We start from the raw sequence: 116,929 nt of genomic DNA, 5'->3' as shown, positions 1-116,929 counted from the left end.
CTCAGGCAATCAGGATATTTTGAAAACTTCTCCATGATTGTAACTTGCAGCCAGCGTTGAGAACCACTGGAAACCCAGCGTAGCAGAAGGTCACTGGCCCAGATGGACTCTGCTCAGGACTGGAGGGGGCTTCTTTCTGGTCCTGGCACATCGTGGCTGCTGGGGTGATGCAGAGAGCCCTAGTGCTAGTCTCAGTCCCAGTTATGGCAAGGACTGTTCCCTCCCCTCTGTGCCAGACCTTGAGGGCAATAGCAGCAGCAGGGACATTCTGGTAAGTGTATGGGGTTTCCTTCCCAGTGAGCAGGCTTACCCTGATACAAGTACACAGGGGGAGTTAGGTAGCTGATGCATGTTTTGCCAGACCGGTTTGTAACTGTTTGTCATTGATTTAAAAGTCCATATGATGGTGGAATTATCTATTTGCATGTATAAACTTTGAAAACATTTTTAACTTTTAATAAAAATTTCTTATTTTTACATTTCATTTTGTCATTACTGGAAATTCAGGAGGAGTGATTTTTGAGTGGGGTGCTGGGTTTGCTTGCTTTGCATTTATTTCTCTTTGCCATGGTTATGTGGGGACAGGAGAAAAAGTGTATTGTAAATTTGGGATTCCCTTTTGAAGGGAGGGCCTCCAAGTGCTAACTTAAATAGTGACTGAAAAGGAGACAGTCACACTTAATTGAGGTTTATTAAGCCAAGACTTTAAGGGTGTGCCCAGGAAAAGCACAGCCCAAAGTATCTGTTGTGGGCTAGACTCCCCATGGAAGAGGTTGAGATTTCACAAATGAAGGAAAAAAGAGGGTGCACAAGGAAAAGAGAGGGGTGAAGGAGATGAGCAGTGAGGTGATTGACGGTATTCTTGTGACTTTGTATTTGGTGTCCAATCTACATAAGATAAGATGATCATTCAAAAGAGAGGGGTAGAGGAGGTAAGTAGTCCATGTTGTGAATCTCAGAGTGGGTAGAAGAGTGATCACATCTGTTCCTTGACTTGCATCTGTGGAGATAAACTGGTAACCGACATTTACGAGTTCATTCAGGCTACAGTCCTAAGGTTATGATTGACATGCACTCATTTTATAGGGGCTGTATATCTTTTATTTTTTTTCTTTTTTTTTCCACGCTAACAGATCATTAACTCAGTGATGGGGCTGTATATCTTGAAGGGGTTTCTTTGTCATACTTGGAGATGGCTCCAGGCAAACAGGGATATGCTGGAAAGCTGTTTAGGTGGGGAGGCTGGGGGAGAGATTTGCCTTTGTAGAGAATCTCTCTTAAATGCAGCCGGGCCCTGCCTGTTTAATCTGGGACAGGTCTGCAGAGAGTATGGACCTTAAAGGTCTGAATAAAAACATGAAAAAACAGTCCTTGAGGACTGTTCCTGTGAGGTTTATCTGCACTGCAAGAACACCTTGCCAGCCAGGCTTCCTTTCTCCTCCTACCCAGTCCAAAGAGAAAAATCCTGTTTAGCCTCTTTCTGAGCCCCTTTATTTCTTAAAAGAGGACCCATGTACCTCATTGGGGAGAGGATGGTAGTGCTTATGTAACTTACTTCTCAGGCTCTGTTCTCCCTTTTGGCATAATGAATTTTGAGGGGTCCTGAGACTTTTGTTTTTCCTATATGCAAACACACACAGCTGCTAGAAAATCCTACGGTTGCCAGGTTAGAACCCTGATCTGGGTGAAGCAGGCTTCCCCCTCCCAGGATTGAATAATATTAAATCTAGTTTGGTTCTAGGTATATACCCAAAAAAACTGAAAGCAGAGACTTGAACAGATATTTACATACCCATGTTGATCACAGCATTATTCACAATAGCCAAAAGGTGGAAACAGCCCAAATGTCTTTGAACAGATAAATGGATAAACAATGTGATATATCCGATGCACTATCATTCTGCCTTAAAAAGGAATAAAATTCTAACACATGCTACAGTATGGCTAAACCTTGAAAACATTATACTAAGTGAAATAAGCCACTCACCAAAGGACAAACACTATATGATCACTTATATAAGGGACTAGAATAGTCAAATTCATACAGACAGAAGAAGAATGGTGGTTGCCAGGGGCTGGGGGAGGAGGAATGGGGAGTTGATGTTTAATAGGTACAGTTTCAGTTTGGGATGATGAAAAGTTCTGGAGATGAATGGTGGCAATGTCTGCATTTCTGTTAGCGAGGGTGTGAGACATTAGATGTGAGATCCGCTTCTGTGCTCTTGTTCTCTAATTTACCTTTCTTTCATTGATACCTCAGTTTTCCCATCAGGAAAATATGGGAAACCAAAATAAGATTTTATTCCATTATATAAACAAAAGAAAGTAAAAACCGTCACTTTTACTGGAATATTATCTTTAGCCCTAAGAATAAGACAAGTACAGAAACCAGATGTTTTTATTCACTTAAAAAGTAATTACTGAGTGCCTCCCAGGAGCTAGGACCTGTCCCTGGGGCCATGGATACAGCAGAGACCAAAAGAGGTAGGTCCTGCTGCCCTGTCACATCCCAGGAGGGATAGGGAAGAAACGAGATTGGAAGAATATTTCAGATGTCCATGAGTGCTGAGGGCAATGAAGGGAAGATGGCAGTGGGTAGTCCTTGAGTGATCAGAGAAAGTCTCTCAGAGGTAAAAACTTGAATGACAAGAAAGCCCGTGTGCCTGGATCAGTGGGCAAAGCTTTCCGGCAGAGCAAACAGCAAGTGCAAAGGCCCTGAGGTGGGAGTCCAGTGTGGCTAGGCCTGTCGAGCTACGGCCGCCGCCATGAGGCCTTGCCGCCACGGGGAAGAGCATGGGTTTTACTCGGGCAGTGGGAAGCCATGGGAGTGTTTTAAGTGAGAAAGAACGTGATCCGACAAATTTTTAAAAACTCGGCCGACAGCTGAGTGGGGAAGGGGTTCTGGGCGTTCAAGAGTCACAGTGACACCAACCGGAAGTTGGTTGCAACAGTGAAGGTGATGGAGAAGGATGGGTTCGTTGCACGTGCAGCTGGGGAAGGCGGGTGGGGTTGGGGGAGAGTAGATCCCCACTGGGCCTGGGGAACTGCGTCCTGGCGAAGTCACCGAGCCAGCGGGAGGAAGGGCATCTGGGGAGGATCTGGCGGGAGGCCGAGGATGGGAAGTTCCCGGACGCACGTGCTCCGGGTGGCAGACCTGGCGCGTAACCAGGTGGCGGTCCGGTCTGGCAGGCGGTAGCGCAAATCTGAGGCTCTGTGGAGTTTTGCCCTGGAGACAAGGTGAGCGCCTTCCGCTTCTCGGCGGTGCTTAAAGCAAGAGAGAGCGGCCTCCTGGGGAGGAGGAGCGGGGGCGCCTGAGCTGCGGCCCCTCGGATGGCGGATGGCGCGGGAGAGGCGGCTGCAGGGCGCAAAGGGCCCACGGGTGCGCATGCGCCCTGGGCGTGGCGAAGGACGGAGGCAGGCGTCCCTGGGGCGGTCCCAGCGGATGGACGTGGGTGGAGGCGAGGACGGAAAGTGAGCGTGTGGGCTGTAAAAGGGAGCTGCCACGCAGGGCAGCAGCTGGACGGGGCGTGAAGCGGGGGGTGGGGGTTGGGGTGGTGGGGGGTTGCTGGGCGCGTCTGTGCCCGGGAGAGAAGAGGCTGCGCCCTGGGAGAGGCGTCGTCCGCGGGCGCCACGTGCTGGGACTGCGCAGGAACGCTTAGCCCAAGGGAGCTGGAGTGCCGCGGTGTATCTGGGGGGGGGGGAGGGGAGAAGTAATCGGCCTCCCCAACTTTATCTGGGTGCATACTGCCCAGGTGCAGACTGCGTTTTTCCAACTCCCCTGCCCCTAAGCGTTGCACGGGAGCAAAAGTGATAGGTGAGCTCTAAGGAAGGGCTATACCTTTTTCTTTGCTTTTCCGCTCCCCACTGGCAGGAATGCTCAGTGGTCCTCCAGGGCCTTGCTACTCAGCATGGTCAGCCCCACTGCACTGACTTCACCCTGGGCTTGTTAGAAATGCAGATTTACCGCACCAGAATTTTTGTTTCAGCAAGATCCAAAGGTCATTTGTGTGCACATCAAAGTTTAAGGAGCATTGCTGTAGGGCAGGGTTAGGCAGACTGGGGCCTGTGGCATGTTTTGTGAATAAAATTGTATTAGAACAGACACCTCCTCATTCATTTACCTGCAAGGATAGAATTGTGACAGACACAGCCTAAAATATTTACTGTCCAGTTCCTGACAGAAAAAGTTTGCAGACCTCTGCTCCAGGGGAGGGAAGAGCAACAAGATAGTGGGAGCCTGGGTCTCCCAAATCATAGTGGTTTCCCAAATCAGACTCCTGGGCTCAAGCCATCCTCCTGCCTCAGCCTCCTGAGTAGCTGGGACTACAGGCACGAGCCACCATGCCCGGCTGATTTTTATATTATATATATTAGTTGGCCAATTAATTTCTTTCTATTTTTTTTATGGTAGAGACGGGGTCTCGCTCTTGCTCAGGCTGGTTTTGAACTCCTGACCTTGAGCAATCCGCCCGCCTCGGCCTCCCAGAGTGCTAGGATTACAGGCGTGAGCCACCGCGCCCGGCCTAGATTTCTTTTTTAATTCATTCATTATTGTGACAAACTTTCTCCCAGAATGGATTTATAGCATTTTATAATTAAAATACAAATACAGCAAAAGCAGTATCTAGATATAACAATATTTTTAAAAATGTACTAGTAAGTATGAATATCAGAACTGCAATTCCTAAGCTGGGCTTTTCTTTTCCCTTGATTCTGGTTGAAGAGATACAATAGCCAATTACAGCTCTTCCTGCATTTGGAAACTTCCTTCCTATTTTTTAAACCTTAGCAATGGCGAGGTGAGTCCATGTAATGCAACGTAAAGAACAAAACCGGGCCACATTGGTGTGGCACTCCAGACAGGAAAAAAGTGGTTGTGCTGTCTCTGTAGTTGATGCATATGCTTGAGAGATTGGAGGGGGGGAAAAAAGGACTCAATTTTTCATGATGTTCAAGTTTTTTTTTTTTTTAATGTTCTTCATGATTGTGTGCATGAAGGCAACAACCACATTTACTTACTTTTTTCAAAAATTAAGAGGAAAATCTTAAGACTTCAGTCAGCAGTTTTCCTAACTAGCTGGTTATACTAATGGTTATACTAATGGTCAACCAGCTAGTATAACTAGCTGGTTATACTAATGGTTTCATGCAGTTAACTAAATTAACTGATGATTTTAGCAGGAATTATAGTTGCAACTTTTATCTTTCTGACTTCTGCCAGTTTTGTCTCTGCTTTCCCTCCCCTGTATCTATAGTCTGTGTCTGAGGTTGTTAAAGGTGTAGCCTGTTGCCCTCTAGTGATTCATTTGAACATTGGAAAAGTCACCCATAGTTTCTCAGCTATTCAGATCTATACACAGGCTTCTTACATCATCCTGCAGAATCTATATACTATTTTCCACTATATCATTGTTTAAGTCTTCGAATAGCTTCAGTTTTTACATTTTATTTTATTATTACACAAGTCCAAACTAAACTGTGCTCTCCATTCTTCATAAAAAAAATAAATCAGCAAAAACAACCAAGAAACATTGTAATAAAGTATTCTCAAACAAGAAAAAGAAATGTTTCTCTTTTTTCAGTTATTTCTAACTAACTGTAATTTTGTGGAGTGCTTTTAACCAGAGAAATCATTAACCTAAAGACATGGTCTATTAAGAATTAATCACTTTTCTTTAGTATTTTCTGAATACAGGAAATAACAAACAGAATTAACTACCTCATGAAAAGTTCCAAAATTATGCATTTTAATGGTGTTCATGAACTGCTTTTAGCGAAACTTTCTTAGTTCTCCTAAGTTCTCTTAGTCTCCTAAGGTCTTGTCAGGCCTTCACCTACAAATTTTTTTCTTACCCTCTTGGTTTTTTTGTTTGTTTTTTTTCACACAAAAGAATGTATAAATGTGTAAGTACTGATTCAAAGATTTCTTTTGTGTGAGGTTATTAAGTTTGATTTGTTTTTCCTTCTCTGTCTAGGCTGTGTGGCCTTTAGGCAGGTGTGTGCATGAGGTGCAGGCTATGTGTTTTTTAATTTTTTAAATATGTTTTTTGGTGCTATACATGGTGAGAGAGTTGTTTATAGTGGATCAATGAAACAGATCTCTCTTTGATTTCAAGAATAACCAAATTAAATAGCAAGAACAACAAAGTATTAGTTTTCTACTGCTGCCATAAAAAATTCTCATAAACTTAGTGGCTTAAAACAACATGAACTCATTATCTTGCAGTTTTGTAGGTCAGAAATCCAATGCAGGTCTCACTGAGCTAAAATCAAGGTGTTCGCAGGGCTGTGTTCCTTTCTGGAGGCTCTTGGAATACTCTTTCCTTCTTAACCTTTTCAGTTCCTAGAGGCCATCAGTTCCCAGTTCCCAGAAGGCCCTTGCCTTCCTGCACCTTCCTGCATTGTTTCTTAGAGCCAGAAGTGCAGCAGCTCCCTGACCCTGTCTCTACCTCGAATCTTTTCTCTGACCACAGCCAGGAAGGGGTCTCCTAGTTTAAGGACTCAAGATTAGACTGGGCCCACCCAGGATAATCCCCTCATCTCAAGGTCATTACTTTTTTTTGGAGACAAGGTCTCACTCTGTTGCCCAGGTAAAGTGCTGTGGCATCAGCCTGGCTCACAGCAACCTCAAACTCCTGGGCTCAAGCGATCCTCCTGACTCAGCCTCCCGAGTAGCTGTTACTACAGGCATGCACCACCATGCCCAGCTAATTTTTTATATTTTTTGTAGAGACGGGGGTCTCAATCTTGCGTAGGCTGGTCTCGAACTCCTTCCTGACCTCAAGTGATTCTCCCAATTCTCCTGCCTTGGTCTCCCAGAGTGCTAGGATTATAGGAATGAGCCACTACACCAGGCCAAAGTCCTTAATTTAATTGCAACTTTTGTTATGCAAAGTCACATATTCACAGAAACCAGGGATTAGGCTGTGGACCTCTTTGGGGCAGGGGTCATTATTCTGCCCTATTACAAATGAGGTAAGAGCATATTCATTACAGTGTTTAAAACAGTGAGGAGTTGGAAATAAATGTTCTACAATAGGAAAATGTTTAAATTATAGTACAAACAGATGTTGGAGTACTAGGAAGCCTCTAAAGCTCATTGTAAGAGAATGACGTAGGCAATGAAAGAAGTAGAATACAAAGTTTATAGACAGTATGATCTCATACTGCATGTGGTGGGCTGTTGCGGGCAGACCATCAGGATGGCTAGAATTGGGAGTGATTTTCATTTTCTTTTTTGTATCTTCCCTTTTTGAGGGGAAGTATTGTCTATTACAAGCATGTGTTATTACTATCACCCACCTCCCCCCCAAAACTTTTAATTAAATCTTAAGGGAAAGTGTATTTTATTTCACAATGGTGAAAAGTAAGTATCTTAAAAACAAATGCTAAAGTCCTAATAAAATTTACATCATGCTATAAAAGGACACAATTTAAAGGCAAAGGCAAAGTGAAACTTTCAGTAAGCATTCCCTAATAAAAGTCCTATAAAATGAGGTATGTAGTAATTACTTGGGCTAGGATTAAAGACACATAAGAATGTCTTTAAATGCAAGCATAGCCAACATACAAAATGCATGGCAGTCTAATTACAATTAATCAAAATGGTAGGCAAGTATTATAAAAGTCACTGTTAAAATACAGCTTTGGTAAAATATGTATACTATGATACTTATGCAAACTTGAATAACATTTCAAAATAATTATTTCTGTGTGACCCAGACATTTGAACAATTTAAAACTTCTGCTGGAGTACAGAGAAGAAGTCAGTAAGATAGAATGCATTTGGATTTCAACCAGTTTTTTTTTAAAGGAAACCTCTCACTCTAGAAACCACACACACAAAAAACTTTAACCAGTGGCATTTCATCTGGCTAGTTGGATGTTTATTCATTCACTGTAGATGTAGAACTTATTTAAAATCTTAAAGTGATTGAAGGAACAGACTCAGCACTGTGACTGCTCTAACAGTGGGATGAAATATGACCACTTAGTTTCTAATTTAACATTAAAACAAATTCCTGCAACGAAAGGAACCAGTAGCACTGAGTTAGGCCAGGTTTCTAAGTCCATCACATATTCTAGATCCACAGTGCTACCGAAGAGAAGTCAGCCACTTGTTTGCATGCCTTATTTCATTCGTTGGAAATTCTTCAATTCAAAATTCTTTAATTCGATTGTTCAATTGACAAATCCAGAATTGATTCTGTCTTAGTTTGGAGAAGTTAGGTGTCTTAGTCCATTTTGTGCTGCTATAACGATCAGACTGGGAAATTTATAAAGAATGAAATTAATTTTCTCACAGTTCTGGAGGCTGGGAAGGCCGAGATCAAGTTGCCGGCTGGCATCTGGTGTCCGGTGAGGGCTTTCTTGCTGTGTCACCACATGGCAGAAGGCAGAAGGGCCAGAGCATGCTTAAGGGGGCCCCTTGCCGTGAGCCCTTTTTATAACAGCATTAATCTATTCTTGAGGGAGGAGCCCTCCTGACCTAAATACTTCCAATTGGGCCCCATCTCCCAACACTGTTGCACTGCGGATTAAGCTTCCAACATGTGAATTTCTGGGAGACAAATTCAAACCGTGGCACTGGGTTGTGCTGTAGTAACATTAATCCCCAAACAGGCTGAGATGACGGACGCTCCAGGGCAACTGTCCCCAGTGTGACTCAGCAGTCCAGGCCGCTTGGCTCTTGTGACTGTGGCATCTCCACAAGGGGTCTCCCGCTATTCAAAAATAGTTTGTCAGAGTAACTGTTGTGCCTGAAAGCTGTGTAGCCATGAATGGCCTCATTGTTGAATTAATTCTGAAGCAGAACTTTGAAAAGCAGGTGGTGGTTATCCTGGAGGTAAAATGTTGGCTTCCTGATGGGAAGGGAAAGTGTCAGTCGGGATTCCGTTGGGAGACAAGATCAAGGCTTGAGACAGTCTTGAAGCTCATGATCTCATACACTGGCTGAGATGGGAGGATGTTCAAAACACCTGCGGGATGTGAGTCCAGCCTTTGAGAGGGAGAGAGCTGCAAGGGGTGGGGAAGCTTGCTGTTGGCAAGGAGACAGGAGACACGCAGGTGTGAGAGAAATAAAGGCTGGGCCAGGGTGCTGGTGGGAAACAGATTTGAAGGGCAGGTCTGAGAAATGCTTAGGAAAAAGAGAGCTGTCAGGACAAGGCAGAGTCAGCCTGGCAGCCTGGGAGGTGTCCATGCCATTAACAGTCAAAACCAAATGCTTTTTCTCCTACCCAGCCAGAGATGTTGCTTTAGAAATGACCCTGGGGTTTGGCTCACAGCAGCCACAATCCTCGCTCTTGTCCCTCGCACTGGGTGATCTCCTCTGTCCCAACACCGTCAGTGACCTCTTCTCTGATCCTGACTCTTAAATCAGCTGCAGGCTCTTTCTCTGCTTTTTAAGAATAAGTAGAAATACCTTTATTGTTTTTCTCTCAGTTGTAGAAAAGGTGGATAACTAAAAGGAAAAAGTTTAAAATTACTGTAATCCCACCACCCACCAAAAAGCACTTTGGTAGTGCGTGGCTGTAGTCCCAGCTACTTGGGAGGCTGAGGCAGGAGGGTCGCTTGAGCCCAGGAGTTTGAGGTCTTAGTGAGCTACGATGATGCCACTGCACTCTAGCCTGGGCGACAGAGCAAGACTCTGTCTCAAAAATAAAATGAAGAAACCCAGATACTCTGTCTTTTCCTTACCCTTCTCACATTTAATTGTTCTCCAAATCACTCATTTATTCAACAAATATTAATTTTATCTGTCCTTGCATGCCCTGTATGCAGCCTATATGCCCTCATGGTTTACTCATTCAGTAAAACTGAGTACCTATTATGTGCCAGATTTTGTTTTTTGCTCTGGGCATACCAAAGTGAACCAAACGGGGATGGTCCCTTCTACCATGGTGCTAGTAGTATTCTAGAGGAGGAATAACATGTCAGTGTTTTAGTTATTAATTACTGTATAACAAATTACGCCAAAATGTAATGACTTAAAACAACACCATTTATTATCTCACTATTTTTGTGGGTCAGGAGTCAGGGCATGGCTTAAGTGGGTGCTCTGCTTCAGGGTCTCTCCCAAAACTACAGTCATCTTGGGGCTCTACTTGGGGAGAATTGGCTTCCAAACTCATTCACACATTTGTTGGCAGGGTTCAGTTTCCTGCCGTGTGTTGGCTGTAAGCTACCCTCAGCTCCTGCCCACGTGCACATCTCCATTAGGGCAGCTCACATCAAGGCAGCTCAGTTCACCAGAGCAAGCAGATGAGAGAAGCCAGAGAGAGAGAGAGAGAGAGAGAGAGAGAGAGAGAGAGAGAGAGAGAGAGAGCTGGCAAGACAGAAGTCATGGTCTTCGATGACTCATCTCAAAGTGACATCCATCACTTGGCCATATTCTACTGTCAGAAGCAAGTCCCTTGGTGGCCCACACTCGAGGGGAGGAGATTTCACAGGGCATGCATGCCAGGAAGTGGGGACCATTTCAGAAGGCTGCCCGCCAGGGTCCAGGATTAAACGAAACAATCCAGGTCGTGATTTGCATTAGGAGGAAAATAAAATGAGAATCAGACAAAGGGCAGCTGGGAGTGTTGGGGGAGGTGCCCTTGAGTGAGCGGTCAGGGAGGACATCACTGAGGTGGGTGGCAGCAGCTAAGCAGAGACCTGAATGGCAAGAAATTGCCACCTAGGAAGGTACAAGCCTTCCAGACAGAGGGAACGGGAAGTGCAAAGTGACAGAGTGAGCTTTGCATGTTTGAGGAAGAGAGTGGAGGCCAGTGAGTTGGAGCAAATGAGCAAGAGGGAAGTGGGTGCCTGCTGAGGTGAGAGCCTTGTAACAAGCATGTGAGGTGAATAATATCTGTGTTTTGAAATATTGAGTAACTTCCCTATGTCACAGCTTGTAAGTCACATAGCACATACAAGGATTCCAACCAGAGTTCATTGGATGCTAAAATCTGTGCTCTTGCCACGTGAGTGCTTTGCAGAATCTACTAGACGGGGATGATGTTGGGTGGTAACCAGCCACCCCACATGTCCAAGATATGAGACTTTCACGGCTAAACCCAGGATAGTCCTGAGGGAAGCAGGAGGGTTGGTCACCCTGGAGGACGCAAGACCACCGAGCTCTTTGACGCCGGGGAGACCCAGGCGGAGCCGCAGCCATGAGTCGGCCTGACGGGGCTTAGCTGTGCTCTTTTTTTGCTACCAAGAACACAAACTGTGACATGACCCACCTTATTGCTAAAACACAGTGTTTAAATACTTGTGCGTCCTTTTGTTTTTCTCAAGCGATTCCTGTGAGAAAAGCTGGTGTAGTGAGGGGCTGGGAGAGAGCGAGGCTGGTCCCCGGCAGTCCTCAGTCCCTTCCCGGTCACCGTTCCCATCCCACGTGCTGCTGTTGGCGTAGTCACGGATACGGGCACCCCGTGGCCCTTCCAGAATCGCACCTACTCCCCCCCCCAACAAGTGCTTGGTGCGGCGCCTGACCCGTGGAAGGGACGTCCCGGAAGTTGAACGAGTGAACGGCTGGACAGTGGCCGTCACACAGCAGTGCACGGTGCGACTGGAAAGGCAGCATCAGCAAAAGATGGGACCGAGCTATAAATATGCCTTTGCTGGGTTCCCTTTGCCATTTCCTGGGCACTTGAAACAGGAAGCCGGTGACTCTGAGACATCCCCGTGGGGTCTGGTGTCTGGCATCAAGGCAGCTGGGCAGTCCTCATCCTTCACTTCCCCACGAGACCTGACCCTGCAGACCAGCCCTTCTTTTTTAAACCTCTTTGGCCACAAATTCTGTGACTGTGAGGGCCTCCCGTGGCCCTCACTGTCCGTCCTCTTCTGATCCTCTCCTGGGCTCCCTGCTCCCCAGAGAGAGAGTGACGCCACGACTGGGCTCTGCACCTTCTTCCCTCTCCCTTCCTAGAGAGCTCCCCACGGCGGCGCTCTGAGCTCTGACCTGGGAGGGTTGTGCCGCACTCCCTCTCTGTCCTCTGGCCGGGCTTGGCCCAGGGTCTTGCCCTGGGATGTGGGCAAAAGTGACCATGTGCCAGTTTCCAAGGGCAGCTTCAGTCCCTTTATCCCTGCCCTTTCCGCCTGCCACGGGGTGGCGTGGCCAGAGGCTGCCTTTTCATCCTGGGACCCAACATGACACAACCAAAGGCCCACTCGCCCTGCTTTCCTACAGAACGTCCAGAGCCGATGGCGTCATAAATAGAAAACACATCACTGGAAGGTGGCGTTTGCAAGCAGACTTGAAATTTTAAGAATGACTGGAGAAGCAGTTATTCAGGTGAGATGCAGAATTTATTCCTGAAAGTAAATACAACTCAAAGATCCAATAATGGAGACCAGGGAAGGCATCCCTGAAGAGTCGTGGTTTTCAGAGCACTCAGCCTGCCCTGAGGGTGGATCATAGAGTGTGGGGGCATTTGGTTTGAAAGACAAACTATTATACAACTATTATGTACCTATAATAATTAAAAACAAAAAAAATAAACTTGACCCAATAGTATAAAAAAAAAAGACAAACTACTGAGATATCTGATACTCAACAGAGTAACCAGGAATGATCCTTTTCAGTGTGTTGGACTATGTCACACTTTCACTTCAAGACCCACGTGTGACTTTCCATGACACCCAAGTGCCATAGCACACGAGACCGTGTGTGATCTCACTTCCCCTCCTCACCTCCTACCAGTGTCCTTCTTTCTCCCTTAACTCCGGCCATGCTGGGCCTCCTTGCCATCTCCCAGATCCCTGTCCCCCAAGACTTTGCATCCGCTGTGCTCTCTGCCTGGAACACTCACTCCCTAGTTATCTGCATGACACTTACTCCCTTCAGGTTCCTATCCAAATGTCACCTACCAGAGAGGACTTCCCTGAATGGGCCACAGGGAAATCGTACGTTCCTGCCCATGATTACTTTAAACAATGAATTTGAACAAAAGTCACCAGTGTCGCTTCTGGGTTGAAGCAGTTGAGAGTCAATGTATAATACTGATGTTTGTCCCCTATCACACCAACAGAGCAAGCCACGGGTCCTAGGGGGTTTGCTCACAGAATGGCACAGCCAACATTAGCCTGAATTACTGAGTCACTACCTAGAGGAGCAGTTCCCTGGAGGCCTGCCTGGCCCCAGGGGACTCTCTGTGTGTGTTGTAGCAGCATAACTCAAAGCCACCCTGATGGATTCACTTTTCCTCCTGCAGCCCATCCTTTTCCCCTTTCACTATTTTGTTTTTTCTGTTGTATTTATTACCATTTAATCTATTGTGTGTTTGTTTGTGGAAGTCATTAATGTCCCTTATCAAACATTTCCTTCTCTGCCTGTGGACATGCAGTGGGATTGTGTTACGTGGAGCAATGTTCTAGTATCTCCCTTGTGCACAACTACTGGCCCCTTTGGATCATTCTGGGTCCCTGATTCTGGCAGACAGAAGCTAGGTTGGTCCTCAGGTCCCTGCCTCCTAATGTTTTTGCCCTTGTACAATCCCCTCCCCTTGAATGTGTTTAGGACCAGTGACTTATGGCTGATGGAGTGTGGCGAAGGTGGTGGGATGTCATCGTCATGATTATCTTACCTTGTATAAGACCCCATCTTGTTAGCAAACTCTTTCTTTGTGGCCTTGGAGAAGCAAGCTGTAATAAAGTAAGTGATCATTTGGAGAAGCCCATGAGGTCAGAAACTGCACGTGGTCTCTAGGAGTTAATCTCAACCTCAAGCAAGAAACTGAAACCCTTCTGTAGCCTCAGGGCATGAATTCTGCCAAAAACCTGAGGCATCATGGAAATGAATCTTTTCCAAGTTTAGTCTCGGATGCGATCACAGCTCCAGCCAATATCTGGATTGCAGCCTGCTGAGACGCTGGGCAAGGACTCCGTTAAACCATGTTTGCTCTGTTGGTCTCCCCACTTCTTGCACTAGAATTAAGCTCCATGGGGGAAGATAGTTTGTTTTATTCACTTCTATATCCCTAGCATCTACACCATTGCTTTGCACATAGTAGGTACTTGATAAATATTTTTTGGATGAATAAATAAATGGAAAAAACTTTGCTTCAGAGAGAAATAATTTCTCATAATGAATTCATTAAGTATAATACATACAATATGTAAATAATATCATTATACATTAAACATTACATGTATGAATATATGAATATGTATACATATTAAATATTATACATGTATACATATTACATGTATACATATTAAATATGTATACATATTAAATATGCATATAATATGTATTGAAAAGTACCACAATTAAAAATCTATCTTAAGATTATTGCTGAGGTTCAAGTCTCATTATGTACAAAAAGGTGTGATTTGACCCGTAATAGAACTAAATTTATGCTAAAGCAAAAATAGGATAATATAAAAGGAGTGCTTCTCAATCTATAAAAATAAAAATTCTATAAATAAATCTATAAAATAAAAATTCCATTGGTCTTGCTGTATCATGAGAAATTGGCTGTTAGCATTTTCACCAAACTTGGAGAGTAGTCTGGAATAGTCTGACTTAAAATCTAGACTACATCAGGTATGGGGCAGCTTTTCAAATTGGAAGGCTGCATTAATTTAGCTATAATCAAATAAGGCCACTTTCAAGAAACTTAATTAGATATACTTAAAAATATATATTATCTTGTGAAAATCTAACCACTGTGTACTTAATGATTTCAAAAAATGAAAACTGTTAATTTTAAAGTTAACCTTTGAATGATGAAAACATTTGAGTATTTTTGGTTGCAGCGTGGAGGTCTGCAGTTCCCATTGATCTTCCGGATGGGTATCAGTCATTTGTGACCTTCAGGGTGTCTTGATTTGGGTTAGGTAGGGGAATGTAGATTCACAACAATAAGTGGTTGAAAAGCAAGAAAGCATTTTTGGGGCATGTTGCCAAAGGCCTGGGTATTCTATACTGCATTTTTCCATATTTCAATTGGATCTTTCTTAGCATTACACATTGACTTTAAGATGTCATCTACTGAGAACTCAATCAATTCCATTTGCAGTTCTTTAGGTGCCTTGGTCATACCAACTAGGTGAGGCTGAAATGCTGATTTGAGTGTGATGTCACGATTCTCAAAGTCAATGAATCTTTCCTTGTATTCTCCAATCAATAGGTCTATAACGGCTGGATAATCTTCAAATGATTCGCATGTATCATCCTGCTCATCAATGACCTTTGCTAACTGGGGAAAATGTTCATCTAAAATTTCCTTTTGAAGAAGTGTTTTGAAAAAAGATAGCTTTTTGGAAATGCTTGGATTTTTTTTTTTTTGCCACCTATTTTTTTTTTTTTTGCCACATATATATAATTTTTTTTGCCACATATCATATATAGACCTAGTTTTACCTTGCAAAATAATATTCAAGTCCTTTTTTTTTTTTTTTTTGAGACAGAGTCTCACTTTATTGCCCAGGCTAGAGTGAGTGCCGTGGCGTCAGCCTGGCTCACAGCAACCTCAAACTCCTGGGCTCAAGCGATCCTCCTGCCTCAGCCTCCCAAGTAGCTGGGACTACAGGCATGAGCCACCATGCCCGGCTAATTTTTTGTATATATATATTAGCTGGCCAATTAATTTCTTTCTATTTATTTAGAGACGGGGTCTCGCTCTTGCTCAGGCCGGTTTCGAACTCCTGACCTCGAGCAATCCGCCCGCCTCGGCCTCCCAGAGAGCTAGGATTACAGGCGTGAGCCACCGCGCCCGGCCTCAAGTCCTTTTGATTTGACATATCACACAGCAATGCTGCATTCCTATAGAACTCTTCTTTCAATAAATAATTCACATTGCTGATTCTGTTCTTGCCTCCATCTCAAATCAAATCCATTAGGTTGGATGAATAGAGATTATCTAGTCATGTGGCAATACCTCATGAAAACAGGGAAAAGTATTTCTCATTTTTAGTTGGTTTCATTGCCCAGGGTTTTGTTTCTAGGTAAAATGAATATTGGGAAGGAATCAACCAATAGTTTTAGTATAACCAGAAAGAGTGTGTTGACCATACTTTCCGGATATAGTGTTTTATTAAATATTTAGACTGTATCTCCAAAGAACAATAAGGCAGCTAAATATAGCTACAGCTATGCGCACAGTTGTAGTTTCACGTTTGCACATAGTAGTTTCTACTTTCACAGCCCAGAAAAGTCTGGAAAACTGGGACTAGTCCAAAACCAAGTAAGAACAGGATGACATTATACACACAAAAAGTACTAGGTGGAGTAATGTTTAGATATAAAACAGACTTAGTTATATAAAATATGTACATATACTTTGACTTGAATCCAAGGAGAACATAAAGAAAGGCACAATGTAACCGAATCTGGTCTTCTGTAAAGCTTCCGAAGCAGACAAGCGTTCAGCATTGTAATAGTTCTTATTTGCAAGTTCCCTGTTCAGTCGTTTTCTTAAATGCTTTTTTTTTGTGTTTTTTTTTTTTTTTAGCTTTATGAGGTATGCTTGACAAGTAATATTGTATATAGTTAAGGCATACAATGAGATGTTTTGATATTTCTATACAAATATACAATCGTAAAATGATCAACACAATCAGGCTAATAAACAAATCCATCACCTCACATAGTTCTTTTGTGTGTGTATGTTTGTGTGTGTGTGTGTGTGTTGAGAACATTTAAGATCTACCCTTTTAGCAAATTTCAGGTATACAATATGTTATTTTAGCTGTACTCACCATGCTGTACATTGGGTCTCCAGAACTCATTCACCTTGTAACTGAAAGTATATACCCTGTGACCAACATCCCCCCAATTCCTCCACCCCATAGCCCTGGTGACCACTATTCTACTCTGTTTCTATGAGTCCAACTTTTTTAGATTCCACATGTAAGAGAGATCACACAGTATTTGTCTTTTTGTGCCTGGTTTATTTTACTTAACAATGTCCCTTAGATTCATCCGTGTTATTGAAAATGGCCAGATATCCTTCTCCTCCTCCTCTTCTTCTTTTTCCTCCTCTTCTTTCCTTCATTCCATCCTTCCTTTGTTTCTTTCTCTCTCTTTTGTTTTTTGAGACAGAGTCTTGTTCTGTCACCCCAGCTAGAGTGCAGTGGCGTCAGCCTAGCTCACTGCAACCTCAAACTCCTGGGCTCAAGCAATCTTCCTGCTTCAGCCGCCTGAATAGCTGGGACTACAGGCACACGTCACTGCTCCTGGCTAATTTTTCTATTTTTGGTAGAGACGGGGTCTTGCTCTTGCTCAGGCTGGTCTTGAACTCCTGAGTTCAGGCGATCCTCCCAACTCAGCTTCCCAGGGAGCTAGGATTACAGGTTTGAGCCACTGTGCCCAGCCTGTCTATTGTCTGTTGTCTGGTTCTGTTTTCTGGGGTCTAAAGTTTGTAGTCTGTAGTCTGAATTCTGAAGTAGTCTGACTAAAACTAAAATAGTTTTTAAACTAAAAACCATTCGCATCCTTATTGGTACTATTATTATGCAGTTGAACACAGTTCACAAAGCGTTGGTAGAAATGAAGAAGCAGAAAGAATGCAGATTAAACATTTTAGATTCCCATCTTGCCTACAAAAATAGCTGGGTGTGGTGGCGCACACCTGTAGTCCCAGCTCTGCAGGCAAGAGGATCGCTTGAGCTGAGGAGTTTGAGGTTGCTGTGAGCTATGATGATGCCACGACACTTTACCTGGGCAACAGAGTGAGACTTTGTCTCAAATAACAAAACAAAGCAAAACAGAAGCAGACAACAGACAGCAGACTCCAGACTTTACATTCCAGAATGCAGACAACAGACTTCCGATTTCAAACAATGGACTCCAGACAACAGAAAGTAGACCTCAGACTCCAGACTCTAATTTCCAGAAAACAGACAACAGACTCCAGACTCTCTACATCAGACTGTAGACACCAGACTATGTGTTAGGGACATGGGGTGGCCTAAGGTATGGGGAAAGATGATTGACAGCAGGTAAAATGAGGTAACAGGTTTGTTCCGCACAAGCGTAGTTGGGGCTCACGGCCATTCATGGACATATATACAGAAAACAGCGGCGTTAGCATGATATGAAGGTGGAATTTTTTGCTCTCCAACTTCCAAAGGCCATTTCTTGGCACCTGCTCAGGCCCAGTTGAAGGGTCAGTGGTCTCAATTGGCTTGAACTAGACAGAAGCTGGCTCAAGTTCCTGAAAAACAACTGAAAGGACCATTACCATGGTGACTTATGAGTGTTATCTATAAAGTAGCCAGTGAGAGTTAGGTTTCAGTGTTTAGGAGTGCAGCCTTCAGCCACTGTGGCCTTCAGCTTTATGGAAAAAGGAAAAAAAAAAAAAAAAGAAAGAAAAGCTAGTGACCAAGACCAACTAGGCCAGGCAGACCTGATCAAGTTAGCCCCTGGGTTTCAGAACTCTGTGCAAAGAGTAAATTGTTACTGGAGGCCTCAGCCTGGCCACCTGCACATGGCAGACACTTAACTTAGTTGATGAAAGAACATGGGCTTTGGAATGAGTGAGATGTCTGATGTTCAAACCCTGACTACACTCTTCCAGTGCCTCTGCTCTCTCTCAACCTTGGGTGGCCCATCTGCTCTATGGGGATAACAGCTCTTTCATTGGGTGCCAAGAGACTTCAGCCTCGTGTGTCACACCGCTCATGTTGCCCCTGGAATGACTTGTTCTACATTGTGAGCTGCTTGTGGGCAGAGACCGGGACTTTCTTGCTATTGTCCCCAGCACCTAGCACCATGCCTGAAAAAAGGGCATGTGTAATAAACATTTGTAAATTGAAAACATGAGTCTGGCACCCAGTAGGCGCTTGCTGTTTATTGCTGTCTTCCCAGCCCCCCTCTGCTACCCCTGTCTGTGAACCAGCTTCCTGGAGGGGACTGCCCTGGCACCGGGCAGTTTCCAGAGTCCAGGAAGTTCAGGTCCTCTGCAAAAAGTCGCTTTCATTTCCTAAAATTGAAATTTCTGTGAAGCATATTATGCAAGAGCTGAGTTTTGATGTAGTCACTCACTGGACAGTCTGGTCTGGGCAAGGCAGAGTCACCCCGTACCAGTTCCTGGCACAGCTGGTGTTGGCCCAGTTACGCAAGTTTCTGAGGCTTAAAACGGAACAAAAATCTTCCGTTGCTTCTTTGAGTGCCAGAGAAAACTTTCTCAGCAGAATCATCCCTCATTCTTGGGGCAGAAAGGAATGTCCCTTTCTTTTCCAAGCCAAGTGCCATGTCTGCTCCTCCCAGAGAGAAGCGATAATTTATTGTTGGGCTGCAGATTGGGCCTGGAGGCCTCACTTACCGAAGAGGCAAAACACTTCCACAAATCAATGGAACTCCCTAATGGGTTCCTCCCCAGTCTCTTTCTCTATCCCTTCCACTTTCTTGGACCCTGTATCTCTACTTCTCAGGGGCCCTCCTTCTTCCCCAATACTTTCCCCTGTACTGTCCCACCTGAACCTCTGCCAGGCACTGCCCTCTAATCTCCTCATGCCATCCATGCTCTCACTTCCTGAGAGAAACTGAGCTCTTCTATTTGGTAAGAAGAAAACAGTGTGATTGACCTAATTCATACTAAAATGTGAATGACTGAAAAGCCCAATAATATCTACATTCCTTAATATAATTGCATTTTTACCAAAGGGGCTTATTAATCCAAGCAAACCCTTTCTGTGGTACAATTTCTATAAAGAATTTTTGTCCAGTTGGTCCTTTCCAAGTCCCTCAAGGAAAAACTAGTCTGTCTCTTCAAGAGTAAAATGATGGGGAGGAGGTTCAGTGATCTCATTTTTGGTCTATGTTGGGGATTATGCCTTCAGTGGGCTGGAGACAGGACAGGCTTGGGAACTAATTTGCAGAGAGGCAGTCATTACATGGTCATTTTCCTGGTAACTGGTTTATAATCTTAGAAACAAATGCCTTTTAGGAAAAGGTGGGGAAAATCTACCCCGATATCTGCAGCCATTCACATTGTTTAAGTTTCTCTCATAATCTTTATTCTTTGTCATCACAGCTTTGAAACTCTGCAGTTTCTTGTGTCTAAAGTTCCTCTGTTAACCGACCTACAATTTTCCTTTCTCATCTCATTCACCCCATAATGATGTATTTTGCCAACCTATTGTTATCATTACTCACCTCTCCAATGTTTTGGCTTAGACGCGGTCTGTCCACAGAGCATCCCGCCACTGTTAATATAATAAGAACGGTTTGCGCCACATGGGGGCAAGCTGGCGGCGGGGACCGAGAGGGGCCTGGGATGCGCATGCGTGGACAGTGACACCCTCACCGCCGTGGAGCGAGCGTGCGGACTGTGTGGCATTCTAGACGACAGAGCGAGTGGAGCAACGGGTCTGCGTCACATTTTGCGTTTCGCTTGAACGTTCCTCAGTGGAAACCATTCGGATGATTCAGAAGGCTTTCGGGGACGATGCAATGAGTGCAGAGCAGATAAAAGTGTGGCACAAACGCTTAAAAGATGATCGAGAATCTGTTGAAAGCTGTCCATGTTCTGGAAGGCCTGCAAGAAGCAGAACACCCAGAAAGTTGACCGTGTGTGGGTTAGGTTAAGAGGTTCCGGGAGAACTGTGTGAGGTCCCAAGGTGCCTATTTTGAAGCGGACTGAGGCGTCATTGCCCCATGTTTAATGCTTCTTGTATCTTCTTCAATCCGTGTCTCTATTTTTCATATCACATGGCTGGATACTTTCCAGACAGACCTCATCTATTGACAGGCAGCTCTGTTTCTGCACTTGATTTTTTTAAATAAAACAGATACACGTGTTCATTTGGCTCTACTTGCAAACCAGCCCATAGCTAGCACTTACAAACGACAGGCGCTGTCTGTGCTTTTCCTATGCCACCTCGCCTAATGTTCACAAAAACCCTATGAAGTCGGTTTTACTGAGATGACCACTTGGTTAGGATCAGACAGGTAGCAGCATGGCCCAGGGTCTCTGTTCCCAACCACTGCACACACTGCCTCTGTTTTACCTCCGTGTTATCAGAAATGTTCCAATGTCACGTCGGAAGAGTATTTCTCAACAACAAACAAGAGCTATGGCATCCCATCCTTGTAAAAGCCAATCTGAATGGTTTGACAAAATGAAAACTTAAGGTAGGACTAAGACCCCACTGTACTCATAGCATGTTCAAGGTTGGTGAGGTGATATTCCTGCTGTTCCCTAGTTACTTGGCCATGCCGTCGCTAATCTCAACAGATTCAGGGGGCTTGAGGGTAAGTGGCTACTTGAATCAAGAAATAGAAAGTTAGGCCAGGCATGGTGGCTCACACCTATAATCCTAGCACTTTGGGAGGCTGAGGGAGGAGGATTGCTCAAGGTCAGGAGTTCAAAACCAGCCTGAGCAAGAGTGAGACCCTGTCTCTACTAAAGATAGAAACAAATTAATAGGCCAACTAAAAAAAAAAAAATATATATATATATATATATATATATATAAAATTAGCCGGGCATGGTGGCACATGTCTGTAGTCCCAGCTACTCGGGAGGCTGAGGCAGGAGGATCGCTTGAGCCCAGGAGTTTGAGGTTGCTATGAGCTAGCCTGACACCATGATACTCTAGCCCGGGCAACAGAGTGAGACTCTGTCTCAAAAAAAAAAGGAAATAGAAAGTTGACTGTGAGCAGAGCAAGTGATTGGACGATTTTTCCTCGAGGACAAATGTTCCCATTATTTTCATCCTGATCCATCAAGAATTTAATTAGACTGGCTGGTCCTACTGCGAACTAGAGATGGAACTAAGTTCCCATAGTTTAATTCCTGAGGCCTTGTAAATAATAGCTAACACTAGGCATTTACCAGATCCTGGGCACTATATTCTGGATAAGAATTACCGTGCCCATTTAACAGATGTGAAAACTGAGTCTTATGATCTGCTCAGTTATAAAGCTAACATGGGAAAGAGTCGAGATTTCAACCCGAGTCTGTCTGACTGAAGAACACTTGTCCTGTCGAGCTATGCTGCGTTGCTCCCAGAATGCTGTGGAAGATGGCCTTGACTGGATTGTGCTGGGTCCCAGGAGCCAGTGGACACAGGTTTGGATCCGTGGCACGTGGGCCACAGTTGATGGCTGCCTTGAGTCAATCCAGAAGCTTATTTGTGTCAGTGATTCGTACTGAGTCTGTTAGAGCCAGTATAGCATATTTTAAAGATCCTCTATTTTGGTATATGTGCCAGAAGTAAGTGAAACGCTGCAGTGAAGATTTCTCACTATGTTGCAGGCCAGGAATGATGATGACGATGATAATAATAATTAAAAAAGCTAAAAAATTGAGTTCCTTCTCTGTGCCAAGCATTCTGTTAAGTATATTGTATGCATAACCTCACTTCAATAGGAAGGAAAATCAACTGGCATTTCAGTGGTGTCTCATACCTGAGCCATTATTCAATCATCATTTAACTTCCTTCTTGGAGTTAAAATAGTAAATGACATTGTTTCAGGGAGCGTTTGTTTTTGCTTAAATTTCTCATATGAGGCAATCACACCTGAATTGCGCAATGCATTTGGGTGACATTTGTATTCAAAAAACGTGTAACAAAGTAAGAACAAAAACATGCAAACATGCTATAAAAAAACCCCAGCCTTTTGTATTATTTGAGCGCAAGGTTATGTTCTCTTTGAATAACAAGATTATGAAACAGGAGAAGTTGGTCTATGGAGATCGAGTGAAATACATGGCGTGTGGGCTTTGGAATCAGACAGCTGAGGTTCCAGTCCTAAGTTACTTGGCAAGTTTCTGAACTCTTCTGAGGCCCCTTGACTAAAATGCAGATAATACCTGTCTCATAGACTTCGTATAGGATTAAACAGACTCACCTAAAACAACTAGCAGAGGTCTTAGCTCAAGACAGGATCTCAACAGAAGTAATTACCTCCCACTCCCCAGCCTCACTTTGGATCTTCCTGTCAAACTTCACAGTGTTCACTGACTTCGCCTCCTCCCTTCACACTCTCTTCCGTGCCCTGTTTTTATAGTTCTTGCTTTCCTACATTTTTTTTTTTTTTCTGAGACAGAGTCTTGCTTTGTACCCTGGCTAGAGTGCAATGGTATTGTCATCGCTCACTGCAACCTCAATCTCCTGGGCTCAAGTGATCCTCCTGCCTCAGCCTCCTAAGCAGCTGGGACTACATGCCTGGCTAATTTTTCTATTTTTTGTCGAGATGGGGGTCTCGCTTTTGCTCAGGCTGGTCTTGAACTCCTGACCTCAAGCACTTGTCCCACCTCGGCCTCCCAGAGTGCTAGGATTACAAGTGTGAGCCACCGTGCCTGGCCTCCTAATTCCTTTTGTTTATTCATTTACTGATTCAAAGGCATTTATTGAACAACTGCTGTGCACGAGGCACTAGGGCAAGCGCTGAGGAGGCAATGGTGAGCTAAACCAAACAGCGTTCCTGGTCATGGCCTAGGGAGAGAGACGGGCGCCAATTGCACAAACAGGAAGGTAGTTACACACTGAGCCAGATGCTGGGAAGGGAAGGAAACACGCATCTAGACTGAAGAGTCAGGGAAGTGAGGCTGAGTGGAGGCTGAGTGAAGAGAATGAGTGCTGTCTATGGCAGGTGGTGCTGGTGGCGGTGGTGGTGCAGGTGATGGCGTAGTTGATGGTGGTGATGGAGGAGGAGGGGGTGGTGGTAGAGGGTAGCATTGACCACAGAGGGAACAGCATGTGCAAAGGACCTGTGGCGGGTGGAAACTGTGTGTCTGAGATGCTGATAGACTCGTGTGGCTGGCACAGGATGGTAAGGGGAATAAGGGGCAGAGACCAAAGGGTAAGCGGAAGCCACACTTCACACCTCGCAGCACCTTGTAGGCTGTGTTAAATATTTGGATCCTAATCTTAAGAACAACTGGGCGCCACAGAAAAGCTTAACCATGGGGTGGGGTGAAACGATCACAATTCATTGTGAGACGATCATTGGAGATCTCTACAGTCCAGTATGGTAGCTACTGGCCACATTTAGCTACTGAACACCTGAAATATTGCCAGTCTTAGCAGGGATGTGATGCAAATGTAAAACAAACAGTGGATTTCAAAGATAGTATGAAAAAAAAGAATAAAATATTTCATCGATTTAAAAATATCAATTATATCTTCAATTGATAATATGTGGGGTTAAATAAAATATAATATCAATTCTACCTGTTTCTTGTTAAATGAAGCTACCAGAAAATTTAAAATGACATATGTGGCTTACATTTGTGGCTCCCTTTATATTTTAATTATCTGGGGCTGCTCTAGATGCCGTGTGGAGAAGAGGCTACAGAGGAGACACAGTAGATGAGCCCAGTGAGAAGGCGGTTTTTGTGCTCCAGGCAAGAGGCGGAGCTTGAACTGGGATGATGGGAATAAAAAGAGTTGGATGGATTCAAGGCAAATCAGCAGGACTAAGTGCTGCAGCAGATACATCTGGGTGGATGATGGTACCCCATGTTACAATAACACCAGAAGAGGACCAGCCTTAGCAAGAAATATCATGAGCTCAGATCGGGACATGTTGAGGGGACATGTCCCGACACCCAGGTGGACAAGTATCTCAAGTAGGCAGTTCTGCCCATTTATATCTGGAGTTCAGATGAGATGTCTGGGCAAAAGCCTTAAATTGGAAATGCACTGGCTTGTAGATGGGCATAGATGAGATTCCTTAAGAAGAAAGCAACCAGTGAGAAGTGGCCTCGGACCTAGACTTCAGAAGTGAGATAGGGAAGGATAAGCTTGAAAAGGAGAGCCGAAAAGGAAAACTAAGCATGTGTGGCCATGCAAGCGAAGGGAGCGAGGGGCCGGGAAGGAAGGAGTGGCGGCAGAGATACCTGCTCCGAGAGGTGGAGCAGCGTGGGCGCTGAGCGATGTCTGGGAGAGTCAGCAGCACGGTGGTCCTGGGTGACCTTGGCAAGTGCCGATGGGGTGGAGACTGGACTGGGCATGAGAGGAGACAGAGACAGTAAACACAGAGAACTCTTTAGAAGAGCTGGGCTATGAAGGTGAGAGAGAGAGAGAGAAGCTTGAGGGAGATGAAAGGTTTTTGTTGTTGTTATTGCTCGTTTTTAAAAGATAAATCTGGAAGAGACTTGAGCATGTGTACACACTGGCAGGGAGGATCCAGCTGAGACGGAGTGGTAGAACACAGGACAGAGTGACGGGATGGGCAGCAGTGCGTCTAGGTGACATCTACATTGGACAAGGGGACTGGCCCTACTGGGAGGTCTCCTCTGCTACCGTAGCAGGGGGATAGAGCATGGGTGTGGGTAGAAGTTCACGAGTGCGAGGTTGAAGGGATTTCTGGGCATGGCTTTAATTTTCTCTGTGAAGTAAGAGGTAAGACCAGCCCAGAAGAGGACGTGAGCAGGCAGCGGCTGCCAGGGGCTGGAGGAGGATGGAGCAGGCTGGGACAGCATTGCAAAGAGAAGTGTGATAAAGTGCTTGGTCTCCTCTAAGAAAGAGGCTGTAGGGTTCTTTCAGGTTTGAGGTTTTGTCACACAAGAGAAACGGGCACATAAGGAAAATAGATAGTGGTGGCTCCAAATTTTTATTTGGTTGGTCTTTAGAAGTGGCAGTTTGATTTGGGGACAGGAGGGCTTGAAACATTTTGCATGGCATTTCACATTAATTACATTGGGAAAACACCAGTTGTTCATGTTGAAGAACAGGGACGACCGATGGAGATTGGGATGGGGTGGAACCCTCTCCTTCAAGCTCGTGCTTGGCAGCTCCACTGGAAAGAGAGTTTCTGGTTTTGGCAAGGGTGTTAGAAAGATTCTTAAGTCTGGGAGCTCTTCCAAAAGCCAGTAAGAAGGGATGTGCGCCATCTGAACTTCTCTTGAGAGGTTCACCCCCAGCACCCCCGAATGGCTGGCATTCATATGCAGACTACCTGGTAGCCTCACCCAGGCTGTTTTCTCCCCTCTCTATAAAAATGGGCAGCACCCACGTGCTGGGGCCGCTAGAAATTTGGGAGCCAGGTACGAGTCTCCATACAATGCCGAGAGAACGGGAAACGCAGAGATCTGCTGGCCCTTCTGCTGTGAGCTCCAGCTTGTACCATGTGTTTTCCCGGGAAGAAAGGAGAGGACAAATGGATTGGGAAAAGAGGAGGGGTCAGTGGACTCTGACCAAGATGCAGGAGGTTTTGAAGTTTGGACACCTGTGAGTAATAGGTAGGAGAGAGGAAAAGATCCCTGCAGAGGGGGAGGTAAAGGAACTGAGAGGTCCAGGTGTCAGGTGGGTCATGTTTGGGAACAGTGAAGCCACCGGGGCTCCCGGAAGATCTTGGGAAGAAAAAGACTATGAGCAGGTGCCAGGGTCTTCAAAAAGTGAGAGGAAGTAACTAGGAGGTGAGCAGGTGGTGACAGAGGTGAGGAGGACATGAGGATGGTGTGGTCCAACGGCAAGAGCCCAGAGCCTTGGAGGAAGTGATTTTCTTACAAAATATTGGGAAATAATAGTCAGTGATTTTCGCATTTGATCAGAGAGAGGGTTTCTGGATCTGATGATGCTCTTGTGGAACATTGTGAAACACCATGAAAAAGTGGATTTAATCTCATGACACAAACTACGATTTAGTGCAGATTGTCTCTTAGTAGTTCAAGTGGGCTAGAACTGTTAAATGGCAGACGATGTATGCACAGTCACATCTGTATCAGTGGTTGACAGCTCACAGAGACCGTAATTGAAGGGAGGGACATTGGCAGGACACACAGGAACAGACTGGCAGATGTGGCCCTCACTGAGGCCAGAGGAAGGGGTGGGGATGGGAAGAAGAGGAAGAGCAGCAGTTAACAGGGGAGGAAGGAAGGACTTGGCAAATTTTTCTTTAGGGACTCAGATTTATCAGTGTTGGCTGTTTTTAAAATATCCTTGAAATATTTTGGCTGCAGAAGAGCTAATTCAGAAGTTTGCTTTGACTTTATGATTCCATATCTGAATTACTAAATTGACATATTTTAAAACCTGTCCTTCCTGAAGCTGTTAGGTTCGACTTGCTATTTATAAATCTACCAAAATTTAAAAATCACTTTAAAAGGGACTTTGGCTTACATTTTGTCCTATTTACAAATTTAGCTAATTAAACTTTGAAATATTTTCAACTGCATTTATAAATGTGATATATTTGATATCCTCTGTAAGTATCTCAGTTGTCTAACTTAAAACTATCCTGGGTTCTTAAATAATTCTTATATAACTAATAAACTTATAAGTATGGTAACATTAAGCTCTCTTAAATGTTTCAATATATTAAATAAATGTTTCAATACATGTTTCTACAAACAGGAAAAATTTCGAGTTAAAATCACAAGTACAAATGAAGTATACTTTTTTAAGCTTTACAGTTTTTTTGATATGTAATAGATATACATGTTTTCTAAGTATATGTGATAATTGATACATTCATATAATCAAATCAGGGTAACTGGGATATCTATCATCTTAAATAATTGTTTTTTCTTTATGCTAGGAACATTTGAATTATTCTCTTGTAGGTATTTTGAAATGTGCAATCGATTAATGTTAACTGTAATCTCCCTGCAGATCTATTGAACACCAGGTCTTATTCTGTCTGTGTATTTACACCCATTACTTCAACCTCTCTTCAACCTCCCACCACACCCCTCTCCTTCTCATTGTCTGGGAACCATCATTCTATTCTCTACCTCCACGAGATCCACTGTTTTAGCTCCCACATATGAATGAGAACATGTGATACTTGTCTTTCTGTGCTTGGCTTATTTCACTTAATGTAATGGCCTCCCATTCCATCTATGTTGCTGCAAATGACAGGATTTCATTCTGTTTTTATGGCTGATTATTATTCCATTGTGTATATACATCACATTTCCTTTATCCATTCATTTGCTGTGGGACACTAAGATTGACTCCCATTATTTTGGCTACTGCAAATAGTGCTGCAATATATAAGGGAGTGCAGATATCTCTTCCATATACTGATATGTTGATTTCCTTCCTTTTGGCTATATACTTAGTAATGAAATTGCTGGATCACATGGTAGATCTATTTTTTCATTGTTTTTTTGTTTGTTTTGTTTTCTTATGAGACAGGGTCCCGCTCTGTTGCCCAGGCTGGAGTGCAGTGGCCTGATCATAGCTCACTGCAGCCTTAAACTCCTGGGCTCAAGTAAGTGATCCTCCTGTCTCAGCTTCCCAAGGAGCTGGGACTACAGGCTCCTGCCCCCACACCTGCCTAATTTTTCTGTTTTTTGTAGAGATGGGGTCTCGTTCTGTTGTCATGCTGCCCACGCTGGTCTTGAACTCAGGCCTCAAGTGATCCCCCTGCCTTGGTGTCCCAAAGTGCTGGGATTACAGGCATGAGCCACTATTGCCAGCCTATTTTTAGTTTTCTAAAGAAACTCCACACTGTTTTCTATAGTGGATGTGCCAATTTATAGTCCCACCAGTGTCTGGGGGTTCCCCTTTCTCTACATCCTCGCTAGCATCCCTTATCCCTGTCTTTTCCATACAAGCCACTCTAACTGGGGTGAGATGGTATCTCACTAGGTGGGCACTTAGCTTTCTCTTCCGTTGCCACGTCCACCTCCCTGCTTTGGAAAATCCCGGGAGGGGCGCGGGGGGGGGGGGCGGAGAGAGGCCCTCCAGGGTCTCAGTCCTCTTTCCTCTGCCCTGCAACCTCCACCAAGCCCCCAAGCCCTCTGAACCGGCTCTGCGGGGCAGCCTTCGGGGCCAGGCCCGCCTGCAGACGGCCACAGCCTGAGTCACCTCCCGGAGCCCGCCTGAGGCGGTGGCAGCCCGGGCCGGCGGGAACTCCCCCGGCGCGGCGCGCGCCCTGGGGAAGGCTCGGCCTCCACACCCGGAGGCAGGGCGGGTGGCCCGCGGCGCGGACTTTCCCGTCACTCACACTTCCCGTTCCCTGGGGGCAGCAGGAGGCCGCGGCGAGGCGGCCGCTCGCCGGTTTCGCAGGTACGTGGGGCCCTTCCCGCCCTCGCTGCCCTTCCCGCGTCTCCGCGCCCCCTCCCCGCGCTCCCGGCCGGCCGCACCCGGGGCCCAGGTCGGGGCGGGTTGGCGGCGGACGCGGCTGCGTCTCTGCGCGGGAATGCGGACACCGGAGAGGGCCAGGCTGAGGTCGGCGGTCGGGAGAAGCAGGAGCCACCCAGAAAGGGAAGGGGGCGCCCCAGTCCCCGCGGAGCCCGAGGGCGGGACCTTGCGCGTCCGGGCGCAACGAGCCTCGGCTGAGCCGAGCGCCCTTCCAGCCTCGCAGGCCGCTGGGGTAGCCGCGGGGACCCGGCTCGGGGATCCAGGCTGCGGGCCGCTGCGGCCCCCGAGGCCGAGGTGGGCGGCCCGGCCCCCTTCCGCCTCGCGGCTTCCCCCAGGGCCGCCCTCGCGCCCCTCGCTTTCCACACTGGGCGAAGTTGAGCTCCAGCGTCCTGCAGGGGGTGTGTCCGCGCTCGCTGGTGCCTGGGGACCGAGCTTACGGGACTGGGTCCCGGTCACCCGGGCCCAGCACTGGGAAAGGTTCCATACTCTTGTGAAAGTAAAATTTTAAGGCTCACCCCACCACCAGCTGACTGAATGGACCCCCTCGTGGCCAAAGAAATATCCTAAAATTTAATTGTCGGCCAGGAGGAAGGAGGTCAGACATGCCTTATGCCCCCCTCCCTTCTTGGGGACATCCTTTGTAATCCATTAACAGGACTAAGGGTATGCAAGACAAACCTGCAGGTCCTCAATTTACACGACAAATCTATGTCCGGTGGGGTGGCTTATCTCTGAGAACAGCTCCTGATGTTAAAACATTCCAAGCCTTTAGACAAAGCTTCCTGTCTTTAACCAATTACAAGCCAAAGAATCTTTAAACCCTCCTTTAACCTGTAAGCCCCCCACCCCTTTGAGATATCCCATCTTTTTGGGCCAAACCAATGTATGGCTCCCACCTATTGATTGATGACTTTACCTGTAGCCTCCCCCCTCTCCCTGAAATGTATAAGAACGGAACTGTAACCCAGCCACAGCCAGTCCACTTGCCCAAGGCCTTTTGGCAGTGGCTCCGGGTCATGGTCCTCAAATTTGGCTCAGAATAAATCTCTTTAAAATTATTTTATAGAGTTTGGCTTTTTCTGTTGACACTCTGGATCTGTCGGGAACCCTGGCTCCTAACCCGGAGTCTGGCCTCCGCACCCGGGCGGGTTTCACTTCGTTCTTGGAATGTATGGGTTAGGTCTCTGATTTGGAAACAACTTAAGAACATGTAAGCAGAGTTCAGCTCATAATAAGAATGCTCTGAAGTCCCCTTTATAACTCCTTCAACTTCTATAAATGAGAACTTGTGTTTAGAACTTAGGTGCAAGCCAAGCCAAGAATTTTTATTTTGTTTGTGTGTGTGTGTGAGAGAGAGATATTGGTGAGAAGATTTTAATCTTGCAGAAGGTTTTGACTCCTGTTACTGAGTTTTTACTGAGGAAAATGACTTGTTCACCAAAATTTAAAGTTTCTTTCTGCAAAGAACAATTGCATCTTTAAGCTTTTTATAATGTACTCATTTTACAAAAATTGCTAGAGTTGACAGCATGTTTTGGAAGTTTTTAAGCTATCAAGTAATTACTCGTACTATTTTATTTATAAATAAACTAAGAGGAAAATTATAATGGTAAAAAATATCCCCACATTTAAAAGAAGGCAAGACAAGAGAAATAATAGACCATGAAATAGGTGGGACAAGAAGAAAATACTTACTTAGAACCTCTTGATTCTGAGTACTGTTTGATTCATGAATCATTCTTTGTTCAAATAAACTCCGTCACATTTAATTTAAAGACAGTTTTTCTTTTAACAGCTTTTGATGTCAGAACTGGGATCCAAAAGAGACCTTCAGTGACCCTCAGGAGCACCGAGTGACCAAGTGAAGGTCCTTGTGAGGCACTGCCTATCGCCTTCTTGCTGCAACTGGAGGTTGTGGGTGAGTTCCCTCTCACATTTGGCTCTGTGAATTCACATTTTGAGTTCTCTGACTTTATTTGAGCAATTTTTTGACTGGACTAGGCCCAGAATTTTATTTGATCTGATAAAGGAACCAAATCTGAACTGGTCCAATAGGAGGCCTCCTGTAAGGCTACTAGAAGACAGGGAGTCTACAACTCCTCAGTCTGTAACTCTCGCCAATTCTGTGTAAGGACTATGGACTGAGAACCTGTGCTTTTCTAGAAAAGTAAGTGAACCTTACCGAAGATAACTTAGAATGACAGTCATTGCAGAAGAAAAACTCCTACTTAAAGTAGACAGGCACATAGCTCTACAGCTACAACAGCTACAGAAGCAAGGGGACCTCCTCATTACAAACAACAATTTAATTTTCAGTCCTAGCCAAAACTCCTAAGAGGGCAGAGATAAAATTTTGCCTCTCCTGTAGTTTCCTATTACAGAGAGACTAAAGATAATTGGATCTGTTGGTAAACATGTTTTGTGTCATATTGAAAAATTGTACTATGAGACAGCACATGCTTCTAGACATTATGATTCATGGATTTGTCAATCTGCATAATGCCGGTGTAACAGATGGTTTGCAATTGCTTACTTTCTAGTTTTCACTGGAAATTAAAATTACTGAGAATTAAGAATTCCAATTAATGTATGTAACTAAAATTACTAGCAATAATAAGGGAAACAACTCTGCAAGTATACAAAGAAGTAAGTTGTGGTTTTGGTAAGAGGTTACAAAGTATGAGGGTGTGTTTTGTTAAGGGAAAAAGAGAGTGATAGTTGTCTTAAAGTAGAAGGACTGGTTGTTGCACAAGAAGAAAGAGGAAGAGTATAGGACAGAAACCGAATGGATATAAGAAAGTTGTAGAGGGTTTGTGGGAAAAGAATCTTAGGAAGAGAGTTCTGTGTATGATCAAGCTGGCTAAGATTTGAAGGTAATTATTTATGTGTTTTGTAACATTGAGCATTAATATAAAAAATATACTGATGTAGAACTAAAAATTGGTCTTCTATGTCAAAACAACAATGTTTTCTTAGAATATTGGTCTGCTTTTAAGGAAAAATTGTGAAATTTTTCTTTACCTGCTAAGTAATTTGCCTAGGAAACAAAGATTTTGTGTTGTATCAAGATAATTTCGTGTGCTTCCTGTTGTCTTTTTTTAAAAAAATTTATTTCAGAGTATTACAGGGGTACACACACTTTGGTTACATAAATTGTCTTTGTACCATCCCACAAGCATGCCCAAACCCCAGACAGCACACACCGCATCCATTAGGTATGGATTGACCCATCTCCTTCTCCTCCCTCCCACCTGCCTGACTCCCTATGTGCACCTTAGTGTTGATCAATTAGTGCCAATCATGTTGTCTTTATTAGGTCTTTGCCTGCTTAAGAAAACTGAGTTCTCTGTTAAACAAAGAGCCAAGGTTTTTTTCTGCAACTGCATGGCTTTATGTATTTTTCTTTGAAGTCTTTTAGTGATTACTCTAGTTAAATGAATAAATATTATTTCACAGTGACCTGTGATCCTATTTTAATTATTTTAAGCTTTTTCATATTTTTGACAACTTCCCCAAATCAAATTTTAAATTAAGAACTTTGACCTTGAACCAACTTTTGTAGCTTCTAGATGGGCTCCTGAAATATATTAAAGGAATTTTTTCTCTCTCTTTATAAAAAAAAGATATTAAACTAAATAAGTTTGTTTGATATGTTAAATTGCACAGGAAGCATTGTCAAGTAATAAGTGATGCTGAACCATCTTAAAGTCACATTAAATGGGAATGTTATTAATATATGCTTCAGAAATTGTATGAAGCTTCTAGAAACCTGATAGTCGTGGTTATAATTCTAGTTACTGTATTGTATGTTGCAGAAATAATAAAATTTCCTTGTCAATTGCATTATAACAAACTCTCATCAGATCTTTAACCCAAGGCCATTTTAAGCCTTGTTATTCACAAAGAGTTACTTGTTTTACTCTGGTACTTTCCTGAAAGCTGTTGAATCCAATTATAAATTTAAAGTTTGGGGACCTAAAAACAAACAAATAAATAAACAAACAAAAACCCTAAAGTGTTTCATCTTTGAAAAGATTCATAGAAAAGACTCTGACAAGTATAGGTTTCTGATAGTTTTAAGATCATACCATTGGAGTGGGTAAGAATTTCCAGGAATCTAATGAAGAAACTGATTGGTTCTTAAAACTGCTAACCCAACATCAAGCAGAATAAGAATGAATTGAATACCAAGGAGGTGCTACTTTGGCAGATTTTCAGGCTAAGTCAGCCAGTACTTAAATGGTTAAGATATGCAATTTGAAGGAATTCCATAAGATAGATCCAAGTTAAATCACACATGATAACCTATTTAATAATGTGGTATAATAATAATACATTTAATAATAAATTATAAAATTATAATTATGTAATTATATAACATTATAAAATAAATTAAATATACTATGTTATATTTAATTTATATTTATAAATATAAATTATTAAATAAATTATATAAATTTAGTAATAAATTATGATAATAAATTACATATGATAACCTATTTAATAATCAATATTATACACCTGAATTGGAGAAACAATGAAAGCAATTAAACTTTTAAAAGGATGTAAATTCCGTGTTAAGCATGGACTTGGAGGATCTAGACAGCCATCTGGTCCTCGCTAAGTCCATATAGCTTTCATCATTAAAAGCTCTGTATTCTGTAACTCATGGAATAGATAAAATGAAATTATGAAAAGATATTGCTGTGGTGACTGTTCTAAAATTGATAAAATGGTTTATAATCAGTGTTTGGTTTGCTAAACCCATAATTCTTGTAAGATAATATAGAAACCTGAGGTGGTGTATTTCTACTATCTACTGGAAAATTTGAACACTTACGGATGGGTTTCATTCAGTTGCCACTCGCAATGTGATACCAAAATGTTCTTGTAATAATCTGTATATTCTCTAGTTGGATAGAAAGCTTTCTCATGCAAGAAGAAGACTGATGCTGTAACAGTAGCTAAAAGGTTATTAGAAAATGTGTTTCCTTTATGGGGTATTCTTGGAGAAATCTCCAGTGATAGACAAGTTATAAAATAGTTAAATAAGATATGACAAACACAATGGCATTACTATTGTCCCTAGGTTCCTCAATCTTCTGGGAAGGTAGAAAGGACAAATGGTAATTTAAATGTGAAATTGGCAAAGTTAACTGAATTGATTGATCGCTTTGCCCAAAGGTATTACCATTGGTCTTCATGGCCATCAGATCCACCCCTACTGGAAAACACAAATTAACCCTTTATGAAATAGTCACTGGAAGATCTACGCCCCTAATAGAACCTCATGCATCTTCTGCTCTTATAAACACTGACATGACTAAATATTGCAAGGCTTTGATGCACTATGCCAAAGTATACTTTCACTAGGTAAAAGGTAATTTACAACAACTGAGGATGGCCAAACCTTTCATGATCTAGAACCTAGGGATTGGCTTTTCTGGAAATGACAGCAGAGAAAGACTGCCCTTGAACTCTGTTGGAAGGAACCATACCACCCACACTGTAGCAAAACTTAAGAGCCACGAACCTTGGGTCCATATCTCTCCACTCAAGAACACTCCTCAAGACTCTTGAGATTGTGTATCTGTTGGAGACCTCAAGGTACTGACCAAAGAGGTTTCTTCCCCAAAGCGGATGACATCCTAGAAGTAGATAGCCTTCTCAAGATCACATGGATCAAGATTTCTCTTCTCTCTGTCTCCGTCTCTTTCTCTTTTGTTTTAGACACAAGGTCTTGCCCAGACTGGAGAACAGTGGCCAGATCATAGCTCACTGTAACCTCAAATTCCTAGGCTTAAGCGATCCTTCTGTCTCAGCCTCTGAGTAGCTGTGGCTAAAAGCACACGCACCATGCTTGGCTGATTTTTTAAATTTTTTGTAGAGATGGGTTCTCTCCGTATTGTTCAGATTGGTCTTGAACTACTGGTCTCAAGTGATCCTGCTTTGGCCTACCAAAGTGCTTGGATTATAGGCATGAGCCACCTCACCCAGTCAAGATTTCCCTTCTCTGTTATTATGAAACCTTTGTTCCTTTTCCTCATTGTTTCTGTGCCATCTTTCTGTTTATGCATAGCAAGATATCACTATGGTTAGGATTTCACAGTTGGTAGCTTCTGCAGGAAACTTAACTAAATGTGGATATGTCATGTTAAACCTAAATCCCTATATGATCTTAAAGATCTTCTAGTGCATTGTGTGATAAATTTCACTGATATCCCAGGTGTGACTACCTGGTCCTTTCTATAGATCAAGCTGGGATTACAGGCTGGGATCACACCTGTAATCCAAACACTGTAGGAAGAATAGCCAATATATAAAATTTAATTAAATTTCTACATGTATGTATATGCCATATATAAGTGTGTATTATTATAATATCTTTAATTTTTCAAAAGTATTAAATGCTGAAGAATAAATCTCACTAACTATGCCCAAGAACCTTATGCAAAAACCATAAAATACTGTGATAATTAAAGATGACCTAAATAAATGGAGAGATATATTATGTTCATGGATTGGTAGATTCAGTATTGCAGTTATGTCAATAATTCACAAATTGATCTACAGATTCAATGCATTGCCAATTAAAATCTCAACAGGTTTTGTTTTTGAAACGGACAAGCTGATTCTGCCACTTATAAAAATATGCAAAGGGCCAGAAATAACCAAGACACATTTGAAGAATAACAAGGAAGAAGTACTTGTTCTCCTGGATATTGAGATATATTACATATTTAATAAGGTGTGTTACTAGTATAGGGATAGACAAATAGAGATTGGATCAGAATAGAGAGCACTGAAACAAGCCCCAGCCCTATATGGATATGTGACTATTGACAAAGATAATATTGTTGATTATTTCCCCAAGATGATCTTTTAAAAAATGGTGATGGGTTACTTAAATATCCATATTGGAATAAAAATGAGTCCTGTCTGCTACCTCAGATATTAATCCGAGGTATATTATAAACCTAAACATGAAAATCAAGGCAATAAAGATGTTAGAAAGTAACAAGGAGAATACCTTCATGATAATGTAGGAATATTTCTTAAACAGGCCACAAAAATCACTGTTAAAAATATATGAAATGTAAGAACATCTGTTCATCAAAAGTACTATAGTTTGAATGATGATGTCCCCTCCAAAATTCATGTTGAAACTTAATCCCCAATGCAACAGTATTAATAGGTGTGACCCTTAGGAAGTGATTAAGTCATGAGGGCCCTGCCTTGGCATCAGCACCCTTATGAAAGGGTTTGAGATTGAATGTGCTACTCTCTTACTCTCCTGCCTTTTGCCATATAAAGACACAGCAACAAGTTACCATTGTGGAAGCATAGAGTAGCCCTTACCAGATACTGGTACAGGTGCCTTGATCTTGGACTTCCCAGCCTCCAGAACTATAAGAAATACATTTTTGTTCTTTATAAATTATCCAGTCCCCAGTATTTTGTTATGGCAGCACTAATGGGTTGAGACAAAAAGATTCCATTGAGAAAGTATAAAGGCAGACCATAGAGTGGCAGAAACTTTTGGAAGTGATAGATATGTTTATTTCTCGTCTGTAGTGATGATACCATCAGTGTATACACATGTTCAAACTCACTAAATTGTATGCATTAATTATGTATAGCTTTTTTGTATACCAATTATACTTTAATAAATCTGGGAAGAATAAAAATACAGAATAAATATGCATGGTATGACCTATTTATCTAAAAAGAGTAGGGGATGCAAAGCAGTGGTTGTTGGCATGGACATAAAAATTCTGACTCCAACAGTAATTAAATTTCCAAATTAAGCGTGTTTATGTTTTAATTCTCTGTGGCTTTAAATTATACAGCCCAGGCCTTTATAATTTCTCAGATTCTGGGGGAGAATTAATTTTACCTATAAAAAGTTTTGTTGAATATATATATATTCATCCCCAATGTATATTGGGGATGTATATGTATACACACACATATATATGTGGAGGAGAAAGAGAGTGAGAGAGAGAAAGAGAGACAGGGTCTTGCACTTTCACTTGGCTAGAGTCAGTGGCGTCATCATAGCTTAACCTCAAACTCCTAGGCTGAAGTTATCCTCCTGCCTCAGCCTGCTAAGTAGCTGGGACCACTGGTGTGCACCACCACACCCAGCTAATTTTCTTTATTTTTTGCTATGTTGCCCAGGCTGATCTTGATCCTCCTGCCTCAGCCTCCTGAAGTGCTAGAATTACAGGTATGAGCCACCATACTTGGCCTGGGATAAATATTTTTTAAAAATTTTTTGTAGAGTTAATACACTGAGCAAATACAGAATAGGCATGCATACAGATGCAAGGAATGGGACAGCTGAATAGAGCCAGAGAAGGATCTAGGGCTCAGAAGGTGGGCAAAAGGAAAACTGTTGGGTTCACAGTTGAAATTAAACTAGCAGTTGTGGTGTAGAGAGCTTTGTTTCCCTCATTCCTCTGAACGGCCCATACAGACTTAAACATTGGCTGCCTTTATTTCTCAGCAGGAAGAGAAGGTTTTGATGGTCTCAGAGTGTCCCTCAACCCAGCAAACCACCTTGCCCTGCCCAGGGTTTCCAACATCTTTCCTGCGTGCTAGTGGTAAGTACAGGCAGGCTTGAGGCACATGAAACATTTTTCTTTGGGTTGAAAGTGTGCTACTCCTGGAGCTTCATTCAGGGAATATTTGTTCAATGAGAGCTGTGGTTTGGTTCTCTGAGATGTCTATATGAGTCAAGGGAGCATTGAAACAGGGAAAAGACATGCTTTTATATAAGAAGGTTTGAAGTGCAGGAAAAGGTGATTGTAAATCTATATGGTTAAGCCCAGCCAATGCCTTAAACTGCTTGCTTGTTCAGTCCTCCATTCATTCATTTACTCTTTCAGCCCACGTTTATTGAGTCCTGCTTTATATTCCCAGGTCATTGTGCTTTGAAGTCACTGCACAGCGGCCATATATCTGTGTTTGTGTTGATCATGTGCCAAGAAATTTGTTTTTTATCCCCATTCATATATGCCATTCACCTGTTATTTCCTCTGTGTGTCTGTTATGCCTATAAAACGTTTCTCAAGAATTGAAATAATGATATGCTTTCAAAAGCAATCACTCATTTGAGCCTTTTTTGTTTATAGGTTGCATCATTGGACAATGCCATATGCTTTGTGGACGGTATGGGTGTTGGGGGCTGTCATTAGCCTCTCCAAGGAAGGGCCCTTTGGTCAGGCTTCTCTGACTTGTGACTCCACTGGTGTCTGTGTTGGCCTCTCGAGCTCTTTCAACTCCATTCCCCCAGGGCTTACAGCGGCTGTGAAAAGTCTTGACCTGTCCAACAACAAGATCACCTATATTGGCAGCAGTGACCTGCAGAGGTGTGTGAACCTCCAGGCTCTGGTGCTAAAGTCCAATGAAATTAACACAATAGATGAAGATTCTTTTTATTCCCTGGGCAGTCTGAAACATTTGGACTTATCCTATAATGACTTATCTAATTTATCATCCTCCTGGTTCAGGCCCCTTTCTTCCTTGGAATCCTTAAACTTACTGGGAAATCCTTACAGAACACTCGGGGAAACGTCTCTCTTTTCTCATCTCACAAATTTGCGAACCCTGAGAGTGGGAAATACTAACAGCTTCACTAAGATTCAGAGAAAGGATTTTGCTGGGCTCACTTTTCTTCAGGAACTTGAGATTGATGCTTCAGCTCTACAGAGTTATGAGCCAAAAAGTTTGAGGTCAATTCAGAATATAAGTTATCTGATTCTTCATATGAGAGAGCCTATTTTACAACTGGAGATTTTTGTAGATCTTTTAAGTTCCGTGGAATACGTGGAACTGAGAAATGCTGATTTGTACAATTTCCATTTTTCAGAACTCTCCATCAGTGAAACAAATCCATTGATTAAAAAGTTTACATTGAGAAAAGTGAAAATCACCGATGAAAGTTTGGCTCAAGTTCTAAAATTCCTGAGTTATGCTTCTGAGTTGTTAGAGATAGAGTTTGATGACTGTACTCTTGATGGAGTAGGTGATTTTAGTACATTTGATGAAGACATAGTTAAAGATCCAGGTAAAGTAGAAACATTAACTATACGGAGGTTGCGTATTCTACATTTTTATTCATTTTATGATCTGAGGACAATATATTCACTTGCAGGAAGAGTTAAAAGAATCACAGTAGAAAACAGTAAGGTTTTTCTGGTTCCTTGTTTACTTTCACAACATTTAAAATCATTAGAATACTTGGATCTCAATGAAAATTTGATGTTAGAGGAACAGTTGAAAAATTCAGCCTGTGAGAATGCCTGGCCCTCTCTACATACCTTAATTTTAAGGCAAAATCATTTAACGTCATTAGGAAAAACTGCAGAGATTTTGCTTACTCTGAAAAACCTGACTCACCTTGATATCAGTAAGAATCACTTTCATACTATGCCTAAAACTTGTCAGTGGCCAGAAAAGATGAAATATTTGAACTTATCCAACACACGAATACACAATTTAACCTACTGCATTCCCCAGACACTGGAAATTTTAGATGTGAGCGATAACAACCTCAATTCATTTTCTGTGACTTTGCCACAACTCAAAGAACTTTATATTTCCAAAAATAAGTTGAAGACTCTACCAGATGCCTCCTTCTTACCTGCATTACTGGTGTTGAACATCAGAACGAACACAGTAAATTCTTTTTCTAAGGAGCAACTTGATTCTTTTCACAAACTGAAAACTTTGGAAGCTGGTGGCAACACCTTCATTTGCTCCTGTGAGTTCCTCTCTTTCACTCGGGAGCAGCAAGCACTGGCCACAGTCTTCATCAATTGGACCGAAAACTACCTGTGTGATTCTCCGTCCTACGTGCGGGGCCAGCGGGTTCAGGATGCCCGTCTCTCCGTGTCTGAGTGTCACAGGGCGGCACTGGCGTCCGGCATGTGCTGTGCCCTCTTCCTGTTGATCCTGGTCACCGGGGTGCTGTGCCACCGTTTCCATGGAGTGTGGTACATGAAAATGATGTGGGCCTGGCTCCAGGCCAAAAGGAAGCCCCGGAAGGCTCCCAGGAGGGACGTCTGTTACGATGCATTTGTTTCTTACAGTGAACACGATTCCTACTGGGTGGAGAACCTGATGGTCCAGGAGCTGGAGAATTTCAACCCCCCCTTCAAGTTGTGTCTTCATAAGCGAGACTTCATTCCTGGCAAATGGATCATTGACAATATCATTGACTCCATCGAAAAGAGCCACAAAACTGTCTTTGTGCTCTCTGAAAACTTTGTGAAGAGCGAGTGGTGCAAGTATGAACTGGATTTCTCCCATTTTCGGCTCTTCGATGAGAACGATGATGCTGCCATTCTCATCCTTCTGGAGCCCATCGAGAAGAAAGCCATTCCTCAGCGCTTCTGTAAGCTGCGGAAGATCATGAACACTAAGACCTACCTGGAGTGGCCCATTGACGAGGCTCTGCAGGAGGGATTCTGGTTAAATCTGAGAGCTGCAATAAAGTCCTAGGTTCCTATGTGGAAAGCCAGTCTCGGTCCAGTTGGGGTCTTTATATCACTGGTTGTAACTGAGTTCATTCCGACATAATTATATAAAAACCACATGAATGGGCTGTCATTTGAGGACTTGCTTATTACTAAAACTACTAAAAGGATTAAAATTGTATCTACAGTGCTGTTTTATAAAAACTTACCAGATTAGAAAAAAGTGGTTTTGGTTTTCTTTATGAGATAATCATGATCTAAGTCCATTATTGATTACCTGAATAAAAATCCTCGCTCAGTATCTGAGGTTCTAGGACCCTCCTGGGTATAAAAAATGTGTTCACAGATATTCAAGTCCCTTATATAAATGGCATAGTATTTGTATATAACCTACATATATCATCCTGCATACTTTAAATCATCTCTAGATTGCTTATAAAATCTAATACAATGTAAAAACTATGTAAATAGCTGTTGTACTGTGGTTTTAAAAATTTGTATTATGTTTTATTGTGGTATTGTTACTTTTTATTTTAAAATTTGTTTTAGAATATTTCTGATCCATGGTCGGTTGAGTACATGGCCGGGAACCTGTGGATAGGAAGGGCTGACTGTAATCTGTAGCAGTTGGCTCACTTCATTAGCAAATGGCACAAACGAACTGAAGATTTCCAATGACTATGTCATGTCAGTCAGCTCTGTGCTAAGATACCCCTGTGTGGCTACAGAGGGCATTCTCTGTCCCACCCAAACTGTCACCTCTTGTGCTCCTGTTCTCAAGAACACCACAATGCCAACTATTTGAGGCGGTCAGCCAAACCTGTTGCTATTCCTAGAGAAAAGTGCAGTGTGTTCCCATTAAACTTTACAGGATGCAAAATATATCTAGAGGGCATATTTCCATGTGAACTGGATCTGTCTTTGTGGCTACTTGATAGGTTTCTCCAGCCATGGTTACTTGAGAGAGGGCACAAAACACAAGGTACAGTAAATTATGTCTTTCTGTGAAAGCAAAACTCTCGAAGTAAACCATATACTCAGTTGAGAAGAATTTAAAAGAAGCCTCCCATGTCCTGACTCTGATCTTCCTCAGCCTTGAACTACCTGATAGGTTCTGATGAGTGTCGAGTCACTCTGCTTCTCAGTTCCTGTTTTCTAGTTTGTTTCCTCTACATCTTGTTGCTTTTTGCTTTTTTAAAAAGTCTTGTTTCTAATTCTAAAAAAGCCATCCTTTTTTTTTCTTTTGAAAATCTAAAGAAGTACATATGAGCCACATAGATTGTTAAACAAGTATGTGCCTAGAGTTTCCTCTCAATGACTCAAAATTAGTTTGATACACAATAATTTAAAGACAGATATTACATGTTAATTTTTATAATCTAGATTTCATAATACTATACATTAAATTTTGATGCAACATTCTCTGCTAAGAGGTGTTTACTGATTCTGTGTGACTTTCTTGGTACGCTGGGAAGGGAATCATCTGAAAGGAAGTGAGTCTCCTTTGGGTTCTGCTCAATTCTGAACCAGAACTGGGTTCATGTGGTTAAATGGGCTCTGGAGTCAGAGGACCTGGAGGTGTAATCTTGGGTAAGTCATTCAACCTGACCCAAAATGTTCTGTCTTTAAAATAGGGATGGCAATCTCTACGTCCTAGAGTATTGAGAGTATGAAATACAGAGATGTGAGTAACCACCAAGCCCAGGCGCCTTGGTTACCATTCCCGCTGGAGGGTTGGGCGGGACAAGAGTACCAAGACCATGAGCAGGGGTCCTCAAACTTTTTAAACGGGGCCAGTTCACTGTCCCTCAGATGACTGGAGGGCCATTGGAGAGTGTGGCGCACATTCCACACATGCGCACTGTGGGCCCGGGACCAGTCGGCTGCTAAGCAGGACAGGCAGCGGAGGCAAAAACACTCGGAGGGCAGGATAAATATCCTCGGCAGGCCACATGTGGCCTGCAAGCCGTAGTTTGAGGACTCCTGCCCGTGAGAATGGGACCTGTGGGGGTGAGGGGGGTGGTGAAAGAGATGCTTATAGTGGATGTCAGCTATTATTATTTTCCAAGAAGTGATTGATTCCTTTATATATTATGGCTTGTAAATGAATATTTTTCTGTTATAGGTACTAGCAGAGATATAGGGGACCCTGTTGTTTGTAGATAAATACTCCAAAGAAATAAGTTCATCAAGTGCATAACAGGCCTTACTCCTTGGGGAACTCAGAGAGGGCTGCATCTCTTTTATAAAACTCCCAGAGAGTGTTATAGAGGAGACAGTAGCCAGATTAAGAAAAAACACAGACAAGTTCAGAAGAAAAAAACTTGAGGAGATGCCATAGAAACCAAATAATGGACTTTCTGCTTTATTTCTCTATTAATGTTTTCTACATTAAGCACCATATTAATTATCATGAGAACCAGATAGATTTAACATTTACTTGATCTATATATTTAATTTCAAGAATTTAAACACCAATAGAAATAGCTTCATAGTTAAATCAATAGATTTAAAATAATCTTTTTAGTTCTTTTCTTTTCTTTCTTTTCTTTCTCTTCTCTTCTCTTCTCTTCTCTTCTCTTCTCTTCTCTTCTCTTCTCTTCTCTTCTCTTCTCTTCTCTTCTCTTCTCTTCTTTTCTTTTCTTTTCTTTCTTTTTTCAGACATGGTCCCACTCTGTTGCCCAGGCTGGAGTGCAGTGATGTGATCACAGCTTACCTTGAACTCCTGGGCTCAAGTGATTCTTCCACCCCAGCCTCCACAGTAGCTGGGACTATAGGCACTCACTTCCATGCTTGGCTAAACTTTCTGGTTCTTGTGGAGATGTGGTCTCACTATGTTGGCCAGGCAGGTCTTGAACTCCTGGCTTGAAGTGACCTTCCTGTCTGGACCTCTCAAAGTGCACAGCATGAGCCACTGTGCCTGGCCTAAAAATATTTAGTTTTCTCATTGGAAATATATTAAACATGTTCACCAGAGAAATTTTGGAAAAGAGATAAGAGCATATAAATGAGTAAGGATCAGCTCTTATTCCATCACCTTGGAATTACGACCGGTAACTTTGTAGTGTATACCTGGGGTCCCCAAGTCCCGGGCTGCGGACTGGTACCGGTCCCCCGGCCTGCTAGGAACTGGGCCACAGAGCTCCACCACCCCCTGCCTGCTTCTCGCCCCCCACAACTGCACGTGGAAAAATTGTCTTCCGTGAAACTTAGGAAATGGGGGGTGGGGGGAGAAAGGCGTGCGCAGCAAGAGGTGAGCAGCAGGCCAGGGAGCCTGTGAAACTTCTGTATTTAATGTATTACAGCCTCCCCCTTGCTAGCATCACCGCCAGAGCTGTGCCTCCCCATCCCCACCCCCTGGAAAAATTGTCTTCCAGGAAACCAGTCCCTGGTGCCAAAAACGTTGGGGACCACTGGTGTATACCTCTCCAGTCTTTTCTCAACATATATATATATATATATATATTACTTTACAAAATTGGGATTTTTAAATACCTAAACTGTATAAAGAAAACGGAATCTTCATTTTTTCCCTAGGTGGTTTAGTGATTATCTGATATTATTGAACCCCGAGGGTCATTTTGAATTCCATGCAGATAAATACTGGTTTACTTGCCCAGAGTTCTAAAGGGTTATACAAGCAGCACTCATGAAGCTGTCCATAAAAGGTAAGAGGCAAATGCATCAGTTGTTTTTTTTTTTCTTTTTTCTTTTTTTTTTTTGAGACAGAGTCTCACTTTGTTGCCCAGGCTAGAGTGAGTGCCGTGGCGTCCTAGCTCACTGCAACCTCAAACTCCTGGGCTCGAGTGATCCTCCTGCCTCAGCCTCCCGAGTAGCTGGGACTACAGGCATGCGCCACCATGCCCGGCTAATTTTTTATATATATATCAGTTGGCCAATTAATTTCTTTCTATTTATAGTAGAGACAGGGTCTCGCTCTTGCTCAGGCTGGTTTTGAACTCCTGACCTTGAGCAATCCGCCCGCCTCGGCCTCCCAAGAGCTAGGATTACAGGCGTGAGCCACAGCGCCCGGCCTAGAGATCTTGTTTTTTAACAGAATTAAAACCAGTTTTTGTTAATGCTTTATCTAAATATGTAGTCTTTTATTTGTCAATAGACTATAAGGTCAAGAATCTTGTTTTTCCCTCCTTAACCCTTGAACATGCCTATGTAATAAGTATTGAATTATTGGAATGTTCGTCAAGTAGAAAAATAAACCCAAATTAAATCTTTTAGTAATTTGGATAGTGAACCAATCATAATACTGAAGCATCTGGCAGTTTGAAGAAGGAAAATTCCCAACGGTTAGAAATCTTAGTGTGAGTTGTTTTGATAATGGAACTTTGAATAGTATTAAGTACAGTGCCAGTACTTGGACAAGGAAAATATTAATAATCAGGGTATTTCCTTTCCACTTTATCAAGTATAATGGCTTCAAGTATCACTGAGGAGATTCTGGTGCTATATATACAGTGTTGGCTGTTTAACAAATGACCAGTAATTTAAAACAAATTAATTTTAGGAGTTCAACATGTCATTTTGGGGTTAATTCCTACTGGTGCATCTTCCCTGTTTGGTTAATTTTGTTCCCTTCTCCCAGGTTAATTTATTCTTTCAGCACATATTCCTTGAGTACTTGTTATGTGCCAGCCAGTGCGCAAAGTGCTGGGAATGTAGTAGCGGTAAAAAAAACCCCACAAAAAACCACATAAAATTCCTTGCCTTCATGGAGTGGAAGATAAACAATAAACAAATAAATTCATGGTATGATTTCAGGTACTGATAAGTGGTATGAAGTAAATAAAAGCAGAGGACCACAATGGAATGATCGTGTGTGTCCTTGTGCATGTGTGTTTGCAGGTACACGTGTGTGTGTGTGTGTGTGTGTGTGTGTGTGTGTGTAAACAGTGGCACAAAAGAAGAGTGATTCTTTCCGCTTTCGTGCAGCCCTTGGTTGTGCTGAGTGTGCTGGGCAGTCCCAGGAAACCCAAAGTAGCTGTGGCCCATTGAGAAGACGTGGGGCCTGGTGCCGGAAGCTTTGGGATTAACTCTGTGCAGAAGGGCTTTGTGGTGCTGAAGCTGCCAGGTGGCGACAAGGACATAGAGCAGAAAAGACAGTATCTTTAAACCATAGATTACTTAACAACTCTACCTACTTCTTTGGAGATGTTGAACTGATGAGTGGGTATTAGTTAGGACTAAATGTCGTGTGTGAGAAGGACTTTACAAACCTCTGAAGCACCTTACAGATGAGATCATTATCAGTCAAACAGCAGGTTGAATGTCCAGAGTGGGGTGTAACAAATGCACCGTCTGCATGGGCTAGAAAATGGTTATGATGGGAAAGATGAGAGAGCACTCTTTACTTATTCCATTGTTCAGTTCCTCTTCAAATTCTTCTCACATAGACAAATTGCTTTAAGTATGACACCAAATTTTATTTAGTTTTCTAAACTCTTGGGATCATCTGTAAAATTAAAAAAATCAATATTAAATGTAGGACCAAGGATTTAATAATATGTCAACCATGCCATATATTGCTTCTGGGGTAAGTCTACTGTGTTATTCTAGTCCTAGTGAATAGTTAATGCCTTGAACTATTCCTATGACCACAGGTTGCCAGGCTACCAGATAACGAAGCCAATCCAGGATTTGTCCATAAACAAAATGCGTGCGCTCCCAGCTAAGTCTCAGTTAAGGAGGTTGTTCTATATATAGCCAAGTAGCAGACATATTCATAAATATCATTTGCAAATATATTAATAGTGAACAATGTAATGAATGGGTATTTCCTTTCTCGTTAATTATATGAGCTCAATTAAAAGCCCCTTACATGATTTTTATACCTTTATGGTTATCATTATTATTTAAACCACATTCAATTTCCAAAAATAAATTGAAACTGTTTTACAATAAAATCCCAAACTATAAAACAAGAATAAAAACCAAGGGTATATGCTAAAAGAGAGAGGGAGAGGGGAATGACTGTATTGGAAAACCAAGTCTAGTAGAAGCTGCAAAACTTAGCACTGGGCATTCTGTTAGTTGGCACCTCAGAGGGAACCCATATATTAAAAGGAATAACCTTGTATATTAAAAGGAATAACACTAATTCATCAGATAAGACAGACCTTTTTCTGATATCTTTGATAAATTGTGCAAAGGGAGCTTAATTAATGCATAGTATATCTGATAGCAAATGGCAGCTTTTTCACATGGAGCTTTTTCTTATACTGAGTCTCAATAAAAAGAGTACATGTGTTGTTCAACAGTTTATTTTCTCAGGATGATATAAAAAAACAAATTGCCTTTTGTTAATTTAACTATTTGAAGTGACATTGATGATCATAATATGACCAATTTCGTAACAAAGATTTATGTACTGCAGTTGTGTAAGTTTTTAACCCAAAGGTGTTCTGGACTTGGTCTCCTCCCATCAGGAGGGGAGTCCCAGCATAGCGGATGGGCAGGGAGGAGGGAGGCGTCACACACCTTCAGCCTGGAGCTGTGTGTGAGTGGCACTGACTCGCCACGCAAGGCCAGGCTGTGGGTGGAGCGGGTGGCTGCGGAGGGTATCTCTGTTGCCACGGCACGGCGCTGAGAGCCAACAACCCACTGGTGTTGCCTCCTTCTCTGCTGCCCTCCTTGGAGGTCCCTTCCTGATTTGCAGTGCTCAGGGGCGTTGCTGCCAGTAGCCAATGTTACATGAAGAGTAGGGGAGCAGCCAGTGAGAAAGGTGTTTCTTTTAGCATTGTAAAAAGGTGACTGGTACTCAGAAAGTCTACAAAGGCTGTCTGTTATGAGAAGAGAGAGTACTTGGTAGATAGATGCTAACCTCTTAGTGCTCTTCTCCTTAAGGGAGGAGGATACGTTTTAATCCCATTCCCATGCCTCTTCCTGGAAGGGATAATTATGGTCTTGGGACAGTGAGGTTAAGGACTAAGTCATTCTAGTCCTCTCTGGATGGGGGCCTTTACCTTCCTGTGACCTTAATGAAACTTGAGTTTATTCCGATGGGCATCCTTGATGTCTATAAAAATCCTAGTTGCTACCAGAAGCTGATCAACTGTGCAGGTCTTTGTTTCCTTTCAATATTCGATCACTAGGGTTTAGCCTAAGAAGAGATGAGGCATAGCAATTTAGAAAGCCAGAATCCAAGGGAGAAAAGCCTACTCATTTCTGGGAATAATAATATTTGGTACACCCTGAAAATACTTTCTTATACTCTCGTTTACATTTGGGGCTTTTACATTTTCAATTCCAATTTTTCTATTTATCCACTCACTCCCCCACCCATCCAATCCACCCATTTATCTGTCTATGTATGCATACATGCATCCTTCCAAGCATCAATGCATACTGATTATTCTTTCAGATATTTTACCCATCACATTTAATATCCATCACATTTCCACTAAAGCCCATAACATGGAAAATAGGGAGCATGAAGAATGAATGTTTCCTGGGATTTGACTTCCTAACAGAATAGTAAAAAGGCACAGAGGAGAAAAGAGGTCACAAGTCATTTTGAAATAGGTGGTTAGGGAAAACAAAGTTTTCTGTTATAACCATACACAGATAATGAAAGTGTAGATTGAACAATGCATTCCTAGAAACATTTAAGATAATATTTCGTAACTTTTTTTTAAAGGATATGGATTACTGATCATCCTCTTCAAATCAACTTTCTCTTTGCAGTAAGGACAAGTTTGCTTTTTACCAACAATACACCAACCTCGGATGCAGAACTCGTGAAAGCTGAAGCACCTTGTTAGGGAAGCTTCTAGATACGAAAGGGCAATGTTTGGTTCACGGTGGCATGGAAATGACCCAGTCTTTGGAGTCTAGTAGTGGAGGGTGAGAATGGCTGGCAGTCACGACTTGACTGTGCACATCACTATTTTAGGCCGGCTCTGTAGGACAGTGGAGCCCCAGTGACAGTGAGCGTGGCGTGAGCTGCATTAGCTCTGTGACCCTGAGGAATTTAGCTTCTTCACCTCCCTTGCTCTTGCTTTACTTGATTCTGGTAAGAACTAGATTAAAGAATGTGAAAGTTCTTTTTTTCGGTAATGTCTTACATATATGTATTATATTTCCCTGACTCATTCATTGTGCATTTCTCATGCATTTACCGTAACATTTCCCGATTTGGCTTTTTGGGCACTGTTTATTACCTTCTGTGTAATCAGACTTGTCCCAGGCACATAGACAAGTTTAAATTATTTTTGGTCATAAACTTACAAATATTTCTATTAACTTCATAAATTTTTTTCCTTGACTTTTTTATTACTGATAAGGAGCCAATTATTTTTAATAGAATATAAACCTAATAAACTTAACTTCTCAAACTCCAGGCAATTACAAATTCATTTGTATACATTTCCTTGTCCAGAAAGTTTGACCTTATGCCTCCAAAGTTGAGAGTGAACCCTGTGTTTTGTTATAGCACCAGGGACTTACTCTAATGTATCCTGACTTTCTGCCTCTCCTAGTCCATGTGTGATGTGTGGGACTATGTCTCATTCATGTCTGTATTTTCAGCATCTAATGTGTGTCTAAGAAATATTCATTAAACGAATCAGTTTAAACCGATCATTTTTGGAAATATATATTTCCAGGTTGCCCAATATTATAGATTTGGGCAAAATGATTGACTATTAATATAATGAGATCCATCCTATTGATTTATGCATTTCTACAGTTGCTGCTTCCAATGTCATTTTCTAGGCCAAGATCACACGTGCTTCTGACTGGCCCGCTACACACCCACACGAACAGAAATGATGTAGAAGTTCCCTCCCTGACAAATGGAGGACCAGGGAGATAGAGCCAAGGCAAGGCAATGTATATAATTCCCCAATATTAGATCTCTATGCAGCTGAGAGTTTCCACTATTTTATGTTCTTGGAATTTTGGTCATTTTTGCAATATGCTTAGATTAACATGCAGTGATGTATTATAACAAAGATTTTGAACCAAAACCTATACAGGCTGGGCAAGGTGGCTCACGCCTGTAATCCTAGCTCTCTGGGAGGCCAAGGCAGGTGGATTGCTCAAGGTCAGGAGTTCGAAACTAGCCTGAACAAGAGCGAGACCCCCGTCTCTACTATAAATAGAGAGAAATTAATTGGCCAACTAATATATATAGCAAAAAATTAGCCGGGCATGGTGGCGCATGCCTGTAGTCCCAGCTACTCGGGAGGCTGAGGCAGGAGGATTGCTTGAGCCCAGGAGTTTGAGGATGCTGTGAGCTAGGCTGATGCCACGGCACTCACTCTAGCCTAGGCAACAAAGCGAGACTCTGTCTCAAAAACAAACAAACAAACAAAAAAACCCTATACAGTCCTTCATTCTAAAGGGCTTGATTACAACCCCATCTTCAACATACGTATAGAATTCAGGGGTCATTGAGTCACCGCTGAAATGTCCATGTCCTCTTTAATGTTCTCTTTCATCTTCAAAATCTCAGTGCTGAAAAACTTCCACACTGGCAGAGCAGCTGCAGAGAAATACTCTGATAAGCCCTCCTTGTTAATGTGCGTCATGTTTGCCCACTCCTTGCTAATATGACTCATGCTAAAATGGGCCATTAATAATACTCACTGCAAAGCAAATTTAAAGGTGACTACATTTTAGATTACATATGCACACATGTACGACAATCCCTAAGGGCTTTTAAAGGTGGAGAGAGAAAATATTTCCTCTTGCAAATGGCAGACAGGGCTCTGTTCCAACATTTGAAAAGTAAATCATATTTAAAACTAGGGCTAGACTTGGAAAATTTCTATGAAGAATGATAGTTTTTTGGGAGAGGTATCACACTGAAAAACCACTCTAGAATTCCATATGGCATATCTTTGTGTTGTGTTTCTTCCCTTAAAATTTTAGGGCTTAAATGCTGGAGTAAAGGCTCCTATTACTTTTGCAATACATTTGGTCCAGGTTTTACTCTCAGGATTGAATAAATGGAAACTGTCCAGATTAAACAGAATTGAATCTCAGGCACTACACATCGAAGTATATGACCGACTGAATTAAGTGGGCTTCAGAGGCAAAAGACAGATGGTTTAACCATCTCATAACACTAGAGCTTTGAACTTACTGGGCACAAAGCGATAATATTATTAAATGGATACAGTACTATAAAACACAGATAAATGATTCCTTTTTTTTTTGTATTTAGGAAAGAATAAAATACTGATTATTGAATAAAATAATAAGAATAAAATACTGATTATTGGCCAAGCCAAACATAACTTTGGTTTCCATAGTTGTTACTTGCTCAGGCAGCACGGGCTGCTTTGTTCAGGGGTCTCGATGCCAGCATTCTTCAGCAAATGGAGGCTTTCCTTAATGGTTGCTGGAGAATGCTGGTTTCCAGGCCCATGCTTGTCTGGTTCCTGCTGCCTGAAGACCCCTTAGCCAATGGATAGCTATTTGGGATGGAACTCACTGGCAGAGGAGCCAAGTGGTCCAAGAACTAGATGCTCATATTTTGTTCCCTCCTTTTGATGGCCCTTTAAGATGTCCTGCTGCCTGTGACATTATCCTCTTCTCAAAACCACAGCTGAGAAGGTGGCTTGGTTTCCTCCCTTGGCTACCCACAAGACCACTGTTGCCACAAGTAGGTTCCTAGGGTTATTTCTAGGCAACACACACTCTGTATTTCTTGGTCCGCTGCGATTCAGACCCAGGGTTCCTCCCTGCACCTGGTACTTCACTCTTTTTCTCACCCCCAACCCCCTTCTCTCTCTTGTCCTTCCTGGCTATCTGCTCACTTCAGACTTCAACCAACTTCCCCAGCTGGCACCTTGCTCAGATGCTGCTGCTTTCTTCTCCATGTGGCACTTAAGAGGAAATGACTAACGGAGGAGGTTCACCTTCATTAGCAGGTCATTTTCCAGCAGGGATTATCAGAAAAATCTCAAAAAGAAAGCCAGGGCTGGAGGATAAAGGTGTGGGGTTTGTGGACAGGTGCTAGGCAAGGCAGAGGAGATGGAGACAGAAGGAGAGGGAGGGACGGAGGCTTTATGAAGGCCAGTTTCCCGTGAAGAGGATACATATGATTGCAGGAAAGCTGGTAGGTGTTCTCAATGAGCCCTTCCTCATCGAGCTCCACGATGATCTTCTGGCCACAGACGGCACAGATATCGTCTGACAGGCTCCTCGTGGGCATTCCAGTGATGCTGTAGAACTGTCGGAGAAAACGAAAAAAGCACTATTGCAGAGGGGAGCACCTGCCATTGTCAATGCAGGGAAGCCACTGCCGGGCACTGGGACAGGCAGCCTGCATAGGACTCTTTCCTGCTGCTTCTTAGTGGGTTTAGAACTCGAGACTCTTCTTTCTGCACGAACCATGCTATAGAGGGGTTAAGCTTTCCAAGCAAAAAAACCCTTTGTAGCCCAAATGGACCCAAAGCACATTGCCAATTATAACCTCCCATCTCACCTCCACATTCAGAAACCCTTTGAGAGGAAAAATTTTCATCTAGGGCTGTAGTTGGAATCACACTGGAAGCTTTTGAGTGTATCTGTAGACTGGCCCTTCCCTTTATTCTCTTGGAGATTCTGACTCAGAGATCTGGAGTAAACCCAGGCATCTCTCTACTTTTTAAATTCCTATGCTCTTTATTTTAAAATTTTTTAAATTTCAGAGTATTTCGGGGGTACAGATGCTTTGGTTACATAAATTGCCCTTGCACCACCCTACAAGCATGCCCATGCCCCAGACGGGACACACCGCACCCATCAGGCGTGAATTTACTTAGCCCCTCCTCCCCCATCCCACCTGCCCGACACCCTATGAATGTTACTTCCCATATGTGCACATTAGTGTAAGACCAATTAGTACCAATTTAATGGTGAGTACATGTGGTGTTTGTTTTTCCATTCTTGTGATACTTCACTTAGAAGAATGGGCTCCAGCTCCATCCAGGATAATACAATAGGTAGTTTATCATATTTTTATGGTTCAGTAGTACTCTATGGTCTATGTATACCATATTTTGTTAATCCACTCAGGTATTGATGGGCTCTTGGGTTGTTTCCACATCTTTGCAATTGTGAATTGTGCTGCTATAAACATTTGAGTGCTCATGTCTTTTTTTCCTTTGGGTAGAGTGTTTTACCAAACAACTGGGTATCATAGAGTAGGCAAATTAACACATGAAATTTAACTATCACAACCTCCTTAAGGGAGGAGAACCTACATGAATTATGTGGAATTTTTCTGCACAAATTTGTCTATTATCATCCACTTATTTATTTACTTGGTTATTTATTTTTATCAATGTGGACTCATGGATATTTATTTTATGCTTTGGGTGATAACCCAGTACTACCAGTACTATTACTATTTTGTTGTTCAGATTCCAGCTTTGGTCACTGGGAGCTTTTTTAGTTGCCTCCTGTGTCTCTTTGACATATTCCCATCATTGTGGGGTTCTTTTGTTTTGATTTCAGCATTTTCTTACTTTCTGGCACTACAAGATGCTCCAGGCTTATATTGGATATTCCTTGCCCAGACCTATAATCAGACATTTCTCCAAGGAGCCCCCATTCCTTTTATTGTAGAATGATATTAGAAACCAAGATCTGGGCACTAGGTATGCTCATTGATACTGGGGTGTTGTTGCTCTTAGCTGATGGATAAAGTTAATATATTTGTATATTCTAACCCATATATATATACACATACACATGCACACATCTATAAGTATTTCTATAATATCCATACACATCTATTAATGTATTAAGCTAAACATGAGTTTATACTAATGTCTCCAACTGTGATCTATTACTACATGGATCATTCTAGCCTGCTCCCTTTGTTCATCTGCAGTCTCCCACTCTAACAGTGAGCAACCTAGCTTCCACAATCGTCAGGCATTTACTTAGTTGTTCAATTCCAGAATACATGTGTAGTGGTATCAGAATTATTAACTCATAGTCCTAAGGGCAACGGCATTTTCAGCTAGAGTACAGTGCTTATGCACAGTTCCTTTTGATTATAGTCCTACAGTCCCCATTCATATAAAAGTGACTTAGGTTCAGTACCTTTTCTTTCCACCCTCTTCATACATCTGTATGGTGGTTAGAATCTTTTCTCATAGTCTGCATTCTACCTTTAGATTCTCTGACCTCTTAAATGATTTTTAAAATTTGCAGACATTAAGGTTTGCCCTTTCTGCTACAAAGTTCTATGGATTTTGATAAATGCATAATGATAAATAAACCATTGTACTATCACACAGAACAGTTTCACCACCCTAAAAAATTCCCTGTGCTTCACCCATTCACCATGCTCCTTCCTATACTGATTTGTTTAGCATCTCTATAGTTGTGCCTTTTCCAAAATTGTCATATAAATGGAATCTACAGTACATAACCTTTTCAGACTGGCTCCCTTCACTTAGCAATAAGCATTTAAGATTCATCCATGTTTTTGGATGGCTTAATAGTTCATTCCTTTTCCTAAGGAGCTTTTTTAAAACCAAGCAGATGCATTGGCTCCACTCCCAGAGCTTCTGACTTAATTGGTCTGGTGTGGGGCTAGGGTCTGGTGTGGGAATGGGGAATGTTCCTCCTCTCTGCTCTCTCCTTATCTTAGTTGGGCACAAGCACATGCACAAGTGTGTGTGCGCACATACCTGCGTGCACATACACACACACATGCATGTGTGCACACACACCATTAGTTCAAGTCACTGGTGGCTGTGCCAATGGCTTGGGGCAGTGTTTTATAGATAGGTAGCTGGAATAAAGATGACAGGGTGACAAGATGTTTAGGACTGGTGGCGTGGATCAGGGGAAAAGTCTCCAGAAAGTTGGTGCTTGAAGACTTGGTTGTCTTGCCAGGTGAAATCTCTCCTTCCTGGTCCACTGGAGAACCAGAACACATACAATGCTTCTTTTCCTCTTCTGTCCCTAAACCCAAGAGGCTTTGGGAATTTTCTAAGGGATATGACTTCTGGTTTTTGTTGGAGGAATTGGCAGTGAAAATGCTTCTTCTTGTGTTCCCCATAAACCCTAAGAAAAGCAGTTGTCCCACAGATGATACCTGACAGAGGAATTCCAAAGGTATTTTGTTCCAGCATTTCACCACAGAACTCGGTCTGTAGGCTCACCAAAAAGAGTGAGATAGAGCCTATGGTAGAGTTGAAGGAGCCATGGGTGGGGATGAAGTTGAGGTCTAGTCCACTTGGGTCCTGCCCCCATAAATGGAGAGAGAAGACAGTCCAGAATCTCACCCATCTCTTAATACTTACACTAGTTTTTCCACTTTATCGCTAGCTGTGCACCAAGACACAGGTAGAGGACAGAGATTCGGAATCCTAAAACTACTGGGTCATCCTGGAGCCCTTGGTTTGTGAGTTTTTAAGAGATATGCATGTGTCAGATACTGATAAATGCTCCTAATATCAGAGCTAGGAATCCACCTGACCAGAAAGTATGTCCATTCTGAATTTTAATTTTAAGAGAATTAAGAAAAAAAACAATTAGGGATTTAAAAAAATGACAGGCAGCAATGCACAGTCAGTGTATCTTCTACTTCTTCAGGTGTTATATAGTGATAACTGGTCTTCATAGTAAATATTACCCTGAAGTACTATTGATTCTGAAGTGTTCTGTGTAGCATCAGATAAGCTTTTTTTTTTTTTTTTTTTTTTTTTGAGACAGAGTCTCACTTTGTTGCCTAGGCTAGAGTGAGTGCCGTGGCGTCAGCCTAGCTCACAGCAACTTCAGACTCCTGGGCTCAAGCGATCCTTCTGTCTCAGCCTCCCAAGTAGCTGGGACTACAGGCATGCGCCACCATGCCCGGCTAATTTTTTCTATATATATTAGTTGGCCAATTAGTTTCTTTCTATTTATAGTAGAGACGGGGTCTCGCTCTTGCTCAGGCTGGTTTTGAACTCCCGACCTCGAGCAATCCGCCCGCCTCGGCCTCCCAGAGAGCTAGGATTACAGGCGTGAGCCACCTCGCAGGCCATCAGATAAGCTTTTTATTTGCATTAGGCAGAGTTTGAGGCAGAGATAAAAGGTGTTAGTTATTGCTAATCTTTTATTTATCCTTAAATGTTGGCAATTAGAGTATGTTAGATAGGATAACCCAAATAATTAGCATATTTTATTTTAGAATATGGCTTATTCTCCAACTATTTTTTATAAATAATAAATTTATTTTCTAATTAATTAACAAAAATTTTCATGCAAAGGAGCAATTGGGCTGGGCAAACCAAAATAGTACCATCAGAAATGCTAATCAGTATATGGGCAAAGACTTATCTATGTCTGAAAATAGATGCAAATATGTAAAATGAGAACATTTTTCCATGTGTCATAAACGGTTTTAAAGAATGAAAGCAACACTCACCCCTATAGTAGAGGCCATGTAATCTGAGCAGATCTCGGCAAAGTCTCTCCCCATTACTCCGTAGTAGAGGCCATAGAACAAGGACACGATGCCAAAATCCATGGAATCTCTAGCTTTGATTCTATTGAAAACAACAGCATAAGGAGATAAGAATGTAGCATTTGTGGGGCAGGGGAGGGTTGGAGCTTGGAAAATATTTCCTGTCATAGTATCTAAGGGAACTTCGTGGGTATGTACTTTTTCATTTATTTGTTTTTCTTTTCTTAAATGAAAGAAGGAAAAGTTCTCTCAATTTCCCTCAAATTGTACCACTCAGTGCCAAATGGACAAAGGAATTCTTAAGATAGTCTTCAGGTGCTTCTTAGGACTGCAGGATTTACACAAGCTGACTCTCACGCTTGGTGTCAAGCTAGACTGCATATAGCAGGGGTCCCCAGCCTATGGTGAGTTTATAATTATTTCCTTATCTATTGCAATGTAATAATAATAATAGAAATAAAGTGGACAATAAATGTAATGTGCTCCAATCATCCCGAAACCATCCCCTCATCCCCAGTCCGTGGAAAAATTGTCTTCCATGAAAACGGTCCCTGGTGCCAAAAAGGTTGGGGACTGCTGGGATACAGAAAGACCTCAGCAGCTTGTAAAAACCTCCATCTTTGGGCCACACCCCAGGCCAATTACGTGAAGCTCGCCAGACCCCAGGTGATTCCAATGGGCAGCTAACATTAAGAACCACTAGAGCAATGGTTCTCAGCCCTAAACATAGATTAGAATCACGTGGGGAGATTTAACAGCATTATCAATGCATGGGCCCACCACCAAGCACTCTAGTTTAATAGGGCTGGCATGGGGTCTAGCCAGCAGTATTTTTGAAAGAGCTTGTTAAGTGATTGATTCTATAATACAGCAAAGATTGAGAATTTCTGCTATAGAGCTTAGCTAGTATAGAATGCTTTCTAATTATCTTTCCTAACATGTTTGAGGTAGATATTATTATCCCCACTTTGCATGTAAAAACATGGAGAAAAATCACCTGCTTAACATGAAAATTGGAATGAACAAAGCCATAAACCAAGCTCACATTTTGGAATCCTTTGCTACTATGACTTAGTTGCCATGGAGTAAGTGAAGAAATTTTTTTGCAAGTTGAATCATATTTCAAATACACTAGGATTTCTCTGTGATAACCAACCCCATTTTCTGCTTAAGGGAAAGAAATCTCCTTATAAAGTGAATAATTCACCCCCAATTTAATTTATGAATCTTAATCATTGCACATTTGGTTTGCTATATCTCTATAATAATCTACCAGTGGTGAAGCTGGGTGGGTCTGATTGATTCAGGGAAGGGAGCAAAGTGTGGAGACAAATTGGGCAGTCTGTCTCTGGGACCTTCTTCTGGTAGTTTCTGTGCTCTGTTAGTTTGAGGAGGAAATGGTAAAGGTAGAAAGCTTTGTAGATTTAGAGAGTACAGATCTTTTGGTGATGTGAACTGGGAATCCCAACATAGATGGTAGCTTCATCCTTTCAGGATTCGACTGGGTATTTTTGAGGGTTAAGACAGTGGGGAAAGGAAGCTTATCTTCTCTCCATGTCCAGGGCAGTATTATTGATAAGAAATACAGTAATAAACTTGTGGCTCCCTAGAAAATAATCTTAATACAGTGATAACCTACAATGGATAGTGAAAAAATAGTTCCTTCTTAATCTAAAGGGTTAGTTCGCGGCATGCCTCATTATAGGAGAATTCATGGATAAGGACCTTAAAATCCTATGAGGTGATACTCTTGGGACAGCTATAGTCCCCAGTGATTTCATAAAAATCCTTATGAATATTTTTACATTCACTAAAATAAAGCAATATAGACAGTATGCTAAAAAAAAAAAAAAAAAAGACATGCTCAGCATCTTTCTACATTTTAACCTGGCAATAATAGTAATCTGTACAATTACTTTCTACCCCTTCCTAGCTAGAAAATGTTAGGAGCTCCCTCTTCGAAAGTCTCACGAAATGCTTATAAAACCTGACTGCTGTGTTGGCACGGGAAAGGCCCTTTCCCGCAGGGCTGGCTCTCCATGCAATTACCTTCCCTATTTTATGAGTAAAGGGTTGCTGAACTCTGCTTTTTAATTTCTGTTTCCCAGAGATTTAGAGTAACTTCGAAGTGAGAGAGATTCTGGGGAATTTTTATTTGAGCTGCGTTGCATGGCCCTGTGGTATGTCTGAAATCTCCTTTCCCGAGCACAGGCTGGTTACTCAGCCTCAGCTCGGCCAGGGGACATCGTGTGCACAGCACAGCGCAGCAAACACCTTCTTCACGGGAGCACAGTTCTGAGTCCCACACGTGATTTCCTTTATCTCTTCCAGGACGTTCTTGCTCGTTTATCCCTTCACTTGTCTTTCAGTTTCTCAGTACCCTGGCTCCTCCATTTCCAACTCTCCCTAGCACAATGGGTTTCATGGATATCTGAAACAAAATTCTACAGAGCAGTGCTGTTCAGTGGAAATATAGCCACAAATATAATTTAAAATATTCTGGCAGCCACATATGAAAAGTAAAAAGAAGCAAGTGAAATTAATTTTACCTATATATTTAAAATACTATAATTTCAATAGGTAATCACTATGAAAATCATTTTTTTTTCATATAAGCCTTTGAAATCCTGTGTGTATTTTACACATATAGCACATCTTATTTCATATTTTAAGTGCTTGATAGTCACCTGAGCTAGTGGCTACTGAAGTGGCCAGCACAGTTCTAGAAGTTTTAAGCAAGAAGATAAATAGAAGATCTGTACACTTCAGAATTTTGTATAAAGGAAATTTGTAGTTCAGTAAGAATTACTCTGCCACAATTGTAGGCCCACTTTCAATGGTGATCTTTTAAATCTGTAGATCAAATATAGATTCTCTTTAAAGTGCTGAATTAAAAAAACAAAGTGTTTTGGGTTGGGCATGAGGGCTCATGCCTGTAATCCTAGCACTTTGGGAGGTCAGGGCAGCAGGATTGCCTGAGGCCAGGAGTTTAAGACAGGCTGGGCAACATAGTAATAGCCTATCTCTATAAAAAATTAAAAAATTAGCTGAGTGTGGTGGCACGTGCCTGTAGTCCTAGCTACTTAGGAGGCTGAGGCAGGAGGATCCCCTGATCCCAGGAGTTCAAGGTTACAGTGAGCTATGACTGACTGTGCTCCAGCCTGGGCAACAGAGAGAGACTGTGTCTCAAAAAAAAAAAAATTATTTTGTAGGGTGCTCCTTTCTTCCTTTGGTTTCCCCCAGTGACAAGACTGTGTGGATATCTACTATAAAAATGCATGGATGGAAAAGTATAGTGCTGGATGCTTCCAGACAGAGAGAACATGAACAGCTGAACGGTCCAAGCAAGTACTTAGAGATATTAATGTCTTAACTGGAGATACTTACTTGAAAAATAAGTTGAATCCACACATTGTAAACATGATAGCCAAATAACCCACAACACCAAATGCATAGCTGAGTTTGTAGATTAGAAGAAACCATTTGTAGACCAATCTGTAGAGGGGAAAAATGGGGAAAAAACACAGAACATGATAATATTAAGTACTCTGTCTTTTTAAAACATTGTTATAAATCAGCTTTTAGTTTCTAAAGTCCTTTTTATTATGTAAGATACAGACCATAAGCATATATATTTATCAGTTAAACATAATAATCCATAGTTTTCCTATAATGGTGACAAGAAGTATATAAATAGTACTGTCATGCTCCTGTGTTTCTGTGTATATGCATATGCAAATTCATTTCATCTATGTCCTTCACATGAAAATGGCCCTCAGGAATGGTCACTGCCCCAGGACCCTGCCTAAAGGTTCACCCCCACCCCCTTTCCCTTTGGCCTCAGGGTTAGTCTAGAGTGGTTTTGGCAGGAGTGCCTTGGAGGTGAGCTATAAATGCCCTGAGAAGTCAAGCAGGAGACCAGACCTCCTCCCCAGTAGTTTTTCTCCCCCTTGCTATGCAACCCTCTGCCCCCAGCTCCAGTGCAGATATCATGGGGGGAAAAGCAGATATCATGGGGGGGGCCCAACCCTCATCCCGTCTCCTGGGGGGGCCCAACCCTCATCCCGTCTCCTCTCCACCCGGAGCCCTTCCCTCACCCTGGGGGAGCCTCAGCCTGCTGTGTGAGGGTCCTGTGTGCATCCCAGCACTCCCCGGGAGCGCTCCTGAGGCCCTTCCTTCTTCCCACAGGGTCTACATGGAGGAGAAGTAGGAGGATGAGGATAGGAAGCAGGGGGAGTGGAGCGGATTTAGAGGAAAAAGCCTCTACCCTACTGGTTTCCTTCTTAGCTGGCAGCAAAGGCACCTGGGAAAGCTCGAAAGGGCCACGGGACTGCTTCAGGCCTGGGAGGATGCAGGAGAGGCTGGGAGCCCAGTTCTGTTCTCCGTGGGCCACAGCGGAAGGGCTGTGCCCGCTGGTGCAAGAGGTGGTGGAGGGAAAAGCAGCTGGGGCTTATCTCTGGTGCCCAAATAAAATAAAAGGGTGGCTGGAATGTCACTCGCAAGGCTGTGCAGTGACAGGCGGCCCTGTTTGTCCCTCGGCCCTTTCCGTCCACATCCTCTTGAAGCCCTTTTCCTGCCTTTCACCCCAAACCTCAGAGTCTCGCCCCAGAGATGTGGCCCCACCCTGTCACCTTCCCCAGCTTGCTGGGGTCGTGGCCTTAGCACCAGATGTCACTGATGTAAGGTCTCAGTATTATTTTACAAGGGGCTCTATGTCACTGACTTCCAGTCTGAAGGGACGTCAGTGTGATGGTTTCAATGGGGTTGTGACCGAGCCTGAGAAATGAAGTGCCGTTTACACCACTGCTATGGTGAAGCGCTTGCTCCACGTCAAGCAACTGACATGCAAGGGCCGTCTGTGCCAGCCCCGCCTGCACCTGGGTTTCATCCTGCCCCGGGCAGCTGTGTGGAGCCAGAACCTCACGTGGGCTGCATAAGCTGGCTTAAGTCGCCATGCAGCTGTGTCACCCCTGAAGGGGACCACAGAAGGCTCTCAGGATCTTTCTGCCACAGTGACCCTGGAGCCATTGATTCTTTGGATTTGCCAGCGCTCAGCAGTTTGGATCGTTACCCAGAGTAGCCAGATCAAGGCGGAAGTTTATCCGCTGAGAGGGGCGACACTGGGGAACTAGGCAAGCTCTGAGGGAGCCTCCCCAGTTCTCCCCCGGGCCAGGCAGCACCAGAGTGTGGCTTCCTTGAACAAAACACATACTTGGCACATATCTCCCTGCCTTGAGGGGCCCCTCTCAAAGTTGTGCCAGCATTAGAGATATTCCAGGACTAACAACTTTTTAGACTGCATGGTTTCTCAGTGCAAAAATGATTTGTTGATTTAATTAAGCCACAACATGCTGTTGGGAGCAAGGGCTTTGCAGTCAAGTAGTCTTTGGTCAGTTTACTTCCCGTGGGACCTTGGTCCATCAACTTGGCATTTCTTCCTATGATTGCCTCATTTATAATGTGAGGATGATAACTCTAGTTCCTAAAGTTGCTCTGAAGATTATGTGAGTTAATGTATTAAAGTTTAAAAGACTTGGTCCATTAAATACTTAATATGTCATATTGTTGTTATGGATGTGTTAGATTTTCCAAATCTCAACACCCTCTACCCCAATCTTCCTGCTCATGGGGGGCACAAGTTTCCAAGGACAGCAGAGTCCAGAACTTCCTTGCTACTCAGACTTACACTGGAAGGCAGATAAACCAGATAAGAAACTACTTCTGAGCAGCCTCCACCAGGCAAGCTCGGCCTTAGGTTGGAATTGATGTGGTCAGGCCCAGCCCTTGTGACTAGCAGGTTGCTTATCTTTGAGCCTGAACTTCACTGCTTGACAGACTACCTGATTATAGCAGAGAGGAAGCTCATTTCCCCTTCTCTGGTACTGTGCCCCATAGCTAGGGCTTGGAGCTGTGCAGGCAGCAACATGCAGTGGGCGAGAAAGAGAGGGCGTGGCATCCTGGCATATATGAGCCACCAAGGGCAATAAGGCAGCATTTGGGTATTTCTTGTAATAAAATTCCTCTGCACTGAGAGTGAACTGGTATGCACAGAACATTGCCTTCAGCTAGGGCAATTCATTATACAGTGGGAAAGTGAACCATTCTCACTGCAATGCAATATAGATTATATCCAGGGAATGAAAACATTTGGATTCGCCCAAAATTCAGAGCACTTTCACTAATCTTAAATAACTTAGAATATTTTGTAAGAAGGAGAAAGGGTGCCATATGTCCATTTTACTGAAGGGGAAACTCATACTCTACCAGGCTGTCCAAGGCCTCAGACCGGCCAGTTTAGAAGGTCTCTTAACACCATTCCAAAGCTCTTCCCAGAGTGGAATTAAACTAAAATACTCATAAACCTGAATTCATTTATTTGAATTTCAATTTTTATAATCACATTTACTTATGTGATTTCTCTCCCCACATATTTTTCCTTTACCAGACCAGAAGGAAAAGTTGATATTTGTCTCTCCCCCTTTTTAGAGGATGTAAACAAATTAATAAATGGCTAAATAACCATAAAAATATTTTACAGGAGTTTATGATTTACTCTCCAAAGAAGTCAGAATTCAGTATTGTCTTATTACTATTTTACACTTTGTGCATACTTTCTCTTTATCTCATTTCGATTTTATCTTGATGAAGATTCAGATCTTGTCCACAGAACAAAGAGAGCAAAAGCAAGCTTGTAGGCACGTTATGTGATTATAAGACTTTGGAAAGATTTGTGAATGATACAATGGAATTATGTTAATCTATAGAGGTTGGCAATGGTAACTGAAGTAGCCATCAGAATAGTATAGCCTCATTTGTTATGAGAATAATAAGTTGTCTATTACTTATAATTTGTTAGATATTTTCAGGTTGAAACACAGCTTTCAACTCTTGCTCTATTCTAAATTGTATGTGACTAAACTTACAGTGGAATAAAGCTAAAAATAAGCATGCAAACAGTGCTCTAGAAATTTTAAGCAACACTTTCACTTCTCTTTCTCCTGGCCTTCACTAGCTAATATTTAAAGAAATAGTCCTTTTTTTTTCTGTCCCTGAGACAGGGTCTTGCTCTGTTGCACTGGCTAGAGTACAGTGGTATCATCATAGCCCACTGCAACCTCAAACTCCTGGACTCAAGTGATCCTCCTGCCTTGGCCTGCTCAAGTGCTGGGATCACAGGCGTGAGCCACCGTGCCCAGCCTTGAAGAAATACATTCTACAGGCATGTCTGAATCACTATTAAATAATGAAGGTGAACTAAGAGCAGCATAGCTAATCTCCAAATAGTTTTGCTACCAAAGGGAAAAGAGGTGTAAAAGAAGTATAAATCCCTTCCCCAACCCAGGAAAATGAACATCAAATATACTTTTTAATGTCTACAATAAATGAGATAGCGAAGAAGGAATGAGTGGAATACATACCGTGGTGTTCTCCCTGAGAGGGGTTTCCGGGTAGCTCTGAAGAGGATATAACTGGTGACAACTGAGAACATCCCCCACATAGACAGAAACCTCCACCAGTAAAGTTTTATTGTAAAATACAAAGGGACAACCCACATCTGCAGCAAGGTCACCAGCTGTCAGAGAAATGAACAGAAAGTCTCTTTCAGTGACTGAGGGCCTGAATTATTAAATGATCCAGAAGCTTCTCTGGGGGAAACCACCTTCACCATCCTGTCTATACCATGCAACTTGTCCACCATCAAACTGTGAGCTGTTCCTGGACATGCCAAGCCATGCAGAGAATCGGCACAATTATCTGGGAAAGAATCCATCTTCTGTCACTTGCTTTCATCTGACTTCTTCAGGTGAAAGCCATTCTGGGCCTCAACAACTACGTGATTTCGGACAAGCGAGCCTTGCGTTGGTAGTAAAACTGGGGACACCAATGGTGGCACTGCTTCCCAGTGCAGACGGAGGGGGGATCACTGGGATCATGGATGGAAAGCACTCTGAACACACTACTGCGCTCTGTGGGGACAAGGGCTGCTGTCACTATCGTGCGCCCATGTGAAAGTGACAGTGACGCCAAAGGAGGAAGTGGAGGTCAGTGTTTCAAAGCAGCTTCTGGGATCTTTTCTACCTGCTGTCCCAGTGCACTCTGCAGCAGTTCCTGTTCCTCTGTGCATAGCCCCTTTGTGGCCTGTATCATTGATCTGCCACTTGTTTTCTTTATCTTCTTAATCTTTGTGATAAAAAGGGGAGGCTTAGAAAAAAAGAGTTTTTGGATATATTGTTGGCTCCTTTAATAAGGCCTTGGTTATAACATCTAAGACCAATAACCAAAACTATTTGACAGGACTTCAAGATGTCAATGAAAAAGGGAAGGCCACAGCCATTCTTTCAATGTCAAATAAGAGGACATTTCCCAGGGTCATCAATCCTCTTTTATTCCTCTATCCCCATAAATGATCTGAAGTCCTCTTAGAATTGCTCTGAATCTTCTTTCAGAGAAACCCAGACTTCTTGTTATACATCTGCATTTGAGTAAAAATACACAGAGTAAATCTGAGGTTGATATCAACAGAGTTCAGGAAAAAAATCCTATAACCTACTTTTTTGCTTTTTAATTTCAGGGAATACATTCGGGAAAAAGTAAATATTCTTTACTCTTGCCTGAAGTAGTCAGATAATTGCTTTAATTTTCCATCCAATTTTGTAAGTATGGTTCAAATTAAGGAACAAGTTGGCACCTTTATTTATGAAATTGAGACAAATATACTTACTTCCTTAAATAAAGATAAATTCCTTTACTTAAGGAAGTAGAATAGTTTTCATGAGGACCCAAAATCATATATATGCTAAGTAACCAAGACTCAAGATGTGGTTCCTTTCAGCACTCAGCATTAGCAACTTTGACCTCCTGCTATTGATAATAAAAGTACACAGTCCCTTAAAAACATTTTATCAGTATTTTGGTAGCTGATTATGGAGATAGTTCTCTATCATAAATTATATATTTGCTGACTTTTTAAAGTGCATTACTTCTGACAGTAAAGAAGGAAATGGACATGAACTCAAGTCTTTCAAGATCTGATCATCTGTCATTTGCATTTTTCATCTCTCTGTTTTAAGAATTGGATTAGTTTTTACATTTCCCCATAAAAATACCAAAACTTTTTGAATAAAAAGTTAAGAGTTTTTTTGAATAGATTAGTTGAGTCAGTTCATTTTAAGTCAGTGGAACTACTATGCTATTGCTATATTTTATACTTTAGATCTAAGCTAAAATTTCTAAGACTAATACATTTCTTCAAATCTAAGGAGTCACGGTCTATGATAGTTTGGAGCTACAGTTGGACTACATTTTTATAAAACTAATTCTCTCCCTATCCTTAAGTCCTATCCTTAAATATCCTCCATTTCTAAAAGATCGCAAATTTTTCTTCCTTGATACCTGGATTTAATTAGTAGTGAATAACAATGTTCAATGTATAGACACGCTACTTTAAAAAATAGGCTTTGGAGATCAGAAATGAAAGGAGAGCAAAAAAAAAATGTTATAATGTATTATGTACACAAATATTTAATTTCTTAAATATATTTAAAGTGTATACTCAGGACTATATTTTCTCAACACACAAAGGTCAGAGATTTGCATTGTGAATTCAGTAATTGTACGGGAAGTCAATTCCCTATGAGGGCCACATTTCAATGGCAATGTAAAAGATTCTTTATCAATTTCCAGAGCAGTTAAAACTTCTCATTTTTAATAGTAACTGCCACATATGAAATGTAGGAATGTTGTGCCTCATAAATAAACACATGAAATATGCGAAATCGAGGCGCATACATGCAAGGAGGAAGCCTAGCATCTGAAACACATTATTAATGCCAGAGGGTCACCATCTGGGCATGTGCTTATAAAACACATCTGCATTACTGGTAACGGGCAGCCCGGGCATCTGAATCACATCACCCGTGTTCTCCCCACCCCACTCATCATAGCAGGAGGGATTTCCTGACGAATCAGATGCTGCCCAAAGGTATCATTTTTTTTCCTTGTTGCCATGCATGTAATAAAACTGGAAAGAATTGCAGATCAAGTCAAAGCAAAGATACCTTTCATTTATCTAATTGTACAGAATGATGAATGAGCCATGCTATATTAAAAAACTAGAGAAAGAAGTTATGTTATATTCATTTCCTTTGCTGCAAATCTCGAATTATTTGTAACCATTTGTGTAGGGTGGGGGTGGAGGGAGACCAGGGGGAAGCTCAAGAGGTAAGCAGGAAATTTTCATGGAAATAAGTGACTCTAGGAAACAGTGTTGCTATCTGTACAAAACCTATGAAGGAAAGTGTGGACATGAATCAAACAAGAAAAAAAGTATGGAATCTTGGCATTGGAAGGGCCCTTAGAAATTCAGTTGGTCCACTTTTCTATCTCCAGGTCAATACAGGTAGTTGATTTTGTTATTTAAACTATTAAAGGAGATTCTGCAATGCTATGTATGTATGTATATAAGTATATATGTGAATATTTGCGCCTTGCCTTATTTAAAAAAGATTTGAGGAGACACAATGTGTTATTGGCACAGTAATATTTTCTAGTGTTTTACAGCTATTAATAGGCAGGAAGTTTGATTTAAATAGAGAATGCTTCAATCTGGCAGATTATTTGCTGTGTATTGAGGCAAGTTAATAGTGTGCTTGAAACTCAAATTCTGTGAATGTAGTCATCACATATTGAATTGAAGAGTAGTAGAAACATTCTTTTTTGGCACCTTCCTCCCTACTTTGGGCAGATATGGAAAGTAAGTGCCCATAAAAGAAGGTGGAGAGGGTAATGTTAAACAAAATTTTATTTTTAATTAAATGCTGTTCAAAGCATTTGGAAATAATTTAACTCTTGAGGCTTTGCCTATGTCTACACCATGTCAAGATCACCAGCTGGAAAGAGAAAATTCAAATATCCAGATGCTTGGTCTATACTGTTCTAAAAATGTGACTATTTGGAAACAGCCAGGTATTTAGTAGTATCCCATACAAAATAAGACTTTTCTACCTTCCATCCACTTTCTGTCTGTACTTTTTGGCATCACATAGGAGCAGTTAATGTTATGTTTTTAAACAAACCATTTCCTTTGCTTTAGGTATTTATAATAAGATGCTCTGATGTTCACAGCTTCTACAGATCACAGAACGTTCTCTGTCTAGAGGAACAGTCACTTCAGAAGATGGATGTATTTGTTAGAAGTTGTGTCTGAAAATGTTCTGAGCTTTTTGAATTAGTCCCTCTCCTCTTAAGTACATGGTCTGAGTTTCTTATAGACAACATGACATGGGAGCAACTGCTTCAAATACAAGACAAGGGCAAAGTCTTTTTGGCATATAGCAACCTCAAAAATCATCCAGTAGAAATGGCAGAGGAGTGTGACAATATAGTGCAAGTCAGCTGGCTCGTGGGGCATTGTTTCCTTTCAAGGGCAGGAAGCTTCCTATGCAAAAGCCACACCTGTGTTACTATGGAAACAGAATAGTTTTTTCTCATCCACTTCAAAGGTAATTATTAATTATAAAGAAAGGATGGAATAAGACCATAAGCTGATTCTTTAAGAATCCAAGTTTCTTCTTAAGCAAAGACTTCAGAAATTCTATTGTAGGCATTTCCATTTTGCAGATAAGGAAACCATAATTAAGATATAGTTAAAGAGCTTTTCTTTGATATGAGTGAATAACCAGTAAGGGATGATTCTATTATCATTCACTTAAAAAATTATCCAAGTACAATATAAAGGGTATTTTAACTGACAGTGGTGACATGGCAAAAAAACCAATACATTTGCTTAAAAAAAAAAAAAAAACAAGATTCCCGTTTCTAAATAAAATATTCAAAATTGCCTAAACTTAAATATTGTACAGAACTCAAAAGAATTCCTTTAGACCTTGTACTATACAGGAAATAATAATGACAGATAATAGTCAAATGAAATGCTGGTCTAAGCCAACACTTCATATGTCGCAGGCAAGTCTTATACAATGACCAGTCCAAGATCCAGAACCAAGTAGAGAGTTAATTGAGGACCTTCTCCCTTTGCAGCATTTCTCCATTTAGGCCATGCTTGAGTATCAAAGGGAAGTTTTCAAAGAGTGGTCCCAGGTCCAGTAGCACCAGCACCACCAGAGAACTTGTTAGACGTGATACTTGGGCCCCTACTGAATTAGAAACTCTGAGGGTAGGACCTGGGAATTTGATTTAACATGTCCTCTAGGCAATTCTGATGCACCCTAGGATTTCAGAACTACCGCTGTAAACATTGCAGTGGCCATGTCTCAGGTCCAACAGGCTTAAGGTGTGACGCTAAGGCCCTGGATGGGAAAGGTCCAGTGGAAATGCTTGAGAGGGACTGCTCTGTGAAGATGGAATCTTGTCCTGTGTTGCTGAAGTCAGTGCAGTGTTTGCATGAATGCGTTTCCACAGATATGCAAACCATTAATGCCATAATAGTTTATTGCTAATGAAACAGCAGAAGACAGTGTCTTAGTTCATTTTGCACTGCTATAATAGAATACCAAGGATTCAGTAATTTGTAATGAAAAGAAATTTATTTGCCATGGTTCTGGAGGCTGGGAAGTCCAAGATCCAGGGGCTGGTATCTGGTGAGGGCCTTATTCCCATGGTGGAAGGCAAGAGGGTAAGAGAAAGTGAGAAAAGGGGGCCAAACTTGTCTTTTTATAAGGAGCCAATTCCTAACATAATGAACTCAGTCTTGCAATAAGGGCATTAATCCATTCAGGAGGACAGAGCCCTCATGGCCTAGTCACATCTTATTGGGCCCCACTTCCCAACACTGTTGCATTGAAGATTAAGTTTCCAACACACGCACTTTAGGAGATACAGTCAAACCATAACATTCTGCTCTGGCCCCCAAATTCATGTTCTTCTCATATACAAAAAACAAAACAAAAAAGAGAGAAACAAACAAATAACAACAACAACAACAAAAACAAAAACATGGAGTCTCATCTAAATCAGATATGGTTGAGACTCAAGGCATGGTTCAACCTGAGGCAAACTTCCTTCTAGCTGTAAGTCTGTGAAATTAAACAGGCTACCTAATTCCAAATACCTAATACAATTGTGGGATAGGCATAGGATAGACATTCCCATTCCAAAAGGGAGAAATAGGAAGGAAGAAAGTAGTAACAGGTCCCAAGCAAGTCCAAAATCCAATAGGGTGAATAATACTGAATCCAAAGGCTTGAGAATAAACTTCTTTGATTCCATGTTCCACTTTCTGAGCACACTGGGGCAGGGATTGGGCCCTTGAGGTCTCAGGTAGCCCTGCCCCAATGGCTTTACTGGGCTCAAACCATGCAACAACTCTGATGGGTTGGAGTCTTGTGACTACAGCTCTCCCAGGCTGGAATTGCATGCTGGTAGCTCTACAGTTCTGGAGTCTGGGGGCAGCCTTGACTCCATGGCTCCACTAGACCTAGTGGGGACCCTCTGTGGCAGCTCGGACCCCACAATTCCACTGGGCATTGTCCTAGTGGGGGCTTTCTGTGGCAGCTCTGCCCCTGTGACAAGTCTCTATTTGGGCTTTCGGGTTGTCTGCAACATCCTTTGAAATCAAGGTGGAGGCAGCCATGGCCTCATAGCCTATACACCGTGCATGCCTGCACAATAGTGCCGCCAAGGTTTACAGCTTATACTGTCCACAGCTGCAAACCGACCTGCACCTAGGTGTGCTGGTGTCACAGTCAGGGCAGCCAAGGAGCACTGTGCTGGAATGCCGAGAGCAGAGTCCTGAGGTGGTCCTGGGCAGCCAGCCCATGGAAGGAGCCCCAACCTCATCCCCTGAAGCCATTCTGCCTTCCTAGGCCTTTAGGCCTGTGATGGGAGGGGCAGCCTCCAAGCCCTCTGTAGGCCTTTGGGGCCATTCTCCATCACTTTGACCAGTAGCATCTGGCTTTTCTCTGTCCATGCTAATCCCCTTGTCCAAAGGGTCACTTGTCCACACCCTTGCATGATTTTTTGTTCTTTATATAGCTAAGCTGCAAATGTTCCAAACGTTTATATTCTGTTTCCCTTTTAATTTTAAATTCCATCTTTAAATCATTTCTCTCTTCTCTTATTTTATTATATTCAGTTAAAAGAAGTTATGCAGCTCCTTCGATATTTTGCTTAGAAATTTCTTCTACCAAATATCCTAGTTCATCACTCTTTAATCTGCCTTCCATAAGGCCCTTAGGCATGGACACAATTCAGCCAAGTTCTTTGTGACTTTATAACAAGAATGGCTTTTACTCGAGTCTCTAATACCTTGTTCCTCATTCCCTCTGAGACCTCATCAGAATGGCCTTTACTGCCTACCAACACTCTGATAATAATCACTTACGTAATCTCTAAGAAGTTTTAGACTTTCTCCATAGTTCTTTTCTTCTTCTGAGCCCTCACCAGAATTGCCCTTAATACTCCATTTATGGCAACACAGGCTTTTCCTAGCTTGCTCCTCCAAACTCTTCCAGCCTCTGCCTGTTACCCAGTTCTAAGCCCTCCCACATTTTCAGGAATTTATTATAACAACAGCTCCACTTCTCAGTACCAATTTTCTGTCTTAGTCCATTTTGTGCTGCTATAACAGAATACCATAGACTGGAAATTTTATTTCTCACAATTCTGGAGGCTGGTAAGTCCAAGATAGAGGGGCTGGCATCTGGTGAGGGCCTTCTTGCTGCATCAAGTCATGGCAGAAGGTGACAGGGAAAGAGAGAAGGGGAGGGCTGAACTCTTCCTTGTATAATAAACCCACTCACACAGTAATGGCATTCATTCATTCAGGAGGGCAGAGCCCTCATGGCCTAACCCCTCTCATTAGGCCCCACCTCCCAGCACTGATGCATTGGGGGATCAAGTCTCCAACACATGAACTTTGGGGGACACATGCAAGTCATAGCAGACAGCCTCAACCTTTTGATTCTTAATCCTCTTTTTCCTGGGTGTTGGCAGAAATTGTTCATGCACAAAAGGAAAATTGGTTTACTTAAACCACAGTTTCTCAACCTTGGCACTATTGACATTTTGAGTCAGGTAATTTTTGTGGTGGGGAGCTGTCTTGCATTGTAGGATGTTGACCAGCAACCCTGGCCTCTGCCCACAAGATGCCAGTACAACTCTCCCACCCCTCCAAGTCCTGACAATCAAAAATACTTCCAAATAAGGCCAATATCTCTTAGAGGAGAAATTGCACCTGGTGAAAACCACTGACTTAAACCCAAGCAGTTCCTTCAAAGTAGTAACAAAGGAAGAATGTGGCCTGGAAAGGACAGTCAAGCTGACAGGCTAGAGCAGGCTTCCAGCAGCCCCAGGGGTGACTCACGTTGTAGGACCGGCCGTGCCTCTGTCTCCACTGCACCAGCACTATCTGGGTGATGACCAGAGCGCAGAGGAAGATCAAGATCATCTCCACATGCATGGACTCGTGGCCACGGTGCATCTTGTACATCCTCTCCTGCTGCAGGCTAAAACAAGCAAACGAGGTCATCTGAAAAAGCTCTCAACCCTTGCAGATTTAGAAAAAAAAAAACAAAAAACAAAACAGCAGGCTTGGCTCACAGGAAACAATTGGGGATTTCAAATATAGCAGTTGATAAGCTTCGATTATAAAGTTTTTCTTTGTTCTTTCCCTTCTCACAGGTTTGGGGAAGGGACAGCTGAGAGGAGGAGCCGGATTCTATCAGCAAACCCAATTCCTCTCAGCCCTTTGCTCTCCCATATGTGGTTGTGGTGTGAGTCTTTTCAAGTTAAGTGATGAGGCTAAGAAATACTGATGGGCCTGGGGAAGACCTGCGTTCCAGGCCCTGATCTGCTACTTCATCGCCTGGCTTTCCTGGGGAGGTCATGTATTCTCTGTGAGCCTCAATTGCCTCCTTTGAAAATTTAAGATAACAATCCCTCTGTAATTCCAGGGCTGGCTGTAAGATTTTAAAATACATACATTATCTTATTTGTACCTATTGCAGAATAATAATTACTATTAGGCTGAATCATATGAAACTGCCAGTTTTAAAAGTCAAAAACAGTAGAATGTCGGTGATCTCAAGTAATTTATGTCATTTTCAAGTCAAAGGATATCCTGTAGATGGTGCCTATGCAAAGGATAGTATATTATCCATGGGGCAATGAAAAGCTCCTGAATGAGCTGTATAAATTGTTGTAGAACTATTATGGGATACTGTATAAATTGGAGTTGTATATGTAGAATTATAATAGTTGTAGAACTATTATAGGATAAGAAGAAAGAATAGGCCTAAGTATTATCTTAGATATGCACATTAGGATGATAGCTGGCTATTTCAGTTTTTAGTTGGATGCTTAGTTTTCAGCAGGGATAGAGAAAAACCACTAGAATGTAGTAAGTTATTTGGTTTAATGTCATAGAGCAGAAGTGCCTTGAAGAAAACCTAGAGCAGTGGTTGTTGAACTTTGCTGTAAGTTAGAAATCACTGGGGAGCTTTTAAAGATCCCAATTCCCAACCTGTACCCCAGATCAATTAAATGACCATTTCTGGGTGTCATGGGCTGCATTGTGTCCTCCCAAAATTCACATGTAGAAGTCCTCCTTTGAGGACCCCCAGTACCTGCCAACCCAAACCTGCCAACACCTTGATCTTGGATGTTTAGCCTCCTAAACATTAAATTAAATTTATTTTCTAAAAATAATTCTTAAATTTATTATTTTTAAATTAAATTAAGTTAAACTTCTGCTGTTTAAGCCACCCAGTCCGTGGTATTTTGTTATGGCATTCTTAGCAAACTGACACAGGTTTCCAGGATGGGACCTGGGCATCAGTAATTTTTAAAGCTTCCCAGGTGATTTTAAAGGGCAGCCAAGATTGAGAACCACTGGCCTAGAGGAAAAGAGAGAGGCCCAGGCTCAATGATGGGGAAAAGGGTGAAATTATGAATGAAATTTCTTTGTAAATATTGGTTAGCATCATCTTTCACCCAGTTCCATCAGTCACAAAATCTCTAGGACTGGTTACAGCAGGCAGTACCCTAGCTAGGGTACCAATCAGAAAACACTGTAGAGTAGTAAGTAGTCACAGGATTGTGACCTTTCCAAGGCACCTTTGATGCCTGTTGGGTTCTCCCGCTGTCCCGGCATTTCTACAGAAAAGGCCCCAATCCAAACCCTGGGGGTGCCCCCTGCTGGAGAAGGTGTAAAATTGAGCCTACACAGCCTAGTAAATACTCATGCTTGAGTTCAGCTTCTTTGAGATGGATTCTTAGAATGTTAGTGCTAACATTCCCACAGATGGAATGAAACCCCTTCATTTATCACTGACGAAGCTGAAGCCCATATCAGGTAAGCGACTGCAATAAAATTACATGGGCTATTAGCCTGTGTGTTGGAAGCTGAACTCAGGAGACAAGAATGATTTCTAGAAGCTCATTAAAAAAAAATACACTTGTTCCCTTGAAGAAATGGGAAGTGAATAAAAATCAAAAGGGTACAAGAGCTTAGTTATGGTTTTTACAGCCCCAAATCCAAAGTAACTAATTAAGATTCTATGTAATTAGCAGACTTTGAACTTAGGCCACGTAGAGAGAAGATTGAATTCGTCATCAGTCTAAAATGGTACTTGTATAGATATAAACAAAATATGCTTTATGATATTAATCTATTTTGTATATATAATAATAACACATCTCAAATGGGTTCAGCTATGTGGAAGTACTTTGAAAGTATAAATTGGTACACAAATGCAATAAGTATTTCCTATTATGAGTAGGAATACAATCATGATTGATTCCTATAATGCAAAAAAGGAAGAACTTTTCATTTTTATTTCATTTCATGTAGCACTCACAGGCCCCACAATAAGTACTGGAACACACAGGAAACAGCATATAAAGCAAACCAGATGTATCATGTGCCTAAAATAAATAGTAACTTGACATAACCATATTCTGAAGGATATATTAATCCAGCTTTGTGGGAATACATGGATCATGCTGTAAAAAACAGACAAAATTCATACAGTTTTGGTCTATGGTCTCTTTGTGCACACATGGCTATCTTACTCCACCTTCTCTATCCTGGAAAATTTACAAATAAAATGATGACTTCATTCATTTTTCAACTGTTAAGGTAAAAATATAATTCTTAGTAAAACAATTGTAAAAAAATACTAATCACTTACTTCCATGCATCATCTGCGGAAAGCTTTGTGTGAGATATCTGAAAGACATAAAAAGGGCCCTTATCAAAATTTCCTTATTTTATTGGCTTGCATTTTAAAGCATTACATTGGAAACCCAAACAATGAAAAATAATGATGTTCTTGAGTACTGGAATAATCTAGGATGAAAGTCCTAATAAAATAATTTGCTTACAGAACTAAAACAACACAAACAAACAAAAACCAGTAATTAGGTCACTGTTAATAAATGTTTGATTCAGTTCCTAGGTCATAGAAGCAGATGTGGTGCCATTCCTGCAGTTTTGTTTTGGTAAATCAGTCAAGGTTATGGCTTCTGGGATATGATGTTTGAATCTGAGCACCCCTAAAGAACATCTATTTTTCTGGTGTCGTAAATAATGCCAGCAAGTAAATTTCATCTTCAAGTTCAAGGTTTTAGAGACAGAGCTGCACACAGGCTCTGTTTGGAGCACTGTCATGCCCTCCTATAAAGGAGGCATCATTACTGACCCCAGGGAAGGGAGTAATCTGGGCTTCTGCCTTTGTAGATGGAGCTGGAGAGCACACAGACCATTACCAGGACAGTGCTTTTTTGACAACCTGCAAAGCCCACCCATGTGCTGCTGTCTCCTGATTACACTAATCCACTACTTCTGGTCATTTGAAACCTTCAAGGCCAATCATTGGAAAGACATAACCTTTTAACTTTCACCAAGAGCATAGACAGCTTAGTCCCTAGTTCAGTAGTGTTAAAAGCTACTGTCTGAAAGCTAAAATTCCCAATGATGGCAGAGAAGGGAAGGCAAATAAAACATTTTTTACACAAACCTGATATTAACCATATTTTTGCCCCATTTTCTTCAAATGGTGTGAGCAATTCTGATGCATGGAAAGAAACAAACGCCATCCATGGTTCAGTCTAGGATTTCTCTGACTTGAGGTAAACAGGCTCCATAATGTTATAAAATCTATGCTTCTGTCAGAGTCTTGAGGGATTCCATTACAAGAGATAACAATGCTTACCTGGATGACACAGGTTAAGTATAGGTTTAGGCAATATGTGCACAATGCCAGAGCTTTCTGACAGTGCCAGGAAAGAGGAAGTGGGTGGCACAGAGGGTGATACTGGCAGCTTCTCCATGGCTGTCTGCCCCCAAGTGATCCTACCAGGTGGGTAGGTCCTGAATACTCCAATGGAGGTCACAGTAGCTGCACTTAAGTGCTGAGTTCCAGAAGCAAAGCAACCCTCAGGTAATAGAGATGCCTGAATCTCTTCCTTTGTTTGATAGGTCCCTGTCTGCTGACTCACTTTGCAGGAGAAAACATTAGATGGGTTTGGAGCCTTGAGCCATGCAGTCACCAAACAGTGAGCTGACTGGTTGTTTGGGAGATGACCATAGGCATATATCACTAACCAGTGTTTGTCTCCATTTCCTTATTAGAAACTGGAGATTGAGGCCGGGTGCAGTGGCTCATGCCTGCAATCCTAGCACTCTGGGAGGCCAAGGCAGGAGGATTGCTTAAGATCAGGAGTTCAAGACCAGCCTGATCAAGAGCGAGACTCTGTCTCTACTATAAATAGAAAGAAATTAGCCAAACAACTAAAAATAGAAAAAGTTAGCCAGGCACGGACGGTGGTGTGTGCCTGTAGTCCCAGCTACATGGGAGGCTGAGGCAGGAGGATCCCTTGCAAAGGAGTTTGAGGTTGCTGTGAGTTAGGCTGACGCCATGGCACTCTAGCCCAGGCAAGAGAATGAGACTCTGTCTCAAAACAAAACAAAACAAAAAAAAAGAAAGAAAGAAAGAAAGAAAGAAAGAAAGAAAGAAAGAAAGAAAGAAAGAAAGAAAGAAAGAAAGAAAGAAAAGAAAGCAACTGGAGGTTAACAAAAAAAGAGAGAAACTGGAAATTGATATACTAGTTGCTCTTGTCTACTTCATGATAATATTGTGAGGATAAAGAAGCCATTATATTAGAGTTTTGAAAGAAAGTACTTAATCCATGGCTAATTATCTTAGTAAATTTATAGTACTTCCTTCATTTTGCTATTCGAAATCTTCAGGTTTGTAGTGTTCAATGTTAAAATTAGCTTAAAATAAGGAACCACGTTTTTAGTTATGTTGAGAGAAAAGTTCCATTTACCTTTTACCAGTAATATAGCACTGGGCATAACTGTCTCTAACTATCCACCAGATTCTAAATCATTTTTAATGAAGTTGGATAAATTATTTTTTGAAGACCAGGAAGATTTAGGGGGTAGAAATCATACCTGAAAAGATTTCTGTTATATACAACTAAGAACTTATTTAGTTCAAGTGATATTAAACCCCTTATTTCCTAGGGAAAAAGTGAATTAGGATGATGATGATACTTTTAGAGACATTTCTTTTCTAATAATAGTTCCAAATAGTACAACAGTTTTTTTATTTTTGTCTAGGATAGGGCTTACTTTTTGGCAGTCTTTTCTGATATATATTATTTTGCACATCCATTCAAGATCACAAGAGGCTTTACTCTAGAAATTAAAATGACACTAAAATTTATCTGGAGGGATAAGCATATAAGGATAGTCAGGAAAATTCAGAAAAAGAAGAGTTAATACTAGGGGCTTGGATACCAGATTCTGAAATCCATGATATAGCCACAGAAATTAATTGAAAGTCGGACTGGCCCAGGAAAAGGAAGACAGATGAGTGAATAGAACAGAGTCCAGGAATAGATCCAAGTGCATATGATAAATGAGTCACTTCAAATCAGTGAGGAGAAAATGAATTGTTCAATAAATGGTGCTAGGACCACTGGCTGGGCCTTTGGAAAAAAAATAAAGCTGGATCCACACCTCATACCCTGCTTCAAAATAAATTCCAGATGGAGCAAATATTTGAATGTAAGAAACAAAATCTTATCTTTTCAAAGAACCAATTTTTGGTTTCATTGATCTTCTGTATTATTTTTTTGTTTCACATTTCATTTAGTTCTGCTCTGACCTTTGTTATTTCTTCTCTTTTGCTGGCTTTGGGTTTGGTTTGTTCTTCCTTTTCTAGTTCCTTGAGATGTGACATCAGGTTGTTAATTTGTGATCTTTCTGTCTTTTTGATTCAACAAAAATTCTTTTTGATGGATTTTCCTCTGAGGAATGCTTTTGCTGAGTCCCATAGATTTTGATAGCTGTGTCCCCTTTGTTGTTCAGTTCAAAGAATCTTTTGATTTCCATCTTAATCTCATTCTTGACCCAATAATCATTCAGGATCAGGTTGTTTAATTTTCATGAGTTTGTGTAGGTTTGTGATTGATTTCTAGTTTTATTCCATTGTGGTGTAAGAAGATACATGGTGTGGATTCAATTGTTTTGAATTTATTGAGGCCTGCTTTATGGCCTAAGATATGATCAGTCTTGGAGAATGTCCCATCTGCTTCTGAGAAGAATGTTTATTCAGTAGTTTTTGGGTAGAATGTTCTATAAATGTCTGCTAGGTCCATTTGGTCTAGAGTCTGGTTTAGGTCCAGTGTTTATTTATTTTCTGCTTTGATGATTTGTCCAGCTCCCACAGAGGGGTGTCAAAGTCCCCAGCAATTATGATGCTGCTATTTATTTCTTTGCTTAACTCTAGTAAAATTTGCTTTATGTATCCGGGAGCTCCTGTGTTAGGTACATATATAATAACATTTAGGATTGTTATGTCTTCTTGTTGAATGGCTCCCTTGACCATTACATAATGACCCTCTTTGTCTTTCTTTATGTTTGTTGATTTAAAGTCAATTTTATCTGATATGAGAATGGCTATGTCTGCTCTCTTTTGGTATCCATTTGTGTGGAATATTTTTTTCCATTATTCCACATTGAGTCTGTGTGCATTTTTGTGGTTTAGATGTGTTTCCTAGAGACAGCAGATACTTGGGTTGTGTTTTTTCATACATTCAGCCAGCATGTATCTTTTGAGTGGCACATTCAAACTGTTGCCATTAAGAGATAGAATTGATATGTGGGATGCTATTCTGTTCATCATGTTGGGTAGTACCTTGTTGCTTTTTTTCCTCCTCTTGTGCTATTGTTTTATGGGAGTTGTGAGCTTTAGCTTTGGTGGGTGATTCTACACTGTCTATTGTGCTGATTCGTCTATAATGCTGTTCTGAGTATTTCCTGCAGGACAGGTATGGTTATGACAAATTTCCTCAGTGTTTGCATGTCTGGAAAAGACTTAATTTCTCCATCATATGGAAAACTTAGTTTTGCAGGATATGAGAGTCTAGGCTGGTGGTTGTTCTATTTAAGAAGATTGAAGAAGGGGCCCAATATCTTCTGGCTTGTAATGTTTCTGCTGAGAAATCTGCTGTTAGCCTGATGGATTTTCCTTGGTAGGTCAGTTGTTGCTTGAATTCTGGTTGCAGAATTTTTTCCTTCATTTTGACTTTGGCCCAGTTGATTACTATGTATCTTGGAGATGTCTTATTTGCTATGAATTTTCCTGGTATTTGATGTCCATCTTATATCTGAATGCCTGAATCTCTGGCAATACCAGGGAAGTTTTCCTCAATAACTCCCTCAAATAGATTTTCCATGCTTTTAGCTCTTTCTTCCTCTCCCTCAGGGACACCTATAATTCAAATGTTAGTTGGCTTCACATAGTCCCATATCTCTCTCAGTGATTGCTCAAACTTCTTTATACTCTACTCTGCCTCTTTGCAAGACTGGGCTAGCTCAAGAGCCTTGTCTTCAAGCTCTCAGATAACTTTCTTACTTTCTTCTCCTTGGTTTAATCTGTTGCTGATGCTTTCTGCTGTGTTGTGAAGTTCCCTAAATGACTCTTTCATTTCTTTAAGTTTGATTATATTGTCTAGCTCTTTAGTGACTTCATTAATTTTCTGAAATTTGTTTTTGGCTTCTTTTTGTTGGTTTTCAGCCTTCTCTTCAATTCCATCCATCTTATTTGCCATTTATATTCTGAATTACATTTCTGTCATTTTGGCAATTTCCTTGTAGTTGGAGTCCACCACTGTAGCTCCATTGTGATCCCTTGGTGGTGTCAAACTATTTTGTTTTTTCATGTTGCCAGGGTTCTTTTGCTGGTTTCCTTACATCTGGCTCCTCTTCTCTCAGCTCTGGGTTAACAGACTTGCAGGGAACTTGTTCTCCTTTGCTGGGAACACTCTAGTTTAGTCAGGGGAAGGGGAGGACCCTAGATGGAGCTTTTGTGACCTACTCTGGAATGTTGACCCATCAGAGGAGGGGTGCGAGCAGTGAGCACCTGTAGAACAGCTGTTCTATTTTAACCTGTTCCCCTGTGATTGCCTCAGTTTGAGCCAGCAGTGGATGATCTTTGTGTGGTGTGGAGGGTTCTTCCCCAGCTTATTGTTGGAAGTTTGTATGGGGGGCTGGATGTGACTCTCTCCACCACAGCTATTATTATGGTGGATTCCTCTGGTTGGGGTCACCCTCTAGAGGTGATAATGGCTGCCGGGTGAGTCTATTTAGGCAGTGGTTGTGGATAACCAGGCTGTGGGTTTTTGCATGACTCAGATCCAGGAGTAATGTCAGGGCTGGGGGGGTCCCAGGTAAAGCGATGGACCTCAGAAGGTTTCTGCTGGCCTAGCAGCAGTGGTAGAGACTCAGGGATAGCGTCTTGGGGCCTAGGCTAAACTCTGGAATCTGAGGGGTGGTATTATAGGTCCAGCAGGGACCCTGGAACTACAGGGGCAAAGTATGGGTGCAGCTAGAGCTTCAGAGCCAGCTCTGGGGGTTTTGGGGGCAGAGCAGCCCCTATGGAGGGCTGTTCTAATAGCATAGAGACTGCCAATGTCCAGTTGCACAGGCAGGGGTTTGTCTCAGTGGCCCAGGGACTGTGCAGGCAGGCCAGAGCTGCTGGTCAGCCACGGCTCTCCCCACACACCTAGGACACTCTGAGGCTGTCTCCCAAGGCTTCCCAGGTGGTGCTTATGGCATCTGTGGCTCCTCCTCTGCTCAAGTTCTATGCAGTGTAGGAGGCAAGCTCAGCCCCCAGTCACAGGGCACAACCCAGGGGAGCTTCTGTTGTATCCGCTCCCTCCCTGGCCTGGCGGGGGTGACGCAAAGGCTATTGCTGGAAGGCTGAGTCCTGAGCAGACCTGGCTTCATGCACCAAAGAGATCAGAATGGCATTGGTTGCAGAAACCTGGGATTGGCAGCTAAGAGATCTCTGCTGCACCTGCTCTCCAATGCAATGTCTCTGCACAGTCTCAGAGCAACTCCCCAGTCAGCCCAGAGGTCAGCATTAGATGAGGGAGACCTCTTAATGCTCAAGCTGCCTGCAACTGTTATCACTCTCCAAAAAAGCAGTGGTCTCTTGGGTAGCTTCTATTCTGCTGTCTCCTCCTCTTCCCAGCAGTGTGGATTGTATTGGGAGTCCCAGCTTAATCTTTAAGTTGGTGGGTGGTGCTTCTGCATAAGATTAGGCCACGTGGGGATAGGCACTCCACCAGATCACTGCATCTCAGACCCCCACAGTACCCTCCCATCAGTCCTACCAGTGTGGGCTCCCTTGCCTCCCAAGTCAAGCTCAAATCTTTCCCCCCTAGCAACCCGCTTGAGTCCTGGGGACACGGGATTTGGCCAGCCTGTGTGTTTGGCCTGCCGGCGTGCATCTTCTGGGAGTGCTGGCAGGCAGGCAACTCCCAGACTGGGCACCCCTAGCTAGGTCCACCACAGATCCCCGGAGGGCACACTCTCCATGGAGACCCCAGACTGGAGGATGCCACAGCTGATGAGAGGCATCCGCTCCAGAAAGTTTCAATCTGCCCTCCCGGCTGCAGTGGGTGGGGGAGGGGCAGAGAAGGAAAGGAGTCTGAGTGGAAGAGAAGAGATGGGGGACCCTGGGTCCCCCAGCCCTCCTCTCTGGAAGAAAGCCTGCACAGAATGTCCAAGCTCCAGGATCACACCAGTTCTCCACACAATTCAGTGGATGCAGCAGCGCCTGGTCTTGCCAGAGTGGAAAAGCTTCCAAACAACTCAGTAGCCCGCTGATTACCGAAGGTGCGTGGAAAGGAGAAACAGGTTCCCCACTTTTTACACCTTCACTGGGCTCTGAGCCTCTCTGGGTTTGATCCTTCCCCTTCTTTTCTGTTTTTCTTTCTCCTATTCTGCTTTGCAATTTCCCTCTGTGCAGTCCCTGGCAGGCTCTGGCACCTCCTCCTCCAAACTACATCTGAGCTGTGCCCATTCCCCACTCTCCTTTATCTGAAACCCTTCCTTCCCTCTGGGATGCTATGGCAAGCAATGTCTCTACTCAGCCATCTTGCTGGAATCCAGAAAGAAAATCTTAAAAGTGCTAGAAAAAAATATGGGTAAACATTGTTATAACTGTGTGGTGGGAGTAGCATTTCTAAGTATAATACAGATCCCAGAAAATATAACGTATAAAAGCTGACAGATTTTGAGGACATAAAATCAAATGTATTATAATTATATTTAAAAGGCAAATTAAACTAGGAAAAACACAACATATGTGATGGGCAAAAAGTTAATAACATAAACATAAAAAGAGATTTTTATAATTTAATCAAAAAGAGTCAAACATTCCAAAAGGATGAAGTACCAGGATAAGAAATTCACAAAAGAAGAGCTACAAGTGACCAATAAATTTATGGAAAGATGTTCAAGAGCACCAGTAATAACTGCATTAAAACCAAAAAAGCAAATAAAAACAAGGTCTTCCAGTGAAACATGCACAATAAATCAAATATATACATATACCTCCTCTCTGTCCACAAATACCACTAGAATGACAGCAAAAGGACAAAGAAAAAAACAAAGATATAAACCTCCAAGTACAAGGAGAATGAGTCTAAAGCAACCAATTTGGGCCAGCGGAAAGCAGCACTGCAGAGTGGAGGGCAAGGAGGACCCCCAGCACATGGGCAGCGCAACAGCTGGCTGGGTGAGCCAAGACCCTCAGGAGGGCTGGGGGTGGTCCTAAGGCTTCCAGAAATGGGGTTGCAACTGGGGTTGATAACAGAAGGTTCAGCTGAAAGTTCGTTTAAGACCTGGAGGTCCCCACACTTGCATTACCCTAGTGGTTAAACCTGAGGTCCCGGATTGGGTGCCAGGTGGAAGGAGGGAGAGCAGACAGCACTGACAATCTGCGTCTGAATTCATTGTCACAGCTCTAGATTCGGGCGCAGGAGACCTGCCCCTCTCTAGTAGACCTGGTGCAGCTCAAACTCTGAAACATACAAAAAAAATGTTTTGTGTCTTTTCTGTCTCTTAAGAAAATACTTGGAAATAAACTGAGTGAGTAGACATTGACTCTAGAGTGATGATGTAGGACTGACACCCCAGAGGGGATTGAAAGGTTGAGATGGAGTAAAGGAATAGCCCATTCGTAAAGACCCTATTTCCAAATAAGTTCAAATTCACAGGTACTGAGGGTTAGAACTCAGACATATCTTTTGGGGGGACACAATGCAACCCACTGCAGTGCCCAAGCCAGGGATGAGGACTGACCCCACTGACTCCCAAGGGAACTGTGGTGGGTAGGGGAGTAGGGGAGTGAGTAGGGCAGCACAGTTAGGGGACCCTGGTCTGCCTAGACACCTGCTTCAGATGGTTTGGGGTGACCAAATTTAAAACTCTATTTCTGATTTCCCAGCCCCTATTCTGGGGTTCCTCATTTTCCTGGAAGATGGTGCCTACCCAGGAAGGAACGTTGGAGCTGGGGTCCCAGATTATGACGTTGTATATTACTGTTCATTTATTTATTCAATAGATAATTATCGAGGTCTGGCCATTTGCCATTTGCCAGACTCTCTTGCTATCGGCCAGACCAGAGAGAGTGTGGTCCTGGAAATACAGTAGCTAGCAAGACAGAGCCTGTGCCTGCGTTCCTGGGGCTTCCATGCCGAAGGAGGTCCTGAGACAATCAGATCACAAACAGACACGCTACAGGTGGTGATAAGCATGATGAAGGAAAATACAGTACAGTACGGTTTAATGTGATGGGATGCTATCAGATATAGGCTGGCCAGTAACTAGGAAAATATCTGTTTTCCTTTTCTTATTCTCAGCTCTTGTATAGTATGGCTGAAACCAGCACTTCTTGAACCTCAATGTGCAAATGCATCACCCTGGGGTCTCGTTAAAATGCAGATTTTTTTTTTTTTTTCGAGACAGAGTCTTGTTCTGTTGCCCAGGCTAGAGTGCCATGGCATCAGCCTAGCTCGCAGCAACCTGAAACTCCTGGGTTCAAGCAATCCTCCTGCCTCAGCCTCCCAAGTAGCTGGGACTACAGGAATGCGCCACCATGCCCGGCTAATTTTTTCTAGTTGGCCAATTAATTTCTTTCTATTTTTAGTAGAGACAGGGTCTCACCCTTGCTCAGGCTGGTTGCAAACTCCTGACCTCAAGTGATCCTCCCGCCTCGGCCTCCCAGAGTGCTAGGATTACAGGTGTGAGCCACCACTACTGACCTAAAATGCAGATTTTGATTTAGTAGGTCTGGGGTGGGAACTGAGACTCTGCATTTATAACATGCTCCCGGGTGATGCCTGGGTGGCTGGTACCCAGATCACATTGTCTCGCTATGTTGTGGGATTAAGGGAAAAGCTGTAGGTGCATCTTGCACAGAGTTAGCAGAGGGCCTGCACCTCACTGTGACACGTAAGGCATGATGCCAGTCTTAAGAGCAAACATCAGCAGCAAAAGTGGACAGTGCTAAGTCCTTTGCCCCTCCTGGCACACAGAGTTCTCAATTCAGAGCCCCCTTTGGATGATCTGGGTTTGAAACCAGCAAGAAACTCACAGAGTTTCCTTAAAACTTCCCTGCATCTTAGAAAAGAAAATCCATATGCACAGTTTGGTACACGAGGCCCTCCACAGCCTGGCTCCTGAGCCCTGGGTTGCTGCATTCATACTGCACAGCATCCCTTCTCTCTGCCTTTTCCCATGGCCATTCCCCCAACAATTTTTTTCACCTCCAAACAACCTGGTACTGCTATTCCCTCCATCTGGCATTCTAAGTCCCTCTCATGACCATGTGGCCAGATCCTAGCCACTTTCTAACATTCCCCAACGACCCGCTCTAAGGCCATGCCACTGCCGCCTTGCACACCCCCCAGTCAGGAGCAATCCCTTGCTTCTTAGAAATCCTACAGTCCAACCTATTTGGGGACATTAATCTTTTCCTACCTGCTATAATGAATAATTTCTGTCCTTGTTTTAAGGATGTGGCTTTCTCCAGGAAAGGCCCACCTCTGATTGTATCCTGCCCCCAAACCCCTCCTGGTACCTAGCCACAGCGCAAGAATTGTCCTATGAATAAAAGATAAAGTAAGATTGGGTTTGCAATCAGCAGGAAGAGGAAAGGGTAGTTAGACAAGCTAACAATCCGGTCCCATCCAGACCTACAGGATCACAAGCCCTGCGGGCTGAGCCCAGTGATCTGCGTTTTAACTAGTCCTGCCTGTGTTTTGATCCACTCTCAAGTTTGAGAACCGTGGCATCTAGTGCACCCCTTCCCTCCACTCAGGTGCCCGCCGCCTTTCCCCAGGGCCCGGGAGGCTTCTACTGAAGAGGGGGGAGGAGAGAGCGGCCAGTGAGGAGTGGAAGGGGATGATCCTGGAACAGAAAGAGGAGCGGGGAGAGGGATGGAGGGAAGGAAGAAGGGGAGGGAAGAGGGAGAAGAGAACTGGAGAGGAGGAGAGAAAGAGGGAGGAAGGGAGGACTTGCATCCATTAGCATCTTCCAGAAGGTCATCTGTCCCTACCTCTGTCCAGGGCCGGCTCACACAAGTGGGGACCGGGGGCTTGGAGACCTAGCATGAGCCTCTGGACCCGCGCCCCCGCGCCCCCGCGGGTACCTGCTCCTGCTGGGGGGGCGCCTCCAGCACCCGCGCCGCCTTGCGCGCCGCCACCCGCGCTGCCATGCTGTCGCCACCTGCCGCGCCGGGCGGGGGTGGGGTGGGTGGGGGGCGGTGCTGGCGACCCGGGCCTCCCCGCGCGGCCCGGCCTCCCCGCGCGGCCGGGCCTCCCCGCGCGGCACAAGGGCTCGACGTCCGCGGCGCCCGCTCCGCCAGCTCGTTTTGGGCCTCGGCCGGCTCCGTACGCGGCCAGTCCGCCCGCCTGCGTCGCTCACGAGACGTCCGGAGCTCGGCCCGTGCGTTTGGCGGGAACCAGCCGTTTTGTTAGCAGGTGACAGGGTTGGGGGAGGGGTCAGAGGGAGGTAGGAAGAGACACCGGGAGTACACGGAGTAAAACGGGAGAGGGAGGAGAGAGGAAGGAAAGGAGGAGGACGAGGAGGAGGGGGAGGGGCGCGAAGGGGAGGGAGAGATTGGGAAGGGAGGAGGGAGGAGGAGAGAGAGCTTCCCCTCAGCTCCCATCTGAGAGTGTTCCTTGGAGACAGGGGTTGAGGTGGCTGTCCCCACGCTTGAGACCGAACCTCTGCTGCATCCCTAGTCCTCTCCATTGCCAGGGCTCGCTGCTCCTTCTTGTCCTCAGTTGTGTGTGATTCCTCCAGAGATAAGTAAGGATGGAGAGAAACCCCGCTCCAGGGAGAGACTGCAGACATCCTGGGCCCCGTGCAGCTCCAGGATGCGGGCGCACCCTGCCCTCGCCCCTCGCCTTTCTGGGGCACCTCTCCCCCTTTGCACTCAGGGCTAAGCCTGGACTCCAAGTTGGGAACAAGCCGGAACACTTAGGCAAGTCTTTAGAAATAACGTGGGTGTCAACCATTAGGGAAATGGAACATGAGGGAAGGCATAGTCAGATCATCCAGCCTATCAAAGATGGCTTCCTCCATTCCAGTTTGTGATGGCTCATATTTTCCAGTAGCTGCAAGGAGCTACCAGTGGAGATTAACTAACAAGGCGAACAGTCTTTGCCATTGTGGAACTTACAGCCTTGCAGGGAGTAGGGACAAGCATCTCAGTACAGCTAATCTTGGTAAGTGCCTCCGTTTTCCAGCCTTAGCTGGGCATCCCAATCCCATGGAGGGCTTGTTAAAACTCCATTGGATGGCTGGACCTGACCCTAGGGTTTCTAAAGTAGTACGTCTGGGCTGGGGCCTGAGAATTTGTCTTTTTAACAAGTTTTCAGGTGAGGCTGTTGCTGTGGCCTACATTATTCAAAGGCAGGCCTTGTAGCATGATCAGAGTGTTGGAAAGAGTGTCCCAGGTGGAGGGAACCAGGAATGCAAAGGCCTGGAGGCTGGAGAAAGCGTGATGAATCGGAGAAATAAAAGTCATAGTGGACACTGATATAAGGCTCACTGTGTGTCAGCTGCTGTTCCAGGCACTTTACATGTGCTAATTCATTCAGTCCTCCCAACAGCCCCATGAGGGAGAATATGAGAATACTGAAGCATAGAGAATTCCAGAAGTTTGTTCCAGTCCAAAGCTAGTAGGTGTTATAGTGGGAGTTTGAACCCAGAGAAGACTGAGCCTGTTGCCTGGGCTCTTAACCACTCAAGAAAGTGGCTGCAAAGGTCAGGTGGGGCCGGATCAAGTAGGTCTATGTAATCATATATGTATATTTCTTTTAATTTTTTAGAACTATAATAAACTATGTAAATCCTATTAAACAACTTGGCAGTTTGGATTGTAGCCTCAGGAGAATGGGAAGCCATTACAAAGTTTTATTATTATTATTATTATTAATTAATTAATTTATTTTTTTGAGACAGAGTCTCACTCTGTTGTCCTGGCTGGAGTGCTGTGGCGTCAGCCTAGCTCACAGCAACCTCAAACTCCTGGGCTCAAGGGATCTTCCTTCCTCAGCCTCCCAAGTAGTTGGGACTACAGGCATGTGCCACCATGCCCAGCTAATATTTTCTATATTTTTTAGTTGTCCAATTAATTTCTTTCTATGTTTAGTAGAGACGGGGTCTCGCTCTTGCCCAGGCTGGTTTCGAACTCCTGACCTTGAGTAATCCACCCGCTTCGGCCTCCCAGAGTGCTAGGTTTATAGGTGTGACCCACCGTGCCTGGCCCCATTACAGAATTTTAAGCAAGAAAATGATCTGATCAGTCTTGCCTTTTGGCTTCGAAAATAGGGAGGAGGTCAATGACTATGACTCCTGACAGAGAGACCAGTCAGAAAGCTATTGCTGTAGTTCCAGCTCTAAAGATGACAGTGGCTTTGGTGGTGAAAGTGAGTGGGTGTGGGGCTAGAGTGGAGGGGAGATGGAGAGGTGTGGGTGGGGCTGGGAGATTCAGGTGATAGAATCTACTACTAATCTTCAAGGACGGTGCACAGGCATGTGGCATGAGCAGCTTGGCATTTGGGCAGACAATGCTGGCATCCCTGAAAATGGGAATATTGAAAGAGCAGCAGATTTTGGGGAACAAAGATAGTGAGTTCATTTGAACACGTTTTATCTCTACCTATCTTCTGGCCTGCCTTCATGTGGCAAAAGACATTTTTTTCTCTCCAGCCCAGGATATTTTCAGATCGATCTAGATTATTCTAAGACAGTCAAATAAATAAAATAAAACAAAATAAAATGGTCCAGATGGAAATAGAAGTTCCTTTCCTATAAAATTCTGGCCCATCATCATTATATAAATTCTAGCTGCCTGATTTGAAACTCTTTTCCCTGGTTATTTGACACCAAAAGGGTACACATATTTCACTGGAGACCCATGTAAACACAAAGGTAATCATGTTTATTCTGGTTTCTGCTTGACAACCATATCAGAATAAAACTCTCAAAAGACCATTTCTTCCCCACCAGTAATGATAGATTTGCTCTAATCTATCCTCCTCTCATACCTGGTTCCTTTTGTGATCAAATTCCAGATAGCCAGAACCCATATTGCATTTCCCAGCAAGTTAGGCACTGCTGTCTGGAGTAGCTCACTGAAGCAAGGTTAATTAATTTGCAACTGTGTTTCCCAAATCAAATGGCTGGCAGCTGACTCTGTTTAAGTCCTGCAATAGATGAACCATTTTCCTCTTGCTTAGCACTAATCCCTTCAGCATATTAGCTGTAGTCTGTGCATCCTCCTGTCATCTGCAGTCTGGAGCCCTGAGGGATTGTACTGATGCAGTGGAAGACATGAGCTAATGTGGCGAAGGTGTTTGAGAAACAAAGTGGGCTCAAGCAGTTAGCCAAGTAAGTGTGATATTTGCTACAGGAATAGACAAATGGACCTAGGCAGCAAAACAGAGAGACTCTAAATGGGAACATACATTTATAGAAAACTAGTTTCATGAATCAGCAGATAAAGGATGGACTATTTAGTAATTAGTGTATCCATAAGAACAATAATTATCCACCCCAAGAAAAAACAGGTGGTTAAAAAGCAAAAGTTGAAGAAGATGGTTTAAGAGATTATCTTTATGATCTCAAGATAGGAAAAGGTATATTAAACAAGACTCAAAATGAACAAACCACAAAGGAAAAAAAGTAATAGTCTATACTATATTAAAATAGAAAATATTTGTACAATAGAAAGTTGCCATTAAACAAGAGACAAGCCATGGACCAAGAGAATGTGTTTTTATATAACTGACTGACACAAGATTAGTACTCAGGGGCATAGTGGCTCACACCTGTAATCCTAGCACTTTGGGAGTTCAAGACCAGCCTGGGCAGTAAGGCGAGACACCCATCTCTACTTAAAAAATAAAAAATAACTAGGCATGGTGGCATGATCCCAGCTACTTGGGAGGCTGAGGCAGGAGCATCGCTTGAGCCCGGGAGCTAGAGGCTGCAGTGAGCTGTGATCGCACCACTGCACTTCAGCTCAGGTGACAGAGTGAGACCTGTTTTTCTTTTTTAAAAAAGTTAGTATTCAGGATAAATAGAACTGCTAGAAATTAGTTTTTTAAAAAGCATAAATCAATAGAAAGTGGGCAAGGGATATAAACCAATTCAAATAAATAAAACTATGAGGCTTTTTGTAATGTTAAGGGAGTGAATGGTTGCATGTATGTGTATGTGAATTAATGCAGAGTGCACGCTTCACAGGGACGCCTCTACATGTTAAGCTACTTGTTCCACAGTGGCTCCCTTTAGCCTTCCTACTCGCACCATGACCACTTACTAATTTCCCGATTTTCTCCTCCGCCTTTTAGGGGCAACTGAACTGCCTGGACAGTGGTGCCACCTAATGTTTAGATCTTGCAGAACCTCAGGGCATTACTTTACAAATGATCTTTTTTCAAGTAACTTCCTTTTTCGATTCACTCCTTACCTCTTTTCTCATCTTTTTTATTTTGACAGGGAAAATGTGTATTTGATTCTCAGCATTAAGCTGAAGTAAGTGATTCAGAATGTCTCCAGCTATGGGCAGTGCTGGTCACGCGTGGAGGAGGGTGGCGGAGGGAGAGTCCAGGCCATGGGCGGGGCCACACCTCTGTGAAGGCAAGGGCAGGTGCAGATTCATCTAAGAGGGGGCAGGAGGGTCAAATTCAAATCCATCCAGGCTGCGAGAATATCCAGGAGCTTATCTGATCTCAGAAATCAGTATGAAAAAGGCATCAAAAGTTCTGGACTCCGATGCTTCTTGGGGCCAGAGGTAGACTTGTCGTTAAGGGGAATAATCATCTAAGAGGGGGAGGGACAGGGAAGCCAGGTCCCACCTTGGGTGATGACATGGCTACATGGAAATGTCCAGGCTAACTCCTTTTCAGACATGCCAACCCTCCACTCCACGCCCTCCCCAAACTCCTCTCTGGTGCTATGTTGGTTTTCAGGTGTAGACACTATTGCCCCTTAGATCTGGCAGAAATTCCCCAAGTTGGAAGTTCAAGACCAGGATTCCTGACTACAGCCCCAGGTCCCTGGCCCCTCTGCCTAACTGGGTAGACATTTTCATCCTCCTTTAATTAAATCTGCCTTTGCTTAAGCACTGAAAGCTTAAAAAGACAAATGAAAGATACTCAGCTTTATTTTTTTTTATCTCATCCTTTAATTATTAATATTATAGCATTATTGATTTCTACTCTTTTTGGCTAAAATGTACAGTATTTAGCAATTTTTATGGTTACATGGCTTTTTGTGAGCTGGCTTTTGGCCCTAATTGCCATTTATAACGTTGCTTCTTTGGGAAAGTGCCTTCTGCCTTTCAAGCCACAGCCTTCCAAATGCATGTTTGGAACACAACCCGTTCGTAAGCTGGGAGCCCTCTGCATTAATGTCTCTTAGACCAGGGCAGCCCCACAACTAAATGACATGTGGTTTAAGGTTCATGTAACAGCTGGTTCATTTAAATCAGTGGTCCCCAACCTTTTTGGCACCAGGGACCGATTTCATGGAAGACAATTTTTCCATGGACTGGGGGTAGCAGGGTGGGGGAATGGTTTTGGGATGATTCAAGTGCATTATATTTATTGTGTACTTTATTTCTATTATTATTACATTGTAATGTATAATGAAATCATTATACAACTCACCATAATGCAGAATCAGTGAGAGCCCTGAGCTTGTTTTCCTGCAACTAGACAATCCCATCTGGGGACGATGGGAGACAGTGACACCCAAAATGTGTTGCTTATGTCCAGTCTGCTGCATAATTTCATTTTGTTTGCTGTCATTGTAGAAAACCCTGCTTCACAAAGATACGATGTTGGAAATGGAAGCAGGCTTTTCAATGCTATTGTGGCAATCTCAGGATATTCCATCTTGATTTTAATGCAGAGAGTATGGAGATTTGAAGTTGTCTCAAACACACTTGTAAGGCCGCCGTCAGTTGCAGTTGATGCTCTTCTAGCATGGGCAAAGTTGATTGACCTGGCTTATTCATAAATGGATTGTGGATCAATTCCTTCCCAATTTGGTGGTATTTTATGTTTGGGAAGTAATGCTCAAACTCTTTTGAAAGCTGAGATAGGTGATCATGCACCAGCTTGGAGAAAGAAGTCCCTGGCTCATTCTCATTCAAAATCTCTGCTGTTTGAAACATGACAAAAATCCCAGTATTCACTTGTTGCCCCATAATTCCAGTTTGGCTTTGAATGCAGCCACTTTATCTGCTGACTTGAACACAGTTGTAGTTCTCCCCTGAAGTGACAGATTGAGTTTGTTGAGCAGGTTGAATGTGTTACACAAATAAGCAAGTTTTGCAGCCCATTCTGTGTCAGTGAAATGTGTTGCCAGTGGTGACTGTTTTGCTAAAAGAAATCTCTGGAGTGGCTTTTGTAACTCAAAAACTCTGGCCAGTGATCTATCTGTAGAAAGCCATCTCACTTCTGTGTATTAGAGAAGATGTGTGTGCTCTGGGTCCATCTCCTCACAGAGCTGCATGAACAGACATGAGTTAAAGGCTTGTACTTTAATGTGGTTGATAATTTTAATCACATCCTGTGAAATGTTGTGTAGTCTAGGTGACATTTTTCGGCTAGCCAGCATATCTCTATGGATGACACAGTGTGTAGACTCACATTCAGAAGTGACATTTTTGACCCCAAGTAGTGAAACCAGAAAGCCGTCCAGTCATGGCAGCCACTCTGTCTGTGTATGCATTGACACAAAATGACCAATTCAGTTTTCCTGATATGTAATCATTCAAAGACTTGAATAGTTCTGCAGCTGTGGTGTCGGTTGGCAACAAAAGTGCACAGAACATATCCTCACGCACGTCCTCCTGAAAGATATATTGCATGAAAACAAGCATTGTTGCCTTGTCAACATCGGTAGACTTGTCAACCTGGATTGTGTACCATGGTGACTTATTAATCCTCTGTAACAACTGTGCCTCAATATCTTCTGCTGTTCCATCAGTTCTTTTAGTTATGGTGCTAGCTGAAGAGGAGGAACACGTGCCACCTTTTGAACTGCAGCCTCTCCTAAAAGTTCATGGCAAATGTCCTTAGCAGCAGCCAGGATCAACTCTTCACCAACAGTAAAGGGTTTCTTAGCTTTAGCAATGCAGATAGCCACTAAGATTGATGCTCTCAGTGCAGACACGTTTGATGAAATGGTGGCCTTCAATAATTGCTTATGTTCTTCATGTTCATGTTCATGTTTTTTCTTTTGAAAAACTCTTTTAATGCAGATTGCTTGGTCTCCATGTGGCGAAGCAGTTTTGAAGTTCTCATGGCTTTGTTGGATAGCCGGTTGCCACATGTTATACAAAGTAGGCTTGGAGAATGTGAATTACCTGTTGCAATGAACCCGTAATTTAAGTAGGACTCTTGGTATTTTCTTTTAAATGCAGCTTTCATTTTGTTGGCAGTTTTAGAGTCTTCTGCTGTCTCATCACTGGGTCTTTCCCCATTTTCAAAGTAGGTCTCCAGTGATGTTTGGTTTTTACTCATTTTTGCTAGGGTTAGCTTATGGGCTTTACCAAACTGTGACTGAGACAAGTGTGCAGGAAAGAGGCGCCGATAGAAGTGGGAAATAAAATAATGGGTGGGCCACATGTGGACTAAAATAAGTGCCAGATTCTGACTTAAATCTTGCCACCAGATGCAGCTGTACAATTGAAGTACATTGATTTGCTTGCCACTATAAAGCCTGCCACCAGATGCAGCTTAATTGTCACTTGCCACTCACTGATAGGGTTTTGTTATGAGTCTACAAGTAATTGATTTATTATGGTCTATGTGCAGTCACACCTCTCTGCTACTGATAATCTGTATTTCCAGCCACTCCCCAGCGCTAGCATCACCGCCTCAGCTCCACCTCAGATCATCAGGCATTAGATTCTTATAAGGAGCCTGCAACCTAGATCCCTACCATGCACAGTTTACAGTAGGGGTCCAGCCCCTGTGAGAATCTACTGTCCTGCTGATCTGACAGGAGGCAGAGCTCAGGCAGTGATGGTGAGCGATGGGGAGAGGCCGTAAATACAGATGAAGCTTCCTTTGCCACCCTCGCCTCCTGCTGTGCAGCCCGGTTCCTAACAGGCCTAACTGGGTTGGGGACCTCAGATTTAAATAATATTAGCTAGGGCTCAGCTTTCAGATTCTCAGATTTCTGGTTAATTTAGAGTAGAAGAGGCAGCAGAGTCGCAGCGGTCAGGCAGCATACGCCTGGTGCTCCCTGCTCCCTATTGAGAACCGGCACATTCCTTCTTTTAATGGTTTACCCTGCAGGTTTTAGGATTGAGCTTCTTCCTAGGGCAAGCTTTTCAGTTCTGTCGAACAATTGATCTTGAAAAAGAAAAACTCCTTTTAAAAACCAACTATACTTTCAAGCCTGGAAGTTCAGCTAGGGTCATTCGAGTTTATTGAGTGCAGGGGCCCTCTCAGCAGGAGGGAAAACCACACTTAAATCCTTGCTGGGGCTCCTTCCCCTCCCCTCTCCTTGTTTTCCTTTCCCCAGTGCCTCCTCTAAGAAGTCTCTTCTTTACACAGTTAGAAGCCAGACAAGCCGTCCCAAGCAAGCCAGTTCCCACTGTCCTAGCTATAAAAATAGTTAATATTTATCAAACCTCTATAGTGTGCCAAGGCATTGGCACGTTTTATGTCTGGTATCATTTAATTCTCAAAAAGACCCCCAGGAATAGGTATCACCATCCACAGTTTATAGATGAAGACATTTAAGTCAAAAGCAACTACTTGCTTTATCTATGAATGTATAGCAGCAGCCACCACTGTCCCAGCTTCCTCCTCCCTACACTGTGTGGGGAGGCCCATTGCTTCACTGGGGGTATCCTTGGGAAACACTGCCCTGTATTTTTTATTTTTAGTTAAAGCCAAGGACTTGCCATCATAATTCCTATACTTCAGGTTAGCTGCCAAGATCATACTGCAATTCAGTCCCATAGAAGTCCCATTCTTGTGAAAGAAAAATACTAATATTCCTATTTTCTCTTGACTTTAGATATTTGTCCTCCTTGGGGGCTTGAAACAAGATCAGTTACAGAAGAAACAACAAGAGGACACAGTTATTTTTGCCCTCCAGTGTGCACTTCTGGCTTTCCCTCTTACTCTGCTTCCTGCCCATGACAATAGCTAGAACATTTTATAGCCCCGATGAGTGCCACGTACTTTACATATATTTAATGCTAAAAACAATGCTATGAGGTAGGTGTACTATTATAATCCTCATTTTACAAATAAGGACGAATAAGGACTTCTGGGCCATCCCGTCTGCTTGCAAAGCCCTGTATTAATATGTATATATGTATGTATGTATGTATGTATGTATGTATGTATATAGAGACAGGGTTTTGCTGTGTCACCCAGGATGGAGTGCAATGGTGCTATCATAGCTTGCTGTAACCTTGAATTCCTGGGCTCAAGCTATCCTCCTGCCTCAGCATCCCCAGTAGCTGGGACTGCAGAGTGTACCACCATGCCCAGTCCTGTCTTCACTTTAAGCTGCAGAAATCCCACCCCTCGACTGTTTGTTCACTTGCCAGGCTTTCTCAGAGCCCTAGTGGCAATGCATCCCTTTTAGCCTCTTGCTCCCACAGTTTTTTGCACCTGCGTCTATTCCAGACTGCTTTGTATTGAAGGTGCTGAAAAGTATATATCTGTCAGCCACTCATTGCAAACCCACCGAGAGCAGAGACCCTCTTCTAATCATCTTTCATTCCGCCACTGCACCTGTCTCAATGTCTGGCCTGGAGCCAACTTGAATTGGTGGTGATCCTGCCTGGAGAACCCTCACTGGCTTGTGCAGGGAGCGTGAGGACAGGTGGTTTCCCTTAGTTCATCACCTGCAGTGGTTCCTCCAGGAGGCAGAGGGGGCTGTTGTCACTGTGGTCACAGCCTTTCCTTCTCTACCCATTACAGAACCATTGAGAACTCTGCATGCGGATACAGACTGGTTATGAATAAGAAGGAGTATATAATAAGAATATATTATAGGGCCGGGCGTGGTGGCTCATGCCTGTAATCCCAGCTCTCTGGAAGGCAGAGGCGGGCGGATTGCTCGAGGTCAGGAGTTCGAGACCAGCCTGAGCAAGAGTGAGACCTCGTCTCTACTATAAATAGAAAGAAATTAATTGGCCAACTAATATAGAAAAAAAAATTAGTCGGGCATGGTGGCTCATGCCTGTAGTCCCAGCTACTAGGGAGGCTGAGGCAGGAGGATCGCTTGAGCCCAGGAGTTTGAGGTTGCTGTGAGCTAGGCTGACGCCATGGCACTCACTCTAGCCTGGGCAACAAAGTGAGACTCTGTCTCAAAAAAAAAAAAAAAAAAAAAGAATATATTATAAAAGTATTATATAAAATAAGAATGTACTGATATATGAGAGTAGCATATGCTCATTATAAAATAAGAATTAGGATATGTTCATTCTAATTTTTTCTTTTCTCTTTTCTTTCCTTATTGTGTTGTCTAGAACTTCCAGTACTGTGTTGAATAAAAGTGGTGGATCCATCATATGCCATTATAATCAGCAAGGTGGGGAGCTCCTGGATCAGATAGCTTCTAAGGTTTGGGGTCTTTTCCCACCACAGGGTTTGTCTTATCTATGGCTAGCAGATATTGGGTGTGGGTTTGCAGGGTATACAAAGCAGGCAGGCTGTCAATGGCTAAAACTGTGCTTATTTAGGACATATTAAAGGCAATTGGATGTTTAAGTATTCAGTTTGGGGCAGCTGGTCCTAGCCAGCTGTAAAGAAGTAAACACGGAGACCATCTTTTGCCAATTTATATAACAACTTGAGAAAATTGTGTATCCTGCTGTTGTTTGGTAGAATGTTCTGTAGATATCTGTTAGGTCTAGTTGGTTTTTGATCAAGTCTTTTATTTCCTAGTTGATCTTATGCCTAATTGTTCAATCCATCATTGAAAGTGCGGTGTTGAAGTCTCTATTATTGTCTATTTCTCTGCTTTGTCCTGTCTCTGCACATCCCTGTCCCCTTCTTTGCCTAGATAACTCCTCATACCATGAAAAGTAGTTCAATTCATGTTGGTGATCTGGCTCTGCTAGGGAGAGGGTAAATTTACTGATTTGCAAGTGGCTTTAGTTTAATTTTTCTTTTCTAGCCTGCATTGCCATGAGTCAGTGCACTCTCTCTCTCTCTCTCTCTCTTTCTCTCTTTCTCTCTTTCTCTCTCTCTCTCTCTTTCCTTCCTTCCTTCCTTCCTTCCTTCCTTCCTTCCTTCCTTCCTTCCTTCCTTCCTTCCTTCCTTCCTTCCTTCCTTCCTTCCTTCCTTCCTTCCTTCCTTCCTTCCCTCCCTCCCTCCCTCCCTCCCTCCCTCCCTCCCTCCCTCCCTCCCTCCTGGCAGAGACAAGGTCTCACTCTGCTGCTTGGAGTGCAGTATAGTGCAGTATTGTCATCATAACTCATAGCAACCTCAAACTCTGGGGCTCAAGGGATCCTTCTGCCTCAGCCTCCCTAGTAGCTGGGACCATAGGGACTTGCCACTACTCCCAGCTAATTTTTCCATTTTTTGTAGAGATAGGGTCTCATTGTTGCTCAGGCTGGTCTCAAACTCCTGGACTCAAGCAATCCTCCTGCCTTGGCCTCCCAAAGTGCTGGGATTACAGGTATGAGTCACCGCTCCTGGCCACTAGTGCACATATTCTAATCCTTTATAGGACAAGTGTTTAATGGAGCTAGGCCAGGAAATGTGATGGGGATCATGCTACACTCAGAACCCTTCCCTTTTCACTTTCAGCAGTGAGTGCTTAGATGGTTAGAAGTTCAAAACACTAAAAAGATTATTTTGACCTTCCCATACCACTCCCATATTTTTATTACCCCCCTAACTTATTTTAAAAAACATAAATAAGTATACAATGATCTGGTTTTCTCCCTTGATGACTATTTTGAGGCTTTAAAAAATAAATAAATGCTTTTTCTTCTTTTTTTTTTCTTGTTTTTTGCAACTACTGCTTTATTGGCCCTAAACACAAAGCTTTGGCCAACATGGAGGTACTATAACACAGCCTCTTTTGTCCTATAGGGCCTGGATGACAAGTATCTGGGACATGGCTGCCACTCCCTCCTGACATGCCCATCATAACTCAATCACAACCATACATACATCCTCTTCCAAGAAATGTCTGTTCATGCCATTGCTCATTTTCTAAGTGCATTATTTGATTTTTTATTGTTGAATTTTGAGAGTTCATTATATAATTTAGATACTAGTCTTTTGTCCCTAATCTGTGATTTGTGTTTTCACCCTCTTAACAGAGTCTTTTGCATAGCCAAAGTTTTAAATTTTGAAGAGTTTCAATTTATCTATTTTTTCTTTTAGGCATTATGCTTTCAGTGTCAAATCTAAGAGCTCTGTGCCAGGTTCTGGGTCTTGAAAAAATGAATTTCTTATGATTTTTTAAAAAATGTTATAGGTTTATGTTTTTATATTTAAGTTCATGGTCCATTTGAGTTAACTTTTGTATGCAATGTTATAACAGATTCAGATTTTCTTTTATTTTTGCCTATGTGATGTCCAAGTCCTCTAGGAGCATTTGTTAAAAATTCTATTCTGGCTGGCATTTGTTAAAAATTCTATTCTGGCTGGCATTTGTTAAAAATTCTATTCTGGCTGGGTACGGTGGCTCATGCCTGTAATCCTAGCACTCTGGGAGGCCGAGGCTGGCAGATTGCTCGAGGTCAGGAGTTCGAAACCAGCCTGAGCAAGAGGGAGACCCCGTCTCTACTATAACTAGAAAGAAATTAATTGGCCAACTAATATATATAGAAAACATTAGCCGGGCATGATGGCGCATGCCTGTAGTCCCAGCTACTCAGGAGGCTGAGGCAGGAGGATCGCTTGAGCCCAGGAGTTTGAGGTTGCTGTGAGCGAGGCTGACGCCATGGCACTCTGGCCTGGGCAACAAAGTGAGACTCTGTCTCAAAAAAAAAAAAAAGGCTATTCTATTCCATTGAATTGCTTTCACATCTTTGTCAAAAATTAATTGAGTGTATTTGTGTGGATCCATTTCTGGGTTCTCTATTCTGTCCCCTTGATCTATATGTCTATCCTCCACATTGTCTTGACTACTATAGCTATATTATAAGCTTTAAAGTGGTAAGAATGATTTCTCCTACTATATTCTCTTTCACAACCATTTTAGCTATTTTAGAGACTTTTTCTTTAAATATAAATTTTGGAATAAGATTGTCCATGTTTACAAAAAGACTTGCTGAGATTTTGATAGAAATTGCATTGAGGCAATAGATCAATTTAGGGAGACTTGACATCTTTACTATGTCAAGTCTTCCAGTCTTTGAACATAGTATATCTCTCTAATTATGTAGGTCTTCTTTGATATCTTTCAAGATTTTGCAATTTTTAGCCTATAGAAGCTATACATACATTGTTAGGTTTATACCTAAATATTTTATTTTCTTTGGTGCAATTATAAATGGTATGGTGTTTTTTGTTTTGGTTTCCACTTGTTTGTTGTAAGTATATATAAATACAATTGATTTTGTGTGTCAATTTTGTATCCTGTGACCTTACTGAACCCACTTGTTAGTTATAGGAGTGTTTTGGTAGATTTCTTGGGATTTTTTTTTTAATGTGGATAATTATATTTGTAAAGAAACAATGTTTTATTTTTTCCTGTTTAGTTTGTGTGCCCTTTATATCTTTTTATTGCCTTATTTGACTGGCTAGAACTTCCAACGTAATGTTGAATGAAGAGTGTGCATCACTGCTTTATTTCTGATTTCAGAATGAAAGCACTCAGTCATTTACCATTAAGTATGATATTAACTGTAGGATTTTTGGTAGAGGCTCTTTGATGTTAAGGAAGTTTCTGTGTATTCCTAGTTTGCTGAGAAATGTTTACCATGAATGGGTATTGAATTTTATGCTTTTCTGTGTGTGTTCATATGACCATGATTTTTCTTCTTCAGCCTATTATATGGTAGATTACAATGATTCATTTTTATTATTGAACAGCCTTGCATACTTTGAATAATCCAGCATGGTTGTAGTGTACTATTCTTTTTATACATTGCTGGATTTGATTTGCTAATATTTTGTTGAGGATTTTTGTATCTAAGTTAATGAGAGATACTGATTTGTGCTGTCTTTGTCTGATTGAGGTATTAGGGCAATAGTAGCCTCATAAAATTAATTTTGAAGCATCACCTCCTCTTCTGTTTTCTGGAAGAGGTTGTGTCAAATTGGTGTTAGGTCTTCTTTAAATGTTTGGTGAAATTCTCTAGTGAAATTTCTGGGCCAGGAGATTTTGATTTTTAGTGTCATTTTAATGTGAACTTATTGGTACCCATGAGAACAAATGGAGGCCAGGAAGACTGTGTCTGGGAGGGTCTGGAGAAATTTGAGTCTCAGTTGTTATTGTCTGTCACGTGTGTATGTGTCACATTAGACCATGAGCTTCTCAAAGGTAGCTATTGTGTGTTGGTTATCGTTTCAACCCCAGCCCTTAGGCCAGTGCCTGGCACATAGTAGGTATTTAGTGTAAGGTTGTTGAATGATTGGATTGATTCTTCACACTTTGACTACTGCAGAGTGGAAGCCTGATGCTGCTTCGAAAAGCCTAGTGAGGAGAGGGCAGCACAAAAGTGCCTGAGTCCTTTTTTGGGTGTGGAAAAATCTCCTTGGGAGAAGGGAGAAGTAGATAGTATTTGTGGTTCCATGTCTTCCTCTTGCCTGTCTAAAGTGCTACCAATCAGGCCGTGATTGGCCGCAAGGCCTTGAGCAACCCAGTGTGCTCTCGAAGCTGAAGGGTGTGGGGAGCTGGTGTTGGGGACGACCAGGGAAGGACCTTCCTGCTGGTGGTCTCTTCAGACTTGGAAACAACCTCTGAGAATGACACTTCAGAACAGAAGATGGAAAGGAGATAGGAATGTATCAAGCTTAGGCATAACTAGCTGAGAAATAAATCTTAATTATTTGTAGATAAGTACACTCAGGATTGCAGAAACTATTGACTTGTCTAGGTCTCTCCGAATTTCAAAAGCTACACCTAGGTGCTTGACCCTTTTACTGCAGTGTGCTAAGTGGCTTATTTTTATATACCTTAGATTATAGAATTTTAGGAGATTTTCTGCCAGAGCTACATTTGTGTGGGGGTGCACATCAGAGCACATGCATACATGAGTAAATGTGTAGGTTTTTAGGTGTATTTCTAATTGGGCCCCAGTTACTGACATTAAGTTCTAGCGCTTTGCTCATTTCATAATATAATGCAATAAATTAATGGTTATTATTACTCTGTATTGAAACATATTTTGGCAGTTAATTTCTTTGACTTATCTTTCTAACACTGTCTGCCTTAACCAATGTCTTTATTAATTGAACTTTTTTAGCACTTACCTACCTGTATCACTCTCTGGACAATTACGGGCTGCATTTAAAACATTTTGTTTTATTATGTTTAGTTACTATTTGTTTGTTTCTTTTCTTTTTTTTTTTTTTTTGAGACAGAGTCTCGCTTTGTTGCCCAGGCTAGAGTGAGTGCTGTGGCATCAGCCTAGCTCACAGCAACCTCAAACTCCTGGGCCCAAGCAATCCTGCTGCCTCAGCCTCCCGAGTAGCTGGGACTACAGGCATGTGCCACCATGCCCAGCTAATTTTTATATACATATTAGTTGGCCAATTAATTTCTTTCTATTTTTAGTAGAGATGGGGTCTCACTCTCGCTCAGACTGGTTTCGAACTCTTGACCTCAAGCAATACACCCGCCTTGGCCTTCCAGAGTGCTAGGATTACAGGCATGAGCCACCACGCCCGGCCTTTACTATTTGTTTCTAAGCTGTATGTTATTATATTTAATCTTTTTGGAATGTTATTGATTATAAAGCAATGAGTCTCATGCTAGATTTATTTGTAGTGTACGGAACAATACCTTCAGCATGATACTGTACAACATCATTGTCCATTCGTCATTATGTAAAATTGATGATAAGTACTTAATTCCTAAGGCTCGATCTTACTAGAAGATATTTTGGTTCAACTCACTGAAATTCTCTTCTTGTAAGCTCCTTTATCTTGATGTTAAGCTCCACCTGAACTGAACATTGTATTTTATATTCAAGTTAACTACTCTCCTCTGGGCCATCCCTGGGACATGAGCACAAAGTGTAGGAGTTTGTATGCTTTTCTCCCTTGGTGGATTATGAGTTCCTTTTGGGAAGGACCCATCTCTGTGTCACCAGTGCCTAACACCTGTCACCAGTTCCTGACTCCATAATATAAACTGAAGGAGGGCAGGATCATTGTGTATTCACCACCTAGAACAGTGTCTGGCATGTGGGTAAGCACTGAACACATATTTATTGAATGAATAAGCCAATGTCTATAGTTGGTGCTCAATAAATAGTTGCCGAATTTATAAATTAATTTGTACTTGTGCAATGGGATTCATTGGCAAAAATCACATTGTTCAATAATCCAGATGCAGTGACTGCATGAGAGATACAAATGCCTGGATTTGCTTTCCAAACTAATCCCCCCATCAAGAACATTGAAAACCTGTTAGTAAACAAGAGTTGGAAGGCAAAAAGACCGGCCAAATTATCATTTGATGATAGAATAGAGAATATGGAATTTCTGTGGTTTGAATGTGTTCCCCAAAGTTCATGTGTTAGAAACTTAATTCCCAATGCAACAGTGTTGAGAAGTGTGACCTTTAGGAGGTGATTGGGTCAAGAGGGCTCTGCCCTCACGCATAAATTAATGCTGGTATCTTGTGCATGGGTTCTAGATAAAGATGGTAAGTTTGGCCCCCTTCCTCTCTCTGTTTTGCTCACTCACTTGCTCTTTCACCTTCCACCATGGGATGATGCAGCGTGAGTGCCCTTACTACTTGCTAGTGCCATGCTTTTGACCTTCCCGACCTCCACAACCATGAGCCAAATACATTTCTATTGTTTATAAATTACTTTGTGGTATTTTGTTTTAGAAAACAGACTAAGACAGGAATGGAGAGTGTTTTTAGATAAACCAATCCTTTTTAATTCTATGAATTTCGGTATACTGATTCGTGCATGTAGACAGTGTCTATCCTTTATGCACTTAGGAAATGCTGCCCAAAAACCTCTTATAAATATGTTCTTGTAGAACAACTCAATTATCAAGCTATTTGTTAAAGGGAAGATGAATTAAATGCATAGTAGATATGTAGTTTTTATATTGGTTAACTTTTCCATTTAGGCTTATCCCCATTTGGGGCATTTTAAGTTTATTAATGGGTCATGAACCATCTTAAGAAACTCAGAAATCTAATGTCCTTCATTACTTGCTGGCTTATTCCAATAATGGATGGACATTCATGTTTTCATCTGCTTACAAAAGAAATCTAGTAGTTGAAAAAGTAACTCAAAATGCAATCATGATTATTTCAAGAATAAATGAACCACGTATATTTGAACCATTATACAAAGCAAAACAATAAGGCAAAATGTAAAATCAAACGAAAACTTATCTGTTCTGCTCTAAACGTATCGCATTGGCTTGCGCCCCCATCAAAGACGGGAACAAGAGGTGGGGTTGGAACGTCTATACGCTCCACATAATGACATTTTGGTCAAAGAAGGACTACATGTATGACGGTGGTTACATAAAGTTATGATGGAGCTGCCTCTTACGAGCTGTGCTTCCTAACCTCTCTGAGCCTCAGTTTCCTCATGTGCCTAATAGAATTTCTGTGGAGGTTCCATAATAAAATAATGAAGTGTTTGGGTGGACATCGCCATGGCCTGAATGTTTGTGTCCCTCCAAAATGCATGTGTTAAAATCTAACCCCTGGTGTGTTGGGATTAAGAGGTGGGGCCTTTGGGAGGTGACTAGGTCATGAGGGCAGAGCCTTCATGAGTGGGGTTAGTGCTCTTGTAACAGAGACCTGAGGGAATTTGTTGGCCCCTTCTGCCATGGGAGGGCACAGCAAGAAGGCATCATCTATGAAGCAGGCCCTCGTGAGACACAGAGTCTGCTGGAGCCTTGATCTTAGCCAGAACTGTGAGAAATAAATGTCTGTTCTTTATAAATTACCCAGTCTAAGGTGTTTTGTTACAGAAGCCCAAAGGGACTAAGACATTTTACGGATGGATGTCTGTCTGTCCTGCTTATCTTCATGCTAGTTTTTCACTATCCCCTTTCCCTGCCTTCTAGTGCATGCTCTATAAATCATGGCTCTCTTTATCTGAGGGCCAGAGTTTAGGTGGGGAAAAAAATTTAACATTTTTGCAATGGTTATTCTTTTTCAATATGAACATTTCAGGAAATGAAAAGCACAACTGCAAGGCTCATGAACCTTAGAGTAGTATTGCCACATAGCTGTAGCTGGACTGCTGAGAAGGGGCAAAAGAAGGCAACCTTTTCTTCAGAGCCTGCAAATCTCTGCTTCCCACAGGGTTGGCAGCGGTGCAATCTGTAAGAGATGTGAGGCACAAGGTGAGAGGGCAGGGTGACATGGGGGGCAGGGGAGATGCCTTGTGTCACTTGAGAACCAGATATCTTCAAACTGCTGGAGGGCCAGGCCTCACAGAAGGAAGTGACCACTCATCATGGCTCCCTTCCCAGATCCTTCTAACCGAGACAAGACAGAAGACAAGAACAGGTAAAACAGACGTAAAGTTTATATACAAGAATATAATGTTTATCTGAAATATTTACAGTGTTGGTTAAAGCAATATTTTTACAACTTTTTAAGGTAAACTACTACGTATATTACAGGTAAGCTACAATGGTTTAATTTGCAAAAAAATTAAGTAAAAATGTTTCAAACAAGGCTTAAGGTACTCAGGTCAATTATACAATTTATTTGTTTTGCCCTTTATCTGAAGAAATCATGCTATGAGGAACGGTTAATGTGCTTTTTTATAAGTGGAAGTACTGCAGCTGGAATGTGATACATGCAACAGCTTGAGTTCCCAAGGAGGGTGTGAAACGACCAGTTGTTAGGAGACTTAGTGTCTCAGGCCGGAGCTGAGGGAGATGTTGAGATAACAGCCAGCTTTATCTCAACTGGGTTTGTGGCCCTCAGGTTTGGGCCGGGGAGAAAAATGAAGCAATTTGCATGTTCTGACAACCTCAGTGGGAAGTGACTCAAACAGAGAAACTAAACAAAACAAAACCAGACCCAAGTCACAGTTGCACCTATTCAAAACTAGCTTTTTTTAAAGTGAGCTATTTTAAAAACTTCATGAAAATACTCACGATTTTATTAGTTTGAACATTTCTACAAGATTTGGGTGGGTTTTTCCTTTATGGGAAAACAGCTATCCATTCCTGAGGCCTCCTAAGGCCTTATAGCTCAGGAAATGCTGGGGATGCAAACGTGCAAAAGGCAGGGAGCTGCTCCAGGCCGGGCACCGAGCAGACGGGCAGCCCGGACCGGACCGTGCTTGGGAAATGTCAGCCGAGCTCTGGGCTGGCCTGTCGGACGCCGTCGGGGCGCGGGAGCTAGCACTGCAGCTTGCGGATGCTGCGGGAGATGCGCTTGAACTCTCTCTGCCCCTTCTGCCACCGCTTCACCGAGGTGATCACCAGCTCCCCGCCCTGCTTCTGCCCCATGACCAGATAGGGCGCGTTGATGTCGTTCATCTCCTCGCAGGTGCACTGCAAGCTGTCCTTGAGCCACAGCACCGATTTCTTCAGGTCCCGCTCAGACACTCCGTTCAGCTTGTAAATGGTCTTGCTCTTGGTTTCCAGGATGATTTTGGTGTCTCTGTTGATGTAGGTTATCTCCTTCACTTTTATTTTCAACGCTGTGAAGGCAAGAGAAGGCAGAAGGAATCACACCAGTTGTAATGAAGGAATACAGTACAGGTTGGAAGTCTCCTCACCCCATTCTGCTGCCTGTTTGTGTGACTCAGCCTGCGGGAGGGAAGATGAGCTTCCCAGAGTTAATGAGACTGTCAGAGGCTGCAGGTAGGGGGTTGTGAGCTGGGGGCAGCAGGTGGCTCCATTTCTAAAGCCTCAAAGCCTTTGCCAGGCACTTTGTTTCAAATCGGCCCGTCCTTTCAAAACTCTTTCCCTTTGCAGGACTCAATTCACTTTTCTTCTTGTTTCCTCGCCCTTGTGTTTGTAAGAAGGTTGCATGTGGTTCCTGCTCTCCCCAACAAATGACTTTCCCTATTGGAAACTTCAGCATGAAAAGAAATGCCTGACTCTTAGGTGAAACACGATCCTTCTGTGGCTGTAAACTTTAAACTCAATTTATTATGTCAGAGAGGTTTTTGGACAAACCTGTAAGGAAATTGTACCACACAATCATTGTTTTCTAAAGAACAGATTACAGGGGAGGAGAATTGATCTTACAGCTGCATTTGATTTGGTAAAGTAACTAGGAGAAAAAATATGCAAGTTTCTTTTTAAGAGCACAACATGTTTAGCCATAAAAGTGTTTTCCTGAAGACCTCATCCTCATATGCTCTCATTTGCCTGTCCAACGCCAAGGCATTTACAGATCTTGTATGTACCGTTTCCAAAATGTATATGTAGACTCATTAGAATTTGAAGACCAAAAGTAAGTGGTTTACTATAAAGGACACGTTTTATAGACATGAACAGTATGTTTTGGGAAAGAAAACCCTACAAATGTACATGGTGGAATTAAATTTCAAGACTCCATGAAGGCAGGAAAAGGATAGAATTTTAAGGTTAGAAGGGATCATCCTGTTAAAATCTCTTGTTTGTACACAAAGAATCTTAAATCCAGAGTTCAGTGACTTGCATGAGGTCACCCAGTTAGGTTGTTTCCTAGCTGAGTCTAGTACTCGGAACTCTGGTTCCCAAACCTCCTATGCCACTGCTGTGTTCTCTGGAGGCCAAGTCATATTTTCTTGCACTGGTTGGAGCATTAACTTGCCCAACACCAATATGTCCTAAGACCCTTGGTCCCACTGACAGCTCTTCTCTATGGATGGGGTACAAGTATGACTTCCTGACTTTGGGTTTAATCTGGTGTTCAAATTAGTAATCGAGGAAGTTTTCTGTGTATGTATAACTCTGAGGGTTTTTTTTTTCCTTTTTCTATATCTGAGAGAGGGAATTTGACCAAGTATGAATTTCTAATCAACCAGGAAATCGTAGAAGCTAAACCAGATAAATCAAGGATGCTATGACTTGGCCAACCATGGTTTTTGTCTGAGATGATATGCATCTGAACCACAGTACTGAGTTCTCAAAGTTTATGAGACTCAAGTCATAGAATAAGCCATGTGGAAATGTGGCATGTTCTTGTAGCTTCTGTGTGGCGGGTGGGGTGCTGGAAGACCCCACCATGGTGGGAGAAATGGACTGATCACATGTTACCTAGGAGCTTTGTCTAGGGCACAGACAGGGCATGCGCAAGATTTCACCTGGCCAAATGGAATATTCTTGGGTGCCAAACATCAGAAAAATTATCACTCTTAACCAGGTGGAAGATTTATAACTCATCTCTGTCTAGCTCTAAAATAACCAATTTTGATATTTTGATTTGATGGCAGACTCTTATCATGGGAAACCATTTGGGATTTCCTCCTTGGATTTGTCACCTGGGACCAAACATACGGAATCAAAGCTCCAAAATAACTTTTTCTGCCCTGGATGATGTGACTGGGGAGGCAGGATATGAGAGGAGGCAGAGATGAGATTATCTGGTCCAATAATAGTTGTACAACAGGAAGGCAGTGCTGAGCCATTTTTCATTCAGCAGTACTTGCACCACTGCAGTAGGTGGTCTGTATTTTCCTGTACTTTGAGTGCGCAACGGGGGAGAGTCTGACACCTTCCCAGATGATTCAAGTTAAATAAATCAGATTTCTACTCTTGTTTGTCCTCCTCCTTCCTTACTCCCCAAAGAAGAGAGGCAATAAAGAATACTGCTTATAAACCAAGAGTATATGATGCACTTCTTGAAATTCTGCTTCATTATCTCTTTAGGGTCAAAAGGAGAATGAAGTAGAAAACAAAGCTTGTGAGGTACCTTTTCATGTGATACGTTAAGTGGGATAACTTCCATGTTGGTTTGAAAGGCTTTCTCTCTTTAGGAAGAGAGAACACTGGGGCTCATTCACATACACTCCCATTTTTTGGCTCAGGTCATGATAGGGCATCCTTAAAAAGAGGGTCTTCTGAAAGGTACTCCACAAAGCAAGCAAGCAATATGTGTGTGTATTTTGGAGCCCCACAATACAACCACCAGCTTTTTCATGGAAGCCAGTGGAGAGATCTGTATTGTATGTAGTGCAAAGCATATAAGCTCCCAGAAGATAATGATATTACATTTTATAGCATTTTTAATGCACATTTTATTAAAATGATTTTTTTTATCTTGCCTTTAATTAAGTCACGTAGCACAGAAACTAAGAACTGTGTTTTGGTAAGGCTCTGGCAATTTGGGATTATCTGTTGCCAACATGCCTGGACCTCAGCCAGTTTGAGAGCTGTATGTATCTGAATACAGATATATGAAACCCTGTCAACCTCATCTGTGGCTCTTCCTGAGAAGAAGGGTTGGTTGGGGCTTTGAGCTGCCTCCCTTTATTCTCCTTCCTCAGCAGCGAGAAAGAAGCCTTTCCTAACACCTGGGGCTATGGGTGTTCTGGGACCAGACAAGGTTAAACTCAGGACAGTTCCTGGAAGAGACCTGGGGCTGTTACGGAGCAGTGACTGGATTGTTCCAGAGTATCAGGGACTGACCAGACCTGAGATTTCTGGGATGGCAAGGTAAGGAGAGTGGGAGGGCATCAATAGTGGGAGCTGGAGTGATTTCTGTCAGTCTTAAGGACTTAGCTGAATATGTAGAAATGTTATATGGATCTGCTGGCGTCCATTATGGATAGAGCAGGGATCATGTCTGTTTACTAGTAAGTTTGTGCCAACCACTCGAACACACTAAAAGGTGCCTGCCGGTGGAACAGGATGAAAACAAGAAAGCTTCTAGAGCATGGGGGAAGTTCTTGGGCACTACGAACTCTGAACGAGCACTGATCTGTGTCTAGCTGGGCTCCTTCCCTCACCCGTGAAGCATGAAGTCAGCAGATGAGATGCTGGTGGAGTTCTGTGTGGTCAAAATCCCAACTCTCTTTCCTCTTACAACTCTCTCTTAAGGGGAGTGACTTGCACTTTATGGAACTTTCATAGTATCTTTCATGTATCTTGCTAAAGTAAATATCTTAAGTTTTCTTTGTTTAACTATTTGCAAAAGTATGGCAATTGTGTCCAGACTTATTCATAAAAATTTTTACCAAAGCCTTTTTTAAAAAAGGATTTTAAGAAGGTATTTCAAGGTTGTTAGGTGTCCCGTGACAGGTATCTTCTCAGTATCCCATTCTTTTTTTAAATTTAAGGAACCCCTCCCCAACAAATTATTAACCAGTGCCTTGGATATAGTCACTAATGGTGGAACACAGAGGAGCAAATCATTATGAGTTATGAATAAAGTAAAAATATTTTGATTTGATGCCAGAGTAAATTTTTATTTGTGGCCAATGTAATCCCTTGAATCTGTTTTGCTGGGGCTAACAGTTACATTTCTATCCCTGGTGCACATGGTAAGTAACTGAAAGAGAATCTGGCTAAGGATTATGCTTGTTGGCAAGAAAAACCTAAAACGAGATTTGAAGTGTGCCAATGAAAATTGATAATCTGAATAATTTGCATTATTTGATTATAGCTTAAAAGAACAATGAATCTCACATAACAAGATATGACTCAATAAATGACAGTTATGTAAGGAGGAAACTAGGATAGAGCAAGTTAGATGATTTGGGGAAACCGGAGCTGTGATTGTATTTCACCCAACCTTTATCTAGCAATATCCTAATGATTTGTGCCTTTAAGTTTTACTGGTAAATAAAACTTTTGAATGTGAAATCTGTTGTTGTATTACTTACCAAAATCATTTTTACAAAGAGTTTCCATTATGTCGTTGTCATCATCGTTTTTATTTTTGCAGGCTTCACAAACCTTTGGAGCTAGAAATGGGAAAAAAGTCTTTAGTAAGTTTGCTTAAAAGGGAACAGCAGGTGGCGTTTGTAAACAACTCAAAGGGACTTACCAAGGCTAGAGTAGCAATTGTCCTATATGACCCTAGCTTCTGCCTCTTCTATAAAAGTAGGATCACTCATTCCTAAGAAAGTCTCCCATGCTTCCCATTTTTGGGTGGGAAAACGAGAACACCCATATAATGTGTTTAAAAAACGATGACTTTCAAAAAGGGAGTTGTGGGCAAAGTGTGCAGGGGTGTGTGGCTACTATTAACTGGGACAGGTTGCAGCTTTTCTAGCTCATCCTCCTCACTCCTGGGACTAATTCAGTCTGAAAAAGTTATTCCCAAAGCCTGTCTAAGGAGAAGGCACCAAAAGAACCAAAGATGCTTGAAGGATCTGGGAAAACTGGCAATACAGGCAAAAGGTTGTCCTCAGCAGCAGGACACCAGCGTAGCCCACTCAGTGCATCAGAACTCTGTGTCTCAGGGGACTCATTTCAATATATTTCAAGTCCGGACTGGGAGGGGTTGCTGGCTAGTCTTATAAGGAAGGATTATATACAGCTGTTTCCACCTTACTAAATATGACAGCCTGCTCTTACTCATTCTTTGTCACCTTGTGCTTCTGCTCAGTTTGTGCTTGAGTTAGTATTTATTTCATTGTTATCTACAAACTTCCTGGTGCAGGCTCTTCTTGCCCCTCTTTGCCTGTTTCAAACTCTTCAAAACAAACAAGCAAACAAACAAACCTGCTCCTGAAGCTAATCAAAGGTGAAGCCAAAGTGTTTATGGGGTCTGACCAAACTGAGGAATTGTCTGCTGCTAGCGCAGTTATCAGAGAGACTCTCTAAGAGTCTGATTTCTCAGGAAAAGGAAAAAAAGAAAACATATTTCCTTTCTCTCATTTATAAATGTTAATGCTGTCTTTAAAATTTAGGTGAAATTAGAAAATTTTTCACTTATATGAAATTGAATTTTCCCAGAAAAAACTTTATGTGACTCAGTAGAAGAGTTATTTATCAAATTGGGAAAATCACAGAGCAAATTTTGAAGAACTTTATAAACTTTTATTTTGAAGGAGAAAAGTGCCTTTTTGACGAAATGTACAGTGTATGATGCTGCTGACAGTGAAACAAACAAACAAACAAAAAACCCCCAAAGCATCACCCACAAAACTGCCCTTAACTCCCCTCACCCGAACAAAATCAAACATTTCCAATTAGGAGCTCTCAGAATGTATATAAAATACTACAAACCTGTATTGGTTGGTCTATGGTATATGTTGGACAAATGTTTGAAAAATGCCAAACATTTGCAATAAATTAGAAACCTAACCAATAAGATGATTGCAAACTCATGGTGCCTGCCAGGAAAGATTGCTAAAGAACTTTGCATTTTCTTTAACTAATGATGTCTGTGGGAAAACAATTAGAGATTGAAAGGGAGATGCTGCTGGAGCCCTAAAAGGGATCAGGAAGCCCCCTTTCCATGGGGGGGGTGCAGGGGGGGGACCTAAATCGGCTCCGACACATTGTGTGTGTTTTCTTTTCAGGAAGAATATCAAGAGCCCATGAGGTTTTCATTGCTTTGATGGTTTTTGCACAGGGACTCCCCCTCTGTTTTCTAAAAACTTGAGAATCTGTCTTTCGCGTGATTTTCTCCAGTTAATTAAAACCACCCCTAAGATAAAAGCTGACAGTGATAGAAAGATGATGCCCCGAGATTCCCTTTATGCCCTCTTCCTCCACACCTGGGCAGCTACAACCAGTACTCAATTTTCCACATGCTCCCAGCCCGCCCCGGTTTAATTTTCAAAACCTAAATTGGAAAAGGACAAAGAGGACCTTGAAAGATTATCTGCTTGGGCATCATCCGTCCTGGGTACCCGCCGGCACGGGAACGTTCCTGCGACGGGGATCCTGCCTGGTGCTGAAGGCGGCCAGCGAGGCCGAGCTAGGAGCACACGAGGCCACTCAGAGCGTGGCCCCAGCACCAGCGTCTTCAACAATAATTGTCTCTCTACTTTTTTTCCCCCTTTAAAGCAGCCTTTCAGTTCTTCGTTTTCTTTTCTTTCTTTTTTTCTTAACTGTCCCTAAGTATACCTGGTACAACTCGAGAGAAGAATGACAGACTTGGGTGAGGCCGGGGTGTCTCAAATTGGATACGGGCTTGTCGCGATGACTGACCAGGGCAGGGAGAGCGCCTGTCCTTCCCGGGACTGGCACCCCAAGCGAGGACGCACCGGGATTCCGGGCAGGAGCGGGATCCCCCGGGAGCGGCTCAGCCCAGCTGGGAGGCGGGAAGTGAGAGAGAAGGCTTACCTTCCTCGGTGGCCGGCAGGAGGTGGTCGCTGCTGGCGAGGGGGATGCAGAGGTCGTTGTCCTGGGGGAAGCGGTCGCACTCGAGCATGTCGGGCCAGGGGAAGCCGAAGGCAGACATGACCGGGGCGCAGCGGTCCTTCACCTGCACGCAGAGCGAGTGGCACGGCTGGATGGTCTCGTCCAGGTCGTCGAGGCAGACGGGGGCGAAGAGCGAGCACAGGAACTTCTTGGTGTCCGGGTGGCACTGCTTCATGACCAGCGGGATCCAGGCGCCCGCCTGCTCCAGCACCTCCTTCATGGTCTCGTGGCCCAGCAGGTTGGGCAGCCGCATGTTCTGGTACTCGATGCCGTGACACAGCTGCAGGTTGGCCGGGATGGGCTTGCAATTGCTGCGCTTGTAGGAGAAGTCGGGCTGGCCGAAGAGGAAGAGCCCGCGCGCCGAGCCCAGGCAGCAGTGCGAGGCGAGGACGAGCAGCAGCAGCGAGCCGGGGCCCCGCGGCATCGTGGGCGCGCGACCCCCGGGGGGCGGAGAGCGGAGCCGGGGAAGCGCGAGGCGGCGGGAGCCGTAGCTCGTCCCGGGCCGGCTCGCTTCGCTCGGCGCGGCTCGGGGGCTGGAAAGCCGCGGCCGGAGCGCGGAGAGGCCGGACTCGCGGGGGACGGCGCGGGCGAGGCGCCACTAGCCCGCGCGCAGCACCGGGGGGCTCCGACCCGGGGGAGCAGAGTGAGCCGCGGCTGGGGCACAGCCAGAGTTTTCTTGGCCTTTTTTATGCAAATCTGAGGTGGGGGGAGCAAGGGAGGAGCCAGAGAAGGGTAATCTGAGGAGGGCTGGTCACTACTTTCTCGGTCTGGCTCTCCGTAGAGAATGGCCCTTACGCGCTCCCTGGAAGGAAATTCTGGCTGCGCCCCCTCCCCAGACCCTGCCGCGCGCGCTCCAGGATTGCTTCGGACAACAAACGGGCCTGGCCGCCGCGGCGCCCCCGCAGTGAGCGAGCGGGGCTCGGCGGCGCCCACGGCGGCCGGGTCCTGGCGGGAACGCGCTCCCGCCCCGCGCGGCCCGGGCCGAGCTTTCTGCTCCCCGGCGGGGTGGCCGGGCGGAACGGCGTCCTCGGGAGCCGGGGCCCGCGAGCCGGATGCCCCGGGCTCTCTGTGGCCTGGGCTCCAGCCAGCGACCTGCCCGCCCCAGGCCGCCTCGGCGAACCTTGTTTCCTCCCGAATCTCCAACCACAGTTCAGCAGCTTGGGCCACGCGCCGTGCTCCCCTTGGCCTTAAAAAACGTTATAAATAGAGTAGTGTGGGGAAAGCTTCACACGGGAAACCAAATAACAATAAAGCGTTGGGCTAGGTACTTTGTTGCAGTGAGTGTCTGGAAGATTCTGCCGTTGTAGAAACGCCCCTGCAGAATCCCGCCGGAATCTCACAGGACTGCCCGTCACTCGCTGGGTTGGGAGAAGAGACTTTGCTCCCTTAAATGAATGGGGTGACACAACACTCGAAGGCATCAGGCGCCCTAACACACCCGGCCCTTGCAGCAGGGCGCTCGGGGGAGCCGGAGTGTGGCCCCAGCGCACAGTTTGGAAAGACTGGTGCCCGGCAAGAGAGACCGGCAGAAAAAGTGCCAGGTGGGCAGGCTGGGAAGGAGCTCAGCCTAGAGGCCCACGAGGGCTAGTCGCGGCCTGGGCGGACCCGGCTCGTTCGTCGCGCGTGTACCGCGGGGCGCCGGCGTGCGGAGGTGAACCGACAGGCCGGCCTCTGCTCTCGCTGAGCCGGGGATCTAGTGTCTTTGGGGACTGCAAACAGTAAGTTCGCATCTGTAAACCGCGAATAAGGTGCCAGGAAAGGGAAGGGTAGGTGTGTGTGTGTGTGATGGGCTTTTCCCCTCCCTAGTCACCCCGTCTCCCCTCAAGGCAAGCTGCCCCCGCCCCGCCAACCTTCCTCTAGGGGCGGAGGTGCAGATGCAAAGACACCATCCCCGGAGCGCGAGGTTCTTTCATATGTAAGGTGGGCGCATTGTTACTACTTCCCGCCCACTTAGAGCCAGCGACAGGCTCGGACTGCGGCTGCCCTGTTTCCCTGCTTCCGCCTCGGTGGCCCCCGGCCCAAGTTACCCGGCTCACTCGGTGCTCCCGCTGCTTAGAGGAGGGGTCTAACGAGTGGGTGACGAACGCCCACTCAGGGTTGTCTCCTACCTCTTCCTGGCCGTAAACACGCCAGTAAAATCGCCACTTGAAGGGAGTGCACACTCTGAACTCCAAAAGTCTGCGTCCCTAAGAGCCAACTTTCGTCTTTCCCGCTCTGCCGCGGTTGCTCTGCGGAGGAAGGGCGCGGCGGGCAGTGCAAGGCCGCTCTTCCCCGGACTTGGTCCTGGGCCTTTCCGTCTCCACGGAAAGCACCAAGAGGCCTTTACTCCCGCTCCCCAACACAGACTGCTTTGCAGATAAGCCCTAAGGAAACAGAAGCACAGCGAGCCAAAGAGCTAAGCAGAGCCCGAGCTCCGAGAGACGCGAGGACTTGGCCGGGCACTGGGGTGAGGGCCCGCTCGCCTCCCCTGCCCCAGCCCCATCGCCCACCCTTGGGGTCGCCTCTGCCCTGCAGACCTCCATGCCGGGGGGCTCGAGGAGCCCGGAGCCAGTCGGCCGCACTCCGGGGGTGGCCGGGGGTCCCGGCGCCCCGCCAGCCCGGGCGTTGTTTTGGGAGCCGGGCGGGCGCTCGCCGCCAGGGGGCGCCGGGAGCCGCGCGGGAGTCCCCATCCCCGCCGCCGTGGGACCCGCTCTGGCCGGCCTGGCTGCCCCGGCCGCTGCGCCCACCGCGGCCCTCCTCGCATTCGTGTCCCCGTCCTCGACCCCACCTGCACCTCTGCGTCTGTTTTCCCCTCCTCGGGCGCTGCCCCCTCCCTTTCCCTTCTGCCTCTGGTCGGCGACCGGCTAAGCGCATTCCCGCGTGGCAGGCACGGCCGCGGGACGAGCTGCTTGCTGGGGACAGGGAAATAACCTCCCGCAGGGGCCGGCACCCGGGCGCCGAGCGCTGCCGGCGGGAAACGCGCACGGGCGGGGACGCTGGGTGGCCGTCCCGGTGCAACCGCAGCCACACGTGGTGCACACGCGGTGCTTGCCCCAGGCGGGGCCTTGTTTAACCCGGACTCTTCTCCGCTCCCTGTTGGTCCACAGGTCTCTAACGATCCTAGCAATTTAGCAAAACCTGCCGAATGCTTTTGTTTTCAGTGGCCCTCTCCCCGCCCACTCAGTTCCTTCCCGTTTTAGGAACGGAAACTCTGTTCCCCCAAACGCAGGGTCGGTGGAGATGGGCGCGCACTCCGCCGTGGACGGCTCGAAGGGGCCGCCCAGGGTCCCTGGCGGCGGGGTCGGTCCGGACCACACAGGGGACGGCACCCCACCCCAGCGCTGCAGGCTGCAGAGGAGCCTCGACAGCCGCGCCCTGGATTTGGCCTCACTTCTCTGCTCGAGGGTGTCATGTGGTCAGGGCACCTAGAAGCTAGACGGACGAAGAGGGCTCCCCTCAATCTGTCCAGAGCGATGTGGCTTCTGGGTCAAATCCGTGCTGGCCGTAAGGGTTTTGGGGTCGGCAGGACCCTCACTCCCCTGCTCAGAGGCTCTGTCCTGTCCGGGAGGGGGGGGGGCTGCCGCGCTTCCAAGAAGAGCAGTGGAAAGCGAGCCCCCTTCGTCCCCACCCTACCCCCGCTAGTAGTAAAACGAAAGCGTATGGACCCTTCTTTCTGAGAAGCGAGAAGGGGCGAACACTATGTGTAATGTGCTAGTTTCTTAATTCGCATAATCTGGCACTGGCTGCGGAGGGGCAGCCTCGAATTGGAAACAAGCTTCTTGGCTGCCAATGCTCATACCACTGTCCTGTCCTTCCTTTAGATTGGAAAGCCGGGGGGTGGGGTTCAGTGCATCTTATTAAAACGCACGGCCTGGGGGGGGGCGCCGAGCCTTCGCAGCAACTCCGGAGCCGATGACGCGGCTACACGGGGAGCGGCCCATGTGACTGGTCGCACGGAGGAGGGCGACCCGCGCCCACGCTAAGAGGCTGCACCGACTGACCGAGGCCACCCTGGCTCATGCAATTCTAACTGCCACCCGGCAGGTGCGTGTGTTACCATTTTGCACATAAGTAGTCACGAGGAAACTGAGGCCCAGAAGGGTTAATAAGTAACTTGAAGCAGGTCACGCAGTAAGTGGGACAGCTGGGGGCGTTACATGTGCCTAGGTGAAATCGGCGACATCGCGGCCCAGGCCGGCCTTGCGGACCGGTCCTGACCTGTCGGGTGTCTCCAACGGCGCGGCTGCGTGGCTTTCGTCCACGCGCAGGCCAGCGGCGAGAGTGACGTCACTCCTCCTCCGGGACACCGCGGCCCGGCCGTCCCGGCTCCGGGTGGGGCTCGCGGCGCGCCAGCCCCGAGCACTTTCGGCGGGATGCGCGGCAGCCATCTGAGGGCGCCATCCCCCAAACAGAGACTGTCCCTTACGGATGCGAGTCGGCTGCCTTCACTCTCCCGAAGCTCTGCTATCCTTTACAGTTTTACTTGTTGGGCGTGAGGATGGCGTTTTTGTGGGGGAGTGGGGGGATTCCCTCATTCCCTCGCTTGGGTCCTGCCAGCACCCGGCCCGCAGAGAGTCGCCCCCGCGGGACGGCAGCTTCCCTGCGCCAGCGCACGGGGACAGGTGCCCGCGCTCCGCAGCCGCGCGGCTCCACGTGCCCTTCGGACCCCAGCGGTTCAGACGCTGCCTTCCGAGGACGAGACCAGGGCCTGCGACCAGAGAACCTTTGCTTCTCCTTCCCAGAAAAGAATAGTCCAGTCTGAGGGCGAACAGTTTGCCAACTCCTAACCCGAGCGCCTGCGAGTATCTCAAACACTTCAAGGGGCGATTGGGCCCCAAGTCAGGGCTGGGAAAGCAAACGAGAGGTCCTGGGAGACCCGGCCCCGCCAGAGCCCCCTGTCCCCGCCCGGCAGGGACAGTCGCGGGCTCAGCGCCCCCTTTGTGCCCCGGGGCTGGAGGAGGGGGCGCGCGGGAGGCGCGGCCGAGATGCAGACGGTGCTTGGCAGGAGCCACCCCAAGGCCCGACCCCTCCTTGCCACGAAGGAGTCCGCCCGGGGGACAGCTGTAATTGCCCGGGTCAGTGTAAGCAATTTGGTCCGTGGGTTCAAAGCCGGCGTGAACCTGCTCAAGTCCTCGAGTTGTCTCTGTCCCAGGTACAACAAACTTGCCCACTGAGCATGGATGCTTTTGGAGTTCAGCAGAAAATGACTAAAAAACAATTACTCCAACATGATAAAAACAATTAATACCTACAATGGTAACCTGCCACTCCAACAGAACATTTTCTCGCTCTTCCCCGGCCCCACGAGTGTTTTGGACAACAGCCGACCGGGGACGGACTGAGAAAGCTGTTCTACAGCACAGTGCGCCGCTCTCCTGGAGACTGTCGGCAGGTGCCTCGGGACAGACCAGCTTCCATTCCTTCCATTGCTCCTGCAATGCGAAAATGGCCCTAGAAATTTTGGCAGCAGGGGTGGAGCTAGGACATGGCATGTCCTGATTGCATCTCTGTGCTGCCTCTGCTTGAAATAAACCTGGGGGCGGGGAGGGGGGCAGTTCACTGACATTGATTCCTGGGAAGGAGTCCCACACCCTCCCAGCAGCCTTTTATTTACAGGATGAAGTCTCAGATTTGCTGGGCCAGTAGAAATTCCTTGGTGTTCAGGTTCAAAAAAATTTGAAATTAGTGTCCACTGTGTACACCTAGTCCATTTTGCACTCTTAAACACGGACACAGTTATGGGTACGCTTCCTTTCCTCTCTCTCCTGCCCCTTCCATCGCAACTTTCCCTGTCTTTTCCTGGGGTGCTAGT

The 116,929-nt window shown here is 43.6% G+C and overlaps 3 protein-coding genes across 7 annotated transcripts; 1 reads left to right on the top strand and 2 right to left on the bottom strand.

Annotated features, from left to right (window-relative positions):
• The first annotated feature begins 23,494 nt into the window (after positions 1-23,494).
• TLR2 (toll like receptor 2) lies at positions 23,495-77,419 on the top strand. Of its 5 annotated transcripts, XM_076010568.1 has the most exons (5): positions 23,502-23,563; positions 28,030-28,105; positions 30,776-30,898; positions 37,490-37,586; positions 38,118-41,893. In XM_076010568.1, the coding sequence occupies exon 5, from the start codon at positions 38,134-38,136 to the stop codon at positions 40,486-40,488; it is 2,355 nt and encodes a 784-aa protein (XP_075866683.1). In that variant the 5' UTR covers positions 23,502-23,563; positions 28,030-28,105; positions 30,776-30,898; positions 37,490-37,586; positions 38,118-38,133; the 3' UTR covers positions 40,489-41,893. The 5 variants fall into 5 exon arrangements, 4 of the variants coding, with proteins under 4 accessions (XP_012639107.1, XP_075866683.1, XP_012639108.1 ...); XM_012783653.3 differs by lacking the exon at positions 28,030-28,105 and having other exon boundaries at positions 23,495-23,563; XR_012923237.1 differs by lacking the exons at positions 23,502-23,563; positions 28,030-28,105; positions 38,118-41,893 and adding exons at positions 28,621-28,905; positions 71,515-77,419.
• Positions 44,507-85,220, bottom strand: RNF175 (ring finger protein 175). The gene is made up of 9 exons (XM_012783648.3): positions 84,849-85,220; positions 74,025-74,062; positions 71,198-71,339; positions 63,294-63,448; positions 59,263-59,370; positions 55,837-55,957; positions 51,524-51,657; positions 48,120-48,221; positions 44,507-46,146 (listed from the first exon to the last, which is right to left on the bottom strand). The coding sequence occupies exons 1-9, from the start codon at positions 84,912-84,914 to the stop codon at positions 46,026-46,028; spliced, it is 987 nt and encodes a 328-aa protein (XP_012639102.1). The 5' UTR covers positions 84,915-85,220; the 3' UTR covers positions 44,507-46,025.
• An 18,159-nt stretch (positions 85,221-103,379) lies between these two features.
• SFRP2 (secreted frizzled related protein 2) lies at positions 103,380-111,820 on the bottom strand. The gene is made up of 3 exons (XM_012783647.3): positions 111,061-111,820; positions 108,645-108,725; positions 103,380-104,528 (listed from the first exon to the last, which is right to left on the bottom strand). Exons 1-3 carry the CDS (start codon positions 111,560-111,562, stop codon positions 104,224-104,226), a joined length of 888 nt encoding a protein of 295 aa, XP_012639101.1. The 5' UTR covers positions 111,563-111,820; the 3' UTR covers positions 103,380-104,223.
• Positions 111,821-116,929: the final 5,109 nt, after the last annotated feature.

This window comes from Microcebus murinus, chromosome 15 (assembly GCF_040939455.1).
Source record: "Microcebus murinus isolate Inina chromosome 15, M.murinus_Inina_mat1.0, whole genome shotgun sequence".
Lineage (NCBI taxonomy): Eukaryota > Metazoa > Chordata > Mammalia > Primates > Cheirogaleidae > Microcebus > Microcebus murinus.
Note: the sequence above shows the minus strand (reverse complement) of the source record. Positions and strands in the feature narration are given on the sequence as shown.

Excerpts from the sequence above, each read along its gene's own strand:
- RNF175 (XM_012783648.3), bottom strand. The coding sequence starts at position 84,914 with ATGGCAGCGCGGGTGGCGGCGCGCAAGGCGGCGCGGGTGCTGGAGGCG. Across the intron at positions 59,371-63,293 it reads CTCTCAGGGAGAACACCACG|ATTGGTCTACAAATGGTTTC; the intron begins GTATGTATTCCA and ends TCCCCTCTACAG. Across the intron at positions 51,658-55,836 it reads ACATGGCCTCTACTATAGGG|TTCTACAGCATCACTGGAAT; the intron begins GTGAGTGTTGCT and ends TTTCTCCGACAG.
- SFRP2 (XM_012783647.3), bottom strand. The coding sequence starts at position 111,562 with ATGCCGCGGGGCCCCGGCTCGCTGCTGCTGCTCGTCCTCGCCTCGCAC. Across the intron at positions 108,726-111,060 it reads CCTGCCGGCCACCGAGGAAG|CTCCAAAGGTTTGTGAAGCC; the intron begins GTAAGCCTTCTC and ends TCCCATTTCTAG. Across the intron at positions 104,529-108,644 it reads TCTTTGTAAAAATGATTTTG|CGTTGAAAATAAAAGTGAAG; the intron begins GTAAGTAATACA and ends TTGCCTTCACAG.
- TLR2 (XM_012783653.3), top strand. The coding sequence starts at position 38,134 with ATGCCATATGCTTTGTGGACGGTATGGGTGTTGGGGGCTGTCATTAGC.